We start from the raw sequence: 142,510 nt of genomic DNA, 5'->3' as shown, positions 1-142,510 counted from the left end.
CTGGTTGTCACCCAGAAGAGCCTGGCTCCATCCTCCTGACACTCCCCCTTTCCATATTGATCCCCATGAATGAGTCCCCCCTCAGTGTCCTCTTGTCCAGCTCCAGAGCCCCAGCTCCCTCAGCCTTTCCTCACACGGGAGATGCTCCACTCCCTTCAGCATCTTGGGGGCTGCGCTGGACTCTCTCCAGCAGTTCCCTGTCCTGCTGGAACTGAGGGGCCACAACTGGACACAATATTCCAGGTGTGGTCTCCCCAGGGCAGAGCAGAGGGGCAGGAGAACCTCTCTGACCTACTGACCACCCCCTTCTAACCCACCCCAGGTACCATTGGCTTCCTGGCCACAAGGGCACAGTTCTTTTATAGACAAGAAGGTGCAAATGCTCATAATTTGCTTGGATATAGAACAACTTAGAGACTTCTGCAGAGTCTGTCACTTTGTGGGACTGATCAGATAATTTTCTTTCCCTTAGACCCCTCATTTTTACGAAGATTAGAACAGCTAGAAAACACCGTTCCATGTGGATGAGGCACAGGGAGGTCTCATTTCCATCCCAGCAGCGCGACTATTTATCAGAATCCACTGTTAGCTCTGCAGATAATCTGCCACAAAAGGTCCCTCCACAGCCGCGGAAGAAAAACTGAATTTACCTCTAAATATTCTCTGCATAGATTTACACATATAATGCATATTTTGCCCACAAATAAAGCCGTATTTGAGAAAAATCCCCACTTCAAAGGAGTTCACAGAAATGGGAGCCCGTGGGCTCGTTTGAATGCGTAACATTTCAAAGCTTGTTTCTTCCCGTGAGTCACTGAGCTTTTATAGTTGCAAAACCAGCAAAATTTTGCTAACACTGCTCTAACACTGTGAAATATTTAATTGGTAACCTCATCAATGCCGCAATCACATTCTTCCCCTTTATCCAAGACACCGTTGCCGCAGGCTTCGAGAAGAAATGGCTTTAAAGACGGTATGTTGTGTAGACAGGGTAGGTCTTTTCTTATCACTTCGTCGTAATATTCTGCCACACTGCAGTTGCTGAAATCTAAGCAATTTCTGTAAGAAAAGAAATATTAATTATATATAACCATGTCATATACATAAAGTAATTGATGGGCTCCAAGAATAGATAAGTTAACTAGCAAAGAGGAATATGGGCAGTTTTAGGGGGAATAAGCATTTTTTTCTCTCATTTTTTCATCTATAGGGATATGGGAATCAGGATCATGTACACGAAGCAAGGGTGAGCATTGGTGGTGTAGGGGATGAAGAAGATTCACTAGAGGATGAAGAATATTCACTAGGGGATGAAGAAGATTCACTGGGGGATGAAGAAGATTCACTGGGGGATGAAGAAGATTCGCTCACCCTGGGGATGTGCTCATGATGCATCCTGTCCGGGAGCAGGTGCAATTGCAGAATCGGCCACGAAATTTCTTGGCGTCGTCGTGGCTGAAGCCCAAGCTGTGGCCGATCCCGTGGGCGAGCGTCAACACGCTGCTGGTGATGTTGTGGCCAGGAAACTGCAGTCAGGGAGGAAAAACAGAGGTCTGTGTTGTTTCAAGTCAGCGTGTGTTGACGTGGAGAACTTCAGATGTAGATTTCATGGAATCATGGAATAGCTTGGGTTTAAGGGACATTCCCAGCTCCCCAGTGCCACGAGCAGGGACATCTTCACCAGCTCAGGTTGCTCAGAGCCCCGTCCAGCCTGGCCTGGGATGTCTCCAGGGATGGTTCATCTACCACCTCTCTGGCCAACCTGGGCCAGGCTCTCACCACCCTCAGGGGAAACAATTTCATTATATTCAGCCTGTATCTCCCCTCTTTTAGTTTAAAACCATTAACCCTCCCGAAGTTTTGCTCAGTAATTGTGACATTTGTGCCAGCTGGGGACTCGCACTGACAAACAGCCAATTAAGGGAACTAAAGAACCCTTAAAGAGTTGGTCTGGGGAAGCATTGGAGAATCATTCCTTTACCATCCCATCTTTATAAAGACAGCAAAACCAAGACCAGCATCGACTCCTTTTGACGCCCAGTTTAGGTGTTACCTGCCAGTTGGTAAAATAGCCCAGGACTACAGTAGATTTAACTCCCAAAGTTCACCGTGAATACGAAACGTTTACTTTTCCTTTCGGGCAGCAGACCCGCCAGGTCTCCCCTTACCGAGACGACACCCATGGAGTTCAGCGTGCACATGGACCTTTTCCAGGCGAATCCCCGCTCCTCGTCATATTCACCACTGCAGGGGGAAATCCAGACATTAAAGAAACGCAGAACAGCTTTGTCTCAAGAACGGGATGCATCGCATGAATTACAGCTGGAAAATAATGTGGTTTTTTGGGTAACAAGGAGCTCCTTTCTGGAAGAAAAACCCAGTGGCACCCATTTCTCCTGAAATATTTATTTGAAAAAACTACCTATTCAATAATTTTTGAGAGATAATTTTACTATGGGGAAGGTTTCTTTCCCCCCAAAAAAAGGAAAAAGGAATGGACAAAACAATAACAAGGCACTAGGGCTTAATAAGCAAATGAGTGAAACAAGTGACTGAGCTTAATGCAGTTTAATATTAACTCCCTCATCCTAGCAAAAAGGTTTAATTGACATAGTGAGCTGTAAACCATATAACAATTAATTACTATAGCTAAAAAATGAGTGGCTTGTTTACACAAAAATGAGTAAAAACTAAAAATGCAATTAAAATAATTCAGTCACAGACAACTATTAGAAATTGGTAATGAGCTGTACAGTGCGTGTGTACACGTGTGGAAAAACACAAAAGAGGACAGTGAAAGGGAAAAGCGAATTCTTGTATCAATTTGCATGACAAATATGACCTGATTAGTACATGGACTGATTCAGTACTTACATTTTTTTTTTCCATGAGATACCACCAGGACAAAAGACTTATCAGCATATATATGTAAAAATTAGAAGAAGAAAGAGATGAAAAAATTCTTGCTCCCTGCTTATCTCCCCACAGCCGGTACATGAGCTGAGTAATTAAAACGCAGGATTCTTACATCAATAACTGGATATGGTCGTAATTAATACGACCGAAGGCATCCTTGTAGCACCACAAAGCAAATCCCTCCAGTGTCTGGGCCAGACTGCGGGTGGTCGCCACCTGGTCGGCCTTGGTCCACACTTCCACGGCGCTGATGACGACCTGCAGCTTCATGGGCTTGTAGACCTGGGAGAAATTCCGGTAAAACACTGGCCCAGGTTGGCCAGAGAGGTGGTGGATGAACCATCCCTGGAGACATCCCAGGCCAGGCTGGACGGGGCTCTGAGCAACCTGAGCTGGTGAAGATGTCCCTGCTATGGCAGGGGGGGCACTGGGGAGCTGGGAACATCCCTCCAACACAAATTGTTCTGTTGGTCTATGATTCTCTAAGAGAAAAATTCATGTCCTGTTTTGGAGGACTCAGAGCAAGGAAAGGATGAAGAGAAAGGGAGGTCATAATCATAGAATCACAAAATCATTTTGGTTGGAAAAGACCCTCCACATCATCAAGTCCAACCATTATCCCAACCCCTGGCACTGCCCCATGTCCCTGAGAACCTCATGTCCGTCTGTCCAACCCTCCAGGGATGGTGACTCCAGCACTGCCCTGGGCAGCCTGTTCCAATGCCCCACAGCCCTTTGGGGAAGAAATTGTTCCCCAGATCCAACCTCAACCTCCCCTGGCGCAACTTGAGGCCGTTTCCTCTCATCCTGTCACTTGTTACTTGGGGGAAGAGACAACACCCTCCATGCTCCTCATATGACATAATGACATACCAGATAGTATTTATTAACAATAATGCATATTTCAAATCAACCATTTTATAGGGATGATTTCACAATTATTTTTAAACTGACTTCACTCATATTGAAAGCAATTTTTTAACAGTTAAAGTGGGTTTTATCGTGTTGAGGAACACATGGGTTCCTGCAGAGTAGCTGCAGTCAAGCACAGATCATTTGTCTTCCCAGGGCAGTTGGTTGGACGTCCATCCATTGGGTAGAGCAGAGTGGCTGTCATAATTACCACCTCATTAAAACTCACCGTGTTCAGGAGATTGCTGATGGAAAGGAACATATGTAGCATCTCGGTTTCATTGTAGTTTTTAACTTTGAACTGAAAAAGGGAAGAAGGGTTGCGTTACAACATTATACGCCAGGAACCACCCCAAATATTACACAACCATAGTGTGGAGATGATTTCTGATGCTCACCAGCTCTTTGTTTGTGACTAGAGCCAACTCCAAATATCTGGTGGGCATAACCAGGGGGGGATCAAGGACGTCCTGGAAGCAAAAAAATCACACTGTAATTATTTAGGTACAATCAGGAGCTTTGAAGATTATGTCACATTGCAAAAAACCAAGGTGGTGTTACACAAACTAATCCAGAATTTCCCTTAAGTATGAGAACACGGAGCAATTATGCACAAGAGAAGTGTTAATGAGTGTAATGAGGGTGAGAGCAGAGAGATTGAGATGGAACAATGTTGTAAGTGGGATTTTCTTGGTAACAGAGGGATTATCAGGCATTGCTCATGTTAAATCAGCTGAGACCGCACGTGCTCAGGGCGTTTATTTTAATCGTTAAACTTGGCACCACTAAAACTGCGTCAAAGGGAGAACTGAGCCTTGAACTGCATCAAGCAGCTCAATGCTAGAAACCAGGAGGGTAAGCAGATAATTGCAGATAAAAGCTGGTCCTGAAGTGAAATAGTTCAAGCCATGCGAAATGCACAAAAATAACTGATTTTTTCTTAGTTTTGCCCATCACACCTGCATAATGCAGCAAATGGGAGCACGGTCACCGATAGACGCAGATGGTGAGAGGCACCATGTTCTGTTTCTGGCATCCAGCAGCCTCTAAAAATAAGTTTATTGGTATTTTTTGCTTGTGCCCTTTGCACATTTACCTGTGCACGGGCAGTTAGATCATTTAAATCTGCTCTAAGCGTAATGTGCTCAGTCGTGGGTTGAGTAAGACTCATTGACTTCAACATTTTGTACACCCAGCACGTTAATTGCTGGTAGCCATTGATTAATGGGTAATCTGGGGGGTTATTCACAGAATCACACACAGAATCACAGAATCCCAGAATGTCAGGGGTTGGAAGGGACCTGGAAGGCTCATCCAGTGCAATCCCCCCATGGAGCAGGAACACCCAGATGAGGTTACACAGGAAGGTGTCCAGGCGGGTTGGAATGTCTGCACAGAAGGAGACTCCACAACCCCCCTGGGCAGCCTGGGCCAGGCTCTGCCACCCTCACCAGGAACAAGTTTCTTCTCAAATTTAAGTGGAACCTCCTGTGTTCCAGTTTGAACACATTACCCCTTGTCCTATCATTGTTTGTCACCGAGAAGAGCCTGGCTCCATCCTCCTGACACTCCCCCTTTCCATACTGATCCCCAGGAATGAGTCCCCCCTCAGTGTCCTCTTGTCCAGCTCCAGAGCCCCAGCTCCCTCAGCCTTTCCTCACACGGGAGATGCTCCACTCCCTTCAGCATCTTGGTGGCTGCGCTGGACTCTCTCCAGCAGTTCCCTGTCCTGCTGGAACTCAGGGGCCACAACTGGACACAATATTCCAGGTGTGGTCTCCCCAGGGCAGAGCAGAGGGGCAGGAGAACCTCTCTGACCTACTGACCACCCCCTTCTAACCCACTCCAGGTCCCATTGGCTTCCTGGCCACAAGGGCCCAGTGCTGGCTCATGGTCACCCTGCTGTCCCCAGGACCCCCAGGTCCCTTTCCCCTACACTGCTCTCTAATAGGTCATTCCTTATACTGGAATTGTGTGTACAGAGAGACTGTGAGGGCATTCAGGATCTGCAGATTTGGTTAAATAACCAAGAGAAAAAGAGTCTGACGCTACAAACGCCTCTTGAGTAGTTCCCAGGAGTTCTGGTGGTAGAAGACAGGAGAACGAGTTTCCGTCTCTCAGAAAGTCAACTTTCTAAATGTTTTGGCTGCTGCAGAAGTATACATGGCTAAAAAAATGATGTTACCTAAGCACGGGGATTCATCTCTCTTCTCTGTTGAATAAATGCCACTTAATTATTATTATAAATTATCCTCTTTCCCTGGCAGGTTCTCAGTAAATTTAGAGAAATTGCAGCAGTTTATAAAACTATATTTCCGCCATGGGAGCTGATCAGTAATTCTTTCATCTAAATGCTTTGTATTATTATCAGGCGGCAGCATCTCCGAGTGTCACTCTTTATTTCTGTCACCGAATGCAATCACAATATGCTGGCACAGGCCGGGCTGTCGCCATAAATAATCTGCACTCACAGGTACAAAAACAGCGCTTAATCTTGGCTTATTGGAGAGCAGGAACAGCCACAACAAAAGTCCTCACAAGCTCTGAAAGCATCCACAAATCAAAGCAAATTAACTGCTTCTCTAGCCGAGGCGCTTCTGAAAACAAGCCCATCAGTAATATCCAGTATCAAATGATGTCAGAACAAACTGATTTCCTTTGAAAACACGGAAACTGTTTCTGAACAGCAAAGAATGAGCATATTTTTGCATTTTGACGTTACTAAAGCTTTTTTTTGGTGTGTAATTTAAGCAAAGTTGGGCAGTAGAGTTTACGTTTGCTTACTGTAAGGTGAATACTGACTAAAGACCGATAGAGAGCAGTTGTTGATCTTTATCACCAAGAAGTAAAGATGCATTAAATGCATCCCCTTTTTATTGCCATCTTAAAAAAAAATCACATTTGCTGCTTCCACTTTCATTTCAACCACCATTTTAAAGTCCTGGGTTTAATTTTTAGAGCTTGTGAGATGAATTTGCAAGTGGGAAGAGATCTCAAGAGAGAATCCGACCTAGGGTGGGATGATCTGCACCTGACAACGTGCCACCAAACGCTCCTCCAGAAACAAAGCGCGGTCTTAATTTTGCAGTGTGACACCTAGGCACGGCTCTAGGTATAGTTTCCATACCATGTGAAGGCGCTTTGCTCATGGTTGCTACACAGAAACCCTATTTGCTTCCAGACCTGCAGATGTTTTATACTATGAAACCGCTGTCATAAACGCAACAAGAATTTTCCCTGTGGTCAGATCACTCCGGCATTTAACATACACTGTACATATAGACACAAGGCTGCAACATCAACATGAGTAACTGGGGTGTCCTTACGTCAGCAAAGACGATTTTACGACTCCCGTTGGCGAATTCTCCATCTTCGGGCAGGTGGGCCTTGTGTTCTTCGGTCACTTGGCACAGCCCGCTTGAGCCGTTTTCCAGCGCCCTTCGGTAAATGAGGTGTTGAAATGTCAAGGAATTCTCCACGGGCTCTATTTCATACCACAGATCTCCAATTTGCAACACGCCGCTGCGGATTTTCAAACAGGGGAGTCAGTAAGAGATGAGAACCAAATGGCTTCTTAAATTATTTAGTAAATAAGGAAGCAAAGTGCATGATGCTGGAGATTCAGGGCAGCCCTGTGCAACCCCAGGAGATGCCTCTGGGCTTCAGGGATATTGGATCAGGGATATTTTATGTGTTTTGTTGGTTTGTTTGTTTGTTTGTTTTGACAAGGAAGATAAGGGAAGATTCAGCTCTTTCCTACCACTGTTCCCATGGGCAGCGATCCATTGAGAAGACACAAGGAGCTCACCTAAAAGATCTTCTATGGAAAGAAAAAGTGTCATGGCCAAGGTTTAGGATTCAGCCTTGAAAAAGTGGTCATGCAGCTTTGGGAAAAAGAAGCTACAGATGAATTCCATGTATTCGATGAAAATGAGAAGGCAATAAAAGCTCCGTGCTACAGCCCTTGAAGGAACATCCATATGAAGATCTGATTGCAGACACCCCAGCTACATTGGCTGCATCTGCTAATAAGTCCGCATCCTAAAAAAATTTACTTAATTCAGAGACCGTTTGGAATGTTTTGTTTGAGAAAAGAGGTGCAGGTGGCTCTACCCAATCTCAAATCTCATGCGTGGTCATCTAATGGATCAATGGATCTTAGTTTTGCTGGAGTTTGAGTTACTTACTCCTAAAATGTTTGTAATTACTGGTTTGTGTGTCACAATAGGAAAACGTGGGCATTTCTGCTGGATGCTGCAAATAATGGATGGCTGCATGGAAGGATGGATAATTTCCTTCCATCAAAGCCGGTGAAAATAATACAAAATAAAATGAAGCATTTTCAAACTTACTGCTATTTATTTAAAAAAAAATGTAGCTCAGATATACTTTCTGTCTCATATTCAGACCTTTTACTATCAGAAATAAATATATCCCATCTATGGAGTGCGCCTGAAGAGGAAAGTCGAGTAGTTCTTGTCTAGTTTACTGTCTTTTAAAGTAAAACTTGGAGATGTCTTGACATGTCAAACCTGCTGCCAGAAGAATATAAAGCACATTGTGTGGCTAAAAAATTCATTTTCATGTTCATATCTGCCTTCAAAATCTATGGTGGAAACGCTGTAAAATCTGTAATGCTAAATAAAATAATCTCAGCTGCGTCTGAAGATTTGAATTTTAATAGCGAGATGCAGCAGGAAGTGTCGCGCATGGAATCGAGGTTACATGCTTTAAAAAATAAATCCCCATCGTGGTTAATTTGATATTGAAAGGCTGGAAAGATCCCTACCTGATCCCAAAACATGTGCTGAGGGAGACGATGGATCTCGGGGAACCTTCCACGAACCCCTCGTAGTAACAGTCGTCCTGCAAGGGGCAAACGTGGCTTCGGGTCAAAAAAATACCCTTCATCAGTGAAAGGACAAAGAAAACCTTCCCAAATCTGCCCTTCAGCACTTTGGAAGGGTTATTTGGTAAAAAAAAAAAAAAACAAAAACCAGGAGCCTAAGCACTTATAATTGGATAATAATTAATTTTTAGGGGAGTATTTTGTGATTTCTTGATTTTTCTCATGATGGAGTAAAATTGAGACCTTTAATAGCGTGAAAGGGAAACCAAGTGTGCTGGTGAATGTGAAATTGTTTTTCCAGTTTTTATTAGTCCCCATACAGTTTCCCTCCTTTGTTTTTTAAACAAATGGTGCAAAAATAATGGATATTTTAGACACAGAAAGCCATCCTTGGCAGTGTTGGGTTAACTTGATGATCTTAAAGGTCTTTCGCAACCAAAATGATTCTATGGTCCCTCACTTAGCTCCACTGGTATATTCGAATGAGGACGAGTGTTACTTGGTTCTGCCTATTGGTACATTATTGAGAGACATCTAAATTTACCTGAATATAGGGAAACTGGGTTATCAGCCTTCCCTCCGGACTGTACGTGAAAACTGGCATGTCCTTGGCTATCAAATTTCTGAAAAGTAAAACAGAAATCCCCAACGTGGGTCCATTAATTCCCCGTTATGTCCCTGTACTAAAATTAAGGAGGGAGAGCTGGGGAAGAGCCTCACTTTGCCCTCGTTAGATGGACGATGTGGTGGTTTCCTTCTGCCGTTATTAAATAGGACGCGTCCACCTGGAACGGCCGAGGCGCTGATTAATTTCAGAAATTAATGCAATGCTATTTACAGGCTGATTTTGGCTGGGAAGCCGGAGCCGTCTCCTCGCCCTGTTCACCCTTTCCCACCCACCCATGACACCATGGTCCAGACCCGTGGCCAAATAAGCGTTTCCTAAAAAACAAATGACCTTGGGGAAGGTCCGTTCCTTTGTCTCCAGGAGCCTGGGCACCGTGATTTCTGAGTAGATGATTCTCAATGGTTCAGTAAAACCTGAAAGAGATTCTACATTTAGGGAAAAAGGGCATTAGTCATTTCAGACAATGAAGGATTTCCCTCCCCTGGACTGCAGAAGGAGGATTTTAAGTGGAAACTTGAAAAATTTGGCCCGTTTAGATTTTGTGAGTCCATCTGGCTTCAATGAGAGGTGTGAAGGAGGTGGTTGAGCAGCTCTCTGCTGTTAGTGATGGTTCTTAATGAAGCAGAGGATACAAGAAACTCTGGAGCACATTTTTTAACAAGGGGAAAAATGAGATAACTTGTGTAATTACAAGATGCTGAGCCCAACACGCATCCCCCTGACCGTGTCCTTCCATGCTTATCCCCATCCTGCATCCTGCCAGCCTGCATCCCACACCCACATCCCTGCCTTTGCTTCTTCCATCCTCATCCCTGCTCCTGCATCCTCCATCTTCATCCTCCACCCCTATGCTGCAGGTTGTGTCACTGACCCTGTCTTAGACTCACAGAATCATTTTGGTTGGAAAAGCCCCTCAAGATCATTGAGTCCAACCGTTCCCCACCCCTGTCCCTGCCCCATGTCCTGAGAACCTCATGTCCGTCTGTCCAACCCTCCAGGGATGGTGACTCCAGCACTGCCCTGGGCAGCCTGTTCCAATGCCCCACAGCCCTTTGGGGAAGAAATTGTTCCCAGATCCAACCTCAACCTCCCCTGGCGCAACCTGAGGCCGTTTCCTCTGCTCCTGGCGCTTGTTCCTGGGGAGCAGAGCCCGACCCCCCTGGCTCCAAGCTCCTTTCAGGCAGTTCAGAGATCAGAAGGTCTCCCCTCAGCTCCTGTTCTCCAGCTGAACCCCCCAGGTCCCTCAGCCGCTCCCATCACACTTGTGCTCCAGCCCCTCACCAGCTCCGTTCCCTTCTCTCCACTCGCTCCAGCACGTCAAGGCCCTTCTTGTGAGGTGATCCCACCACCCCTCTGGCTGCCATTTTGAGCCCTGAGGTGATTCTGGTGCCCCTGCTGCCGCCATTTTGTGTCTGAGGGGATTTTGGTTCCCCTGGGGCCGCCATTTTGAGCCCTGAGGTGAGGGGCCCAAAATTGCCCCCAGATTCCAGGTTTGGCCTCCCCAGTGCCCAGTGCAAGGGGGACCTTCCCCCAGCTGATGTTCCCAAACCCCCATCCCCCAGCCCATGTCCCCACCCTGCACCTCCACATCCCACATCCCCCCTGCATTGTCCCTCATGTCCCTCCCCATGTCTCCATCCTCCAGCCCATGTCCTCCATCCCCCACTCCCCATCCCACCTCCCTCACCCCATATCCCCCCAATGCCCCTCCACCCCATCCTTTGGGGTCCCCCAGCCCTTCTCCATCTCCCCGTCCCTGTCCCTCACCTGGACAGAGCAGCAGGATCAGTGTCGTGACCCACACACCCCTTGGGGGTGGGCAGCTCCCTGTCCCCATCCCTGTGACCCTCCAGGCCAGGCCAGCCCTGTGGGGACACTCCATCAGAGTAGCCCCCACCCCTGCCTCAGCCCACCCTGGGGGGTTGTCACCCTATTTCCATCCCCACCACCCCATCCCTCCCACCCCAGCAGCCACCAGACCCCACTCGCCATCTCCCTTGGTCCCTTGTTGGGGTCGCCAAGTGCCACCAGACCCTCCAGCACCCAGTTCCCAGCTCTGCCCTCATCCAGCTCCACTCCTGCAGCACCAGCTGGCACCGTGGGCCGCCATGTCCTGTCCCCACCCAGACCCCTCACCCTCATGCCACCCAGCCCTGTCCTGCCACCTTCCAACTGCCACCCGGGGCCCATCTGTCACGTCCCACCAACCCAATGTCCTTCTACTGGCCATCCCTCCCCTCTGTTGCTTTCCCCTTCCCTCCATTTCCCTCTCTCCTCCAACTGCCACCCATCCCATCCCATCCCATCCCATCCCATCCCATCCCATCCCATCCCATCCCATCCCATCCTGTCCCCCCCATCCCATCCCACCCTGTCCCATTCCCATCCCCCCCATCCCATCCCACTCCACCCCACCCCACCCCATCCCATCTCATCCCCCCCCATCCCATCCCATCCCATCCCATCCCATTCCATCCCACTCCACCCCACCCCACCCCACCTCACCCCACCCTATCCCATCTCATCCCCCCCATCCCATCCCATCCCATCCCATCCCATCCCATCCCATCCCATCGCATCCCATCCCATCCCACCCCACCCTGTCCCATCCCCATCCCCCCCCGTCCCATCCCATCCCATCCCATCCCATCCCATCCCATCCCATCCCACCCCATCCCATCCCATCCCCATCCATCCCATCCCATCCCATCCCATCCCCACCGCCCCCATCCCATCTCATCCCCATCCCCATCCCCATTCCCATCCCTGCCTCCCCCATCCCATCCCATCCCATCCCATCCCATCCCCATTCCCCATTCCCCATTCCCCATTCCCCATACCTCCTCCAGCTTCCACCTGGGCCTGTTCCGCCACCCTTCACCACCCCAGTCCCACTTCCAACTGCCACCATCCCTCTTCATCCTGCCACTCGTTTTGTCCCCTCCTGTCCCCTCCCCTCCTGACCCTCCCTGTTCCACCTCAACCTCAGTCCCCCTGCTGGCATCCAGCACCTCGTGCCCCTGGGCCTCTGCTTTTCCAACCAGCACGTAACTGAATTCCAGAGATCAGAAGCCGTTAATGCTGAAACCGTCGTTCTTCCCATCACGGCCTTTAAACGGAAAACGCTGCATGGCATGTTGTTGCTGTTTCTCCTTCCCCCCAGGGCCGTGGCGCTGGGTGAGGGGGTCATGGCCAAGCTCAGCCCTTCTCCTGCCCATGGCATGAGGGTCTTCTCCTGGATGTGCCACCCAGGAATGGTGTGGCTCCTCCTGGGATGGAGGCTCCCGGATACCGGGGTTGCCTGTCACTCCTCGGGTAAAGGCATTAAAGAAATGCTGTTGAGGGCATGGGTGCGAAGCAGAGGTGAAGTACTGAAATGTAGAGGGAAGACAAAAAAATAAAGGGAGACATCAGCCCTTTGGGAGCCCCTCAGTGATCCCCAGCAGAGGAGACAAAGCGCGATGAATCACAGAATCACAGAATAGTTTGGGTTGAAGGACCTTCCCAGCTCCCCCAGTGCCCCCCCTGCCATGAGCAGGGACATCTTCACCAGCTCAGGGTGCTCAGAGCCCCGTCCAGCCTGGCCTGGGATGTCTCCAGGGATGGTTCAGCCACCACCTCTCTGGCCAACCTGGGCCAGGCTCTCACCACCCTCAGGGCAACAATTTCTTCCTCATGTCCAGCCTGAATCTCCCTCCTTCAGTTTAAAACCATCACCCCTTGTCCTGTCACAACAGGCCCTGTTCAGAAGTCTCTCCCTATCTTTCTTATCAGCCCCTTTTAAGCACTGAAAGGCCACACTAAGGTCTCCTTGGAGCTTCTGTTCTCCAGCTGAACACCCCAGCTCTCTCAGCCTGTCCCCCAGCAGAGCTGTTCCAGCCTCACATCATTCCTGTGGCTCCTCTGGCCCCTCTCCAGCAGGTCCATGTGCGTCCTGTGCTGAGGATCCTAGAGCAAGTATCTCCACCAGAAGCTACAGAATCACAGACCCATAGGGTGGCTGAGGCTGGAAGGCACCACTGGAGGTCATCTGGTCCAAACCCCTGGTCAAGTCACTTGAGCTGAGCTCTGCACACTCCAAGGGAAGGGAGAAGTAGAAACAGATGTGCAGTTTCTCACAGTGAACCAAATGTTTCAGTTCTTGCTATTAAAAAGGATGGGGCTTGGGGAGGTCATTGCAAGGGTCCTGTTTGCCTTCACACATCTACAGCTCTGCAGCTGCCTGAAAGGAGCTTGGAGCCAGGGGGGGTCGGGCTCTGCTCCCCAGGAACAAGCGCCAGGAGCAGAGGAAACGGCCTCAAGTTGCACCAGGGGAGGTTGAGGTTGGATGTGGGGAACAATTTGTTCCCCAAAGGGCTGTGGGGCATTGGAACAGGCTGCCCAGGGCAGTGCTGGAGTCACCATCCCTGGAGGGCTGGACAGACGGACATGAGGTTCTCAGGACATGGGGCAGGGACAGGGCTGGGGGAATGGTTGGACTCTATGATCTTGAGGGGCTTTTCCAACCAAAATGATTCTGTGAGTCTACGACCACCAGCAGACTCTGAAGGACACTGAGCTCCTGGCAGTGTTTGCTGCTGTGCAGATTTTTGAGGAAGAAATGGTGAAGAAAACTGATCAAGAAGGAAGCTGCTGTAAAGCAGTGACTTCCCAGCTGTTCCCTGGGCTCCCCAGGGTTTGGGCCATAAGGCTCTTCTTCTTCTGTGTACAAAAAAAGCCTTTCTCCACCTCCCTTGACTATTTCAGACTCTCCCAGCGCGATAAATGCACAGCAAATGTCATGTTGCTCTCCAGGAGTGAAGGGATGCCGTCAAAAGCAGAGAAATCTGTGCAAAAGAAGCAGTGGGGAAAAAAACAGTTATCTGCGTCACCAAGTGCTTCCCTGTTGGTGCAAACGATGAAGAATGGCGCTAAAGCACCAAAAAAATGTTCATTCTCCAGTTTCTGGGGCTTCTGCCCAGTGGAGAAGTGACATGACTGGGGGTCTGCCTGCAGAGACGCCCACTTCTTAACCTGCGGTTTCATTTTTATTATATTAAAAATAAAAATTAAAATGTATCGCTCTACTGCAGATGTTGTGACATTTCTGACCCAGATTTCCCTGCCTCTTCAATCTATAAACAGCCTCGGAAACCTCACGGCTTTGTAATTCCCTGCTGTGATGCTGCAGCAAGATCCTTTGTGAGCTGACCAGAACTGATCTGCTTTACGAAGAGAAGAAGTGTCCAGTATGGTCACCTTGGAGACCACAAACATTTCCAGGTGTGGACCAACCCACATGGAGAAATACACGACACAAGACCTTATTGCGGCCTTTCTGGACTTAAAAGAGGCTGAGAAGAAAGATGGGGACAGACTTTTGAGCAGGGCCTGTTGTGATAAGACAAGGGGTGATGGTTTAAACTAAAGGAGGGAGATTCAGGCCGGACATGAGGAAGAAATTGTTGCCCTGAGGGTGGTGAGAGCCTGGCCCAGGTTGGCCAGAGGGGTGGTGGATGAACCATCCCTGGAGACATCCCAGGCCAGGCTGGACGGGGCTCTGAGCAACCTGAGCTGGTGAAGATGTCCCTGCTCATGGCAGGGGGGGCACTGGGGGAGCTGGAAGGTTCTTCAACCCAAACCATTCTGCAATTCTATGATTCTATGTCTCATTGGCTATGGAGGAGCTCAGCTGGAGGTCTTGGCCCTGATGGATGGAGAAGAGGGGACATCAGCTGGGGGTAACAGGGTGTCACTTGCAACACCCAAGGGTTTCTTTGGAGGCTTTTGAGTGACCCCAGTGACCCCTGTGCTTTTCTGGGGGATAAGGACGTGGGTGGGGGTCCCCTTGGGTGCCTTCTCCATGGTCACTGCAGTGGGTGAAATAAGATTTCTCTTCACACCCTGTAAAAACTGACAAACCACACCAAAAAAGAATGAAAACAAAGGTATTTTGAAGGCCTTGTGTTCAATGGTGAACATCAAGGAACCATGGAAAAGGATTATCTGCATTTCCAAGAACTTTATGTAGAATTCCAATTGCAAAATAGATTACATAAGCTCATATCATTTCAAGCTCTTATTATAACGACACTTGAAACAATCTGGCCTTTGCTTTGCATCCATGTGTACGTAATTTGCACAACATATAAGCTCATGACCCACTTGGGAAGGACATCTCAGGCACGAAGGAGCAGCAACAAGTCAATGGGGAGAGAGCTCTCACGATGGAGGGGAGACCAGCAGGTGAATGTGGGCACTGATAAGCTCCTTGGGGTGCATAAATTATTATATGGATGCAAAACTGGACATATTTTGGTTCAATTTTCTGGTTCAAAACAAGAAAAAAAAATCAAAGAATGGTTTTCCTGTGAGATTTCTGTTGAGAAAGGAGAGCAGACTGAGATGTGGAGGGGCTGGAGAAGCAGGGCTGGCATCCCAAAGGAGAGGTGGAGAGCACCGGAGTAATTTAAGGACAGTAATGAGCATTAGGTGAGAAAATTAGCCATTTGGATGTCTGGCTGATGTACAAATTGCGTATGGGGAGGACTTGGGGGTTCATATTCATAACCAGACTGCATCTCATGGCTCAGAAATACCCAGATGTACTGGAAAACTGGCGCTCAGCGTCTGCAGGTTCTTCTGCTTGATGTAATCCTTATTTATTTTGCTGTTTCTTATGAAACCGAGATGAAGTTTTGAAGCAGAAAACGCATTATGTGAATACAATGTCTTGTAAAAAGGCAGCTGCATGACCCTCTGGATATTAGTATAATGCTATTGCAGCAGATAACAAATAATATTAGCTGGAAATGGTTCCTAGCTGTTAGGCAAAATTATTATATTGTCAAATGTGATGAATGAGGGAAGCGGAGAAGGCTTTAGCATCCTATCTGGGTAGTTATTTGCTGTAATGTTATTCTGGATGTCTGCTGCAAGCTTCTCTACCCCGCCTGCTCCAATCTTGCCCTTGAATGCAGATGTGATGTGCCAGCCGAGGTCTTTGCTTCTCTCTTGAGCCACCAACAGCATGAGGCTTTGCCCAGATAAAAAGTCCAGTTTCTCAAAGCAAACAAACAGCTCACATTGTAGAATTTTTCCAAAATCTATTTGAAAACTATATACAACATTTTTGGGTGGATTTCCTTTATTTGTATAGTTGTGGGGTCAATGAGGTGCTGCATTAGGGGTCTTTCTCTTGTTGCAGGCTTCTCAGGAGCTCCTAGAACCTTCTCCTCCTTCTTGAGGCCAAGTTCCAGCAATATTACAATGTGCAAGGGGGGACAGAAGTCCTAGTAATGTGTTTATATTGATAATTTCCACAGGTAAAGGCACTTGTGCTGGAGCGGTGGCCTCCTGAGTGCAGCTCCTGGAGATGGCTCTTGTGAAGGACACAGAGCCCACGAGAGATTTATTCCCTTACAATGGAACAAATTCCTAAGAAGTAACAAGTGGTGTTTTTTTCACTTTTGTTTTTCACCTCAGTTTGCCCACGGATGTTGGAAGGGGAGCAGCGGTGCTGCTCATGGGTCTCAGCATCTCACCCTGGTGGCTACGGTGGCTGATTTCCCACTGCAGCTGGTGGTTACAGGACATCACCCAAGACCACCGTGGGATTTTTATGGCAGTTGGTAACATCCTACACGCTGGAGATGGTGTAAACCCAAAAAGTGTCCTTTCTCCATGGTTTAATTTTGAAAGGAGGTTGGATCCAGGGGGGGTCGGGCTCTGCTCCCTGGGAACAAGTGCCAGGAGCAGAGGAAACGGCCTCAAGTTGCACCAGGGGAGGTTGAGGTTGGATGTGGGGAGCAATTTCTTCCCCAAAGGGCTGTGGGGCATTGGAACAGGCTGCCCAGGGCAGTGCTGGAGTCACCATCCCTGGAGGGTTGGACAGACGGACATGAGGTTCTCAGGACACGGGGCAGTGCCAGGGCTGGGGGAACGGTTGGACTCGATGATCCTGAGGTTCTCTCCCAACCAAAATGATTCTGTGATTCCATGGTAGACCATGCTCCCTCTTCCTCTGGACTGTGATGGATTTTGAACCCCTTTCCAGTGCCCCATCCAAGGGCTTTGGGAGGAGTTTCCGCACTGTGATCGAAAAAGGGCTGCAAGCCCTGATGGGTTGGGGGATACCACTGTGTGTGAAGCACCTTCACAATTCCAAGCTCTGCATCATGCCAGCTGCTTCCCATCCTCGGGGAGCTTGGAAAAAATCCATGCAATCAAAATAGTAGTTCAAAATCATATATTTAGGCCTTTTAAACTCGGGAACACTTGTCTCTGCAAAATGACTTGTTGGAGAAGCAAAGCAATGTGATATATATATCAGGAGGGGAATGCTGGTAGCATTAGGTAGTGATAATTTCTGTTTGATGATGGTGCAGCCGAAACAGGATTATTATATCGAGTTTTTATTATTATCCTCCAAGAAGAATGTTAAAACATAAAGGGGGCAGGGAGAAAAATCACAGCAATGGTTAAAAGTTTGGAAAAATCTGTGTTACAGTGGGAGCCTCTGGGCGCTCGTCTCATAAGGAAGAGTTTGATCATCTCATACAGGAATTTACATGAGCAACAGGGATCTGGTGTCAGACAAAAAAATGAAACAATCTTATGGCTAGTAATGAGTAACATCAAAGTGGAAATAAGCTTTAAGTTTTTAACAGTGGGAGTAATAAAAGAAGAACATTTAACTGTTCATTATGAATGGCTCGTTGCTGCTATGTGCTTTGTTAGGAGATTTCAGCTGAAAACTCTCCTCTAGTCCAACTAGAAGTGATGGAGCTTCATGCTGCAAGATGTCAGCTCTCCTGGACCCTAAGGCAACAGTCTGTGCAAGTTGGGACCAAGGAAAAGTATTTTAAATGATCCATGGTGCCACACAGTCTAATTCTGGAAGTGTCCAAAGGTCATTAGAGATGTCCTGGTGCCACAAAAGCTCTTCAAGCATCTCAACTTGGTGTTCTTGCTAGTGTGTCTGCAAGATCCCTGGTGGCAACCTCTTTGTTGACATGTGTACAGCTCTCCTCTCTTGTTACCAGGAGATCAGTGCTGAGTTTTCCTGTGCTTACAAAGAGATGGGCATCTTTTGGTCTCTGTCTGGATCCCATGGGGCCTCCTCATTTAGAGCAAGAAGCTATGCCTGAGTGTGGTGAACATGTTTAGGTAACCAAGATGATGCCGTGGTAGTGCCTTCAAGGACTCCTAGAAGCTTGCAAGTCCTGCTCACACATTCATCATAGAGAAGATAGAATAATTTTGGTTGGAAAAGGTCATCGAGTCAAACCGTTCCCCAGCCCTGCACTGCCCCATGTCCTGAGAACCTCATGTCCGTCTGTCCAACCCTCCAGGGATGGTGACTCCAGCACTGCCCTGGGCAGCCTGTTCCAATGCCCCACAGCCCTTTGGGGAAGAAATTGTTCCCCACATCCAATCTCTGCATGTTAGGGACTCAATGTAGTGGGAAAAGTTAGATGTTTCAAGAACATTTTGTTGACAGCATCTTCCACCAAAATCAACAGCTGAGATGAACTCTTCCTTAACTCTCTTTTAATTAATTCCAAATTTACTGTACATTTTTGATGGTGGACAGTGCAGAAGAGTGGACATGTCACCTCTTTGCCCACCTGGCAGAGTCTCCTTTCCAACCCTGTTGGCTGGGGCAGCCAAGAGCTTTGAAGGTTGGTCACAGGAGGGTTAAGATGGAAAATGGAAACAAAGACTAGTTGCACATGGGCTATCAAGATAATGGGTTGAATCTGGGTTGATTTAGTGTCTCAAGTTAAAAATGTCAGTGCAAGAATGAGTGAGGAGAGAGCCCAAGCCTTCCCTCATCCCTGTTGCAGTACCCAACACCTTAAATGAGCTTTTAAAGGCTCCTTTAAACAGGCACTGTAGGAAAGACACATATTTCAGTATGTTAATCTTAGAAAAAAATCAGACATGTCTCAAAAGGTATAAGTTCCAGTTTAAGTTGGGGAACTACCTGTTGAAGAGCAGTGTAGGGGAAAGGGACCTGGGGGTCCTGGGGACAGCAGGGTGACCATAAGCCAGCACTGGGCCCTTGTGGCCAGGAAGCCAATGGTACCTGGGGTGGGTTAGAAGGGGGTGGTCAGTAGGTCAGAGAGGTTCTCCTGCCCCTCTGCTCTGCCCTGGGGAGACCACACCTGGAATATTGTGTCCAGTTGTGGCCCCTGAGGTCCAGCAGGACAGGGAACTGCTGGAGAGAGTCCAGCGCAGCCACCAAGATGCTGCAGGGAGTGGAGCATCTCCCGTGTGAGGAAAGGCTGAGGGAGCTGGGGCTCTGGAGCTGGACAAGAGGACACTGAGGGGTGATCTCATTAATGGTGATCAATATATAAAGGGTGAGTGTCAGGAGGATGGAGCCAGGCTCTTCTGGGTGACAACCAGTGATAGGGTAATGGGTTCAAACTGGAACACAGGAGGTTCCACTTAAATCTGAGAAGAAACTTGTTCCTGGTGAGGGTGGCAGAGCCTGGCCCAGGCTGCCCAGGGAGGTTGTGGAGTCTCCTTCTGTGCAGACATTCCAACCCCCTGGACACCTTCCTGTGTAACCTCATCTGGGTGTTCCTGCTCCATGGGGGGATTGCACTGGATGAGCTTTCCAGGTCCCTTCCAACTCCCGACATTCTGGGATTCTGGGATTCTGTGAAAAGGTGCTCATTTGCACTGGACTACCCACTCGCTCTAGAATGAATTAAACTGAATTAAAAATGAATTAAATAAGCTCCAGATGAGCATACGCACTTTCCAAGGCTTGATAGCATCTCTGCCAAAAAATTTGAAGTTCATGGTGTTTTATTGACTGTTGCTTTCCTAGTGTATGAACTTGTGAATTGGGCTGTTGGATATCAGAGATGGTTCATGGCACTGTATTATACATGGGCACCGTTTTAGTCCAGGGTCACCTCTGTCATTTGTAGGGAAAAAAAACGCTACCACCCTGAAACTCTTAAATGCAGGAATTAAAATAATGCATCCTCCACGGTGCAAAGTGGAGGAGAAAGTGTAAAGAAATGTGGTGCCGCTCTAGATCAGCTTTATTTAGTGCATTTCCAGCTTTATTTAGTGCATCTGTGATTTTATCACTGAAGAAAACAAACTAGAAAATTATAAATATTATGTCAAGTCTACTAAAAACTTCACAGAAATAGGCTGAAATACCTTAACACAGGATAAACCATATTTCAGGGGAAGCAAGCAGAACTCCAAAGACAATGGTGTCTTAATTAACCAGAGGGCTGAAATAACAAATAGCACAAGGCTTCTGCACTACTGTAAATTTTACCCAAATAAATTGAATTTTTTAGGAAGGGGGAGATTTTCAGAGAAATAGACTTTTTAACCGCAGATTTTACTTCCTTGTTGCGTAAAGTGTAAATGATGGGTTTTAGCAAGGGAGTTAAAATTGAGAAGACAATGTTGCTTATGACATGGACATCAGCGGGGATGTCCACTCTGTAGGACACATATGCCACAGCGATGGAGGAGTAGTAAGTGCCCACCACAAGCAGATGGGAGATACATGTTGAAAAAGCTTTGGTGCGACCCTCTTTGGAGTTGATCTTTAGCATGGAGAGGATGATGCGGACGTATGAGAGGGTGACGAGCAACAGAGGGAGGACCGACACTGTCATAGCGATGGAGAACCCCAAGAAGGTCTGGAAATCGGCACTGAAGTCCAAGCACCACTGCCAGGTGGTCACAAAGGCAGTGGTGAACCGTGGTGGTGTCCCTGTAGGTTAGCTGAGAGGTCTGCATGATGATGGGCACGGGTATGAGCAGCGCGATGATCCAGGCACTCGCTGCCAGCTGGATGTTCAGTCTTCTTGTCATCTTGGCCAGGTAACGGAGGGGGTTGCAGATGGCTTCGTAGGGATCACAAGCCATGACCACCAGCAGAAGCGCCTCAGTTACCGTCAACCCGTGAAAACCGTACATCTGCAGGAACAGCCCCAAAATGAGATGGTTTTAGCGTCGACCAGGAACACTGCCAGCATTTTGGGGATGGTGGTGGTTGTAAACAGCATGTCTAAAACAGAATGGTTAATCAGGAAGAAGTACATGGGTTTGTGGAGCATATGGTCGACCACAACCACGGTGATGATGATGGCATTACCAACCAGGATCAGCAGGTAGAATAGCAAGAACACAATGAAGAAGAAGGTCTGGAAATCCTGGAGGGCTGGAAACCCCACCAAGAAGAAGACTTTAGTGGAAGCATTGCTGTTGCAGCTTTCCACAGTAGGGCTGGTCAAAACACCTACAAGGATGAAGAAGGAAAGAGGCCGATGCTCAGGAAGATGTTCTCTAAGGAGCTTTGCAGAGGTTCTGCAAGGAAAACACACGTTGGATGAAATCTTGCAGAGCCGAGCACACTGCAAGACACAGCTCAGCCCCTCCGGTCTCTAATTCGCAATTAAGGTGATTTGGATTCTCTGCCTTCAGACACATGGTGTGAATTTTGGGGTTGTCCTGTGCAAGGAAAGGAGTTGGACTCGATGATCCTCGTGGATCCCTTCCAACTGAGGACATCCTATGATTTTATGTTGATGATGTGGATCATGTATATAGATGGCACGCTCTTCAGCTTTGGGCACAAAGGGCGAGGATTCGTCTCACCAGGCTTTGGGTGCTCTCCACACCATGTGCACTGGTCCTCCTGTGTCCTCGTTAAACAGTCTTTTAGCCCAGTTCTGACTGTAGTCATTTAAGAGCTCCTCATACACTATTAGAACTTTAGGTCCCCAAACAGCTGCTTTTCTCTCTATTTGCTGTTGGAAAGTCACAGTTACAGAGCTAGAGGCCAGTAACCAGACTCCTAAAGTAAGATCAGAGTAGCTCTAAAGGACTGATCAAAATACACCAGTTCCTCCATCTAAGGAACGGAGCTCCCAAGCATCCCCTTTACTTTTGGAGGGACCAAAGAAATAACACACATGATACCAAATCCATCATCTTCTATAAAGATTTTAACATTAAAAGGAAAACATCCAAAACCTCATGTAATTTAAACAACACAACCAAGACAGGTGACGTTGCATACAAACAAATTAATCAAGCTAACTCAAAGAAATGATCTATCCCCCAAATCTCTATTTCAGGGTGATGGCTACTTGCCTACTGATGAATAACACAAACAAGAGACAGAGTCAACTGGTGAAGAGAAGCGTTCAGAGCTGCTTGTGTGTCCATGACGCAACAAATGCTAAAAGTGAAGGATGTGCTTGTGGATCAAGATAAATTGTCTTATTTTGATACTCTCAGAAAACTGGACATGGATGTACCCAAATCACTGGGCACTGGGCAGAATTACATCTGGCACTGATTCTTTTCTGAGCTTCTTGGATTATAGCCAGATTCCAAAAAGAAAGTCTTAACTATCTTCATCCTAATAGCAAAAGAAAATAGTCTTTCTTCACCTGAACTCAGTGCTGTGGTGTTGAAATGAACACATGGACAGTTTAGATGACAGGAAACAATACAGGTAACAAGTAGAACAACCGTTAGGCAGTAAATGCCTGGCAAACAGCAAATACCTTTCTAACTAAAACAAGTGGTCCATGGGGAAAAGGGACATTTTGGGGGATGCAGGACCGAGGAGGAGATGTGTTGCATTAAGGAAATGCCCGTTCATCTTCTCCAAGGGAATTTGGGGAATTAACTCAGGAACAGCCAACCATCCACCTCTCTTTTTCCAGGTTATTATCGACTTTGCTACCCAAAGTCATTCTCATCACCGTTTTTCATGCCCACATTACCCGTAGTTGGTTACTCGCATCATTTCCCACCGTCATTGTGGCACGTGGTCGATTTCTGCTGCTGTTGCTGAAATTCAGATGAAAATATATAATTTCTTCAGACTTCCAGGTCATTTCGTGGTACAAAAAAGCAAAGGAGTTTTCACAGTAATTATTTTTTTGCTGATGTAGGTCAGCATCACTTCTTTTACTGTAGTAAGAAATATTTGAGGGACTTGTAACATTCAAAGACATTGTCAAGAATAAATATCCATCAGTGACTTCAGCTCAGATGGAGGGGGACATGATGTGTGACAGCTTACAGCCTTATATGTCTATATTTTACATAATGTAGCTCTACAATTGTATTATTCATACAAACTTGTGGTGCTTTCTGGATTTCTCCAGGAAGGGTTAGAAAGACCACACCATACTTTTCAATTTATTTTACATTTTGAGTTTTTAATATTCCTGAGTTTCTTTCCTCTCAATGGAAATATTTGTTTTGTTGCTCATAAAGATTTAATGTGCATTGGAAAGGACTATTCTGCCTAAGCCCAATGGAATATTCTTGTTTGCTGTGACAAGCAGCGTTTTGGAAACTTCCAGCATCTTCTGTTCAATGCACGAAACAGCTGCATTTCATGGACACAAATTCCTTTGGAATTGATCTATTTTTTTCTAACATAGGGTAAATCAAAACTAAGATAATGTTCAGAAGAAAAAACAACAACCTGGTTTTCATTAGGCTCATGCTAAAAAAAGAAGGAGAAATTAAGCTTAATTAAGTTTTTATCATTTTCTTGGTTTCCTTATCCCAATTTGAGATAGAGGAAATAAAGCTATCATGGAAATGTTTTGTGCTTGGCCACAAGTAGTTGAGAGTAATGGTTGGTCTCATGCAATTTCCTAACATTATTAAATCTCTGGTAATTTTCGGATAGTTTTACCTTTCACCCAGAAAGTCATCTCCATAACCATATAGGAGAGATCCATTTAATATTACAAATTAATAGATTTTCTGCCACACCGAAATTTAAATACAACTGATACTTTGTTCACTCTCTACCTCTCATCTAATCTACCCTTCTCAATTTCTCTTTCTTGTTATTATTTTTTCCAAAATGGTAACCTTCAAGGATGTAATTTGTATAAACAAAGCTGCGCTATTAAAAAAACCAAGATAATTTATTATATTGAATTAAAATTGCCGGCGTGTAATGTCCTTAAAATAAGCATTGATTTGAAGTTGTTTTCAGACATACTAGATCAAATTCTCATTCTTTGGAGCCTGTTGACATGTATTACAATCATATTTTTCCATCCTGGACCCCAGGAGGACAAAGTAAATCCAAATGAAACACTTAGTTAGTCTGAAAAATATTATCGTATTAGCAGAATAGTATCAACAATAAGTCACTTGCACTTTGAAGTTATAACAAAGCCTTCCCCTTCTGTATTGTTATCCTTAGTGGGAAGCATGGAACTCCTGCAATACATCAATGGGCAAAGCCACCGCTGATATCAAACATATTTGAACGCGTTGTCCTGCTCCTCACCCAGAGATGCTCCCCAGAGCTGGGACACCCACACATTGTTTTCCCTCTAGAGTATCTCAACAGCTTTGAATCCCCATGTTGTTTGTTGCAGTGACAGCAGATGAAGATCATACAACAGATTTGCACAGTCAAAGAGCAGCAAAGGAAGAGTTTTCACCACCTAGATCTTGTCCTGTGATGGCCACGGGATGTTGTGATGAGGCCGGTGGAGAAACACTGGAGGAAGTCCAGTCTTTTCTTCCCAGATCTGGAGGAGCTTACCATGGTCCAAGTGGCAAGCAACAGGATGAGAGGAAACGGCCTCAAGTTGCACCAGGGGAGGTTTACATTGGATATTTGGAAATTTCTCCATCTCTGTTCTCCAGGATTTTCAGGTCAAGCCAAATACACAGCTCAACAGCAAAGACAACGTTCATGGGACTGGTCTGGGCAACATCTCTGGCTGCCCAGGAGTTTCATAGAATAATTTTGGTTGGAAGAGCCCCTCAAGATCATCGAGTCCAACCATTCTCCCACCCCTGGCACTGCTCCATGTCCTGAGAACCTCATGTCCGTCTGTCCAACCCTCCAGGGATGGTGACTCCAGCACTGCCCTGGGCAGCCTGTTCCAATGTCCCACAGCCCTTTGGGGAAGAAATTGTTCCCCACATCCAACCTCAACCTCCCCTGGCGCAACTTGAAGCCGTTTCCTCTGCTCCTGGTGCTTGTTCCTGGGGAGCAGAGCCCGACCCTCCATGCTACAACCTTGGGTTTCCTTGAGTGCCCTACTTGCAGGTTGGCCTCTGGCTCTTAATTCTTCCTCAGAGAAGAGCACAGGATTGCTCCATGAACCATGTATGTCTAGGTATGTTGACCAACACACAATCCCTTTACATGGACAACCAGGTGACTACTTCAGCCATCCCTGAGCCACTTCTGCGAGCAGCCCATCTCCTTGCTGTCTCCATCCCTGAGATGATCACCTCTAAACCTCACAGCTTCTTCTTTGGGAGTTCTGTGGCCTGGATACTCCAGGCATGTGGCATGAGAAGACATTACCACCTGGCTCTATAGTCAATGAAGGGAGATATTTCCTTTGATGGGCAATTCTAGTCACTAAACTAAACTCCTTCTCCAAATGTCCTTCCAGATCAGTGTCCTCTTGCTACAGATTCCTACATAAATATTTTCACTGTCTCTTCACCATCTTAAGTGAAAGCTGCCAGATGGCAATTAATAAGGGCTAAATCCTGTCCTGTGTGAGGAGGTTCTGATGCACTCAGGCTTCTGTGGTGCAGGATGTGTCCTTGGACACAACACAGAAAAATATAGCTTTGGTTACAATATCAGAAATTAGTGAATAATGCACCCTCATGCATCTAAGGAGCATCTAGATACATAACAAAAACACAAACCAGTCTCATTTCCATTGCTCAAATCGAATTATTCCTCCAAATTGCAGTCACGTCTTTGACAAATGAAAGAGCCGGAGAGCTCTGGCAGGTGGTGGGATCTGGTGGTGCTCCTGCAGTGTGTCCTCAAAGTCATTTTGCCCAGGGTGATCCCTGGGAGGAGAAGTCAAGCCAGATTATAGGTGTGGTTTAGGTAACAGTTCCTTGGGTCCAATGTCCTGGGGCTGAATCCTCAGACTGGAGGAGGTGGGATCAACGGAGCATCGCTGAGGGCTTGGTAAGAGGCTGAGAACTTTTTGGGAGCCTGGGGACACAAAGATGGATCCCAGTTTGGTTTTATTTAAAGTGTGAGATGGGATTCATGGCAGATTGGGCCAGCTAGTTTTTAGACAGAACCTTTGAAATAAACTTTTACTGAATTCTCAGTATGTTTTCATTATTATCTTGCCCCCTGCCATTCTCAGGTCACATCCTGACCAAAAGCCATCACAGCCAGAAACAGTAATACGGTGGAGCGGTGCAAAGTCCGTCCTGAATGGACTTAGTGTCTTCGATAGGCTCCAACTGCTCATGACATTTGTTGAGGTTTTGGTGTGAGGTTCACACCTTCTCCATCACGTTTCTCCTGTGGATGTTGTCCTGCAGTCCACATCTGCTCCAGGGACTAACAGGGGGACACCAGCTACGTTTCCAAACAGACAAACACACACAATTATGGTTTCCTGAGCTTAGACTATGGATGAGAAAAGTCTCCTCTACCTTTAGCCACCTGAACAGTCAGTTCTAATATTCTTCTAGGACCACAGGTGGTTAAATGTCTCTTGTATGGTGCTAAGGAGGAACTCATTTCTGATAATAAACCATTTGAGCTGTGATCTTGTCAGTTACAATTTAATTTTTCATTACATGTAACTTCTGATATATGCACTATAGGTGATGCTGGGATTATCTAGCCTCTGCTTATCCTCAACAAATTGGTGGAAAAATACATTAGGGGACACAATACTTCCTTCAGGATGGCAATTTTTATTAAACTACTGTGAAACACCCACACATCCAGGACTAAGAGCTGCTCCAGCTTAAAATGTCATCAATGGTTTCCCTGGGGACTGGACAGAGATGCTTAAGGTGTCGGTTGGTTCACAGCGATCTGCTAGACCTGACTATTGGATGATCTTGAGCACAACAATGGCTGGTGGTAGCTGAGTTATCTCTTCCCGGGAAAGCAGCTCTGTAGGACCTCGGTGTTGTCACCACCGTGGTGTCTGCAGCTCTCCATGTGTGATGGCCATGGTGGTGGGGAGGATGGAGAGGTGACCACAAACACACGCTCAGCAGCTCTGAGGTCCCTGCTCCTGCTCCGGGCCATGGTGAACGAGATGCTCCTCTGGGGAAGCTCATCTCGTTTGGAAGCAGATGTCTGGCATAGTTGGAGATACTGCACCGTGAAAATGCTAGACATGAGCTGTGTGGACTTGCTCAAGTGTGACTAGCAGATGTCAGCCCAAGAGGCTGCTGAATCCTGTATAAACAAAAATGACTGAATCACAGAATTGTTCAGGTTGGAAGACACCTCTGGAGATCAACTACATCATCTACAGCAGGTTCCCCAGGACTGTGTAGCTGATGGAGGTGGAGGCTCCATGACCTCTCTGAGCAGCCTCGTGTTTGGGTGGAGGACTGTGGTTGCACTAAGCAGCAGCCTCCCTGTGCCATGCCCTTTCCCAAGCACATCTGGCCAGGTGTGGGACAGGGCAGCAGAAGCCAACCAGACCTTTCCGAATGAGTCTCTGGTACCTCTTGAAGGCCAAGTCCTTTCACCTGGGAGCTCCCACTCTTCCCAGCTGGGACCACCCTTTGGGATGGCAGAAGAACCAAGCCCCATGCTAGTCCAGCTCAGTTCATGACTTTCCTTTCATCTCTTTTTCTTCTCCGTCCTTCCCTTTGCCCTCAGACTTGTCTGAGGTACCTTCTCCCGCTGTCTGCGATTGCATGAGTCTCCCTCGTGCTCCAGATGGTTCCTCTCCCTGCCTGGAGCCCAAACCCCCAATGTCCCACCCTCACCTTCCCTGAATCCGCAAATCTGAAAATGTTTTTGCAGATCTTCAGGAACTGCCCGTTTGCAAATCAACACTGCTACCACACCTGCCCGGTCCCACCTTCCATGCTCATCTCTGCTCATCTGGTTTCTGTGGCCGCTTCTTGGAGCACCTCTTGGTGCAAGAAGACCAAGGGCACGTGTCCCCTTTTCCCCATGCAGGAGGCAGGATCTGGCCCTGCTCCATGGGCATGAGAGCAAATGTCATCAACGCTAAGCCATGGTCACGCTCAGCGCAAATGGGACAGGCAATGGCTCTGCTCGTTTCTGTGCATTTTCTAACGAACACCTTCTGGAGCAATTTCCCACTTAAATTTCCGTTTGCATCCAAGCGGTCACGGTGCCCCTGACAATGGAGCCCCTGGGTGCTCGTGTTCAAAACACTCCCTGTAAACATGCGGGAGAAGTTGAATTTCCAAACATGTTTGTTTCAAAACACCAGTTCCTACACTTGGGTGGCAACGCCAGTGAAAATAGCACAAATTGGTCTCTTAGTGGCTTTTACATCTTCGGGGGCTTAGAAATGTTTTTCAGAATAATTAATATCCAGGGATGGGATAATCAGAGCTTGCACGGCTGGTGCTGGAGCGTTCCAAAGCCTCGGGGAGCCCCAGCCGTTGATTGCACAGTACTGGTGAGCATCCAGTAACAGTTTTAAAGGTCTTAAACCTTTAAAATGTTTTGTTTTTGCAGGCCTGGCATATTAAGAAGCTCTGGGTGACCTGGTCGATGGAGACAATTTCCACTTTGGGCTGCTCTGCAGATGTGGGGTGTCATCCGGGAGCCAACTTTTGTTCTATAAGTAATAAAGCCATGGGCACTGCTCTACCCTGAAAATGTCCCAGAGCAGCGCGAGTTCTTTCATTCTACCTTGGGTTCACACAACCACAGCAGCCAAAGCTGTCATGTCGTCCCTTTGCCATCTGTTTATGGACCCCACTGCGGTGCTGGTCCAGCTCTGGGTCCTCAGCACAGGACACACATGGACCTGCTGGAGAGGGGCCAGAGGAGCCCCAGGAATGATGCGCGGCTGGGACAGCTCTGCTGGGGGACAGGCTGAGAGAGCTGGGGTGTTCAGCTGGAGAACAGAAGCTCCAGGGAGACCTTAGTGTGGCCTTTCCGGACTTAAAAGGGGCCGATAAGAAAGATGGAGAGAGACTTTTGAGCAGGGCCTGTTGTGACAGGACAAGGGGTGACAGTTTTAAACTAAAAGATGGAGATTCATGCTGGACATGAGGAAGAAATTGTTGTCCCTGAGGGTGGTGAGAGCCTGTCCCAGGTTGGCCAGAGAGGTGGTGGATGAACCATCCCTGGAGACATCCCAGGCCAGGCTGGACGGGGCTCTGAGCAACCTGAGCTGGTGCAGATGTCCCTGCTCATGGCAGGGGGGGCAATGGGGGAGCTGGGAAGGTCCTTCAACACAAACTATTCTGTGACTTTATGATTCTTGAACTTGAGCTGCTGGTCCTCTGCATCTCTGCAACCTCGTGGGCTGTGAATCCCCAGGTTGCACTGCCCGCTGCATAAAACCAGATCTTTGCTGTTTTATACCAATCTCCTGGCTTTGGTGAGCATCCCCTGGTCCTGCTGCTGGGGGTGTTCAAATGTCAGATCTTGTCCCCATAGCTTGAGGTCCCAAAACAAGGACAGAGAGGGTGTGTTGGGGCCGGATGAAGATGACACCTTCCTTCCATTCCCATTGCGCTTGTGATTTTTCTGTTTACGAGGCATGTGCCATCCTGTTAAAAAGGGATGCTCTTCACGTGGGCAGCCCCAAATTTATAGGCAGGGCTGGGCATTTTCTGTGCAGGAAATGGAGAGGTGGGCGTCAGTGTTTTGATTCACTGGGAAATTTGTCTGAACAGCCCTGACATTGCAGATGGGGAAACTGAGGCTGAACTGAGGATGGGATGTCCCTAGGACCTGCTCAAGATGTGTGTGAGTGCAGATCTTCCTCACACAAAACCGCAACAGTGGAAACCTAGAACTGTCGTTCATTTTTTCCTTTTGCTTGGCTAAAAACTGTCAGATAAATTCATTTTATTGTTTTAAAATTTCCTGCTTTTGCCCAGGGATATGCACAGAGTTAAAATCCATCCCCATCCCCAGGAGTCTCTGCTGGACTGAGGGATGGAGGATCCGTGGGGCTTGGGGGATGTGGACTCTGGGACTTTGCAGGCTCCCTCCTTGCATGGAGCGTCCTCCTTCTCTGCTCTAACACTGCCACCCCCCGGCACATTGGCACACAGCTCCCCGGAGCCGCTGGACCCCTCCTCTTCTCTGCCAGTGGCAGAAGAGGTCATCCATCCATCCATCCATCCATCCATCCATCCATCCATCCCTCCATCCCTCCATCCATCCCTCCATCCCTCCATCCATCCTTCCTCCATGCATGCATGCATGCATCCATCCATCCATCCATCCATCCATCCATCCTTCCTCCACCCACCCACCCACCCATCCATCCCCTCCGTCATCCATCTCCATCCTGGGCTGCAGTGGCTGATGTCTCTGCATGTTCCCACCAGCTTTTCAGTAGGCAAATACCCCCCAGGTAGTTATTTCTGGGGGATATATGGCTTAAGTGACTGGCACGTGGGTGAAAGCCCCTCATGCCTTACCTCCTTGCAGTGTCCGTGCAAGTCGCACAACCGCTTTCTCTACATGTCATTGAGGTTTTCACTTATGGATGGATTTATCATCAATGGACACCTTTTTAATCCTCCTTCGCGCCACACTATAGAATCGTAGAACCATAGAATCAATCACAGAATCATAGAATCACAGAATCATTTTGGTTGGAAGAGACCCTGAAGATCATTGAGTCCAACTGTTAACTCAACCCTGGCACTAACCCATGTCCCTAAGAACCTGATCTATGAGACAAGAAAGGATTTGGGTTTATATCAGCACAGTCCTAGCCCAGGGACTTGGACTAACGCGCTGGTGGAACAAGGCTCACCAGGGTTTGCAACATCTGCCCTGGACTCACAGTGGAGATCCTGTAAGTGTTGGCTGGAAAAACCTTTCTGGCCACCAACCCAACCTCCCCCCACAAACGGGACTGTCCCCAACATGGGTCAGGGCATCATGTCCTCAGAGCATCTGATATTTTTCAATTGAGCCTAAAGGAGCTACCTGGGGGTGAAAATCTCCACTTCATCAGGGGAAAGCCTACTGTGAGATGTGGGCTGCTCAGGGTCCTGCAAATCTCATGTTAGAATCACAGGACATTTTGGGTTGGAAGGGACCTTAAAGCTCCCCCAGTGCCACCCCTGCCATGAGCAGGGACATCTTCACCAGCTCAGGTTGCTCAGAGCCCCGTCCAGCCTGGCCTGGGATGTCTCCAGGGATGGTTCAGCCACCACCTCTCTGGCCAACCTGGGACAGGCTCTCACCACCCTCAGGGACAACAATTCCTTCCTCGTTTCCAGCCTGAATCTCCCTCCTTTAGTTTCAAACCATCACTCCTTGTCCTATCACAACAGGCCCTGCTCAAAAGTCTCTCCCCATCTTTCATTTTGGCCCCTTTTAAGTATGGAAAGGCCGCACTAAGGTCTCCCTGGAGCTTCTGTTCTCCAGCTGAACACCCCAACTCTCTCAGCCTGTCAGGAAGGAAGGACCTGGGATGTCAGTGGAAGAGAAATTCAGGGTTGCTAAATAGTTAATGACTGTCCTGACTCAGTGAAACGTGGAGTAGTAAATTGTTTTTCTCTTGGGGCCACTATTGGATCATCTTATGGATGAGGTGGCTGCTGGCCACTTGTACAGGGGTGGCCTCTTCTTAATTGCTCCTGCAACCTTTGAGAGTTCCTCCCAAGCAGGACGATTGCTCATGTGTGGACATCTTCCTCTCCTATTTGGAAAATCCAATTAGCCTGGCTTAATGAGAAGGTGCCGTTGTGCCTGGGAGGTATTTTTCTGATGTTGCTGCAGCTGAGCTTAGCCCTTTGGAGGGCTGGCCAAGTGTCCTGCTCATGGGAGGCTCTTGGCGTAGAAAGGAGATGAGTGATGGAGCATGGCAGCTTTGCCATGAGACCTGATCATCACTTGGAAATCAAGAAAAAAATAGTTAAATTTTAATACTTTGAGGCTGTTCTGTGTGTTGCTGCTCAGGCTCTGATGGAGAGGACTTTGGAGCCTGCTGAATGTCACTGTGGCACTGCCCTCCTTGGCCATCTGCAATAGCTGGCTCTAAGCTCAGCTTATCTGTGCTTGCAGCTGGCATGGCGGGGCTTAACGTGATTCCTGCCTGTTTTCTCAACTGCTTTCGCTCTGCACTCTTCCAGATTTGCAGCCTCCCGCCATGACTTTACAAAACCATCAATGGAAGTGACCCTGTCCTAAGTCCTTCAAAGTAAGTCCCAGGCAATTTTAAACTATTGACATTATCTAAGCTCCCCCTGAACTCCTCTTTCACTGTTTCAGACTCTGTCCATTCCCCCCCACTGCAGGTGTCTGCATTGCTCACAGCTGCCGTTGACCTTTTGGTGAATATTGATGTGAAAAAGCCATTCAGCAGCGTTGGCTGGCAACGTCACCATGAAACAGAAGACCAGCTCCTCCTTGGGCTTCCTTCTTCTCACATGCTGGTGGCCAACCTTGCATCTCTGGTCGCTGTCCTTGTGTCTCTGGTGGCCGTCCTTGCTGGCTTCATCCCCTCTACATGCTCCTGCTGCTCTTCTGGATTGTCCCAGCCATAGCGCCCGGTTCCCACCTTCTCTGAGTTTCCTTCTTGGTTTGAGACCAGAGCACCCAGCCATGTTCTAACAGCACTTTTTGTCCACCCCTTGAATTGAAAATTCCTCATTTCTGTAAACTCCATTGTTTTTGACCTTGTTGGCTGCCAACAATGCTCCCTCCACCTGATCTTTGTTCATGTTCTTGTCCCATCTCTTATGGACTCTCTGACTGTTTAATGCTTGGCGTGGTCTGAACTTCAGGATAAATCTGTACCTCTGCAATGGTACAGAAACCATCACGCTCCTCTTTCACTCCTGTCTGCCCTTCCTGAAAATGTTAGTCCTTTTTCTATAATTAATCCAGTGATGGAGATTGTTTTGCTGTGTCTCTGGTGGGGCAGCATGAGCCACTGACCCAAGTCCAGGCCTCCAGCTCTTCCTATTCCCCTCCACACCCCTTGCATTAAGATATAGACATGTTGGGTGGACTAACCCATCATCATCTTCATCCCTCTTTTCTACCCCTGTTAGGACTAAGCCTATTTCTGCGTGAGTCTAGATCCTGGTCCTGCTCCATCCCTGCTCTCCCCACTTGCTGCCTCTGCTCCTCATTCAGGATTCATGGATGAAAGCCAGCGAGATGCTCATCATGCAGCCTTCTCGCCTCTCCACTGGCCTCCTTCTCCTCAACAAAGCCTGTGCTAGGGCAGAGCAATTTCAGGATGAGTTTTGTTATTACTGGTTTGTCCTGGAGAGGACATGATAAAAAACAAACCAAAACCCAACCCAACCAACCAACAACAACAAAACCCAAAAGCCACAAAATCCCAACCCAACCCAACCAACAAGCAAGCAAACAAACACAAAAACCCACCCCAAAACCCAACAAAAACATCTTTAACCTGCAGTATTGGCTTTGTTTTGGTGGGAAACTCAGTTTGGAGTCTGCTGGAGATGATCTGTCCTTCTTTGTTCCTTGGCTGTCCTCCCATTTCAGCAACATCCAGCTGGTGGCATCACAGAGAGTAAATTCCCCTGGCCCTTTTCTTCCCCCGAGGGTTTTCATATCTCATGCATTTCATGGGCTCCATTTCTTGAAGGATGATATCTCTCAGTCCCATAGATTTTTAACCAAAATTCTCCCAGATGGATTTTGATGATGTCAAAATGACTTTTTAAATTACTTTAGGTCCAAACAGTACGTTGCTGGAGCACACAGCCTGGCCTTAATTCCCCAGGACTTTCCCATGCTAGAAAACAACTACAATTCCTTCTCACCCCTTTAGATTGGGTGAGGTCTGGGCTTGGTGGGGCTACATTTCAATTGATAGGTGATAGCAGACATCTTCAAAAAAAGAGGAAAAGGATACTGGTGGAAATGGGAAGAACGTGGTTCTTATCAGGACTATAATAACATTTATGTACATAGCGATTTATTTAACCTACTCTAGTAAAGACAAAAGGGATCATAATTCAGAGAGCTTTGAGGGCACATAAAGGCACAGTTCTTCTAAGGGCTTCTGTGGATAAATTAATGTAAACTTTCACTTCAATAACAACTGCAAATTACAAGTGCTTCCAAGAAGCAGGAACTCGTTCAATTATTAAGCGACAGGCGGTGCCCGCCTTGAACTCGCTGCGCAGTCTGGCTCAGTGACTAATTACTTTTCAGTAAGATGCTTCTTCGGAGAAACTCTGCCCTTCCTTATAGCATTGCTATCGTCATTCAGGTCATTAGAAGCAATTAAGAGCTAATTGTAAGCCTGCATGGGCAGAAAGTCTTCAGGGAGTGGTAGGAGATGGCAGGAATTGTCTCCCTGTTAGATATGGATGGAGCTGCCCGCAATGGACATGGTCGCGGGGCTCTTACCCAAAAATTAAGCTTAAAAAAAGTCTTCTGCCATCACACGTCATTAATTAGTGCCCATCCTCCGCATTTTAAAGCCACACTCAAAGGATGATGGGCTTAAATGCTCACCCAGCTCATGTCCTCAACCATGGAAAGACCTTATTTTTCCACGACGCTCTGACTTGTATGATGTGCATCATTAAAGAAAAAGGGAAAGAATTTTAGCTGCTTGCCTTTATATAATGCCTTTAGCTCTCCTAATTAACACGTAGCAATCAGACATAGCGAGGGGTAGAAATCTGGACCAGCCTGCGAAGCATCATGACTTGCAAGCTGGTTTGTTTTTCCGAGCTGAATTACAAACAGCATTATGGCCTCTGTCCATAAATCGCAGTCTCCCTGACACCACGTCCCCGAGGAGCAAAGTGCATAATAGTCTCAAAACTCTCCAAGAAGTGCATCTTGTGCAATTACGCAGCAACACAAACGCTCTGAGCTCGGGCAGCCTCTCAGCATGGTGTTAATCCCCTGCTGGAAGGCTTTCAAGTCAAAGCACATCCCTCGGTAAACGTTATTGCTTCTGTGTTATTCATAGAAAAACATCCTCGTGTTTTGAAAGGTTTTCCGAGACTGAGGACATCTCACACATCGCGGTCCCAAAAACGTTACACCCAAAGGAGTGGGCTGGCAGTTTCGCAAGGACAGAATGAGGGAAAGTTGTGGATTTTCCTGTTTTCCTCCTCCTTACCCAGGGCAGGATTTCTCTCTGCTCCTCCCTACCCATTGCTGCGGGTGTTGAAACCCAGCCCTGCTGCATTCCTCTCCTATAACACTGCCCATTCATAAATATTGATATTTCAGGTGAATATATGCCTTGAAATTTCCCTCCTCTGCTGCTCTGGAAGAGTTTTGGGGTGAAGCTCAGCAGCAGAACAATAAGGATACTTCTCCCTGTGTTTGCACAGCCAACAGGATTCCTCTTTCTTCAGGACAGGAAGGAAAGTCCCGTGGTTGAGGGACAGGAAAGGCGACCACGAGTTCAGCCCATGTTTTTGTCTTTGTTTTTCCTCTTCTGAACGCAGCCTGAGTCGGGATCTGTGCTACGGCAGCCGAATGCTCTCGGTGCCTTTAAAGGCGAGGGGGGCATTCAGAAAGCAGCCCCAAAATACATTGAAATAGTTGGCCACCAGTGGAGTTTGGCCACCGAGTTTGGATCCCAGCTCTGCAAACAGTTTCTGCAGAATTAAAAATGTTTGTGTCTTGGATTTTGGCTCTAAGATGTCAGCAGAGCTCAGATGTAAAATCCCAGCCCTAATGCAGCTGTTTTCTCCTAAGCCCACCTGCACTGTTCCTGCCTGAAGTCCAGCTCTGGGTCTTTAGCACAGGACACACATGGAGCTGCTGGAGAGGGGCCAGAGGAGCCCCAGGAATGATGCGAGGCTGGAACAGCTCTGCTGGGGACAGGCTGAGAGAGCTGGGGTGTTCAGCTGGAGAACAGAAGCTCCAGGGAGACCTTAGTGTGGCCTTTCCTGACTTAAAAGGGGCCGATAAGAAAGATGGGGAGAGACTTTTGAGCAGGGCCTGTTGTGACAGGACAAGGGGTGATGGTTTGAAACTAAAGGACGGAGATTCAGGCCAGACATGAGGAAGAAATTGTTGTCCCTGAGGGTGGTGAGAGCCTGTCCCAGGTTGTCCAGAGAGGTGGTGGCTGAAGCATCCCTGGAGACATCCCAGGCCAGGCTGGACGGGGCTCTGAGCAACCTGAGCTGGTGAAGATGTCCCTGCTCATGGCAGGGGTGGCACTGGAGGAGCTGGGAAGGTCCTTCAACACAAACCCTTCCATAATTCTATGAGAAGGATCAGCCTCAGCCCCACAAGTAGAGAGGATTTCGATTTCAGCAGAAGGACACTGAGCTGCTCCTTTGCAACCCCTGCCATGAGCAGGGACATCTTCACCAGCTCAGGTTGCTCAGAGCCCCGTCCAGCCTGGCCTGGGATGTCTCCAGGGATGGTTCAGCCACCACCTCTCTGGCCAACCTGGGCCAGGCTCTCACCACCCTCAGGGACAACAATTTCTTCCTCATTTCCAGCCTGAATCTCCCTCCTTTAGTTTCAAACCATCACCCCTTGTCCTGTCACAACAGGCCCTGCTCAAAAGTCTCTCCCCATCTTTCTTATGGGCCCCTTTTAAGTCTGGAAAGGCCGCACTAAGGTCTCCCTGGAGCTTCTCTTCTCCAGGCCTCCAGTAGTGTTGGGGTATCCAGCACAGCCTGGGCAGATATGAGCTCACCAAAGTGGCCTCTTCCAGGCTGAAAGCCCTGATTTATTAATCTGTCGATATCTCTAATCTCAGACACATGAAATTTTACAATCTCTTTGCAAAAGATAAGTGTTGCTATCAGTTGCTGCAAACTGGTTTTAATTGTTCCAAGAAATAGTCCTTCCACCACATCCTCTGGAGGATTTTACATCCCTGAACTGGCTGTAATGAGAATGGTATAATTTTCCTTTTATTACAGCACTTCACGTAGCCCATTTAGGCTTTAGTTTCTGGGGCTTTCTTAATGCTCAGGTTTCAATAGGAATTATCCTTTTCATTTACATGCGATGCACTTGGGTCTTCATGCCCAAATATTTGAAGGTTAAAGGCTTGCAGTGACCTAAGAGCTGAAAAAGCTGCAGGAACGCTCTTGGTCAGAGAGTGGCAGCAACAGGCAGGAGACGGCTCCAGGCTGGGAGCCACAGGGCTGGCCCACCAGGAGGAACACAGAGAGTTTATGGGCTTTTTTAGAGTCATAGAATCACAGGTGGTTTGGGTTGAAGGGACCCTAAAGCTCCCCCAGTTCCCCCCTGCCATGAGCAGGGACATCTTCACCAGCTCAGGTTGCTCAGAGCCCCGTCCAGCCTGGCCTGGGATGTCTCCAGAGATGGTTCAGCCACCACCTCTCTGGCCAACCTGGGACAGTGTTTCTTCTACATCCCTTCCCCACATGGTGCAACACCAATTAATATTGCTAACTGGTAAATAGCTAACACATAATATAGCTAATTGAATTCCTGCAGCCCAAGGGGATGGTGGCTGCTGTACATCCCTTGCACAGGAGTGTGGGTGGTGGCCATGGCCACCCTTTGTCCCATGGCATCCATTAGTTAGAGCCAAATTCCTCTTTAACTCTGACGCTTTGCAAAAAGCTGTTTGCATCCTGCAGGATGAGCCCGTCTGACCATGGAGATGCAACTCAGCGATGTGCCATTGAGCAGCCAGCTTGGACCAGCGGGACAAGGGCGTTTTCGGCGATGGGACCGTGCACCTCTGCAAACAAGGATGCTCTGGCAAACACCTGGGATGGAGCAGCAGCCCATGCACTTGCAAAGCTCCTGCCGGCTCACAGCAGCTGGAAACGTGGTGCTGAGGAAGAGGAGTCGATAGATGGTGCTCTTCTTTCGTGCAATATCGCTGAGTGGCGTTCCTGCTGGGAGGGGTGTCCACATTTCCCTGCCACTTTCTAGGCATGGGGAGGTGAGGGTCCCTTGGCCCAGGCCATTTTGGGTGCTTGTCTTTCTCCTCTGCAGCTGGAGAGTCTCTTGCATCACGCCAAGGAGCTCCCACCTCCCACCCCCAAATTAACCACATTTTGTGGGTCCTTGGGTGCTGTCCATGTATCCCCTCTGTAAAGAAAGGAGTTACGCAGCTGTAAAATATTAATAATACATTTTTTTTTTTGAGATCCTGAGATATTGCAGAGCCGACGAGAGCTGATAAAGTTTATTTTCTCTGTAGTGCATTATCTGTCTGATGCAGCCCTGCCTGGGAGGACAGCTCAGGGTCACTTGGGCGAAGAGTATTTTCGAACACGCTGAGTTGGCTGTCTCCTACTTAGCACAATGTATAATATCTCCTCTGCTTGAGCTAATAACGCCGTTGTTTAATTATTATTTAATGAGTTTGTGCAGGGAAAGAAGATAATCTTCCCTTCGGAAACATCAAGTGTCTCTTGTGCCCTGTTTCCCAAGGGTGGTCTGTTCACCCGTCAGACCCCAAGAAGAAATGCCAGGAGGAAAATATGAATGTGCCTTTCTCAGGTGTTACTGCTGCACCACCACCCTGAGCTGGAAAATATCCCATTTGGAGCTTCCATCTGGGAGCTTGTTGTGGCTTCACAGAATCCCAGAATCCCAGAATGTCAGGGGTTGGAAGGGCCCTGGAAAGCTCATCCAGTGCAATCCCCCCATGGAGCAGGAACACCCAGATGAGGTTACACAGGAAGGTGTCCAGGCGGGTTGGAATGTCTGCACAGAAGGAGACTCCACAACCCCCTGGGCAGCCTGGGCCAGGCTCTGCCACCCTCACCAGGAAGAAGTTTCTCCTCATATTTGAGTGGAACCTCCTGTGTTCCAGTTTGCACCCATTACCCCTTGTCCTACCACTGGTTGTCACCGAGAAGAGCCTGGCTCTTCTTTTGGGATGAAAAGAGAATGGGCAACCCGCTAAAGGGATGGACTCAGTCCTCCAGAGGTTTTGAAAACCAGGTACTCAAAAAGGTTCAAAATGACCTGTTTGGTTGGTTGCTTTTTTGTTGTTATTTTTTTTTTGTATTTTTTTTTTTTAAAGATGCACACAAATTGCTTTTATGCAGACTATAAGGTGAACGGGCAAAAGCATTTGCAGGATCAAGGTGTACGATCCTCTGAGAGAGCAGCAGCTCGTGGAGTCTCATGACATTTGGTCCTGAAAACGTTACCTCCAGAGACAGTGGATTTTCAAACAAAGCAGTAAAACACCTTCAGCATTAATTGTCCAGATCCAGTATCTCACATCAGCCACGCTTTGCCCTCTGCATCCCATCAGGACAGGGAACTGCTGGAGAGAGTCCAGTGCAGCAACCAAGATGCTGCAGGGAGTGGAGCATCTCCCGTGTGAGGAAAGGCTGAGGGAGCTGGGGCTCTGGAGCTGGATGAGAGGAGACTGAGGGGGGACCTTATTAATGTTTACAAACATACAAAGGGTGAGTGTCAGGAGGATGGAGCCAGGCTCTTCTCGGTGACAAACAATGGTAGAACAAGGGGTAATGGGTACAAACTGGAACACAAGAGGTTCCACTAACACTTGAGAAGAAACTTCTTCTTGGTGAGGGTGGCAGAGCCTGGCCCAGGCTGCCCAGGGAGGTTGTGGAGTCTCCTTCTGTGCAGACATTCCAACCCGCCTGGACACCTTCCTGTGTAACCTCATCTGGGTGTTCCTGCTCCATGGGGGGATTGCACTGGATGATCTTCCAAGGTCCCTTCCAATCCCTAGCATTCTATGATTCTATGAAAGCTCGAGGGAGGCAATGATGCAGTCCTGAAGAGCTACCAAACCTGCGCTCCCCTGGACCGAGGGCATGGCTGAGCCTTGGAGGATCCATAACTGAGGTTGCTCTACTAAAACTTTCCCTCCTTGACCTTTCTCCACAATACCAGGTCCCTGAGCAGCCCCTGGGCTTCCCACCACCGGCGCACAGCAGCAGGCGGAGGGTGAGAGGGAGTCCCACCTAAAAGCTTTATAAATCAGGCTCTGCACCCGAGATAGTCCATCTGCAGATGGTTCACAGATTTTCTGAGCAAAGAAAGTTATGAGCAGGGTTAGGGCTGGTGGGGAGAGCCAGGTTTCCCAGTAAATGGTAGGAATGCTGGTGTTTGAAGCTGCAAAAGGCCAGTGGGGATGGAGGTGTGGGGGCTGGACATCCAGGGACCTGTTTTGAGAGGCTCAGTTTGTGCTGCTCTCTGGAGCATCTGCCAATATCTCCAGCAGTGTTTGGTGATGTTTCCATTGCCTCCTTCTGCAGAGGTGACTGAGAAAGGGTAGATTGAGCTCCCAGGATGGGTGAGGTGAGTGTCCTCGGGTGTATTTCCAAGCACATGGGTTAAACACAACATCTCCAGCCCAGTCCCATGGGGGACCACATCCTCACACCAAGTCATAGAATCATAGGACCAATGCAGTTGGAAGAAACCCTCAGGATCATCGAGTCCAACCATAACCTAATCCAACTCTAGCATTAAACCATGTCCCTGAGAACCTCATCTCCACATTTGTTCAACCCCTCCAGGGATGGTGACTCCACCACTGCCCTGGGCAGCCTGTTCCAATGCCCCACAGCCCTTTCCATGAAGAATTTTTTCCTAATATCCAATCTAAACCTCCCCTGGTGCAACTTAAGGCCATTTCCTCTTGTCCTATCACTTGCTACTTGGGAGAAGAGACCAAAACCCTCCATGCTCCAACCTCCTTTCAGGTAGTTTTAGGCAGTGATAAGGTCCTCCTGGTGTTTCCTCAGCTGTGATGAGCTAAACCTTGTCTTGCTTTGTCTCACCAGTGATGGGTCCCTTCGTGGTGGGGACCTCCACAGCCCTGCTCAAGCAAAATACAACTGAGATTTTCTTTGCTGATGCAATGTGGTCAGTTTTGCATCCCTCACACCGGGAAAGGCCTTGAGGTGCTGGAGCGAGTGGAGAGAAGGGAACGGAGCTGGTGAGGGGCTGGAGCACAAGTGTGATGGGAGCGGCTGAGGGACCTGGGGGGTTCAGCTGGAGAACAGGAGCTGAGGGGAGACCTTCTGATCTCTGAACTGCCTGAAAGGAGCTTGGAGCCAGGGGGGTCGGGCTCTGCTCCCCAGGAACAAGAGCCAGGAGTAGAGGAAACGGCCTCAAGTTGTGCCAGGGGAGGCTGAGGTTGGATCTGGGGAACAATTTCTTCCCCAAAGGGCTGTGGGGCATTGGAACAGGCTGCCCATGGCAGTGCTGGAGTCACCATCCCTTGAGGGTTGGACAGACGGACATGAGGACATGGGCAGTGCCAGGGGTGGGGAACGGTTGGACTCGATGATCTTGAGGGGCTTTTCCAACCAAAATGATTCTATGTGTCTGAGTGCAGGCAGCATCTCATCTCCCTCTTCTCTCTGCAGCATGGAGATGGCTGGGGACAGGGCCAGGTCCCTCCATGACACTGTAGGCACCACAGGTCACCATCCCCAGCCAAACTGGCAGCAGATGGAGCAAACACAGCAACTGGGAGTGAGGAGGAGGAAGATGTATCGAGGTCTGATGTGGCTTGCAAGCAGCTGTGCCGGCATCCAGGCAGAGCATCCCCGCTGGGTCCACCCACAGCCATGGTCCTGCACATCACCCAAACACACAAAAGCACCCGAAAAATACCCAAAGGGAGAAATCCCAGCTTCCCTTTGACAGCTTTCACTGAGGCTGCCTGTTTGTTAACTCCGCCAGTTCTTACCTGGAAATGCCTCAGTGACTAGCAAAAAAACCTACACAATAGGGAGAGTTATTGAAAAATAAAACACCCAGGGTTATACAAGCAAACACGCCTGGTCACAAATCCTGGGCTAACACGGCAGTTTCGGAAGTTAAAGAAATAAATGCAGATAAAACAATTGGAATAAGAAAAGCTAAGGAAAAAGCTGGGGTGGGATGGGACTTTTGTGTGTAGTGAAAAGGGGATGGGAGGCAAGAGATGGAGCAAAAGCAGAGATTAGTTTAGACTGGGACTGCGTGAGCAGTTTGCAAAGCCCCGTTTCAGCAAACCGCACGGGTGGCTCTGTCATTTTTGGATTGCAGCTTCAGGAAAATGAAGTTTAAAAAAAAGAAACAACAAACCAAACCAACAAACCATTGAAAGAGATTGCAAAAGTTTTGGTTCAAATGTAGTCCGGCTTTTTGAAATTGCAGCCTAAGCCCCACCTCCACACACCCATCCCCACCTCCCCGCTGGGAAGTAAAAGTGGTGAATGGCCTCAGCAGACGCCGTCGGAGGGAAACTTTCTATTTCGCTCCCAACGCGGTGGGATTGGGGTCCGGAGAGTCCTGAAATTGTGAGTATGGCAGCACCGCTGCTGCGAGGAGATGCCGAGGGTGACTCTGCTCCGGATCTGCCTCCGGGCTGCAGGACGGGCTGAGGGTTCGGTAGATGTGAACTTTCTCACGCCACTTTCCCTGTGTTGTTTTGCAAGAGTCTTTGAACTTGTTTGTCTCGGGAGCTGGATGTTTCCAGCAGCTTAAAAGATAAAGGGGAAAAGAAGAGAAATTACAAATGTTCTGCACTCAGCTTTCTGCACGTGTATTTTGTCGCTTTCCCTCTGCTTGTGTTTATTTATTGGAGTATTTTTTTCTCCCGGTAATGTAGTTCCACTCTTTTTCTCCCTTTACAGGGAGTTTTCCAACCTCTGAGGTGGCCACGGTTGGTTTCTCTTACGGTTTTTCTTCTTTTTTTGACAATGCCCCTTCTCAACCCAGGTCTTAACGAGCTTTTGGGGAGGATGCCAGGCAGGTGTGGACCTGACCCACCCCTGGGCTGGCACAGGGTTGGTGTCACATGGAAACCTTGGCCAAACCCAAGGTTCTCCAGCAGCGTGTGGCTTGGGAGAAGAACCAGTTCAAGGCAGGGTCACGGTGTTGGTCAGAAAAAGCTGGTGGGACCTCCTGGCTTGGAGAAAATCAGTGGCAGGGAGTGGGAAAGGGTTAATGACAGTAGGGAAAAGTCTTTGTGCAGCTCTGTGAAGATGCAGCCCAGCAACCAGGGTGATGGGTTGTATCCTTTTAATTGTTATGTGCATTTTCTGCTTGGGCTTAGCCTGGGGACAAGCTCTGGGCTGAGCTGCTGCCTCCGCCTGCTCCTGTCTGTGTTCTAATAAGTTTTCCTTAGCTGGACCTCAGGTGAAGCAGGTTTATTGGTTTCTCCTGGGTCATGGGTGGGTGGGGCTGATGTTTCCCTTAGAGCAGCTGATGCTTAAAGCCTCAGAGGTGGGAGTCAGCAGTGGTACCAGCCTGTCCTCCCTGAAAACTGAGTTTTAACACTGAAGAGGTGAGATTAAATGGTGGAAGTAGGTGTTGTGCTTTGCAAAGCCCAGCTGATCATGTCTTGGCCATGCTGGGTTACTGGGCAGGTTGTTGTTGCTCAAGAGGCGTGTTATGCCCAAGGATCTCTGCAATGTGGGGGTGTGGATGCAATCTGGAGCTCTTATGTTTCTGGGGTTTTTAGGCAATTGCTGAGTCAGAAGGAGCACAAGTGTGATGGGAGCGGCTGAGGGACCTGGGGGGTTCAGCTGGAGAACAGGAGCTGAGGGGAGACCTTCTGATCTCTGAACTGCCTGAAAGGAGCTTGGAGCCAGGGGGGTCGGGCTCTGCTCCCCAGGAACAAGCGCCAGGAGCAGAGGAAACGGCCTCAAGTTGCGCCAGGGGAGGTTGAGGTTGGATGTGGGGAACAATTTCTTCCCCAAAGGGCTGTGGGGCATTGGAACAGGCTGCCCAGGGCAGTGCTGGAGTCACCATCCCTGGAGGGTTGGACAGACGGACATGAAGTTCTCAGGACATGGGGCAGTGCCAGGGGTGGGGACAGTTTGACTCGATGCTCTTGAGGGTCTCTTGCAATCCAAATGGTTCTATGATTCTATGATCTCATGATTCCTCCCTCATTCCTGTATCACCTGGATACGTGTCTGAGGCACCTTCCACAGTGTCTATGGGTTGACAGCCATGCCATGGACTTTCTCCAGCTGGATCCCCTGCAATGCATTGGGAAACAGGTGGGATCTCTAGAACATGATGCTATCAGGCCCTGCTGCTTTGTGTCCAACCAGATAAGGCTCCCAGCTCTTCACTGCTGTTCTTAGTGCTCCAGGTCCATAACAAAAAGGAAAATACCAGTCAAGGATGGTGTGGTAAATCAAAGAACAAGAGCAAATAGGGAAAAAAAAGAGATAGGGCTTGTTATGAACAGCACCAAGAATACACAGCCATAAAAAAAGGCCAGAGTTTAGCTGCTTCAGGAGTTTACCAATATTCCGGTCTATATTTTACCCTACCAGCTGTATATTATAACCTTACATAGCATCTGTTCGAGGCAGTGCAGCTCACCCGCGGTTGCTGGTACAGCTCCAGCAGGCAACGGAGCATCCTTTATCCAACCTCCCATCAGTATCTGATTCCTCACCAGTCCAAGCCGTATCGATCCCCTCCAAAGGGCCTTTTATCAGTTGCGTGCAGAAATATCATGACTGCATTTTGTTTTCCTTTCACCGCCTGCCCCGCACTGGTCTGTGGTGTCTTGTGCTCACGCAGAAGATGCCAGAAAGGTGAAAAGTGTTAGAAAGGAGCGTTGCACCCCTGCTGGGGTCTCCATCGTGGCATTCGTCTGCTCTGCCATCCACTAAGAGGCAGCAGCTGTTGGAAAATGTGTAGTCTGAGCAAGGTTTTGCCCCGATCTTGTCTGGACAGACACATATAAACCTGTGCTCTGCTTAGTCCAGTTCCCTCATAAAGCTTCTGAAGGGCTTTTGGGGGAACCACTGGCATCAAGCTGGTGGTGAGAGCCCTCCTGACTCCCAGCCCTTCTGGTTGTTATTTAATATTTGGTTATTTTGCAATGCGCTCTAATCAATCTTCATTTTTCCCCTCCTACTCTTCCAGTTTTCTTGCCTTCGCCAGCCGTGTTGCTGGGTGTGGGTGGGATTTCCAGGCTCTGAAATACATAATCCTGGCTCACACGAGCGTTCCTAACCCAGCTTTGCTGAGCTCCTGGGTTTGCTGCCTCCTCTGCAGCAGCCCAAGGGTGTCCTGGTCAAAAATAGATCCCAACATCACAGAATCACAGAATGTCAGGGGTTGGAAGGGCCCTGGAAAGCTCATCCAGTGCAATCCCCCCATGGAGCAGGAACACCCAGATGAGATTACACAGGAAGGTGTCCAGGCGGGTTGGAATGTCTGCAGAGAAGGAGACTCCACAACCTCCCTGGGCAGCCTGGGCCAGGCTCTGCCACCCTCACCAGGAACAAGTTTCTTCTCAAATTTAAGTGGAACCTCTTGTGTTCCAGTTTGTACCCATTGCCCCTTGTCCTATCACTGGTTGTCACCAGAAGAGCCTGGCTCCATCCTCCTGACACTCCCCCTTTCCATATTGATCCCCATGAATGAGTCCCCCCTCAGTGTCCTCTTGTCCAGCTCCAGAGCCCCAGCTCCCTCAGCCTTTCCTCATAAGGGAGATGCTCCACTCCCTTCAGCATCTTTGTTGCCCCACATGTCTTCTTTGTGGTTCCTGGCTCCCAGTTTGTCCCAGTGCTCCCCTGGGGGCACTGGTACTGGTTTGTCAGCACATCCCAGCTTTATCCTGAACCTTCTGCACGTGCTTGAGCCACCTCATGGATTAAATATTTGGTGTTTTGAGCTGTTACCTGGCTAAATGTGGACTTGAGGGATGTCTTGGGAGCCTCATTACCCACCTCAGCACCTGCCCCTGCACTCTTTGAAAATGTTAATTTTCAAAACAAGTGGAGGCAGCGGCGTGAGGTGCCACAAAGCAGCGAGTGAGGTGGGGAATTTCTGGCTTGAAACTTGATTCAAACACTGCAAGGCTCTGAAATATAGATATATGGGTATGTATCTATATATATATATATATATACTCTAGGAGAGATTGATAGTGGGCGGCTGGCTGGAGAAACCCCAGGACAGGATTTCTGCTGAGGTTGCAGGAGAGGACTTGCCACCGGCTGGGTGCTGGGCTGCAGACAGGCAGCTCAACTGGGGCCAGATGTGGCTCCAGCTGCAGGTCTGGGGACTTCCAGCAAACAATCTCCTTGTTTCACTGGTCTTCCTTGACCCACCGGGGTGTTCCAGCCTGTACCTGCTCTCGGGGTGAGCAGGAGATGCTTCTTCCAAAGGGTGTAAGAAAACCTGGCAGCAAAAAGAAAAGAAGTAACATCCCTTCCTAATAAAGATGACTTTCTGCAGTCCATTAATATTAAATAATGGAAGAATGAGTTTTAGTTGTGACGGGAATTAATTCCCCTTTCTACCTGAAATATCACAATGGCTTTGCTGGGCTGGGTCTTGCGTTTGTCCTTGTCCCAGCATTGCCCCGTAATGTCACCAGCTCTCTTCTCCCCTATTTCCTCATGGGTGTTTATATCCAGCTCCTCTCCACGTCTCTTTTGCTGGGTAAGGAAGTTGTTTTCACTTCTCCTAATCTCTGCTCTCAGTTCCCTGTTCATCATAGCAGCATTTCATTGCACCTGCCCTCCCATCAATCCCTCTTACATGTGGGTGACCGGCATCTTTCCCACCTCCCAGTGAAGCAAATCTTACTAGTTTCCCCCAAACTTTTTGCAGATGCTTTGATTGCTAATCTTTGGCTTAGTCCAGAGGGAGAAAAGAGTTGCCTTTGAATATCCCATGGAAATAAATGAGCAGGAAGCAAACGCGTGTAGGTGCTCCTCATGCAATACTCAGCATCAGCGTGGGGGGTCAGGTTATTTGTCCTGGGAAGACCATGTGTGCAGGTGGAAAATTCTCATTTTGGGTTTTTTTTTTTAGAAGTTTTAGGTAATATATAGCAGGCAACATCTGGATTTCTCCAGGAAGACTGTGCTACAGGGAGCTATTGGGGCTTTCACTCAGGATGCTGTGTGAGACATGAGGCTTTTGAAGTGTCTCCTGCTCCTCATTTTGCAATAGCTTCCTCTTCAATAAGTTAGTTTTGCTCATCAGAGTGTGTCTGCATCCATCAGGTGCTGGAGCCCCTCTGGCCGCTGACTTTTTCTCGCTTTTATATGTTTCTTCCAGCACCTTGTGAATGGTGCTGCAAAGTCTCACTGCTCTTTAGAAACACTCAGCAAAAAGCCAGTATTTTTCTCAGTTTCATTCCTGTCCAAGCATCATTAAAGCACAAAGGAGAAAAATTATCAGGGAGATATTTACGATGTATAAACCCCCCAGATTAGAAAAACTCCGGTTTGGGATCACCTTCCTTCAGTCTCCTTTTGGCAGATGTTTCTCTATAGACTTGAGCACCGTGTCTACGGGAAGGCAGGTCCTCCTGTAAAAAAAAAGGGCTTTTCATACTTAATTTGTTGTTTTTCCTGCTGCTGCTGCTTGGAGCAGGGAGTATTTCCCTGCCAAACACATGGGAGGTGGTGCTAAAATAGAAAATCCCCACTGAGGATACAAGTCATGACTTTTCCATAGTGCACACCACATCTGTTCTTCCCCCCGTGCTCAGCATCTGGCTGGGTCCAGAGCAGAAGGCCAACTGTTTTATTCAATGTATTGCAAAAATAATCTGAACAGAGAATGAGTAAAACTTGCAAAGCTATGAGATCCCTGTCTGGCAAACGTCTTGAATGCCCTCGAGATGAACTTAATTCACCTGCAGCACAAACTGCCAGCACAAGCAAGACCAGAGTTCACGTGGGGAGAAACAAGGGTGGGAATTGCACCGAGGTTTAATGGGATGTTGGTTTTGTGAGGAGTGGGATGGATCCCGTGAGAGCTTTGGAAGTAACAGGAGAAGGATGGAGAGCAGGGGGTCTTTGGGGACACCAGACCCTGACATCTCTAGAGCTCTGGGCAGCCTTTGAAAATGAAACTGTACAAATTATTTGTGTTATTATGCAATTCCCAGCCTTGCTGCTTATGTAACTGGCTGAGATTGGGGATCTCAGCTGCAACATCTTGCCTGTAACCTCTTCCCTCTGTGCTCTGAGTCACTTTTGCTCTTGGGACACTTTGTCCTCTTGCAGGCGAGGTCAACCCAACCCATGCAATGGGCACCATCTTCTTCCCAAGGATGCATGATGATGGCAGTCGCCACCATGAAGGTCACCCAGCACCCAGGGACAGTCCCCAAGCCAGGCTTATGGCTCTGGTGGCCTTGATCTGCAGAGTTTCAGGGCAGCTTCATGCTCTCTCAGTGATGACCACCCAAAAGCAACCCATTTATTTGCAGTGGGGAGACTTTCTCCCTTTTATCCTGAGGGTGGTGAGACACTGGAACAGGCTGTCTGGAGAAATTGTGGATGAACCATCCCTGGAGACATCCCAGGCCAGGCTGGACGGGGCTCTGAGCAACCTGAGCTGGTGAAGATGTCCCTGCTCATGGCAGGGGTGGAACTGGGGGAGCTGGGAAGGTCCCTTCCAACCCAAACTGTTCTATGATTCTATGACTCTATGATTCTATGATTCTTCTGGTGGCCATGGGTTGGGCTGTGGAAGTGATGGTCTCTGTTGATTGCAAGCATAGTCCAGGAGATGGTCCACATGTCCCCTGTGCAGATGTAGTGCCAGGTGAACCCCACAGCTCTGTGACAGCACCCACAGCTCCAGCTCCTCCACATTGACCTTTTGCAGTGCCTCGTCTCCATGGGGGATGATGTGAGCGCTCCCCTCTCAATTTCGGCATCACCAGGTGAGCTCCAACCCCTTCACCACATCTTGGAGCAGGTGAGAATCCCTCTAAGAAGGTCTCATGCTTCCAGCATCTGTCAGAACCTGCTGGGTTGAGCAGGGATGTCTAGGAGACCCCATCAAAAAACTGGGAGGAAAGCTTCACCCTCCCCAAGTAAGAACGGGTCAGGGACCCCTGGAGAGCACCTGGTCCTGCCCTGCACCCGGTGCCCCTGTCTCACCGCCCACGGTTGTATTTCATGTGTTTCAACATCAGTTTTCTCTTTTTTTTTTTCTAGTCTTTTAACTTCTCAGTAACAGATTTCCTTGTGTTTTGCTTCTTGTGGGGTTTCTGGGATGTGTCACCCCTGACACATTTCTCATTACAAAGAGCCACCGAGCTGGGCTGATCTCATTTTCACTTGGAAACAGCATTTAGGCATATCTATGCATCCCTTTTATTTCTCAATGCTTTTCCAGGCAGGGAATGATTTGTATACACTGATTTTTTTTTTCCTTTTCTTGTATTATAAAGCATCTTTGCACCCCCCTTTTCCAAGCCAGCTTCCCATTTAACACAGGCACACTCACAAATACACACACTGACGCTATTCCAGTTTCACTGCCGGTGGATGAAAATTATCTAGAAATTCAGCAGAAGGAAGACAGATTACGGGATATTTGCTGGCATTTTGTCTCCCCTGCTGGGATTTAATTCGCTGTGTTACATTCGCTGTTATTTACTCAAGCTCTGCTGAGCCCAGCGTGTGTTTTTCCTTGTTCAGCTAACAGGAGCCGTGCTGCTATTAATAAAGGCATCATGACAGATTCATGTCCTTGGGAATAGGATGGTGTCACCGAGCCTTGTCCCCTGTTATCGTATCGAGGACCATGGTGCAAGTCCCAGAGAAACTGGGAGGTTTTGGGGTAATTCTGCTGCCCGGGGATCAAAGAAAGGACAACATGGAGACAAGTGGAGCATCTTAATCTGCACTGCAAAGCTTTATGAGATTATCTGCTTGAATTCTGTACATAAGGGGGTTATTCCCCAGATTTTAGCCCCCCGCTTTGCTACTTTGCAGGTTGCTAACTCCTGGGAGCAAGGCTGTAATTAATGGCGATATTTTATTGTAGCCTGATGGCATCAATCAGTGTGGGACTGATGTGCTGGTGCATCCAAGCTCGGCTTCCTGTACCCACAACACCCAGGGCTTGTTGTACCGGGTTCTACCATCCCAAGTGATGCTGTGACCTGGGTTAGAAATGTGGAAAAAACAGGGGGCTGAGGGAAAATCCTTCATCCATAGCTGAAGGAATAATAACAGCTGATGGATCTGTAGCATCAAGCACTTTTGCTCTCTGGAAGACCATTCATCCATCACCTTCCCTGAAGTCTATGAGTAAAACCTGTGGGTGCTCGGTAGGTGCTGGTTGGGGTCCTGCTGCATGAGCTGCTCTGCTGAGCCCCTGCACTGACAACATCATCTCCCAGATGTCACCCTTGGTGACACCTGGTTGCCCATGCACCTTCTGGACTCCTAAACACCATTCTTGAGCACAGAAAGTCCCTTTGAGTTTTGCAGGAGAAGCGATTTTGCTGGAGAGTTTACTCGCAGGTGTATAAGGAAACGATTTTCTGCTTCATCAGGGTGCAACGCTGGCTTTAAAGGGCTTTGTGTTTGGGTTAGTGACACCGCTTACGGTCACAGATCCTGCCACCTTTGCCCGTCACCCTCCGTCCCAGCTGTCACCGTCCTCTCGGTGGCTGTGTCTCCTGAGCAAATGAATTTCACGCCCCTGTGGTTTGGGGGAGAAAAGGTGAAAAGCACCACTGAAAGCTCCAATGGAGCAGCGTTTAGCATTTTAAATATCTCACTAAGCTGAGATCACACCTCTCCCCTCTGATGATGTGTGTGGATGAATAAAGATGTGTCAGAGGGATGGGTACAGCTCTGCATGAGAAAGCAGGGCACAAATTCCACGTCTTGCTGCAGCATCTGCTTGGCCGTGGGGCTTCACTCCCCATGATCAAGGAGGGGAAAGGAGGACGAACAGCCACATGTTGGGATGAAGATGATCAGAAGGGTTTGCCAGACCGGAATGGTGTCATCGGGGCTGGTCTGTGAGATATCGAGATGTGAAGATGGGGAGCAGATGCTGGCTGAGTTGTCTTTAGTTGCCATCCATGGTGAAGACCTCAGCTGCTAAAGCACCTTAATCAGGAGGTGTTTAGGGAGAAATGTGCCTTTGCCATCACTCCTTGCCCCACCATTGTGTTTCTTAGACATCCCATCCCATCCCATCCCATCCCATCCCATCCCATCCCATCCCATCCCATCCCATCCCATCCCATCCCATCCCATCCCATCCCTGTGTGGGTCAAGCTCATCCCCTTCGGTCACCAAGAGGCCATCAGCTCATCAAGCAGGCTTCCAGTGACCATGTTGTCCTGAGTAGTGTCTCACCAGGAAGAGATGACTGAAGTTAAGCTCCAGCTTTGCAGAAACATCCCATCACCAGTAGAGCAATGTGCAGAAACCATGTCTCTGAGGCTGGCAGGGAAGGTCTCAGAAAGGAGGAGGGATGTTGCCAGGTTGTCCTTGGGTCTGAAAGGAGCTCAGAGCAACCTCTGCCCTCGCTCCTGCAGGCAGGGATTTGCCTGTGGCCCCAGACACATTCTTCAACCAGCACAGCCCTCTAAATGTAGAATCAGAATCATAGAATCATTTTGGTTGGAAAAGCCCCTCAAGATCATCGAGTCCAACCGTTCCCCACCACTGGCACTGCCCCATGTCCTGAAAACCTCATGTCCGTCTGTCCAACCCTCCAGGGATGGTGACTCCAGCACTGCCCTGTGCAGCCTGTTCCAATGCCCCACAGCCCTTTGGGGAAGAAATTGTTCCCCACATCCAACCTCAACCTCCCCTGGCGCAACTTGAGGCCGTTTCCTCTGCTCCTGGCGCTTGTTCCTGGGGAGCAGAGCCCGACCCCCCTGGCTCCAAGCTCCTTTCAGGCAGTTCAGAGATCAGAAGGTCTCCCCTCAGCTCCTGTTCTCCAGCTGAACCCCCCAGGTCCCTCAGCCGCTCCCATCACACTTGTGCTCCAGCCCCTCACCAGCTCCGTTCCCTTCTCTCAACTCGTTCCATCGTTCCCCAGCTGACAAACAGCAGCCTCTAACACTCATTAAGCACATTGTATAATCATGGTATCCTGTGCAAACACAACATAATTGCTCTGGGCTAGCTAATTAAGATATGTAGGCTGGTCATTTGGGACTTGTGTTTGTACGAGATGCTGGCGTTGCTGCATCCACAGCATCTGCAAGAGCCTGGTCCAGAGAATCCAGGGTTAAATCCTCCCTTGTGGTGCAGCGGATGCAGTATCGCTGCTCGCAAAGCGGCTTCACAAAGCGCTTTTCTGGGAAGGAGCTTGCTCAGCCAGACTCCACCCGTGTCCTGGGCTGCATCCCCAGCAGCGTGAGCAGCAGGTGCAGGGAGGGGATTCTGCCCCTCTGCTCCGCTCTGGTGAGACCCCCCTGCAGTGCTGGTCCAGCTCTGGGTCCTCAGCACAGGACACACATGGAGCTGCAGCTGTGAGAGGCACCGAAGCTGCACCCCGCCCCACCACCCTGAAAAACAAACTCTTTGGCTTAAAACCCTCTCTGTGTGTGTGGTGACCTTGGTCTGACACCCTCCTAGTGTGGTTTTGAGGAGGTTTGACATGGGGTGGGTGCTGGGCTGCAAGGGTGCTATGGAAGTCATTAGGCAGCCCAAGTTTTGCAGCAGGATCTCAGCTCCTGCTTTATTGTTTGGGACAAAGTTCCTTGGAGGGCACAGCTGGGTGCAGCCTGCAGAGCAGGGCTCTTTGCAGCACCCTTTCCTTCCTGGCACAGATGAGGAATCATAGAATCACAGGATGATTTGGGGTGAAGGGACCTTCCCAGCTCCCCCAGTGCCCCCCCTGCCATGAGCAGGGACATCTTCACCAGCTCAGGTTGCTCAGAGCCCCGTCCAGCCTGGCCTGGGATGTCTCCAGGGATGGTTCATCTACCACCTCTCTGGCCAACCTGGGCCAGGCTCTCACCACCCTCAGGGCAACAATTTCTCCCTCATATCCAGCCTGAATCTCCCTCCTTTAGTTTAAAACCATCACCCCTTGTCCTATGGCAACAGGCCCTGCTCAGAAGTCTGTCCCCATCTTTCTTCTCAGCCCCTTTTAAGTACAGAAAGTCTGCAATAAGTTCTCCCTGGAGCCTTTCTTTCCCAGGCTGAACAGCCCAACTCAGCCTGTCAATAGCATGCTGCTATCTCCATACATTGTTTTTTAATCTATGTGGTCTTATTTGCCTTTTTATTTGGTCTGGTCATTGCCCTTTTCTGTTTTGTTTTATTCCTAATGAAGCACAGTGGATCAACAGTATCTACATGCAATGAGTTATTCTCATTTTTAAGTGCTGGCAAACTGTGCAGCATTTCAGATCTCTGCCAAATGTGTTCCCCCTTGGGTCTTTCAGCCGTTCACACCCCTTCCTTCTTTCATCAGTGAAATAGGAGTAGGAAACCTCACTGAAGGTGCGATAAAGGTGTCTGTGGTGGGATGGAGTCAGACGTGGCCGTGCATCCTCGGCCACCGGCTGCTGAGAGATGATGCGGGTCATCCTTAATGCTAAGAATAGGTCCGGAGAAAGAAAACATGAGTTTTTCCATGGCGGTCTGGGAAATATGGGGTGATTACGGTGAGGGGCTTTTACACCATGCTTGGGCAGGGATTAGTGAAAACATTTCTACCGGTGCTTTCTACCATTCTCTTCTACCAAGACGACTATGTAGGAAAGAGGTTGGACTGATTCCAGTTGTGTTATGTTCCTGGACACCTTGAAGGGTTAAAGGATGCACACATGTAAAGGAGGATGTAGAAAGGATGGGCAGGGGCACCAAAATACTCCTAGAGACCATGTGATTTGTTGTTTGTGCCTCTATTTAAGTGTATTTCTTGTTGAGGAGGCCAGGCAAAGACATGGAATCATAAAATCATAGAATAGTAGAATGTCCTGAGCTGGAAGTGACCCACAAGGATCACTGAGTCCAACTCCTGTCCCTGCATATAACAACCCCACAGTCCACACCAGGTGTCAGAGGGAAATTAAAACATTAATATAGTTACCCAAGGAAAGAAGGGTGTTAAGCCTGCAATGGGTACCAGCTCCATGAACATACCCATGACTTCAAATCTGGGCTCAGACTCCTTTTTCTTTCCTCCCTTGCTACCCCAGAACCCTTTTTCTTCCCCCTGTGCCTCTCTGGAGCTTTCAAGAGGCTCCAGCAGCAAAGTCGTTAACTGTAAATAATTAATCACAGCTCTGCTCCCAGAGACAGGCAATATTGGACGCCGTGGTCCGGAGACAGGCGGGTGCTTTTTCTCCTGCACTGCTTAACCCTCCAGAGGTTCAGAGGAGCTTTTCGTGGATGCTTCTTTAATTTACGATCGAATTTACTTTATTGATCCCATCCTGTATTTCGCTGGAGCAATATCTTGTCTCTTGAAATGGGGCTGAGGGCAGCAATCGTTTTTTTTGCAGAGGATGCTGTGGAGCTTGTAACTCAGAAGCATCCAGGTCCCTGCTTGAATTTACCTCTCCTGCAAGCTGCGCTTAAGGGTTGTGCAAATACCACAGTTAAGACAGTCTCCTCTTGGTACAATTTACATCAGCCCGTGCATTTGTTAATTTGTTTGTGGCTACGGTACTTGCTCCTTCGCCTCTCATCACGGGGGAAATAGAATTACACAGAACAATAATGTAAAGCCTTTCACCCCATTTGCCGTAGAGCCTGCAGATGCCGCCGAGATGGAAACATCCATCAGAGTGCACTGAACAACAAGCTGGAGCCTAATGGGTTTAACATGCCTCCAAACAATGCAGCTTCCTGAGCGGGAAGTCTGGGGACTAAAAACCCAACAAAGACATCGTCCTCCCTGATATTATTCCCCCTATGGATGTGGCTGGTGAGAAGTGAGGAGGGAGGCCAGGTCTGAAGGGAAGAAGGTCAATGGTGCAGGGATGGGGATGGTGGCTATCCATGGATTTGTATTTCTTTGTGTGGTTAAACTTAGGTGGTGGTTGGGAGCCAGAAAGCAAGTGTGGAAGGATTCTTCCAGGGGAGGTACAGAAACACAGTGGGTTAATATGAGATGCAGGTAAAAGAAATTTAGAGCAGCCCCCAGCAGAAGGACTCAGGGGTGCTGGGGGTGCAAGATTGGCCATGAGCTGGCAACGTGCGCTTGCAGCCCAGAAATCCACCCGTGTCCTGGGCTGCATCCCCAGCAGCGTGAGCAGCAGGTGCAGGGAGGGGATTCTGCCCCTCTGCTCCACTCTGGTGAGACCCCCCTGCAGTGCTGGTCCAGCTCTGGGTCCTCAGCACAGGACACACATGGACCTGCTGGAGAGGGGCCAGAGGAGCCACAGAAATGATGCGAGGCTGGAACAGCTCTGCTGGGGGACAGGCTGAGAGAGCTGGGGTGTTCAGCTGGAGAAGCTCCAGGGAGACCTTAGTGTGGCCTTTCGGACTTAAAAGGGGCCCATAAGAAAGATGGGGACAGACTTTTGAGCAGGGCCTGTTGTGACAGGACAAGGAGTGATGGTTTGAAACTAAAGGAGGGAGATTTAGGCTGGACATGAGGAAGAAATTGTTGTCCCTGAGGGTGGTGAGAGCCTGTCCCAGGTTGGCCAGAGAGGTGGTGGCTGAACCATCCCTGGAGACATCCCAGGCCAGGCTGGACGGGGCTCTGAGCAACCTGAGCTGGTGAGGATGTCCCTGCTCATGGCAGGGGGGGCACTGGGGGAGCTTTAAGGTCCCTTCAACACAAATCCTTCTGTGATTCTATGACTCTATGATTCTATGGAAGGAGGGTCTAACCCATCAGAGAGCCAGTGTATGCAGGGATGGAGAAGGGCTTGCTGAGCCCCCTTCTTGCAGATAGGAGCTGCCTGTGCCTCCTACCTGTGACCCTGTAGAGCAGTCCCCAAGACCCACCTTCATTTAGGCAGAGCAGTGGTTGTATATAACCATCCAGCATCTCCCAAACTGCTTGATCTCAGGCGCACAATTCTGCATGCCATGCCCTGGTGCAACCACCAGCCCTGTGTGATGGGGAGCTAAAACCAGTTACATACCGCTTGGACCTGATGATCTTGAGAGTCTCTTCCAACCAAAATTATTTTATGATTCTATGATTCTATCAGATATAGCAGCAAATGTGACCTCAGTCACAGAAGGTGATCTTGGACTTGCCTTGGTGGGACCTTCATGTCTGGGCAGATGCCTCATCCTTGGCTCCAGCACCATTCAGGGCTGAGCTAACGCCCATCTGGGTTTTTCCTCTCAACCCCTTTTCCCATCTCTTCAGTGCTGTGGGTATTTCTGAATTCAAACTACAGTGTCACCGCGTAATGCACATTGCAAACATACCTAAGACAGCTTGACATAGGGCAATATATAATGTAGAGGCTGGATCCTGGTCTCAGTGGTGTCTAACCAAATCAGAGGAGCTGCTCTGGGGTTTGTGGAGCTGCACTGCCATGGAAAGGAGAGTAAGGCTCATGGAGATTTGTACCAGCACGGTGGAGACCAGAGCCTGCCCCAGGCACTCTATGGAGACCCTGAGATGCACCTTGTGGCTGGAATTCAGGGTGGGATTAGGAGAGGTCTGGAGGTCTGTTTACTAATTTAGATGGTCAGTGTAGGTGTGTGGTTGATACCAGACAAAAAGAAGCCAAGATGTCTTGTGTGATTCAAGGATATGAAGGGGTTGATCAGAGCAATTAGAGTCCCATAGCCTGGGACAGTAAAACTGTCCACCTTCCTCCTACTGGTATTGAAGGGATTATTACAGGCTCACAGAATGTCTGAGGTTGGAAGGAACCTCTGGAGATCCTCCTGAAGAAGCCCAGCTGGCTTTCCTTGCCGTTAGGGAGTGTTGCTGGTTCATGTTCAACCCCAGGTCCTTCTCTGCAGAGCTGGTCAGTCCCCAGCCTGTGCTGGTGCTGGGGTTGTTCCTCCCCAGGGACAGGACTTTGCACTTCTGGTTGAACTTCATGAGGTTCTCCAGCTCCTTGAGGTCTCTCTGGATGGCAGCACAAACATCTTTGGCGCCACTCGCTTCTCCCAGTCTTTTGTCTCCTGCCAAGTAACTGAGGGTGCACTCTGCCCCGTCACCCAGGTCATTGATAAGGATGTTAAACAGTAATCACCCAGATAAGGTTTAAACAATATTGTCCTTGCTTATCATAGAATCATGGAGTCATTTTGGTTGGAAGAGACCCTCAGGATCATTGAGTCCAACTGTTCCCCACCCCTGGCACTGCCCCATGTCTTGAGAACCTCATCTCCATCTGTTCAATCCTAATTCCCTTGCACTGACACAGGATTTTGCCTTTGCTGTGTTCCCCAGGACCTGCAGTACTGATTTTTTTTCTTGCAGAAAAGCGAAAGAGAAACCTGTAAGAGTGCATGGCAGATTTCAGTGAAGGAGCTCTCTTCACTCCAAGTCTGCATCTTTATCCCCTGGAAGTCCTGACCTCCAGGCTGTGGCTCCAAGGAGACCTTATTGTGGCCTTTCTGTACTTCAGAGGGGCTGATGAGAAAGATGGGGAGAGACTTTTGAGCAGGGCCTGTTGCCATAGGACAAGGGGTGATGGTTTTAAACTAAAGGAGGGAGATTCAGGCTGGACATGAGGAAGAAATTGTTGCCCTGGGGGTGGTGAGAGCCTGGCCCAGGTTGTCCAGAGAGGTGGTGGCTGAACCATCCCTGGAGACATCCCAGGCCAGGCTGGACGGGGCTCTGAGCAACCTGAGCTGGTGAAGATGTCCCTGCTCATGGCAGGGGTGGCACTGGGGAGCTGGGAAGGTCCCTACAACACAAACCCTTCTGTGATTCTACTCTATGTTTCTATGAACCCCCAGAGTGAAGACTGTGGGGGTCACAGGTACTGGTTGCTCTGTGGGTTGCACAAAGTGAAGGATCTTTCTTCCAGCGTAGGGTTTTGGTCTGGATGAATGGAGCTGCAAGCAGCAGCTTGCTGGGAGAAAACCAAAATCCTCTGTACAATGAGCATCATGTTGTGTCCGTGTTGCTGGGCATGTCCCAAAGGCAGGACCGAGCTGGCCCCTCAAAATCATCAAGTCCAACCGTTCCCCACCCCTGTCCCTGCCCCATGTCCTGAGAACCTCATGTCCGTCTGTCCAGCCCTCCAGGGATGGTGACTCCAGCACTGCCCTGGGCAGCCTGTTCCAATGCCCCACAGCCCTTTGGGGAAGAAATTGTTCCCCACATCCAACCTCAACCTCCCCTGGCGCAACTTGAGGCCGTTTCCTCTGCTCCTGGCTCTTGCCAAACAGCGCTGGCCCCAGTTATATTCTGGTATGTCTGGGATTTACGAATACCAGGGTCCTGGCCCTGCACTTTTTAGATGCTTAGAAGTAAAATGACTGATAATTTTTAACCTCTCAGGTGCCCTGGTGACCAGCCTGTTAGTGTTCTGCTTTGCTGCTTTGTTGCTTTGCAGAAGCAAAGCACTGCGAGAAAATGAAAAAAACCCAGGAATAATTAATAATTGCTTATAGCGACCATGTGCCTGCTGTGATTCTGTGATTCTGTGTGGGTGTTTGCAAAGCACGAGAGGATTTTGCTGTGCTGAGCAAGGCGAATTCAGGCAGAGCAACTTAGCATTGTGCCGAATGATTTATTTTGGCAGGCGGATAAAGCAGACCTGACAGAATGACAAGCACCACTGCAAAGAGCAGCTGCCCGGATCGGTCCCAGAAAACGCTCTGCAGGAACCCATTTCTCAGTATCAAGGTAAATACCTCCCGCTTTCTATAATCCCCCCTTGGATTACTGGCGCGGTAAAGCGGAGTTTAGCTTTCTGCAGAAGGCATTGATAAGATTTCTGTTTACAAGACGTGTTTGGAAATGGATGGGGTGCTCCCCACAGCGGATGGATGTGCAGACACCTCCACCCAAAAGCGAGCGGTGGGACGGCGATTTGGCAACGCAAGTTTAACTTTCAGCTTCTGCAGCATTTAACTCCTGTCAGTGGAACTCCCTGAGCCCAAAGCGAACTGTCAAGAGAAACAAATCCCAGATCTTCAAGCAGCCATGAGCCTTGGTCTTTGTGGAAATGCTTTTTTATGGTATCCATGATAAATGCGTGTATGTAATGGGGGCAGAAAAGGGGGAATCGATGCTCACTCTTCGAGTTTAGCACACAGCAACCTGCAAAGCTTTGGGTGTTAGCCCCCTTTTAAGCAAGGAGTGGCATCTAGTTGGCTTAAACCTTGCCCTTGGTTTAATTTGTTGACTGAAAACATCTTTGCTAAGCAATGATTCTGGACACCCCCCCTGCAATACCTCCTGCCCTTGATGTAAGTTCACCCAGCTCCTCCTGTTTTGCTGGTGGGTGTCTGGGGTCATACAATAGAATCATAGAATAGTTTGGGTTGAAAAGGACCTTCCCAGCTCCCCCAGTGCCCCCCCTGCCATGAGCAGGGACATCTTCACCAGCTCAGGTTGCTCAGAGCCCCGTCCAGCCTGGCCTGGGATGTCTCCAGGGATGGTTCATCCACCACCTCTCTGACCAACCTGTTCCAGTATGCAGGGAGGTGGTTCCTCCATATCTTCAACCAAGAGCTCCACCAGGTCCAGTGCAGGCAACCAGATGAGTGGACTTCAGTAAACTCTTCGGGGAAGGCCCAAAAGTTGGTTGTGGTGGTAACGGCAGGAGGTGGTGGTCACTTCTGCACAGCAGTGTGACGGTCAGAGGATGCCCAGGGAAGGCAGAGGACCAGTTTGACTTGCTTATCATAGATGTGAAGCCACATTTCCTTTGTCCTGGAGCACCCAAAACAGTGAGTCATGGGGAACTATGGGTGAAGATCCTTTTTTCTTCCCTTATCAACTCTGGGAAGAGGCGTGAGGCTGGATGCAGTAGAAGCTGAGATCTTCTTGTTGTGTGGCCAGTGCTGCCTGTTTGAGTTTAGCACATCGATCTCGGGCTTTCCAGCAGATATGCATGGCCTCTTGCCTCCTTCCCATGGCTGTGTCAGTGCCAGCGAGACTCCTCAGCTCGTTATTTGTAGAGGAGGATCCATGATCCTTGGCTATGGAGATGGTTTGGAACCCTTTTCTCTTTGTACAGTGCTAATGGCATTTTTTAAAAAACCCCAGGTAACGATAATGATCACACTACTTGTGCAACTGGTGTTCTGCCACATGGTGCTCTTGGAGAAGTGTAGCAACACACAAAAGAAAAATAGAAGTATAAACATTTAGATAAGACAAGCATCTGTAAAGTGGAAATAATAATCAGCATTGGCCACAGTGATGCCAGAAAGAGTGAGTGCTCAGGTTGCATCAGAATCAAGTTCATATTTCCATCTTCTTTTTCTTACAAAGAGGACATTTCAGAAGCTTTGTGCTCTTCTCGTGCATCTCAAGGAAGCAGGAAACTAAAGCTGAGCCAGCTGTAGGTCTAGCTGGATGACAATTGTTATGTTCAATGGAGCATGTTGCTTGGCTTGTAAGCATCGGCTTTCAAGAAGCTCTTGTTCAAACAAACGGAGATGACAGGTACAAAGTGTTTTGCTGTGGGAACAGGCTACTGTGAAGTGGGAGCTCGAGACACAGAGCTCCGGGGAGCCAAAGGTGGGGTGATGTGGGAGCAGATCAGAAGCTGCTGGCTGAATAGGTGGAGAGCAAGGTGGAAAACTCTTTTTCTGTTATTATGCAGCCACAGGTCTGGGGATTTTCTTTTTACACCTGCGGTATGCACACAACTGATTTAACGTGAGCTTTTCTTAGCGTGTTGCTGCAAATGTGTGTGGGAAACGATGGTTTAGTTTACTTAGGAGAGTTGATATTGAGCTGGGAGACCAGATTCCTCATTCTCTCTGTTGTGTCTTCATGTAATTTTAATGTAAACCAGAGCCAACCCTATAAACCTTCCTTCTTCAAAGTCTTAGGGCAATGCAATGCCATGAGTGTCCTGCTGGGCTCGGTACAACCTCAGGTCCTCTCCAGCTGAATGTTTGAGGAGCTCTTTGCAGAACCATGGGCTGCACCTGGCGTGGCTCCTTCTGTCCTGCGGCATCTGGTTCATCCTCTTTTGGCTGAATAGTTTTGCTTGATGAGTAATTATAGCATTATCATCAATTTATTGCTGCATTCAATGTGTTGGAAGCCAGTTACCCGACTTGTTAGACAGCATCACCAGGCTGTAGACGAAAAGATGATGGCCAGTGTTAAACGCTTCAGATCTGTCATTTTTGTGGGGAAGAGTGTCGTGGGTTTGGTTGGTTTTGTTTGGCTTTTTGGTGTTGTTTTGTTTTATACTTGCCAGCAACATCATCTTTAAAAACAAAATCCCATTGATGTTTCCTTGCAGAGTCTTTTTAAGGGGTTTCGAAACTTCAAAGATTAAAGACACTGAGGTGCAAAGTCATCTTGGGCCTGTGAGAGGAATCGATGTCTCTTTTCCTTAGCAAGGGTGTCTGTGTGAATGTAGACATAGAGGCAATTCTTGGTGGGGGTTGCTGCAGACCAGACCAGGGCAGGACAATGGGCAGTTGTTTCCTGAAGTCTGTTGCTTTCTGAAGGGTCCCTGGAGCCCACCCTGAGAAGAACAAAAGGAAGGGATTTTGGTGGAGACCAGTTCTGCTTCTCATGGACAACCTGCTGCTGGGTTTCTGCACAGAAATCTCAGCAGGGAAATTATGACCCATCTCTTCAGGTCAGAGTGGCTTTGAAAGAGAATGCAGGGATGGTTACAATCATAGAATCACAGAAGGGTTTGGGTTGGAAGGACCATCCCAGCTCCCCCAGTGCCCCCCCTGCCATGAGCAGGGACATCTTCACCAGCTCAGGTTGCTCAGAGCCCCGTCCAGCCTGGCCTGGGATGTCTCCAGGGATGGTTCAGCCACCACCTCTCTGGCCAACCTGGGACAGGCTCTCACCACCCTCAGGGCAACAGTTTCTTCCTCATTTCCAGCCTGAATCTCCCTCCTTTAGTTTAAAACCATCACTCCTTGTCCTATCACAACAGGCCCTGCTCAAAAGTCTGTCCCCATCTCTTTTCTCAACCCCTTTTAAATCTGGAAAGGCCACACTAAGGTCTCCCCGGAGCTTCTCTTCTCCAGCTGAACACCCCAACTCTCTCAGCCTGTCCCCAGCAGAGCTGTTCCAGCCTCGCATCATTCCTGTGGCTCCTCTGGCCCCTCTCCAGCAGGTCCATGTGTGTCCTGTGCTGAGGACCCAGAGCTGGACCAGCACTGCAGGGGGGTCTCACAGAGCGGAGCAGAGGGGCAGAATCCCCTCCCTGCACCTGCTGCTCACGCTGCTGGGGATGCAGCCCAGGACACGGGTGGATTTCTGGGCTGCAAGCGCACGTTGCCGGCTCATGGCCAATCTTTCACCCCCAGCAACCCCGAGTCCTTCTCCTGGGGCTGCTCTTCATCCCTCCATCCCCAGCCTGGATTGATACTGGGGGTTGCCCTGACCAGATGCAGCAGCATCAGGCTGGGACCAACCCCAACAAAGCCATTTCCAGTTGTTGGCCTGTCATTGCCAGGCGTTATCCTGGCTGCAGCCCGTGGCCAAGGAGAGAAAATCCTCTCTTCCAATTTTATGTTTCCCATTCAACTACTGAACTACTTGTTTTTACCCTGAAGGCAGAGGTGACCTGACCATGCATGTCACCAAGCCCACAATTAACACAGGATGCTTTTTGGTTGTTTGGGGTTTTTTTTTTTGTGTTTTTTTTTTTTTTTTTTTTTTCCCAAGAAGTTAGGTCAGCCCGTCCGGTTTCTAAATGACTTCCTCAGAAAACAAAGCTTCAAGTCCAGGATTTGAGTGTTTCTTGCAGAAACACAAAACCATTGCTCAATGTGGTTTGTGTGTTTGAAGTGGCTGAAGGACCAAAAATCACAGCACTGCAATTTTTATAGATATATATATATATCTGTAGAGAGAGAGTGTGTAATGAAAACCAGTTGCCATGTGTCAAAAGGCAACTGAGAGGCGTGACTCAAAGCTGATCCTGGGGCTGATGGTTCCTGAGCCTTTAGAGATCCCTGGGATGAATTCGTATGGTCCATCAGAGCAGGTTAAAATAAATTGTTGTCCCTGAGGGTGGTGAGAGCCTGGCCCATGTTGGCCAGAGAGGTGGTGGGTGAACCATCCCTGGAGACATCCCAGGCCAGGCTGGACGGGGCTCTGAGCAACCTGAGCTGGTGAAGATGTCCCTGCTCATGGCAGGGGGGCACTGGGGGAGCTGGGAAGGTCCTTCAACCCAAACCATTCTATGATTCTGCGAAACTGGAACAAGCTGATTTGCCCCAGGCCCATTTTCTCCTCTCTGTAAGCACAGCCCGTTGCATGGGATTTTATCATGTGCAAAGGCACAAAACCCTTTCCTAAAATAGCAGCGAAAGTCTCCCAAACACATGGAAACAGCGTGATAGGGACTTCCCTGTGACAGCCGGGGCAAGACTCTGTGTGCGACTTTCAGAGCCTTTACATGGAGGATTTGTTGCCAAACTGCACAAACAACACTAGAAACACAATGGAACCTTTGTAAGAAGGTTTTTTCCAGACCATCAATAGAAGAGATATTGATGTTTAATCCCCAGTTCTGCAATTTATTCTATGATTCTGTCCTATGATTCTATACGTTTATTGGCTCTTTAGGATTGAGTACATTTCTCTATTCTTTTACGCACGTGGAGTGAAAGCAGCAATACCTTACCAACACAATGTAAGGCTTAGTAGAGGAAAGCCTGTAAAAATATATTTAAAAATACAGGGAAATTCAGAAAAGCAGTGAGTTCCTCCAAAAATTCTTGGTTGCAGAGAAGCTCCTTGTTCGACTTGTGGTAGAGCAGCGATGCTCTCATCCCAGTGCTGGTTGTGGAGGATGTAGACATTGCGTTGGGGTGTCATTGCCTGTGGCTGAGGGTTCCTCACCAGACACCTTCCAGGGATGCTGCCCATCCCTCTGGGGCACTGGGAAGATGTCCTGGGCACTCTCCATGACTCATGGGTGGTGGGAAGCGGTGGTAGCACCGCTCCGGAGGAGGAAGGTTGCTTTGCACCCTGGCTTTGCAGAGGGGTAGGTTTTTCAGGGGTCTATTGATACCAAACACCCTCTGCCACTGTTCTAGTGTGATGTTTGGTGTTATCTCAATGCAGAACCTGAGGAGGCACTTATAATAATAACACTTTGCGGATGTTTATTGAAAAAAACACATTAAAAAAACTCTCCCTTCCTTCCTCCTCAGCCTACACAAGCACTCGTTTGGATTTTCTGAGTTGTTTTAACTCTTCTGGTGTAGAGGGGAAGGGATGTGAGCATGGCTTGGCCCACAATGTGAAAGAGGTGGCAGACAGCTGGGCTTGGGTGTGCTTCTGGGATCACCCGGCTCTGGGGCTGCCCCTGTCTTTCCATGAGTTAGTTCTGCTGTCAAAACCCAGGTCTTGGTAAAAGGCTGGTGTCTGCAGACCCAGGTCACCTTCTGATGTTCTCCCACTGCTGGAGTAGCTCATCAGACCCAGGCTGGCTGATCCCACCAGTCCCAAGTCCAGGTGTGGAGGGACCCCAGCTTGAAGTCCTTGGGAAAAGTAACCAGATGGCACAGAAAGACCGTGCAAGAGGATCTACCTGCCCTGTGGCACGGGTTATATCCCAGACCCAGGTGGGACAGGCACACGGTGGCATCTGGGTCAACCCTACACCATATAACATGGGAGGTCTCAGAGGAACCTTGAGATAGACACGCTGCTGGGACTCAACCACCGACCACCATCATCGCAGCTACCACGGGGCAATCTGGAAATCCCACACTAGCAATTACCGTCTCTCTATTTCTCACTCATTAAAATATTCCGCAGACTAAAAATGCCCTGTCGTTAGGGTGGTTGCCCACAATGGCTCCCTAAAGAGCAAGGAGGAGACTTGGCCTTGCAGAGCTTTAATTGCAAGACCTCCCACTTCGCTACCTTAGGAAAGTAAACCACCACCTTGGAAACATGGGAAGCACAGAATATCTGACAGAACCCGCAAAAAGCCGTGTTTTTCTGTGACATTTTCTCAGAATCATTGCAGAAGTTGGAGAACATGTAGGCATTTTTCTTCACATTCCTGTTTGCTTCTTCCTTCTCAAACATTTCCGCCTCAATTTTGACTTTCTAAATGTTCCCCTGCTTGCTCCAAGCTACAGTTCTGACTTGTGTCTTCAAACCTTTGTCCAGCTACCATCCAGGTATCCAGGTTTTTGTCAATCTCTTGGTCTTTGCTCTTTCAACACACAGAGTGCAGAAATGTCAGATGTTGGCCCTTCTAAAGTGCTTGGTTTAGCAGTCATTTGTTAAAAGGCACACGTTGAAGAACAGAGGTTGAAATGTTTAATTAAAACCTGCTATCAATAGCTTGATCTCAGGAAGCTGTTCCGGGCAGCCCCTGGGGATCTCCTTCCCTTTGTTTCATGCTGTTATTTGCACTGTGGTCCGATGCCTTTGCAGCTCTTTCACCACCTCCGGTCCCTCGGAGGAACATGGTGCATAATTGAGGGTTCTGTCTGGGTTGTCTTTAACCATCCCACCCACTCCTGGTGTTACCCAGACCCCCTGTCCTTCACCTCTGGTTTCCTTGAGCCACTGCAATCCCTTTGGAATGTCCTACCACCAACAACATCCTAATTCCCTTGAACTGACACAGGATTTTGCTCTTTGCTGTGTTCCCCAGGATCTACAGTACTGATTTTTTTCTTGCAGAAGAAGGAAAGAGAAGCCTGTAAGAGTGCATGGCAAATTTCGGTGAAGGAGCTCTCTTCACTCCAAGTCTGCATCGTTATCCCCTGGAAGTCCTGACCTCCAGGCTGTGGCTCCAGGGAGACCTTATTGTGGCCTTTCTGTACTTTAGAAGGGCCGAGGAGAAAGATGGGGACAGACTTTTGAGCAGGGCCTGTTGCCATAGGACAAGGGGTGATGTTTTTAAACTAAAGGAGGGAGATTCAGGCTGGACAGGAGGAAGGAATTGTTGGCCTGAGGGTGGTGAGAGCCTGTCCCAGGTTGGCCAGAGAGGTGGTGGCTGAACCATCCCTGGAGACATCCCAGGCCAGGCTGGACGGGGCTCTGAGCAACCTGAGCTGGTGAAGATGTCCCTGCTCATGGCAGGGGGGGCACTGGGGGAGCTGGGAAGGTCCCTACAACACAAACTTTTCTGTGATTCTACTCTATGTTTCTATGAACCCCCAGAGTGAAGACTGTGGGGGTCACAGGTGCTGGTTGCTCTGTGGGTTGCACAAAGTGAAGGATCTTTCTTCCAGCGTAGTGTTTTGGTCTGGATGAATGGAGCTGCAAGCAGCGGCTTGCTGGGAGAAAACTAAAACCCTCTTTACAATGAGTATCATGTTTTGTCCGTGTTCCTGGGCATGTCCCAAAGGCAGGACCGAGCTGGCCCCTCAAAATCATCAAGTCCAACCGTTCCCCACCCCTGTCCCTGCCCCATGTCCTGAGAACCTCCTGTCCGTCTGTCCAACCCTCCAGGGATGGTGACTCCAGCACTGCCCTGGGCAGCCTGTTCCAATGCCCCACAGCCCTTTGGGGAAGAAATTGTTCCCAGATCCAACCTCAGCCTCCCCTGGTGCAACTTGAGGCCGTTTCCTCTGCTACTGGCGCTTGTTCCTGGGGAGCAGAGCCCGACCCCCCCGGCTCCAAGCTCCTTTCAGGCAGTTCAGAGATCAGAAGGTCTCCCCTCAGCTCCTGTTCTCCAGCTGAACCCCCCAGGTCCCTCAGCCGCTCCCATCACACTTGTGCTCCAGCCCCTCACCAGCTCCATTCCCTTCTCTCCACTCGCTCCAGCACCATGTTGGTGTGCGTGTCCATATGACCTCTGGCAACTTGGAGGTGCTGTAGGTATTTGCCCTGTGTCTCTCAAGCAGAGCTGAGCTTATGCTCTGCAGTAGTTGCTCCTCAGTAAATCTCTCTCTCTGTTTACAAGGGTCACGCTGGTGTCAGTGATGGTCTCTCCTTCCAGGCGTGAAGACCATCTGTCTGGGCCATACAAGTCAAAGAGCCAGATGTCTCAGCCAGAGACAGAAATGTAAACGAGAGATTTTTGCGGTAGGACAAAACGCAGCATCATGTGTGCAGCCAAAGACAAATAGGGTCATATATCTCTCTCCAGCAGATCTCAAGTCCATGAGGCTGTTCTTTCTTTTCCTGGCAAATCACCAGCTGTGCCGTGATTTGGTGGCTAAGAGCAAAGAGCCCCTGGAAACAGAAGGAGTGGGGTCCTTGCCCAGTGCTGACACAAAGCCACTGCAAGTCCATTGCAGGACTCTCTCTCTTTTCTGTGCTTTAGTCTGTCTGGATCAGGTAGAATAAAATACCAGATTCTCAACCCATTTTCACCTCCGGTGTTCAAGGAGATGAGGCAAAGTGGTGGGAGTCTGCTGAGCTGCTGTAAACCAACATGCCCTGAAGGTCCTGGCTGTGGATACCCAAATGTGAATACAGATGCCTGGAAAAGAATGAATCTGGCCTCAGCATTTCCATCTGGACTCATGTATTCAGGAAACAGTGCCTGGACTTAGCCAGCATGTCCTGCAGGAACACAGGAAATATAGGAAAGCTGACTGTGGGAAAGCTTTCCTTTGGCTGGGTGACATTTTCCTAGTCCAAACATGGTCCACCCCTCAGAGGTGACACGAGCCTGGAAGGGGGAAGGTCCTGGATATCATCCTGCTTTGCATGATGCCAACACATCACTTCTGGCGGTGGTACCCATACCCCAGTGCTACCAGGGAGCCAAAGGGGCCTGACCATCCTATTTTTTACAATGAGGGAGGTGAGAAGCTCTCCCAGGTTGGCCAAAGAGGTGGTGGCTGAACCATCCCTGGAGACATCCCAGGCCAGGCTGGACGGGGCTCTGAGCAACCTGAGCTGGTGAAGATGTCCCTGCTCATGGCAGGGGGGGCACCGGGGGAGCTTTAAGGTCCCTCCAACCCAAACCATTCTGTAATTCTATAATTCTATTGTTCCTTTTTGTACTGTAAACAGTCTATCTGCTTACCAAGCAGCCTGGCTTGGCAGTGACCACACTTCAGACCTGGATCAGAATGAGACATAGCAGAAACCCAGGCCAAGCTGAGCGGCTTCTCCAGGAAAGACTCTTGCCCAGTGGGAACTGGCTGCAAAACACGCAGAGCCGGAGCAATGTCCTGCTCTAGCCAGCGACTGCGAAAACGTCTACCAAAAGTCACACCCTGTGGCTTTGGGCAGCGTCCAAGGGTGAGGGCAGCAGCTCTGCAGGTTCCAGGGATATTCAGCCTGTCCTGCAGGGAGACGAGTGGTCCGTCTCCTTAGGGCACAGAGTGTCCTGGGTTGGAAGGGACCCACAAGGATGATCGAGTCAAACTCCTGTCCCTGCAATGGCAACCCCCCAGGTCACATTGTGTGTCTGAGGATGTTGTCCAGTCTTTTTTGAACACCATCAGGTTGGGGCCGTGACACCTCCCTGGGGAGCCTGTTCAGTGTCCAGCACCTCTGGGAGAAGAACCTTTTCCTCATGTGCAACCTGAACCTGCCCTGGCACATCTTCCTGCCATTCCCTTGGGTTCTGTCACTGTCAACAGAGAGGAGAGCTCAGCACCTGCCCCTCCTGCTCCTCTTGTGAGGAAGCTGCAGCCCCATGAGGTTTCCCCTTAGCCTCCTCTTCTCCAGGCTGAACAAACCAAGTGACTCTAGCTGCTCCTCACTCTCCAGTAGCTTTATATCCTTCTTATACATGCAACAGTTGGTGTTGATTAGCTTATTTTATCTCATTTTGGGGAGTGGTAGGCTGCCTGTGTAAAGCCACATGGCAGTAGGGAAGGACAGGTCCCAGTATAAGTTGAGGAATGACCTATTAGAGAGCAGCGTAGGGGAAAGGGACCTGGGGGTCCTGGGGACAGCAGGATGACCATGAGCCAGCACTGGGCCCTTGTGGCCAGGAAGCCAATGGTACCTGGGGTGGATGAGAAGGGGGTGGTCAGTAGGTCAGAGAGGTTCTCCTGCCCCTCTGCTCTGCCCTGGGGAGACCACACCTGGAATATTGTGTCCAGTTGTGGCCCCTGAGTTCCAGCAGGACAGGGAACTGCTGGAGAGAGTCCAGCGCAGCCACCAAGATGCTGAAGGGAGTAGAGCATCTCCCGTGTGAGGAAAGGCTGAGGGAGCTGGGGCTCTGGAGCTTGGAGGAGAATGAGGGGGGACTCATTAATGGTTATAAACATATAAAGGGTGAGTGTCAGGAGGATGGAGCCAGGCTCTTCTCGGTGACAACCAATGATAGGACAAGGGGCAATGGGTACAAACTGGAAAACAAAAGGTTCCACTTAAATTTGAGAAGAAACTTGTTCCTGGTGAGGGTGGCAGAGCCTGGCCCAGGCTGCCCAGGGAGGTTGTGGAGTCTCCTTCTGTGCAGACATTCCAACCCGCCTGGACACCTTCCTGTGTAACCTCATCTGGGTGTTCCTGCTCCATGGGGGGATTGCACTGGATGAGCTTTCCAGGTCCCTTCCAACCCCTCACATTCTGCGATTCTGTGACATGGCTTGCTGGCTCTTTGCTGGGTATTTTGCAGAGCTGTGGATGAAAAGGAGGTGGTTTCCATCCACCCTGGGACAGTTCGTTCAGCACTCATGAAATATTTCCGTATAAGGAGCAGGAAGATGGATGCTGCTCTCAGTAATGGGGCGGCTCGAGCCACGTGTTCGCCTGGGCAGCCCAACACCAGCACATCCCAAACTCTGGAGGAGATGAGATCAGATGATTTTCTAGGGGATGATGATGATCTTTGACAAGATTTCCTTCTGGAAGCAGAAAATAACCATCACATTTTCCCCGAAGGGGATACATCATTTCCACCCAGGGCTTCGCAAGAAGGAAGTGAAAACAGAAAGTCTGAATTGTTCTCCCTGACCTTCCTTGACTTTGTCTGAAGAAGCCGTTTGTTGCCGTGTCTGGAAGGACTCATTCCTGCCCCAGAAGAGCTCCTGCCAGCACTGGGGATGGCTGCCTGCCGCAGGCTGGATGGGAGCAGGAAGGTTGTGCAACCTCCTACTTCTGCTGATGGATCTCGGGGTCAAGGCCAACAAAAACTCACAGCAATTTTTTCCCAAGCGAAATGTCCAAAGCCACTTTCAGCTGAAGAAACTACACTCTCCTGACAAATACTAACCTTACTGTCATGTTTGGCAGAGGACTATTTAATAGTCCTGACCTAATTTCTGATGATCTCTGATGGCAGGAGTGAGAGTAATATTTCAAAGGCTCATGGTCAAAGGTTCATGCTCAATAATTCTGCCTTTGTGTAGTAGATGCCATTTGTTATAGAATCATAGAATCATTTTGGCTGGAAACGACCTTTAAGATGATCAAATCCAACCATTCCCCCACCCCTGGCACTGCCCCATGTCCTGAGAACCTCATGTCCGTCTGTCCAACCCTCCAGGGATGGTGACTCCAGCACTGCCCTGGGCAGCCTGTTCCAATGCCCCACAGCCCTTTGGGGAAGAAATTGTTCCCCACATCCAACCTCAACCTCCCCTGGTGCAACTTGAGGCCGTTTCCTCTGCTCCTTGCGCTTGTTCCTGGGGAACCGAGCCCGACCCCCCTGGCTCCAAGCTCCTTTCAGGCAGTTCAGAGATCAGAAGGTCTCCCCTCAGCTCCTGTTCTCCAGCTGAACCCCCCAGGTCCCTCAGACACTCCCATGACACTTGTGCTCCAGCCCCTCACCAGCTCCGTTCCCTTCTCTCAACCCACTGCACCACCTCAAGGTTTTTTTTTGTAGTTTATGTCTTTATCTTGCAGCTCTCAGTAATCATGCTGGATGTTCTCTTTTTGTGTTGTCAGTTCTTTGTTTTCTGCCATGGACTCCTACAGCTCTCCCAGCTCCTGGTCTCCGGTTACCTGAAGAGCTCCATCTCAACCATTGAGAAACGATATGGCCTCTCCAGCCAGACGTCAGGGCTGCTCGCAGCCTTCAATGAGGTGAGAACCAGTTTGATTCTCCTAGTCTACCTGGCCAACACTCTCCTCATGCTGCCGTCATTCCATTGTGAGACCTCTTGGTCTATGTGTCCTGCTGCAGGTTGGGAACACGTTGCTCATCGTCTTCATAAGCTACTTTGGGAGCCGAGTGCACAGACCTCGTTTCATCGGCTGCGGTGCCATCCTCGTCTCCTTGGCTGGGTTCCTCATGTCTCTCCCCCACTTCATAACTGGACCCTATGAGTATGACCAGTCTGTTGCCAGTAGGTACTCTAGGAACTAATTTCATGCCTTTTGGGATAGAAAAAGGAAATTACCTTCCCTTGAGGGGTGGGGAGCTGCAAGCTGTAGGTTTGCTCTCAAGGAATTTTAATCATCTCAGTCCTGAGAGGCAACAGCCGATGATGGGAATAAGAGCCAGAGGACAGCTGAAACCATGAGTGAGGGCATGAAAACCATCACAACATGGGCTCTGCCTTTGATTCCCCTTGTCTTCTGCACATCCATGCAGTAGACAGTGACCAGGTATCAGGAAAGTCTTCTCCAACTGTCAGACCTCTTATCTTCTATGAGCTGAGGCAAGGTGTCCTCATGCACTTGAACTGCTTTCTGATTTTCATAACATAGATAAGAAAAGGTCTCATGAACTCCATAGCCCTTTACAGGAAGGAAACAAGAGATATGGGAAGTAGCTTAATTCAACCCAACAGAGAAGTTTTGGGGGTGAAACACTGTTGTTCACAATGAGGAAAAGTTGGTTTCACACCTAACTTCTGCTTGAGGGGCACCTCACCTGTCTTCCCATCTCCCTGAGCTGTCTTTGAGGTTTTAGACTCCATCAGCAAAAAACAACCTCTTGTGAAAGAAACTTGAAGGTGTAAATCACTCATGGAGGAGCAGGTCAGGGTGGATTTGGGATTTTCTCACTGAAAGAAAGTCAACGGATGAGAAAAGTAAGAAAGGAGAAAAACCATTTTCTCACTACCTTCACCAGTTCTGCCACAAAGCTCCAGCAAATCTTCTAGAAACCTCCACTAAACAGCTTTTCTCTTGCTCATCAGAGAGCACAGCTGGTTCACTCAGCTGCAGACACCAAAGGAAGACTAAATAGGTGAAAAAATTGCAATCAGGGGTCAGGTGCTAATGACACTTTGGAAACAATTAACCATGCATTTCAGGAGTGCTGGTGGCCCTGTGTTGAGCACTCAGAGTTGTGTATGATTTGGGGACATGACCATGGAAACCCTGCTGTAAACATCCCCTTCCCCCAGTATTTTAAGGAAGATGAGAGTGCTAGAATCAGCACTTCCACTTAGGCAGCTTTGTGATCCATTTCTGGGTAAAATGAGTTCTTATTTCCTGAATAGCTATTTGTGAAATCTGCAGTTTTGCTCACTTTATTGCGAAAAAACTAGCAGAAGTCCTGGAAGTTATCTCAGCTCTGCTTTTACCATGGAGGTGGCCTTTCATGGCACATGCATCCATCTCTCTGTGAACACCTACGCCATAATATTTGCACTTTCTTTGCATTTTCTTCCATTTGACATCTACTGGGAGCACATCTACATGCTTGCTGCTATCTTAGGGGAGTTCTTTCTCCAGATTAAGCTCCTTAAACCTCTTCTGTTTGTCACCTCAGGCATGTTCAGCAACACCACCGACCTGTGCCAGCCTGGAGTCTTGGGGTCCTGGGGGAACCTCAGTGGTGCCGACTGCACCCCACACGCTGCCAGGGAGAACCACGAGGTTCTCCTGGTCATGTTCATCGCCCAGGTGCTGTTGGGCGTTGGTGGTGTCCCCATCCAACCCTTCGGGATCTCCTACATCGATGACTTCGCCAGTGAGAGGAACTCCCCCCTCTATTTGGGTAAGGCTGGGGGTGTTGTGAGGAGGGGGGAAACCAGAATTACTCATCTATAGGAAGGCCAGACAATATTAATTTGTGCTAATGAGAGCAGAGCTTGCCATAGCCCTTCTGCACCAGCCAGTGCTGGGAAGGTATCTGCAAAGATGGTTTGTCTGTCTCAAGCTTGGACAGACTGCTGACAGACCAGCAGTGCTGGCAAATGTGATTTAGGGGAGATGCTGGGATTTTTGGCATGAGGGTGATAATAACCGTGCCCTCCTCCAAAAGGGCTTCAACAAAGAGGAAGAATCTGATCTCTGTGTTCACAGGAGGCAGCTGTGGGCTCAAAATGCAGCAAGGAAGACTTTATTTAGATGTAGAGAAAATTATAGGAAGCTAAAAAAGCAGGGTCGACCATTTGGGAGGTGGAAAGTATCCTTCAGGGGAGGGGGTGCTGCTGAACTGCTTGGGATGTCCCAGGGTGGTGGGATGGACAAAATGGTCCTTGTAGGTCCTTCTAGCCATTTTCAATCTATTATCTGTGATGGCATTTTGAACTGAATGGGACAGCAAGGGTGGCCCCAAACCAAGTCATTACTGTCCGGAGACTGGAAGTACCCCATCAAATTTTACTCTGGCAGATGCTCCAAACCTCTGAACCATATTTGAAAGGATCACCTTTAAGACAGGAGTTTAATCTTACATGTGTTTATTTTTTTTTATCAGTAATTCACCTAGGAGAGTTTGCTGATAACTTTTATCTCCTTAACCTTGTAAAAGATCTTTGCATTTCCTGGATTTCTTATGCCAAGGGGCACATTTTGTTCCTGGGTGTATTTCGGTATTTCTGGGAGGGTGAAGAAAAGCGGCAGGGAAGAACTGAGTTTTGCAAAGCCTTCCCTGCGAAGGGAGCCTGGAAGGCATGGGGGTTGTTACCCTTTGAAAGGTGTGAGATAAGAAAACTGCCAGGGAAATAGCCTCAAGGCATCTCCTGTCCCCTTCTGGTCCATTCATGGATGACTGAGCCTCTCTCTGCTCTCGCCCCTCTGCAGGGATCTTGTTCTCCGTCACCATCATCGGCCCAGGGGTGGCCTTCATGCTGGGCTCTGCCATGCTGCGTTTTTATGTCGACATTGACAAAGTCAGCAGAGGTGAGTGAACACACCCCTGGAGACCCACCAGCATCCTCCTCCCTGCATCCCGTTTACTGAGCCAGCAGTGGTCCAGCCCCTCTCTGAGCATCCCAACCCCAGGGGATGAAGGTGCATCCTCAGGCTGGACATGAGGAAGAGATTTTTGACCATGAGGGTGGTGAGAGCCTGGTCCAGGTTGGCCAGAGAGGTGGTGGATGAACCATCCCTGGAGACTGATGCTCAGTTCCTCTAAGTCATCTTCTGCAGAAGGACATTGAATGAGAAATGTGCCCGAGCAGCCTGAACTGGAGAACACCCAGTTTCAGAGCTGTCTTCAGCCTGCTGGGGAAAGCAAGCAAGCTGTGGCAGCTTAATGATAAATCTAATTTAACCTCACATTTTCCTAGAAAAACAAAACAAAACAAAACTTAGTGTTTATTCAGGAAGGCATTTAAAATCCCAATTTGCTGAACGCAACACGCAGGGAGGAGATTATGAAATGTCTTTGCCCTATCACTTGTTACTTCCAGAGGTGGGAGATCAGATGTGGCAGTATCCACTGTACCAAAATCTGGTAAACTGACTGCAGTTTTAATTGCACCCCCCAGCAAGAATATCTCATTTATGTTAAAAATCACAGTTAAGGAAGAGGTTTCTGGGAGGACTCATTTCCTGGGCTTCCTTGTTAATGTTATCTAACCACAGGTATCCCCTTTTTTCTGTAGAAATGTTTCTTGTGTCAGACTCACCCTGTTGTGAATTAGCATCTTGGCTTCGGCATATCTCATTTTATTTATGCCAAATACCCTTCCAACAGAAAATATTATTTTTGGCAGAATGTCCTGAGGATGACAGGAGAGGAGGCTGGGAGAACTGAAGGAAGACACTCAGGAGAAAGGGATATAATCTTTATTAAAGCATTTTTAAAGATCATTTTCTTTCATTGAGCTGTAAACCAGGCACTGGCTGATGGACCAGACTGGTGGGCAGAGCTTCAGGGTCCAAGTCCTGCTGTGAACAGGATGCCGAAAGTTAACTGGAGTTAACTCTATTTTGATATTAAGATTTTTCTTTCTGTCTTGACAGACAACATGCCCTAATCCCCTTGAGTGGGTATTTCCAAGGTTTTCCCCAACATGGGTGTCTGTTCTCTGAAAAAGCTGTGATGGGGATGCTTTCCTTCGCCTTTCCAGCTCTAGGACATCCCTGTCCCAGTTGTGTCCATCCAAAGGGCTGAGTAGGTTTTTAGGCACCCTCGTGATAACAACGAATGAAATGTGATTTAGCACCATGGGATGAATCAAGTGCAGGTGCCGCTCAGACCCCAAAACAGATGGTCGCCAGGTTGGGAGTCACCATTTTGGAGCACACCAACATCTAGAGTGACTGGGACCACCCATCACCATCCTTTGGTGCGCTGGGGTCCCTCTGTTCACCTTTGATTTGATGCCCGTCTCTCCATTTGTGTTGCAGATGAAGTCCAGCTCACGAACAAGGACCCGCGGTGGGTCGGTGCCTGGTGGCTTGGTTTCCTGGTGGCAGCCAGTCTCATGGCCCTGTCTGCGGTGCCTTATTTCTTCTTCCCACAGGAAATGCCGAAAGAGGTAGGAGAGGTTCTGCAGATCACCTTTTTGGCATTGCACACAGATACCTGGTGCATTTACACGCATGTTCCTTGCTCGCCACCAGCACCAGCTGCTACATCTGTGAGGAAAAGTGACTATGGAAGTGGTTGTGCAGTTTATATGAGGAGTTTTACGAGGAACAGCTGAGGGACCTGGGGGGTTCAGCTGGAGAACAGGAGCTGAGGGGAGACCTTCTGATCTCTGAACTGCCTGAAAGGAGCTTGGAGCCAGGGGGGGTCGGGCTCTGCTCCCCAGGAACAAGCGCCAGGAGCAGAGGAAACGGCCTCAAGTTGCGCCAGGGGAGGTTGAGGTTGGATGTGGGGAACAATTTCTTCCCCAAAGGGCTGTGGGGCATTGGAACAGGCTGCCCAGGGCAGTGCTGGAGTCACCATCCCTGGAGGGTTGGACAGACGGACATTAGGTTCTCAGGACATGGGGCAGTGCCGGGGTTGTGATAAAGGTTGGACTCGATGATGTGGAGGGTCTTTTCCAACCAAATTGATTCTATGATTCAATAGCTGCATCCCTATGTCAGATGTGAGCTGTGGTTTGCTCTCACCTCTGGAAACAGAAGGACTTGTATGCTCAGCAGAGCCCAGTTTGCTTAATGAAACCCAGCATGGTGCACGCAACTTCATGGATGTGACAATTTCCTTGGTGGGGCGCTGAAACAGCACTTGTGTGTTGATTCCTGTGCACAGGAACACATAGCACCAGACAAGTCCTGTGTGGGTTGAGGCCGTTCTCACAGCCACCCTCCTGGAGCACCTGGAGGTGGGACTCCTTGCCTTTCCTGCAGAGCAATGGTCCTGCTCCCTTTGCTGTGCTTCTTTAGGGAGCTGCCAGGAGATGATGTGCTGATTGTTTTTCTTCAGGAGGAGTCACGTGTGCCCAATGATGAAATCACCAAATTGGTCCCGGTTCACAGGAGATAGGAATCAGGAGCCTTTCCCTAGAAGTGGCTTGTACCCTGAGGATGTTTGAAATGCCACCTGCAGTGTTGCATCCAGCTCCGGGTCCTCAGCACAGGACACACATGGACCTGCTGGAGAGGGGCCAGAGGAGCCCCAGGAATGATGCGAGGCTGGAACAGCTCTGCTGGGGGACAGGCTGAGAGAGCTGGGGTGTTCAGCTGGAGAACAGAAGCTCCAAGGAGACCTTAGTGTGGCCTTTCCGGACTTAAAAGGGGCCCATGAGAAAGATGGGGACAGACTTTTGAGCAGGGCCTGTTGTGACAGGCCAAGGGGTGATGGTTTTAAATTAAAGTAGGGAGATTCAGGCCAGACATGAGGAAGAAATTGTTGTCCCTGAGGGTGGTGAGAGCCTGTCCCAGGTTGGCCAGTGAGGTGGTGGCTGAACCATTCCTGGAGACATCCCAGGCCAGGCTGGACGGGGCTCTGAGCACCCTGAGCTGGTGAAGATGTCCCTGCTCATGGCAGGGGGGGCACTGGGGGAGCTGGGAAGGTCCCTCCAACCCAAACTATTCTGTCATTCTATGAGACTGGAACGCAGTTTGTTTTGTTTCTACTACGAAACCCCCTTTTTATCACCCATTGTCCATGTGTCTCGGGGTGAACTGCTGCTCCTGCAACCTGCCTAACCCACCATTTTGCTATTTGCTGGCCAAAAGGATTTTAGACACTTTCCAACCCTGCCTCTGTAAAGTCCTCAGGGTCGTCTGGCAGGAAAAAAAGAAACCTTTAGCAACCTGAACCCATAATTAGAAGCCAAACCAGCGTCTGCCTGTGGTTTGCTTGCAGGATGCTTGTCCCCAGCTCTTTCTGGAGCCTGCTGGAGGGACATGACTTTGCTCTGTGTTCACTACCAGGGTTTTCACTTCTCTAGATCCCTCCCGGGTGCTTCAGTGTTCTCACCACGATGTGAAACATCTTGTGAGCTCCCAAGCATTTTACCGGCTGCGGGTCAGCGTTTTCTGCCGACCGGCGCGTCATGAGGAATTAAACAAAGCAAATTGTTCTTTTAGAGGAGGCATCACGCTATGGTTTTGCATGTTATTGTAGTTGCTGGGACGCGCTTATTAGGTGGAATTCTGCTCGTCTCGATGTCTTGGCCATGCTCCAGCCTGTTGAATCATCTTTCACATGTATTTTACCTTGGAACAGTGTTGAAACTTTCCTGTCTAAACAAGTCCGTGCACTGTCTGGTGCAGAATAATTCTTCATTTCTCCTGTATTTCTGCAGGAATGAGTGATTTTGGGGGGAATTTTGGTTTTAACTGGCCTGGGAAAACCTGACCTGATGTACCAGTTATATAAAGATCTACTCCTGGTTTATATATGCTGGCAGATTTGCAAAGGTGCCATGGTCTTGGGAGGCAGTGGGGTTGAAATTGCTCAGCACTTTGTGGGATGAGGGCGATACTGGATGCAACGTGCCTGATTTATCCTCCTGAAGCTCGGTTCACTTTAAAGTCGTTATGGATGATGTATATTAGCTGAACCTGCTCAGTGTTCAAGGGTGGCACACTATATCTTAGGGGAAAGGTTCTTTATTAGGGCTGATGGGAATATTAACTTTATAAACGGCTCTTCAGAGAGAATAATGTACTTCAGACTAAAACAACTGCACTTTCTTTGCCAGTGCTACGCTCTGATCTGTCTGAGCAGTTTGGAAGAGTTTAAGGAAGGAATGGTAGGATATTAATTAAAAAAAAACCAGCAGGATGATGTCCTCCTGCTCTACTGGTTGCTATCTGTAGGGAATGTTTGCACATGACTGAGCATCCATTTATCCCTTTGCAGCCCAGATCTTCTTGAATTGCTCCCCGTTTTACCATTTCCTCCAGAAGGCTTTTGGAAACTGTTTACATTAAGAAAATAATAATAAGAAAATAATCTAAGGGATGGCAAAATTCTGCCCTCCTCGCAGGACAGGAGGTGGCAGGGCCAGCTGAGACAAATGCCCAGATGGGGGTATCAACATCACCACCAGCAGCAAGGAGCCCTGCTTAAAAACATTTAAAAAACCTCTTTAGAAGCTTTGCCAGATGCTGTTCTGGGTAAAACATCTGTCTGCTGTGGCAGCACTCAAAGCTTCGTAGGAAATGTGCTTCGTTATAGGTGATTTTCTGTAGGTTTAGCAGAAATAAGATACGTATATAAATCACTCTCTCTTGCTTGTCCTTGGAGAAAGTCAGTGTTTGGCTAAGGGTATAAACAAAACTGCTTTTCCATTGTGAAGGGCAGCCCCTTTTTCTCCCCAGTGAGCTACAAGCAGCAGTTTCTCTAAGGTCACTGAATTACTGCACCCACCATTGAACTTAGAGCCATGGTTCCCCTCCAAAAGAGCATCAACCAGGAAAATATTGCAAAACCCTGCAGAAGGGTTGGGTAGAGACAGATATGCAGGAAGGAAATGTGTGTTTCCAGGCACAAAGCTCAGCGTTGGGGAAGTGTTGACCTCAATTTTTCCCTCCTCTTCCCCAGTCGGAGCAGATGCCCTTTCGTGGTAGGTCCCTAGTGTCACAATGGCCCATGGGGTGCCTTTAGGGTTGCCTCCAGTTTTCCTTTCACAGAACAGAGCAAATCTGTTTTTTCTGTGATATTAGGAATGATTTGTTCCCCAAATGGCTGTGGGGCATTGGAACAGGCTGCCCAGGGCAGTGCTGGAGTCACCATCCCTGGAGGGTTGGACACACGGACATGAGGTTCTCAGGACACGGGGCAGGGACAGGGGTGGGGGAACGGTTGGACTCGATGATCTTGAAGGTCTTTCCCAACCAAAATGATTCTGTGATTCTATAATTCTGTCCCTGAGACATTGCAGAGGGGAAGGGAGGGATGGGGTCAGCACAGGGTTTTACAGCCCAGCTGGACACGGTGATAACCTGTGGGTCAACCTTGTCTAAATACAGCTGCAGTTTCAAAGACTGTCAGCATTTCCTTGGCTGCCTTTGGTTTCAGGGTTTCTGCCTTTCCAAAGCAGGAAAAAAATCTACCAGCAGCAGAGCACCCACAAGTTGCAAGTACTTAAAGCATCAACTGGCCTTTTCCACTGGGTTAGTAAAGCCCTAGCAAAATGTTCTACCCACAGCAGATACCTCCAGGCACGGCAGCCATAAAAACACGTGAGAAAAGCACAGATCTCCTCTGTCCACAGAAGAAGCCGAGGTGTTTCTGCACCACCAGCTGTGGGCTTCGTTTCTGGAGGACAATGAGGAATTTCAGGTGCCCCAGGCCAAGCTGTCCTTGTGTCACTTGCTGTCTGCAGACCCCTGTGACCACGCATGGCAGATGATGAAGCTGCCTCGGATTAACGTGTCCACACCAAGCTGTGGGTACGTTTCCCCTCTGCAGAGCCCACCCAACAAGATCCAAGGCACTATTTCTCATCTCTGATTCTCATCCTACCTTCGTCTGCCTTTCTTTCTCCTGCCTCACTCTATACAACTCATCTGAGCCCTTGGTGGTTTCTCCAGAACAAGGACTATCCTCCTCAATTGGCATCATCCAGCAAATGCTGGATAACTGCACAACCCTCAGTCTATCAGGAGAATTATTTACCTCTTCCCATCAGCCAAGATAAATCTAGATTATTTATTCTACAACCACATTCCAGCTTCACCTTTATTTGATAGCTTCTTCCTTTGAAGTTCCCGGAATGATTTGTGTACTTAATGTTAACATTAATGATAATGAGAGTTTGGTCTTTCAATCTTTTTTTCATAAATCAATCACTGTGGACCCAGAACATTTTTATTTCTCTGCTTTGATGCTTGTCAGCAAGTTTCTAGCACCAAAGTATCCTGAGTAATCCTATTTGAGGGACAATCACAGCAAAGCTATGAAGTTGTCATGATCTCAGATCTAGGTGAAGACGTCCCTGCTCATGGCAGGGGGTTGGACTAGATGAGCGTGGAAGGTCCCTTCCAACCCAAACTATTCCATGATGCTATGAAACTGTCTCCAGTCAAGACCAGATTTTTTATATTAATTCCAGTTTAATCCTTCTTTCATGAACCTGATCCATGTCTTGGGGTTCTTTCCCAGATTGTGGTGAACTACATCATTTGACTATATTCCAGTTGCTGAACAGCCAAAATTTAGCTTGTGCTTTACCATCTGTCCCTGGTGTTGTTGTATCCCTACCTGGGCTGATGTATTCCATCTGCTAAAGGCTTTCCCCATGGATTTACTTGGGCATGGTGTCTGCAGCTGGTAAATCACCTCCCCAGTCCCTGCAGCTGCGTGGGTGATGTGAAAAGGGGTTTGAAAAGGGGAAAGATGCTCTTGGGAGCATCTTGAAAGCAGGAGCATTTCCCATCCTCAGAATTTCTCCTGTGCAAGATCTGTCTTGTACACTAAATCATCTCCCGGTTCAGGTTTCGTGCTGTGACATCCCAAGGTCACGTAGAACCAAACGTCTCCCAAACGCCCTGACAAAGCCTGCCCTGTAATGTCAGCACATGTCGTCTGCAAACAGATGCCTCGTGAGAAAGCTCAGATGGATTTTATGGGAAGCAGGTCTACGTGAACCAGTTGTGTCCAAGCCCTGGTCACTCCTGTTCGCTGTCACACAATCCCCTCTGGATACCAGTCCATCTCATCAGGTCTTTCCTCCCAAGCCTCCCTGTTCGGTGGTTTCCAAGAATTATTTTCCTGCATGTTTTAAAGCGTTGTTTAATCTTCAGTCTATAGTTTAGCTCTTAGTTTGTTTTTCTGCCCCTTATCCTGATTCAATATTTTTTCCTACTCCTTGCCATATTGGCGTGGTTATAGAGAACCTTCCTTTTGCAGGGTGAGGGACGATATCTTGTCTTCTACTGCCAAAGAGCTTCTCCATCCCAGGAGCTCTGCTCTTCACCCATCCCAACTAACAGGCTGGTTTTCCCAGTGCTGCACCAGTCTGGATCTGGTCTCCAGTGGTGCTGCAGTGGGGTCTGCACTTCCTCATCTCTCCTGGGAACACCATCCTTGGTTCTTCTCACTTCATATTGTACTTATTCCCTCCATGGTTGCACCATAGGCTTGTGCAGAGAGAGACCTGGAGCTATTTGCGGCCTTTCTGTACTTAAAAGTGGTGATAAGAAAGATGGGGACAGACTTTTGAGCAGGGCCTGTTGTGATAGGACAAGGGGTGATGGTTTTAAACTAAAGGAGGGAGATTCAGGCCGGACATGAGGAAGAAATTGTTGGCCCTGAGGGTGGTGAGAGCCTGTCCCAGGTTGGCCAGAGAGGTGGTGGCTGAACCATCCCTGGAGACATCCCAGGCCAGGCTGGACGGGGCTCTGAGCAACCTGAGCTGGTGACGATGTCCCTGCTCATGGCAGGGGGCGCACTGGGGGAGCTGGGAAGGTCCTTCAACCCAAACCATCTGTGATTCTATGATTCTGAGCACCAGAAACTTCAACCTGTATGAGTTGGTAAGGTGCTTTCTCTGCAGAGCCAGGTAAATGCAGTGATGGGAAGCCATATTTTATCTGGGCTGGAAAAGCCTCTCATATGGGGTTATTAATAGCAAGATCATAAAATCAGAGAATCATCTCTAAACAGGCCATGCTTCCTTCCTATTTGCCATGAGAAATCATGATTTCCTGTCTCACAGAAATACTTATTTCCAGCAATATTGGTCTCCCTGCCTTCCTTCTACTGCATTCACCTCTGTGTCTTACAGGGCTGCAAAATGTTCATGCACTGGTCAGGTCACAGTTAAATGGCAACCCAGCTTCCCACCCAAACTATTCTATGATTCTATTTGTCATTCTCCACCTCTCATTCCCCTCTCCTGTCCTTCCTTGACATTGTTAGCAGAGGAGGTGGAAGGGGCAAGGTCATCTCCTGTTGGGTGGGATGGAGAAGCTGGGAGAGTCTAGGAGATTAAATCCTTTGCAGAACAGAGGAGGTGGATTTCTGGGGACATCTCATGGTGAGGCTGGAGATATGTGAACCGTGGGAGTACTCAGGGTGTGCAAAAATGCGATAGCTCTGTGGTGGCCTTGCAAAGTGCAGCTGATAGGATTTTCTGCTGGGATGGTGGGGGACATGTCCCCTGTCATCTGTACGATATCTTCAGGTTTTAATTTAAATTGTCCTGCTGGATAGTTGGAGCAGACGCTTGGGGAAAGAGGGAAATGCCAAGCTGGACGTGCAGCTCCATCCTGGAGGAGATGCGCATGTCAGAGCAGAGGGCCAAGAAGTCATAGAATCATAGAATAGTTTGTGTTGTAGGGACCTTCCCAGCTCCCCCAGTGCCCCCCCTGCCATGAGCAGGGACATCTTCACCAGCTCAGGTTGCTCAGAGCCCCGTCCAGCCTGGCCTGGGATGTCTCCAGGGATGGTTCATCCACCACCTCTCTGGCCAACCTGGGCCAGGCTCTCACCACCCTCAGTGTAAATATCCAGGGCAAACCCCATCTGTCTGGGCAGTACCTCAAACCACAGAGAACTGGCAACAGCTAAGACTGGATTTTCATCCTGAAAAGCACACAGCGCGTCGTATGAGGAGGGGGCTACAAGCACACAGAAACCTTGAATGAAATCTATTTGTGTCCTGACTAGACATGTCCATCTCAAATATTAGGACATCACCATTGCTGGTGGAGGTGGCATTGCTTGGAAAGGTCCAGGCAACACCTGTCTCTCCAGTCCTGGAGCAGGTCTGTGAGGAGGAGAAGTTCCTGCCAGTTAAATGCAGCTAGGATCCCTCCTGCCCTATCCTGAGGATGCCCCATGGATGCTGATGCTGCTCTCAGCTACATCACGGGATTGCACCAGCGTGACTAAGCATGCGAGGAGCCTCCTGCCCTTCACCAGGGTTGCTGGGGGCTTCCCAATACGTGGAGGGTATTTGCGGGGTGTGCAAACATCTGATGGCTTTACCTGGGGTTGTCCCTAGGGGTCCCAGTGGACATCCCAGGTCCAGCACAGTGCTGGGACATCATCTCAGCCCTTCCGTGCAGGCAGAGACGTTGTGCAACGGTGCTGGGGAAGTGAAAAATAGCTTCTCCGGTTTCTGTCTCGGGACAGCTTGCCTGCGTTTCTATAAATCCTCCCACGTTGATTCAGCAGTGACCTGGTGCACTTCCAACGCACACGGAAAGCTGAAATGAAAATAACCGATGGAGGAACTCTCTTAAAACGCCTGCTCCGATTCGGGTTATCCGTTAATGGGGAAAGGTTAAAGAGCGGGGACAGGGACATCTAAATCTATGTCTGGAAACCTTTGCTCCTGGGGCTGCGATGCCTCATGAAAGCCCCTAAATCAACGGCAGTCTGAAAATACAGGGTATCATTTGGGGAGCAATTAGGGACCAAGAGGCAGGGTGAGGTGGTGCCACTGGCACGTTGTGGGAATGGGCTGGTCCCTACATTTGGATTTTCCCAGGGGAACTTTAAAGAAGACAGGCAGAAATGGTGGCTAAAAATAATCATCCCATTTTGGGTGAGCAAGGTGGTTATTTTAACACTTTAGGAAATAGGTTACCCAATGGGACGCGCACTTGCTGGAAGAGACATAATGAAGTGTTTGTAGGGAGCGTGACCTTGTCAGGAGGAAAAGAATTCTTGTTTTCAAGCTATGAGGTTTTACATTCTTTTTGTTTAATATGAAAATAACTCCTCTGACCTTGTTTTTCACTGAGCTGGGAGCGCTGGGTTCTGCACAGCCAGAGGGAAACTCTGCGAGAAGCCTCAAATTAAGCAAGGAAATACCTCCCTGCCGCAGAGCAGGTCATTTATCCCTCTTTTTCAGCAGCGTATTTGAATAAAACCAGACTGCCAGCACCTCTGGCTGCCCTTCTCGCAGGTGCAATAGCAGGAGGATGAAAGCAGGAGCCGGGCAAGCTGCCTTCATTTGCCTTTTCTGCAAAGCAAATCCCTGTCTGAGCCCTGCTCAATCACACCCAGTTTATTCGTGTCAATGGAGGTAAACAGAGTCTTTCCTCAGGTCTGGGTCTTTTTAAGGATGCTCTTCCTAATGTAAAGTGTGTGGGGAACTTCATCCTGCTCCTCCAAGAGCCATCCTGCCTCCTCCTTCCCCACCACGAGGCTAAAAGTGATGGTGATAGATAAAATCACATTGCAAAAAACACGAATTGCAACAAGAACACATTCGCCGGTCGACAAGCACCAGGAAACTGAGTCCTCTGAGGAGTCATCCCGAGAAATCAAAGCGTGAAGGGACTTGAACATAAGACCTATGGGGAGAGGCTGAGGGAGCTGGGCTTGTTTAGTCTGGAGAAGAGGAGGCTTAGAGCTGAGCTCAGCACTCTCTAGAACTACCTGAAGGGCAGTTCTAGCCAGGTGGGGATTGGGCTCTTCTCCCAGGCATCAGCAATAGGACAAGGGGCCATGGGCTTCAACTCTGCCAGGGGAAACTGAGGCTGGAGATTAGAAATAAATTCTTTACAGAGAGAGTGGTCAGGCATTGGAATGGCTGCCCAGGGAGGTGCTGGACTCACCAGCCCTGGAGGTTTTTAAGCTGAGATTGGCCATGGCACTTAGTGCCATGATCTAGTCAATGGACTGGAGTTGGACCAAGGGTTGGACTCGATGATCTCTGAGGTCTTTTCCAACCCAGTTGATTCTGTGATTCTGTGATTTTGCAAGATGCTTCCGCACTCTTGTTTTGGTTTGGTTTGTGTTTTCCATTGGCACTATGCTGCGGCAGACACTGGGATGGTGCTGAGCAACCAGCTCGTGTTGTGTTGCTTTGCCTATCGACTCGGCCTTGCCAAATCGCCCGCTCTGAGTAATGCTAAAATCCTCTGTGGCAGGAGTACAGCATCACTGGCAGGGCTGGAGCACCTCTGGTTGTAGAACCAGCACTGTTTTCCTTCCTTCCTGCATTGAGCAAGCAGGATTGGTGCCCGTCCATCCACAGCTCATTCCCCCAGTGTGTGAACACGCCTGCTTCATCCCCAAAGAATGCATTTCCTCATCCTTTCAGGAAGAAAAACAACTACAAATCATATTACGGGGCCAATCCAGCATGGGGAGAGAGTGTTTGAGAGCTTTGCTCCCTGTGCAGACGGCAGCTGCTCCTCGGGTGGGTGCTACGCCAGCAGATGTGCACGAAAATGTCCCATTTGCAAGGGTCACACTCCCACAGAGGCATCTAGACTGGGGAATTTGGTGGGATTTGGGGCTTTTTTAGATTATTTTTGGATATGCAGACTCTCTGAAGTGCAAACAGCTGGGAGCTGAGGAAGCCGCAGTCAGTAACAGCCTGAATGTAGGAAAATTGAGCAGTTTTAGAGCAGAGACCCTGTAGCCTAATTGAAAAGTGAAAGGAAGACGGATTTTATCTTTGCATTTGAAAAATGTATTAAGCCACGAGCTCTACCAATAAAAACCATGAAAGGAGTTTTATCACTTTCGCCTTGCAGAGACTCTTCAAAAAGGGAATGTGGCATTGGCAACGTGGGATATTTTGACCTCTCCGATGTTTAATAATCAGTCTCAATTTCAAAGGAAACTAGATCATTTTAGCCAAAGAGCTGTCCAGTTCTTCCTGTGAATCTAATTTCTGTTGAACGGGCTCGTTTGTCTGACTCATATTAAATTTGTGTCAAGAGTTGCAAGAGCTGATGTGGGATGTCAGAGATGAGGCTGCTGGCTCTGTCCTTCTGGCTAAAAATATGCCGTGGTTTTCCATGAAAACCACTCTCCCACTGGACACTTTCTGCTATTAAGCATCTAGAGTATCACATCTAATCTAATTAATTCCTTCCATCCAGTGATTCCCCTAAAAGCCTGGCAGAAAAAAAGGGGGTGGGAGGCACATCTAAAAAATACTCCTTTCCCTTGGCTTGCTGTTGGGTTGTTGGACATTTGCCTTGAATATGAAGGCATCTAATGAGGCTGGGATGGACCTTAGATGTTGTTCCCCTAAATACAGGAAGAAAAAACAGGGGGAGCTGCAGGATCTGTCCCTTTCCATGGAGCATCACCAAGAAGGGAGAGGGTGTCCTTTCCATGCTGCTGCTGTTCAGCAGGAAAGATGTTCAAGGGGAATTACCCACTGTGGTGGGCACTGGGGAGGCCAAACCTCAAATTCTAAGCTCAGTTTTGGACCCCTCACACAAATAAAGGCCTTGAGAGTGAGTTGAGAGAAGGGAATGGAGCTGGGGAAGGGGCTGGAGCACAAGTGTGATGGGAGCAGCTGAGGGACCTGGGGGGTTCAGCTGGAGAACAGGAGCTGAGGGGAGACCTTCTGACCTCTGAACTGCCTGAAAGGAGCTTGGAGCCAGGGGGGTCGGGCTCTGCTCCCCAGGAACAAGCGCCAGGAGCAGAGGAAACGGCCTCAAGTTGCACCAGGGGAGGTTGAGGTTGGATGTGGGGAACCATTTCTTCCCCAAAGGGCTGTGGGGCATTGGAACAGGCTGCCCAGGGCAGTGCTGGAGTCACCATCCCTGGAGGGTTGGACAGACGGACATGAGGTTCTCAGAACATGGGGCAGGAACAGGGGTGAGGAATGGTTGGACTCAATGATCTTGAGGGGCTTTCCCAACCAAAATGATTCTATGAACCTATGTAGCTAAAAACCAAGAGTTGCTAGAATGCAGCTGGGGTTTGCAGGAGTGTAGAGGGGCTGAGAGAGGTGAAGGGTCTGTGGCTGCTCCCCTTGCCTCCCACTACATCCCTGGGTCAACCCCTCTCAGCTTAGGAGGTGAAAACTATTTTACCTCCATCCCAAACCCCCTCCTTTCCAGGATCTTTTCCTCCTGCAATTGCTGGTGACAGGAGCAAAGGCGCCTGCACAGCAGCTTATTACGGGACACGCAGAGATGCAGGAGAAATGCTCATCCTCTACCCAAAACCAGTGTCCAAACCTGCTTTTGGTCCAGGTTTAGCTGTATTAATATCTCTCCTTGGTTCCTGTGCCTGCTTCCCCAGCACGCAGGGGCAAAACAGACCCTCTGGGGAAGAAAAGCATCTCCCTAAGGGTATCTGTCTTTCCCAATGCAAAGACCTCCTGAATTTCCATATTTGTGTGAGCTCAGCACATGCTGTGCTGTACCCGGGTAATGGCCCAGCTCGGTATTTAGGAAGTGTGATTTATTACTGTTGGAAAAGGGAGGAGAAGGTGGGTTTTACCCCTCAAAGGCAGACATTTGCGTGGCTGCTTTCAGCCCCATCGGAGACCTGACCGTGCACTCACAGAGCAGGAGTGGGAGGACGCCTGGACACAGACAGTGCTGGCCAAGCCTAGAAACATTGCAAACTCCATCTGCAAGAAGCACGGGCTGCTGTCTGTCCTGATTTGGAAATAAGATTTTCCTTTCTTTCAGTAACACAGCTGTGGAAAAGAAGCGAGTTTGGTGGAAACTTTGGCATGGTCGGTGCAGTGACAACCTCTTCTCTGTCCCCAGGTGGTGAGTGGGAAGGAGAGCAGCAGCAAGAAGAGTGAGGATGTGCTCAGCCAGCTCAGGTCGAGATCTGAACACCTGCAAAACCTCTCCCTAGCCAAGTTCATCAAACGTGAGTGTCTGCATCCCCCCCCTCCTGCTTGGATGGGGTCTCTCTGCAGAAATGTTGGTCGTGGCAACGGGAAGGGTGGTAAGAAAAAGGGACATTCCTCCCTGTGCTCAGCCTAACTCCTCCAAACTGGAGAGAGCCCAGTGGAGGGACACAAAGATGAGCATCTGGAGCACCTTTGTGATGAGGAGAGACTGGGAGAGCTGGGGCTGTTGAGCTGGAGAAGAGAAGCTGAGAGGGATGTGATCAATGGATCAATATGTCAGGGTGGGTGTCAGAGGATGGACCAGACTCTGTTCATGGTGCCCAACGCCAGGGTGAGGGGCAACGGGCACAGACTGAAACACAGGAGGCTCCATCTGAACATGAGCAGCAACTTGTGTGCTGGGAGGTGCCAGAGCCTGGCCCAGGCTGCCCAGAGCGGGTGTGGAGTCTCCTTCTCTGAGACATTCAAACCCCCTGGGATCCCGTGTGATCTGCTCTGGTGACCCTGCGTTAGCAGGTGGGTTGGACTGGGGGATCTCCAGAGGTCCTTTCAACCCCAACCATCCTGTGATTCTGTAACTCCTAGGCAAGCCCTCAAGATGCAACTTAGGCAAGCTGTTGGGTTTAATTAGATCTGCAGATCTCACCCTGGTCTGCTCACAGCAGATGCTTGCCATCACATCCAGACCACCCTGCTCCACCTCATGCTGACCGTAGCATCTGGGGTTGGTAGCTCTCAATGTTGAGTGGCTTTATGGCTCATTTGGGCAGTGGGAAGCAGAGACCGAGGTTTGAGCGATGAAAATCAGAGGCATGTTTGTACAGGGTGATCTTAATCCCATGCAATTAGCTTGTTTAGAAATGAGGAGGCTCCTTGTGCTGAAGGGAATCAGCTGGGCTTCAGTCTGTGGACGCTGCCGCTACAGATTGTTTCTTTTCTCTTGAAGGAAATACTCTGCACTTTGGCAATTGCTTAAGAAAAGTGACCCTCAGAAGTCAATCTATGCCAGCTTCCTCTGTATTTCCTGAACATTATCCCTTTAATTTATTGGAAATTCTCTGTTTTATTAAGGTCAGCGCAGGTCAGGCACAGCCAGACAAGCGTGGGCAGGTTTTTATTCTGCTCTTTGCACCATTTGCTCGCCAGCCTAATGCTAAATTAGAGGAGCAAGTCAGGGGTTTATTCCTCCCCCGACCTTGTTGCACTGTCATTTAGAAAACCCGTCTGATGGAGGTGATTGCGTGGGAACCGATTTATAGCCCTCGGATGGGATTTTCACACCGACACTCTGCTCTTTGCCTCTGAATAATGAATAAAAACGAGCTGCTCACCCCTGGGTGAAGAGAGGAGGAATTCTCTCACCTCTGCTTGAGCTGCAGGTTGGGCTTGGAGTTTGCACCGGGCCACCTGTTGTCAGGGCTGCGGAAGCTGTGCTAATAAATTCATAATTTCTGATAATTTATCCCCTAAAGACCAGTTCTGAAAAGAAAAACAATGAAATGTGTGTAGTTTTTGTCAGGAGAGTGATCTTGCTGAAATCACTGCGATTTCCAATACAAAACTGGTTTTAGAGCCAGAACGTGGACAGTAGCGAGTGGGTGATGGTTTAGATGCAAACAATTTTGGGTTAAGTCTGAAAACCTTAGTGTTAACTCATCTGTAGGTCACTGGAAAGAGAATTTTGCCTCCCATTTTGTGATTCTTCTGCTTATTTTTTTTCTTCTTTCTGTCACCAAGCATTCTTTCATCTCTATTTTTGCTGTTCTTCACTACATGATAGTTTATGAAAAAAGTGTTTGGAGATTTTCCAGCCTGAATCACACCGCAGTTTTATACCTTCTGTTGATGGGGCTGTGCTGTGAAATATTTGAGATATACCTGCTTGGTTTTTCTGTTTTCATCTGGCATGTCTGCACACAGCGTGGGGAGCAGGAGATGGGCATTTAGGAGATGGGCAGTGCCAATCCTCCCCCAGAAAAGACACAGATTCCTATAATACTTTGTAAGAGAAATAGCAATGTGAATATTAATTCAGTCTTAAGTTCACAGATTTTCATTGCTTGTAAAAAACATTATTTTTATGAGCAAGGAGCTAATGCTTATGCTGGAGATGGCTGTTGGCAAGAGGTGGCTTGGACCTCATCTGCTTGCTGGTCCATCTGCATCTCGAGGGGAGCTTTCGCACATGGTCCTCTTCCCAGAGCTGCCTGGTGCTTTGATGTTGTCCATGGGACAGGCAGACCCACACGTGCTCAATGTTGATGGCTATGGGTCCACTGTTCACCGGTGGCTCTGGGTCCCCTGTTCAGGGTGGGATGAAGGTGACTGATGACTATGGGTCCCCTGTTAGGCGTTGGGATGAAGGTCATTGATGGCTGTGGGTTCCCTGTTCAGGGTGGGCTGAAGGTTGATGATAACTACAAGTCCCATATTTGGGGTGGGATGAAGGAAAGCATTAAGATGCTACCTGAAAGGAGGTTGTAGCATGCATGGTGTTGGTCTCTTCTCCCCAGTAGCAAGTGATAGGATGAGAGGAAATGGCTTCAAGTTGTGCCACGAGAGGTTTAGATGGGATATTAGGGAAAAATTCTTCACGGAAAGGGCTGTTGGGCATTGGAACAGGCTGCCCAGGGCTGTGGTGGAGTCACCATCCCTGGAGGGGTTTAAAAAACATTTAGATGAGGTTCTTAGGGACATGGTTTAGTGCTAGAGTTAGGTTACATTATGGTTGGACTTAATGATCCTGAGGCTGTCTTCCAACCAAAATAATTCTATGATTCTATGACTGGATGAAGCAGCGACCACACGAGATCTCAGATTTTTTCCCTATGGTGTTTTAGTCCTATTCATCCTGCATCCCTCGTAATACATAGTCCTCCCTCTGGTTGAGGTCTTTAAACATACTTGAGGAGTTTGAATAGCTGAAGTAAGTTGTAAAATGGGCATGGAGATGAGGGCTGTGCTTTGTTACTTGGCTCATCTGCAGGTCTTCACCCACGTTCAGCTAGAAGGTACTTTGCACCACCAGTGCTGGGTCTGCCCAAACAAAGCACTTGGGAGTTGGAGTCCATTGAGTCAATACTTGGAGGTGTTTTTTCACTGGTGTTAAAACCTATTGCAGACTTTGTATATTCACATGGACTATTGCAGGATGGCTGCAAACTCCACCTGGGACCAGGAACACTTTGCCTGGGAGGAAGGCAGAGACCTTATTGTGGCCCTTCTGGACTTAAAAGGGGCTGATAAGAAAGATGGAGACAGACTTTAGAGCAGGGCCTGTTGTGATAGGACAAGGGGTGATGGTTTTAAACTAAAGGAGGGAGATTCAGGCTGGACATGAGGAAGAAACTGTTGTCCCTGATGGTGGTGAGAGCCTGTCCCAGGTTGTCCAGAGAGGTGGTGGCTGAACCATCCCTGGAGACATCCCAGGCCAGGCTGGACGGGGCTCTGAGCAACCTGAGCTGGTGAAGATGTCCCTGCTCATGGCAGGGGGGGCACTGGGTGAGCTGGGAAGGTCCCTTCAACCCAAACTATTGTGTAGTTCTATGATTCTATGAATGCACCACCTACTCTTGGGAAGTGTCCCTTTGCCTGTCACCTGGAGGGAAGAGGGATGTCTTTCCCTAATGAGTGGTCAAAATGCAGCTCCTGCTCCAAACCTGTCCCAAGCCTGGAGAAACTCCAGATGAGAAAGACGATGAGTTCAGGCTGTGATTCAGAAATGTGTTTGAGGAAGAACCTTGAGCAGAATAAGACTGAAGACTGTTTTTCAGGGTTCATAACTTTCTTAAGGGCTTGGCAGAGGCAAGTCTTAACTTACTAAACTGACCTGAAGGAGCAGGATGTTCAGAAATGCTGTTTAGTCACTTATTTCAGCTTAAATGATGCAAAATGCAGCATGATTATGGAGAAGGAAATGCGTTTTGCCATTTGTTCTGTTGCTTCAGTGCACATGGCGATAACTGAGAGCAAAATCAGGCTTGCGGGGATTTTTGCTGTTTATTTCGTTGGGAAGAAAATGAGAACGGGTTAGAGCCCATCCCATGAGATTCTTCACATTCTCCATTTCTCTGGAAGCCACTGAGCTTTATATGTTTCAGGGGCAAGGTGTGATGAGCCCAGAGCAGTTGGCAAAGCCCCGGGAACTCAGCCTCAAGGACGGGAAAGAGCTTTTCCATCCACACTCAGCAACAACAGGATGGAGCTGTGTACAGGATAAACACCCAGGCAAAGCACTGGGGACATTTCCAAACAATGAGGTCGATTATCCAAGAAGGGAGCTGGCTCCACGCGCTGGAGTTATTCAGAAGTAGGAAAGTCAAAGCACTGTGGGGAATGATCGCGGCCCTCGCACAGATGCTTTGCGTGACATTGAGTTGCACCTTCCTCCTCATATGCACAACGTGCTCCTTTTGCAAGCATCAGACCTGCTCATAGTAATCAAAAAAAGTAGGATTTAGCCAGGCTGAAGTCATTTCCATTGCTAATTTCTAGGCTTCTGTTGAAAACACCTGGGAGGATGTGCAGCTTCTGTTGCACATACTGGGAATTAATCCATTAAAGGTGATCTTCAAAGCAATTAAAACACTGGGCTTGTGACTTGTTTGTTTCTCTACGGTGCCTGAAGTTTCAAGGATATTTTTTAATTATTATTATTTTAAAGTTTCCGTTTGTTTTAGTGTCTGCCCAACTTCCTCTCTGGAGCGGTAAGGAAGATTGAATTAGCAATGAGACAGTGATTGCAAGGATGGCAATTCTGCTGCCTCCTACCATGAAGTGGGAGATCTGCTCGCTCTGGGAGCTTCATAGCCCTGATCTTGGGTGGCAGAAGGGGTGTAGTTTGACTGAAAAGACCAAAGAACTATAGGGAAAATAAATATTTTTGGTGGAAGATTCCCACTACCTCCCACAAAAGTCGGGATTAGCTGTCAGGAGATCTTTCAGCAAGTTGAGGAAATGGCGTCAAGTTGTGTCAGGGGAGGTTTAGATTGGATATTAGGAAAAAATTCTTCCCCAAAGGGCTGTTGGGCATTGGAACAGGCTGCCCAGGGCAGTGGTGGAGTTTAAAAGGTGTTTAGAAGAGGTTCTTAGGGACATGGTTTAGTGCTAGAGTTAGGTTAGATTATGGCTGGACTTGATGACCTTGAGGGTTTCTTCCAACTGAAATTATTCTATGATTCCCTCTCTGGTTGACTGCTAACCTCCCATCCCTCCAGCATGTCAGTATTTCCTGGTCCTTGAACTTGCCTTGCACAATTGAACCCTCTCTAGTGCCCTGAGTTTGCTGCTCCCCAATGTCTCCAGCTGCTTCCCAACCCATGAGAGCAGCGTGTGGAGCTGGAAAGGTGATACCCCCATTAACAAGAGCTTTGACTTTGTGCATGGGAGACCCCCTCACAGCCATGGAGGGACCTTCGCTCTTCACAGAACTGTTTTAGGACAGCCAAAACAAATACACAGCTTGGGAGCAGCTCCCCGGCAAGCACAAGACCTGCTACCATCTCCCAGCGCCTGTGTGCTGGAGCAGATATAAAGATTGTCCCAATTGTTTGTGAGCTGCTAAGAATTAACACCATTAATTTATGGCAGGCCCTTGTGTTAATCCTCCCTGTTAATTCCTTATCTCTGCTCCAGCATATTTGCTTTCAGAGCCCTCATCTGGGAAACTCATCATCTGTTTGTGTGGAAGTTGCCCTTTGCTTGAGTGCTACAAAGCCGGATGAAGAGCCGGGGGAAGAGGATGGTCCAGGGGGAGCAAATGCATGAGCAGAAAGTGGGTTTGGGATGTGCATGAAGGAGAAATCATAGAATCATGGAATCGTTTTGACTGGAAAAGCCACTCAAGATCATTGAGTCCAACTGTTCCCCACCCCTGGCACTGCCCCATGTCCTGAGAACCTCATGTCCGTCTGTCCAACCCTCCAGGGATGGTGACTCCAGCACTGCCCTGGGCAGCCTGTTCCAATGCCCCACAGCCCTTTGGGGAAGAAATTGCTCCCCACATCCAACCTCAACCTCCCCTGGCGCAACTTGAGGCCGTTTCCTCTGCTCCTGGCGCTTGTTCCTGGGGAGCAGAGCCCGACCCCCCTGGCTCCAAGCTCCTTTCAGGCAGTTCAGAGATCAGAAGGTCTCCCCTCAGCTCCTGTTCTCCAGCTGAACCCCCCAGGTCCCTCAGCCGCTCCCATCACACTTGTGTTCAAATCACACCAAATCGTCCCAGGCTGGAGAATGCAGCCTCCCAGCTGGTGGGTATCAGCATCAGACATCTCCATTCCTGCGATGCTGGGAGCGGGGCAGCTGTCTTTGCTGAGCAGACTGAAAATATCTTTTTCTCGAGCAGTAAACTGTTCAGCCTCGGGGGAAGGGAATTTGCCAGAGTGTTTCTTGCCTGTAATCAAAAAACACATCTTTCTGATTGAAATGAAATGGACATTGAAATTGCAACTGCAGCAAACAAATAAATTAACTTTTAATGACTTTCCGGTTCCTTTTGTATTTTAGTAGAAGCCCTGCCAGAACACTTCGGGGAAAGGAACTGAGGCCGTGTTTGCTCGGCCATTTGTGTTTGTAGCAGCCCCTGTGATCACTCAATGCCTTCAGCCCTCAGGCCATGGGTGGTGGGGGAAATATTGAGGTTTTGGTCTTCCTCTCAGCCATCCTAGTACAGTGCACCCATTGAAGGTGGGAGATATAGACAGTATTTACAAAGGCCCAGCTGAAGCAGCTCTGAAGAAGATCTCAGCAGGAGATATCGCTGCAAAAGGCAGCAGATTTGCCTTCTGCATTTGCAGAGGTTCAGGGTTACTTGAGCACATCACTCGAGTGTTGATGTGAGTTACCAACATTCTTGGGTCAGGATGCTTCATTTAGAGTTTAGTAAGCATTTCTTTACCAAGAGGGTGGTCAAACACTAGAATGGGCTTCCTGGAGAGACAGTCAATGCCCCAAGCCTGTCTATTTTTAAGAGACATTTGGACAATGCCCTTAAAACAGGCTTTTTTGCTCAGTTCTGAAGTGGTCAGGCAGTCAAACCAGATGGTCGCTCAAGGTCCCTTCCAACTGAAAATGTTCTTCTCTTCTCTTCTCTTCTCTTCTTTCTTTCTCTTCTCTTCTCTTCTTCTCTTCTCCTCTTCTCTCCTCTTCTCTTCTCTCTCTCCTCTTCTCTTCTCTTCTCTTCTCTTCTCTTCTCTTCTCTTCTCTTCTCTTCTCTTCTCTTCTCTTCTCTTCTCTTCTCTTCTCTTCTCTTCTCTTCTCTTCTCTTCTTTCTCTTCTCCTCTCCTCTCCTCTCCTCTCCTCTCCTCTCCTCTCCTCTCCTCTCCTCTCCTCTCCTCTCCTCTCCTCTCCTCTCCTCTCCTCTCCTCTCCTCTCCTCTCCTCTCCTCTCCTCTCCTCTCCTCTCCTCTCCTCTCCTCTCCTCTCCTCTCCTCTTCTCTTCTCTTCTTTTTCTCTCTCTTCTCTCCTTCTCTTCTCTTCTCTCCTTCTCTTCTTTCTCTTCTCTTCTCTTCTCTTCTCTTCTCTTCTCTTCTCTTCTCTTCTCTTCTCTTCTCTTCTCTTCTCTTCTCTTCTCTTCTCTTCTCTCTCTTCTCTTCTCTTCTCCTCTTCTCTTCTCCTCTTCTCTTCTCTTCTCTTCTTTCTCTTCTCCTCTCCTCTCCTCTCCTCTCCTCTCCTCTCCTCTCCTCTCCTCTCCTCTCCTCTCCTCTCCTCTCCTCTCCTCTCCTCTCCTCTCCTCTCCTCTCCTCTCCTCTCCTCTCCTCTCCTCTCCTCTCCTCTCCTCTCCTCTCCTCTCCTCTCCTCTCCTCTCCTCTCCTCTCCTCTCCTCTCCTCTCCTCTCCTCTCCTCTCCTCTCCTCTCCTCTCCTCTCCTCTCTTCTCCTCTCCTCTCCTCTCCTCTCCTCTCCTCTCCTCTCCTCTCCTCTCCTCTCCTCTCCTCTCCTCTCCTCTCCTCTCCTCTCCTCTCCTTCTCTTCTTCTTCTCTTCTCCTCCTCCTCCTCCTCCTTCTTCTTCTTCTTCTTCTTCTGTTCTACTGATGTTGACAACTCCAAAAGTTTCCTGTTTCACTGGCACAGACCCTTTACTTGTTGCCTGCTGCGTGCACATGCATTTAGATTAGTTCCCAGTCTCAACTTCATTGGCTTCAACAGAAATCAAGTGCGGCCAACCTCAGCAGCAAATCAAAAGGATTAACAGATACAGAGGTGAGCTCTGCATGGATGGGACATGTCCAGCGAGGAGTTGCTCTCTTCTGACATTCACTTCAAGGCTGGGCAGTTTTTGCACTGAAAACCCTACTATTTATCTTTTGCAACAACGAACTTGTGCTGTTGATTCTCCCGTTCCATGGCTGGTTCCTGAGGCAGGTGGGGTGAGGGATCATCAGTTTTACTGTCTCATCCTGTTCTGCAGTTTTCAGGTGTTTAATTTTTCAATGTCCTGATGCTTCATCCTGATTTTTTAATAACCAAATGGTCACGCAATCTAGTCTTGAAATGATAAACCATGAAAGCACACATTCTGCCCTTTTGTAAACTAAACATTCAGAAAAGCTCACCACAACCTAAATTAATTCTGCACAAAAAAGTGTAGGAAATCTCAAGTTTTTGACACTTTCTGTGGATTAGTGTTTTGCTGTGCGCCTCCTCCTTATGCAGCAGGTTTCCCTTTTTCCTTCCAGATTTTCCTGTGGTCCTGTTGAGGAACCTGCGTCATCCCGTTTACCTGCTGGTGGTGTTGGCTCAGGTCAACCTCTCTGCCATGGTCGCTGGTTTAGCAACGTTCATGGCGAAGTTCCTGGAGAGACAGTTCTCCCTCACAGCGTCCTTCGCCAACATGGTCATCGGTAAGTGTTGCTGTCAAGGCTTCCCAGCTTCTGAGAACCTCTTAATTTAGTGATTACTAAGCATCATCTCTTTGTCTGGAGCTGCCAGTCTCCTTCCATTATCTACAGACAGACATGGCATGAAGTCCTTGCCCATACGATTTCTCCGCTACCATCTACCTTCCTTTACATTGCAACCTGAGCTTGTTGGAATAAAACCTTCTAAGACCTGGATAGATGTTTGTTATCTGAAGCTGTTCACCATAATGAAGGAAAGGAGAATGACTCACTGCATCAAGGAAACAAAGAAACATCAACTATGAATCATGCATGTTTCTGTAGCTGGGATTACTTTACATTGATCGCTCGGTTAAGGGTCTTTAAAAACAAAGTAGATAGTAAATAAAATTAAAACCAGCACTAATGTATGTATGCATTTTGAAGATGCTTTGCAGCAAGAGACCAGTCAGGCTGGTGTCATAATCACGTCTAAACTCTTCAGAATGTTTGCTATCATTAGACTAATTACTTGCAACGGTTGGGCTAATTACTTGCTGCTGGTATTGTTGAGAAGGAAAGGAGTAAGTGTTAAGCAGGATGTGTGCTCATGAGATTAGACTGCTTTTGCTTGTATTGGAATATCCAGAATGTCCTGTTCAGGGCTGAGGTCTTCCTGTGCGAGACTCTCACGGTAATAAAAATATCAAGAATAAAGCCCGACTCTTATAATCAGTCAGAGAGTTCAGAGACCCGAAGACAGAAGTATCTAAAATATATTTTTGAACAAACAGCATGCATCCTCAGAGGAAGAGCCTCCTGAAGTCTGCAACAAATAAATCAGAAGAAAGTGAGCAGGGCAGGCTGGCAAATCCCAGCAACACAGGCTAAATACAGGCAGAAAGGTTAAATGCTGAAACGTTGTGTCCTGCACTGGTGTGCCCTGCAGAGCTGTTTGCAGGCTTGATTTATCCACTCTGTTAAAGACGTGCACCCTATTTCTTGCCCAAATTTATCTAGCTTTTGTTCCCGGCTACTGAATCTTGCTTTGCCTTTTTTTCTTCTGCCAGATCAAAAAGCTTTTTGGAAATCCTTTCTTTCTGTGGGTATTTACAGGCTGAAAGAAACCTCTCTATCAATTCTTTGTTGAATTAACAGATTGCATTTCTCTGGTATCTCATTCTAAGGTGGGTTTTGCAAAACTCCACATCTGTCGTGGAAACCTTCAGAGTTTTGTAATGATGACAACAGAAGTCAGCACATTGCTGCATTACAGATGAATTAAATACCCTCTCCAAGTTTCATAGATATTTGCTCCTGTCTACGCTGAAAAATCACATTTGCTGGATTAAGCAGAGCTTTTCACTGGCCCCTACATCTTCTATGCATGGATACATAAGACAGCCAGTTTGCTGTGAGATCCTGCTATTTTTGCAAAACTGCTCACCCTTAGCATTATTCCACCGGTCCCTGCAAAAACCTGGGTCCCCTCCAGATGACCAATGTCAAAAAATAGGGGTCCAACAACAAATCCTCTGGGCTTTTGCGGTAATAAAGGGACTGATAGAGCTCAGAGGATGGAAAACAAGGTGCTGTCCTTCCCCAGGTGCGGTGAACATCCCTGGGGCCGTGGTCGGCATCGTGGTGGGTGGTGCCATCATGAGGAGGTTCCAGATGTCCCTGAGGCAATGCAGTGCCATGTGCGTCCTCGGCATGTTCCTCTGCCTGCTGCTGGCATTCCCCCTCCTCTTCCTCGGCTGCCCCACGCAGAAGGTCGCGGGCGTTACCTACAGCGAGAGGTACGGACACCAAGGGGTCATTCCCAGGGCTGTGGGTACCCCCCATCCCCAGCTACAGTCCTAGGGTGTAGCTGGGCATTAAGCAGAATACCCAGAAATGCATTTATAACCTCATGAGAAACAGTTAATGGTGATAAAATAAAGCTAGAAATTAATACTTCCATGAATAAACACTGAATAAACACTCCTCCTGATTTCATCAACCGGCAGCGAAACCCAAAGTGAGCGCTTTTTTGGCACAAACAGCACAAGGTTTCGTCTTGGAAAGTGCAGCATGTTACTCACATGCAAATAATTTGGGCAGGGGCCAGCTCTGGGATCACACCTTCAAAGCTGTGGCTGTTTCCCTACGCACCTGAAGGTGGGCAGGACCTCCTTGTCTTCCCTCAAGGCTTGGTCCCAGTTGCCGTAAATTCACACGTTCTTCATCCAGTGGTCTTGGTGGACGCTGGTCCAAGCCCTCAATGGGAAGCTCACCACCTCCCACCCGTACTGTGGTGTTGCTCTACCCCAAGACCCCATGTTTGGGCCCAAATCTGAAGGAAGTGAGTGATTCCCTTGACCATTCGTGGTCAGGACGCTTTACCCAGGCAGAGCAAAGGCTTGGTGGGTTATAGTGGAATTTCTGTGGCTCCTCACTTACATATGGGGAAGGTTTTATTAAGCAATCAAGTGTTTCTTTACTAATCTCAATATACATGCAGTATATTTTCTATATAAGATGTGTATTAATGATGCTCAACACCATGCATTAATATTTTTTTCCTGTCGTAGCTCTGAATTTGGACACCACGCCATGGAGTGCAACCTCCATTGTAACTGCCCTGAGAAAGCCTATAACCCCATCTGCGGCTCCAACGCCATCGAGTACATCTCCCCCTGTTCCGCCGGCTGCAGAGCTGTAAATATCAATGCAGACAACAACTTGGTCCTGGTGAGTCATTCTCACTGCGTCCTGACTTGGGATGGCTAATGAGGGATGACCAATGCAGCGCTCAAGTCTGGCAATAAGGTTTTCTGATGTTCGTTAGCATTGGACAAGCTCTGCATGACCCTGTGGGATGTGCAGGGGGAGGTTGAGAACATCCCAGGAAAACTCCTTGTAGATGGTGGCTCTTAGCACTCTCCAGTATAACGCAGCTCTTTCCAGTACAGGTCGTTGGCCAAGGCAGCAAGCAGAAACCTTTTAGGTGTCCAGAATTTGGGATGTCAAGATGTCCTTCCCCATCCACCACTCCCCCCCAGGTCAGGTTTTACTCCACAAACCCTGGTTTCAATGTAGAATCACAGAATCACAGAAGGGTTTGGGTTGGAGGGACCTTCCCAGCTCCCCCAGTGCCCCCCCTGCCATGAGCAGGGACATCTTCACCAGCTCAGGTTGCTCAGAGCCCCGTCCAGCCTGGCCTGGGATGTCTCCAGGGATGGTTCATCCACCACCTCTCTGGACAACCTGGGCCAGGCTCTCACCACCCTCAGGGACAACAATTCCTTCCACCTGTCTGGCCAAGCCTGGAGGGACCATTGTCCCAGTTCACACAGCACTGACATTTAACAGACCTTCACTGAATGCTCTGGGGAGGCCTCATTAAAGCGATGTTATCCCACCTTTCAGCCTGCAGACTTTCAGGTTAAAAAGTCATGATCTGATTGCAGTGTGCGTCCTCTCCATAAGTACTGGTTGTCAAGCCAAGTGTCTGCGTAACAGGATAATTTAGCTGGAAAGTCCCACTGGGGAAATGGGGTTTGCTCTTGGCTTTCACTTCATTTGCAGACTTGGCTGGGTTATTTTGCTGCCCTGTGCTTCTCCCTCCTCTCCTGCTCCCTGCCTGTCACCAAAACCCCAATAAGACTGAGTTTTCCCAGTGCCAATTGTCTATTGGCTCTCCAGGCAATACAGTTCAACAAATAAATAATAAGGAAACCTTTTCCAATTCAAATACCTATCTGAAAAATGCTAGCAATCCATACACAGTGAGTAGTTTTCCGCTGTGTTCTTGGCACAGGATTTATATCAGCATGGGACCGTCTGGGCACTTTTTAGCAGCATTTTGTTAATTAACAAAGCTTCATTTTAATAACAATTACATTTTCTGCCAGAGCTTAGTCCCAAATGTGCTTTTCTGCATCCCTGCGCCTGTTTTTTGTACAGCGGATCCTTTTTAACTGTTTCCTTCTCCTCAAAGACTCCTCCAGCCCTTTGACACCCAGTGCTGCTGAACGTGACCCACTCCTGCATTCATTATATGTCTAATTATGTGTAGCCACACGCCACAACAAAATCAGTGCTCCCTTGATGTTGCTGTGCAAATATTGCTTAGTAAAGCCAACATTAGCTCTTCCTTTAGTGCTGAGATAATTTGCTGAATCTTCTTTCCACCTATTGATGAATCTTGACCCAGTTTATGTTGTGCAAGAGCTTCTTCTGCACAGGGACTGTACCTCAGTGTGGTGTTATATATGCCAACCCGTGAGCCAGCATGTAGTAAATGGAACACGTTGCACCTCCCCGGGATGGGGGAGCTCATGGCACACAGTGATACGGCTACAGATGCTGGTGTCTGCAGAGCAACCTCAGTCCCTCTCTGGTTTTGGGTATTACCTGTTGCAGGAAAGGAAAAATATTATTGCAGGTGCTCCAGCTCCTGTTTGCTCTGCTGTATTGTATTTTTCTTACCATTCTCAGTATCTCTTTGTCAGTGCAGGGATCTATGGCAGTCATGGAATCATAGAACGGTTTGGGTTGTCTCCAGGGATGGTTCATCCACCACCTCTCTGGCAAACCTGGGACAGGCTCTCACCACCCTCAGAGGCAGCAATTTCTTCCTCATGTCCAGCCTGAATCTCCCCTCCTTCGGTTTAAAACCATGAGTTTCACATGGGTTGAATTCTCAAGCTTGTCCAGGTCCCTCTGGATGGCAATGAAATGGATGCACAAATAGAAGGGGCAGAGTCCTGCCTTGTGACTCCATCACGTAGCCATCTCCAGCCCCTTGTCTCCATCTTGCTTTGTGCAAGTCCCCTGAATATTGTGACTCCAATTCTCTGTAGAAGGTGGCAGTCGAACAGGTCAAGTGAGTTTTAATTTATCTAATTGCATTTTTGTTAAATGCTTTGGCCCTAATTCATCTCAGCTATCGTTGGCACTCATCTCTGGAGGGTTCTCTGGAGATCCACCTCTCCCTCCATGACCACAGAAGGAGCCCAGATGATGAGTTTTGTTTAGTTTGTTTCAGATGGCTGGAGAAGATAAATCCAAGTCTTAATTTAAAATATTAAATCCTCTTCCCTCGGGGTGGGAGGAGGGATTGTGTCCATTTTCATCCCAAATCTCCCCCATGCTCTCAGCAGGGAGCAGTTCCTTTTGGCTCTCACTTATAGACATTGGCCATCCCACTGTGAACCTGTTCCCCTCTGGCATCTCATTATGCTCATTTTATTTAAAGGTATCTTCCAAAAAAAAAAAAAGGTTTCTTTCTTTCTTAAAAAAAGAATTGTGACTAAAATATTGAGAAAACAAAAAAATCCACATCTCTTGTCCTCAGGCACCCTTCCTTTGCTAACACTGAGCTGGTTATTTATGACCCTCTCTCAAAGGTGAGGTTTTGAATTTTCCCTTACCAAGTGTTTTCTCATTTAATGCTCCCCTGAGCTTGGGCTCTGGCTTTGGTTGCCAGCTCTGCTCAGCACGTAGCCCCTGGATGAAAGTTGGAAGGGACCTTCCCAGCTCCCCCAGTGCCCCCCCTGCCATGAGCAGGGACATCTTCACCAGCTCAGGGTGCTCAGAGCCCCGTCCAGCCTGGCCTGGGATGTCTCCAGGGATGGTTCATCCACCACCTCTCTGGCCAACCTGGGCCAGGCTCTCACCACCCTCGGGGCAACAATTTCTTCCTCATGTCCAGCCTGAAATCTCCCTCCTTTAGTTTAAAACCATCACCCCTTGTCCTATGGCAACAGGCCCTGCTCAGAAGTCTGTCCCCATCTTTCTCATCGGCCCCTTTTAAGTCCAGAAAGGCCTCTCCCGGAGCTTCTCTTCTCCAGCTGAACACCCCAAGTATCTCAGCCTGTCCTCATACAAGAAGTGCTCCATGCCTCTGATGTACATGTTTCTTTTCCCCCACTGTTCCCTGAAGTGCTGAGTGCTAATTACTGCTAATTATTTACAAACAAAACCTAAACACCCTCACTGCCTATGACAGCTGGCAGCTATCCCTGGTATCTCCACAGTATTGAGCAGATGAGCAGCCTTTGGGTTTTCTCTTTGCAGAACTACACCAACTGCAGCTGCATCTCCGAAAATGGACTCGAGGGGTTTGCCAAGCCCGGGACCTGTGGTACCAGCTGCTCCCATCTCTTCTTGCCCTTCGTGGTGCTGTCCTGCCTGGCCGGGATCCTGGCCAGCACGTCCCACACGCCGTCCTTCATGCTCATCCTCAGGTGAGCAGACTGGGTTGGTTTGACATGGTGTAGGTGCAGCCACTTCATTAAGCACAGCGGAAAAGGCATCCAAAGGTTGTGTTTGGAAAACCTTGAGTTGTGGAAAAGGGTTTTCTCCAGCTGAGGGACTAGAGGGTTAAATCAACCTTGTGTTGCACCTCCTGCCAGGTTTCTCCCATTGATTTTATGTGGTGTTTGCATGGGTGTGGGTAACGGGGCTTCCCTGGTCCTGTCACCTGGCAGTGCTTGTGATTTCCATCTAGGTCATGTCTAGGACATCTAGGACATCCAGGCTATGTCTGTCTCAGGAGCAGGCTGGGCTTTGCTAGCAAAAACCTGTCATATCTGGGCAGGACAGGAACATCAGGAGGCTCCATTCTTAAGTGTTGAAGCAGGAGAGACCTTCAGGACTTGCTCTTGAAGACCCTGCACTCACTTCTGCTGCCCTGAGGCCACTAAGGCTCTTCCAAGGTCTTTTGGGCTGTTTCTGCTGAACTCCCTATGGACTAAAGGAGTAAATGGAGATTTCAGGTTGCTGGAGGCTTTATCATGGAGCCACCAGTGCTGCATGACCTACTGCTCTATGTGGGGAACGTGGTGTCCACCAACAGGGTCAGCCAAGGAGCAGCAGGTGGGTAAGTGGGTGTCACACCATGCCATAGACCCCGCAGCACCTCCACCCACCGATGGGGCTGCGGGGCTCACAGGAACCCCATTCCTGGCCTCAGCACCCCCATTCCTGGCCTCAGCGCAACCTTCAGATCCAGAAACCATTCTGCTCCTTCTCCCCACCCACGGCTGACACCTCTGTAACAAGATGCACCATTAACTCAGCATTAATTTCGCACGGCAGTATTTCGGCACTTTTTAATGCAGCTCTGTGTTAAGAAGTTTAATTACCTTCCTTCCTTCTGACGGATCTCATTTGACTACATCCCCCCTTCCTAGCGCAGAGAAGCCATTCTCTGTGTTAGTCTATAAATTATATTTCTAAGCACAATTCTGTTGTAGAAACACTCACTGTGGCTTTTTAGGGAAAAACTGTGGTTAAAACTTGTTTTTACCTTGACTCCCAGGTATTAAATTACCTTTTATGCCATGAGTGAACTATGGCGGTCAGAGAGGAAAGGGAAGAGACCTCTGAGGTGGGATGACCTGGGACTTCTCTGCCACCAAGTGTGACCCCAGCAAGAACCACAGCCTGAAATATTTATTTCAGAAAACTGGGGTACCACCAAAATACACCCTGGGGCATCCCACCTCAAAAAAAGCCACTTCCTCAATGGGTAAATCACTTTTTCAGTTGCAAAAAGCGTTCCTTGTGTTGCTTGTGTTTGGCAGATCCAGCGGCTATATTGGGTTTTGTTTGTGTTTTACTCATGCGGATTCTTTAAATTAAAAGCCAAAATACTCAGCTGAGCTCCTCCCTGTCTCTTACCCAGATCGGTGGGTTTTTCAGGCCAAGAAAAGGCTGTGGTAAGCTGCTAGCCCTAATGAATGAAACATCATTATTTTTTTCTGACGTAAACTGGAACTGCCTGGGGTTCTTGGCGGTTGGGTTGAAGGATGAATTTTTTGGGTAAGGCTTCATGCGATGCCAGTGAGGGAAACATCCATCTTTGTGCAAATGCCAGAGGGCACACTTTCCATTTTGGGTTTTTTTTGTTGTTGTTTTTTCAGGAGCATCCAGCCTGAAGACAAATCGTTTGCGGTTGGGATGCAGTTCATGATGCTGAGAGTTTTAGGTAAATTAAAACGTGTTGAAATGCCGTCCTAGAAAACCAAGGCAGCTTCTGGGGATTTGTGGGGGTTTCAACCCTGAGCAGCCCCAGGGCTGCAGAAATGCTGTTTATTCAGAGTTTCAGACCGATCCAAGCCTGTCCTAAGCCAGAGAAAGATGCTGCCTTGGAAGGTCTTGGGGGGGCTGCACACAGTGTGGAGGGGACAAGGCATCTCTGTGGGGCTACATCTACATGGCTAAATAAAAGAGGGCAAGGAATAAGTTTGGTCCCAGGAGGACAACCCTTGCTTGTGTGCAGATGCCACCACATTTGCCTCCAGCTTATCAAACTATATCCTGTCATCCCACTGGTTATTTTTCACCTGGAGGCCCCCAGAACGTGCCACTGCGGTCCTGGGAAGGAGTGCAGTGCAGGAAGGAGGTGAGCATCATTTCTGGAATGAGTGATGGTCCATTATCAGAGAGCAATGAGAAAAAAGGGACCTTCTTGCATCTTGGTGGGGTGCAAACACATAGCCAGCCCTTGGCATGCTGGACAGGACAGTAGCTTCATTTGCTATGGCAAAGAAGACCACATCCAGCCACTATCCACCTTCTTATCACATGGTAAAGTAACCAGGGTTATAGAATCATAGAATAGTCTGGGTTGAAAGGACCTTCCCAGCTCCCCCAGTGCCCCCCCTGCCATGAGCAGGGACATCTTCACCAGCTCAGGTTGCTCAGAGCCCCGTCCAGCCTGGCCTGGGATGTCTCCAGGGATGGTTCCTCCACCACCTCTCTGGCCAACCTGGGCCAGGCTCTCACCATCCTAAGGGTCAACAATTCCTTCCTCATGTCTGGCCTGAATCTTTAGTTTAAAACCATCACCCCTTGTCCTATGGCAACAGGTCCTGCTCAAAATTCTGTCACCATCTGTCTTCTCGGCCTCTTTTAAGTAAGGTTGTGTCTGTCCTGTCAGAGGTGCTCCCGTGACATAAAGCCCCCTCTGACCTTCTCCTTCCAGCCTGGATGCCAGGGCCCGTCCTGTACGGCAGCGCCATCGACGCGACCTGCATCCTCTGGGAGAAGAAGTGCGACAGGAAGGCAGCCTGCAGATACTACGACAACAACCTCTTCAGGCAAAGGTAGGGATGAGCAGCAGCATAAGGCCTGAGGGTGCGGAGGGAACCCCAGGGGGAACATGGCATCAGGCCACCTCCAACTTAGGGTAAGTTGTTGTATATGCTATGGTAAGAAAATAGGGGCACTCACGTCCCCCTGGCCTGTGATATCTCCCGTTGGTGATGAGGAATGTTTGGGAAAGTCAAAACCACAAGCTAAAACCCCACCCAAGACCATGCTAACTTGCTGCTGTAGACCACAGATGTCCACTTCCAGAAACATTCCCTGCATTATTGTGAAAACAACCATTCAATAGAACAACCTCTCCATGGACATAGTAGCCTCCTCATCACTGGGGTTTTCAAGATATGAGTGGACAAAGTGCTAGATAATCTCACCTAGGCTCCCTTTCCCTTAAAAGGCTGGACCAGATGATCTTCTGAGGTCTCTTCCAACCTGGGCTGTTGTGTGATGCTATGATTGCTCATTCTACCAGCATAGACACAAGCAGCCTGTCCTGACACCTTCTCCATGGAGGCAAGACAGCAGCAGGGGTGACCCCAGACTCAAAGCTGCCTGTGAGGTGGTGCAGGGTCCATGCAGGGTGCCTTGAACCCTGAGGTTCATCTTCCAGCAGAACAGCCCAGCTCAGCAGGCAGAAGACACCAAATCCAGCCTGTGCACTGTGGGGAGGCTGGAAGGAAGCTGTAGGTGGGTCTTCCATCCCTGTTGCAAATTCATCGTTGCTGAATGACTCAGTGACCAGCAGCTGCAGCAGGTCCTACTCATCCTCAACCTCAAGATACGTTTTTATAGGCCTCCTTCTTTCCACAAATATGTTATCTTAATGTAACATTGAAAAGAAGTACATCTTGCATAGCTTCTCCTCCTCTTTCTGCCACCCTTCTCGGGACCCAGGCTTTCAGCAGTTGCTTGTCCACTGCTGAATGTGCCCAAGGAACCCAACCCCACGTTCAGGGTCTGCTGGGTGTCTGGGGACATTGGGTGTTGGTGCTTGGTGCACATAGGAACATCCTTGCTATCCTGATCTATTGTGTTTCCACACCACAGGTACCTCGGTCTCCAGTTTTTCTTTGAGATGGGCGCTTTCCTGTGCTTCGTGACTGTGTATGTGATTCTCAGAGGACAGGAGAAGGAAGCCAGCAATGCAGCAGAGACAAAGGCAGACCCAGAGAAGGAGAAACTGGCAGGAAATTCCACAAAGAGCCCAGAATCCAAAGTGTGATGATACCAAAAATGTGAACTGCGATCCGCATTCGGAGAGTTGAAGCGATATGAATAAACCCTACACTTGAACTGTGAAGGATGGATGCTTGGAGTGATGGACGATGGAGCTGCTTCCTAATCTTCTGGGTGGGATGTTCTACTTCTGTACTGCCATGGGAATCTGTCCATACACTGTTCTACACCTGCCTCCTCCTCCTCAGTGTTGCAGCTTGCTCCATCACGTAGATTAGCCCACACACACCAACTTTTGGACGCAGTGGTCTTTTGGATTGATGTCCTCCAAAGCATACGGTGACAGTCTTGGTGATGCCAGCACTGAGCATTAACCATATAGCTGAAAGATTTTGTTTGTTTTTTAATGAATCATTTTTAAGAAATGGTTTTGTACTCAACCCATAAATCTCCGTGAATGATGGTTTGTCCTTGCTCCCAAAATGTCAGTTGTTCTTTTCGCTTTTGTGGTGTTAGATGATCTCTCTTCCTTGAAGGCTTCATCCAGCTCCAGCTGACACTGATGGGATTTTTGTCCCAGGCTGTGGACCGTTGCAAAGACCAACTCACATGCTTCATCTAGATGTTGCTTTGGTGGCGAGGAGAAGGGATGAGGATGCTGGGGAGGGGAGGACATCAAAAAGAACCACAGGTCCAGCCCAGAGGAGAAACTCCGATACCCACACACTTGTGGCAGCGTGTCCACATTTTGCAGCAGTGATTATTATAATACTAATTCTCATTTTTGCATTATCAGTGCTTGTCACAGGAGCGTACTGAAGCATGAGAGTGTTATGAGAAAGGGAGGTTGAACCCAACCCTCTCACAGACTGGGCAGAGCTTGTGGCTAAAGCCATTTGACCACAGAGACAGCCAGCCTTGCTGTGCTCCTTGAAGGGGTTACTGTCAAATTCAGTTGTAATTATGGGGTGAAAGTGGAGTCTGGTGTTATTTTGGTGCAGCTCCCTTTATTTTCTGCATTCTTCCCATCCCAGGGCTCCTTTCTGCCCAAGCACAAATTGTGTTACTGGTCTTATAATGCCAGTCTGCAACCAGACCACTGGGTAACTTGTCATTTTTGGCTCCAGAATGGAATTCAGGAAAGAAAACAGAACTTCTAAGTTCAACCCAAATATGCAGAAAAGATATACAACATAGATAAAATTCATTAACTCCTCAGAGCCTGGAAAATACTCATATGGTAATGTCTGGAGTGTGCAGAGAAGTACAGTGGTTGACGGGGGAAAGGCTTAAGTGGCTGGTGAAGAAATTTCACCATAATGTTTGCCCATCCCTTTTGAGAGACCCAATTAACACACTTTAGAATTATATTTATTTTATTTTATTTTATTTTATTTTATTTTATTTTATTTTATTTTATTTTATTTTATTTTATTTTATTCATTTTATTTTATCTTTTATTGTTTTGGAAGGTTTTTGCATATTTTCTGTGCAGTGCTTTTTGTTCACTGAGGATCTGGTTGAGAGAGTCTACAGCCACATTCACAGGTACCTACACACAGAAGTGACTTCTGACTTAAAAGAAGGTGTTAGAAGACAGACATGAGAGTGGTTGCTGAAGAGATGTGGGTGGACCCATTCAAGGAAGGACGAGTAGCATATGCTAACCATGAGCATCAGAAAGCTAAATATGGGGGAGGTTTGCACTGTTCTCAGTTTTCAAGCCATGACTAGGTAGCATCTGTTTCTAAGACTAGGAGTAGGCACAAGGTTCTTTGGAGAGTAATAGGGAGTCATAGAATCACAGAAGGTTTTGGCTTGAAGGGACCTTCCCAGCTCCCCCAGTGCCACCCCTGCCATGAGCAGGGACATCTTCACCAGCTCAGGTTGCTCAGAGCCCGGTCCAGCCTGGCCTGGGATGTCTCCAGGGATGGGGCATCTACCACCTCTCTGGCCAACCTGGGCCAGGCTCTCACCACCCTCAGGGACAACAAATTCTCCCTCATGTCTGGCCTAAATCTCTCTCTTTTAGTTTAAAACCACCACCCCTTGTCCTGTCACAACAGGCCCTGCTCAAAAGTCTGTCCCCATCTTTCTTCTCAGCCCCTTTTAAGTCTGGAAAGGCCGCACTAAGGTCTCCCTGGAGCTTCTCTTCTCCAGCTGAACACCCCAACTCTCTCAGCCTGTTCCCCAGCAGAGCTGTTCCAGCCTCACATCATTGCTGTGGGCCCTGAAGAATAGATGGGCCACCATGTTCACAGTGGTCCCTCCAGCTCTTGGCAGCCCATGGGTTTGTGACATTCTCGCTGCATCCAGCAGAGAAGAAGGTTCTTTCCTGGCTAAGCACAAGCCCCCAGCTCACAGACAAGGCTTTCCTGCCTTGTTTAACACAACATCAAGTCACTCCAGGGTACTTTCCAAACCACAACAAAATAATAACAACACAATTTGCTTCATATAGCATGAAAAGTTGAGAGCTTCAATGTGCTTTGTCAGGAACTGTGTTCAGTTCTGGGCTCCCCAGTTTAAGAAGGGCAAGGAATCACTGGAGAGAGTCCAGGGAGGGACACAAAAATGCTGAGGGATCTGGAGCATCTTTGTGATGAGGAGACACTGAGAGAGCTGGGGCTGTTGAGCTGGAGAAGAGAAGCTCAGAGGGATCTGGTCAATGGGATCAATATGTCAGGGTGGGTGTCAGAGGATGGACCAGACTCTGTTCAGTGGTGCCCAACGCCAGGGTGAGGGGCAACGGGCACAGACTGAAACACAGGAGGCTCCATCTGAACATGAGCAGAAACTTGTTTGCTGGGAGGTGCCAGAGCCTGGCCCAGGCTGCCCAGAGCGGGTGTGGAGTCTCCTTCTCTGAGACATTCAAACCCCCTGGGATCCTGTGTGATCTGCTCTGTGACCCCACGTTAGCAGGTGGGTTGGACTGGATGATCCCCAGAGGTCCCTTCAACCCCAACCAGTCTCTGTGTGAATAACCCTGGATGGCGTTGCAGATTGACTTTTATAAAGTCAGACAGGCTGCACCTCCCTAACATTAGGACAACCGACTTCAGATGGGGACCAGACCATGCTTGAGCACCAGAGCAGCACACAGAAGTGGCCACCACACAGGTCCAAGGAGCTGTGACCTTTGTGTTTTCATCTGTCAGTGCAATCTTTCTGCAAAATCAACGCTGACCCTTTGCTCGTCCTGTGCTGCCTGGGTCTGCTGGGCTGTTGAGCAGTGGTGGGGACAAGACCAGACAGCATAGCACCCGATTTCTGTTATAAACCACAGGGAGACCCTCAGAGCAATGTCTGCACAGCCTTTCCGAAAGCTCCCCCAGACTGCAGCAGCTGTTCCTTAATCCTCATGATTGCTCAAGCAGTGGTGCTGCTTACAGAAAGGAGGGAGAAAATGGGAAAAAAAAAACACCCTTGCACAGCAATTTATCTTGTAAGTTTGTTCACAAACAGCGTCAGGCAAAGATAAACAGCCAGTTCAATTACTTCCCTTGGACTGGAGGGGCGGGCAGGCTGCACAGTCCCTCGGCCGTCCAGCTGAGCCATGGCCAGGTCTGCTGGGCTCGTGATGGATGCAGGGGCAACCCACAGGGTGACCTGGCCAGCGTGGCCTGTTCTCACTGCTGGGTTCGGAGCTCTACATCCATTTTCCACTTGGAAAACTCCTACCACATCGTACAGAGATTTTCCTCAGGCAACGCACAAGCTGGTACAACCTGAATTCTTCCTTTCCTCAGTACCCCTCCAGCAGGGCAGAGTTCCCTGTGGCGAAGCATCCAAGGCAATTTGAAACAGCGTGTCTTAGCTTTGTGGTCAATTATAGGCCTGTTATTATCCTTTTACCATGGTAATTTCCATTAATTTGGGCTGGAGTTTCTATAAAGAGAAATAAAACCATGTGGGTTTTTTTCCCCTTTCCCTCCTCTGTGCTCTTTAAGAACACTGTTGAAAGGGACTGACTTGCAAGAGACGATTAAGAAGAGGCAGTTAGGAAAGAGTAGCTCCTGCTGTCAGCAGGGACAGAGATAAAAAACAGGAAATAAGAAAAGATTGTCTGCCCTGAGGTGGGAGGAGGAGTGTTTGATAGAGAGAGAGGGGCAGGTAGGAGGATTGCAAAAAAAGGAAACAAAGGAAGGCATAGCGTCAGCAAAATCCACCCTGTGCTGTTAAGATTTGCCAGGTTTTCCCCAGAGGAGATATATATTCTCCTGGAGATAGTTTAAAATAGATTTTACAAAGTACTTAAGGATATACCTTAGACAACAGCCATTAATTGCATAGGGGAGGTTAACACGAGTCAGTCCAGACATGCAAGTCCATTGACTTTCTTCAGTCTTGCTCCTTTGTGCTCCAGGAAGGTTAAAGGGCAGAACCTACAGCAAGGCAGGTGTAGCAAAGACATACAGATCAGGAGCTGAATGCGCTGGATCACAGAATCTTAGAATAGTTTGGGTTGAAGGGACCTTCAATGCTCATCCAGTGCCCCCCCTGCCATGGCAGGGACATCTGCACCAGCTCAGGTTGCTCAGAGCCCCGTCCAGCCTGGCCTGGGACGTCTCCAGGGATGGTTCAGCCACCACCTCTCTGGACAACCTGGGACAGGCTCTCACCACCCTCAGGGCAACAATTTCTTCCTCAGGCCCGGCCTGAATCTCCCTCCTTTAGTTTAAAACCATCACCCCTTGTCCTATCCCAACAGGCCCTGCTCTAAAGTCTGTCCCCATCTTTCTTATCAGCCCCTTTAAGTCCAGAAGGGCCACAATAAGGTCTCTGCCTTCCTCCCAGGCAAAGTGTTTCTGATCCCAGGCTGAGTTTGTAGCCATCCTGCAATAGTCCATGTGAATATACAAAGTCTGCAATAGGTTTTAACACCAGAGAAAAGCCACCTCCAAGTGTTGACTCTGTGGACTCCAACTCCCAAGTGCTTTGTTTGGGCAGAGCCAGCACTGGTGGTGCAAAGTACCTTCTAGCTGAACGTGGGTGAAGACCTGCAGATGAGCCAAGTAACAAAGCACAGCCCTCATCTCCAGGCCCATTTTACAACTTACTTCAGCTATTCAAACTCCTCAAGTATGTTTAAAGACCTCAACCAGAGGGAGGACTATGTATTACGAGGGATGCAGGATGAATAGGACTAAAACACCATAGGGAAAAAATCTGAGATCTTGTGCAGTCGCTGCTTCATCCAGTCATAGAATCATAGAATTATTTTGGTTGGAAGACAGCCTCAGGATCATTAAGTCCAACCATAATGTAACCTAACTCTAGCACTAAACCATGTCCCTAAGAACCTCGTCTAAACGCTTTTTAAACCCCTCCAGGGATGGTGACTCCACCACTGCCCTGGGCAGCCTGTTCCAATGCCCAACAGCCCTTTCCGTGAAGAATTTTTCCCTAATATCCAATGTAAACATCTTCTGGCACAACTTGAGGCCATTTCCTCTCATCCTATCACTTGCTACTGGGGAGAAGAGACCAACACCCTGCATGCTACAATCTCCTTTCAGGTAGCATCCTAATGCTTTCCTTTGTTCCACCCCAAACATGGGACTTGTAGTCATCACCAACCTTCAGCCCACCCTGAACAGGGAACCCACAGCCATCAATGACCTTCATCCCAACGCCTAACAGGGGACCCATAGTCATCAATGACCTTCATCCCACACTAACAGGGAACCCACACCCACCAGTGACATTCATCCCACCCTGAACTGGAAACCCACGGCCCTCAATGACCTTCACCCCAACGCCTAACAGGGGACCCATAGTCACCAGTGACCTTCATCTCACACTTAACAGGGAACCCACACCCACCGGTGACATTCATCCCACCCTGAACAGGGGACCCATAGCCATCAACATTGAGCAGGCGTGGGTCTGCCTGTCCCATGGACAACACCAAAGGCATCTCTGGGAAGGGGAAAAGCTCCCCTCGAGATGCAGATGGACCAGCAAGCAGATGAGGTCCAAGCCACCTCTTGCCAACAGCCATCTCCAGCATAAGCACTAGCTCCTTGCTCATAAAAATAATGTTTTTTTACAAGCAATAAAAATCTGTGAACTTAAGACTGAATTAATATTCACATTGCTATTTCTCTTACAAAGTATTATAGGAATCTGTGTCTTTTCTGGGGGAGGATTGGCACTGCCCATCTCCTAAATGCCCATCTCCTGCTCCCCACGCTGTGTGCAGAGATGCCAGATGAAAACAGAAAAACCAAGCAGGTATATCTCAAATATTTCACAGCACAGCCCCATCAACAGAAGGTATAAAACTGCGGTGTGATTCAGGCTGGAAAATCTCCAAACACTTTTTTCATAAACTATCATGTAGTGAAAAACAGCAAAAATAGAGATGAAAGAATACTCGGTGACAGAAAGAAGAAAAAAAAATAAGCAGAAGAATCACAAAATGGGAGGTAAAATTCTCTTTCCAGTGACCCACAGATGAGTTAGCACTAAAGTCTTTTACCCAAATTGTTTGCATCTAAACCATCACCCACTCGCTACGGTCCACGTTCTGGCTCTAAAACCAGTTTTGTATTGGAAATCCCAGTGATTTCAGCAAGATCACTCTCCTGACAAAAACTACACACATTTCATTGTTTTTCTTTTCAGAACTGGTCTTTAGGGGATAAATTATCAGAAATTATGCATTTATTAGCACAGCTTCCGCAGCCCTGACAACAGCTGCCCCGGTGCAAACCCCAAGCCCAACCTGCAGCTCAAGCAGAGGTGAGAGAATTCCTCCTCTCTTCACCCAGAGTGGGCAGGTCATTTTTATTCATTATTCAGAGGCAAAGAGCAGAGTGTCGGTGTGAAAATCCCATCCGAGGGCTATAAATCTGTTCCCACACAATCGCCTTCATCACACGGGTTTTCTAAATGACAGTGCAACAAGGTCGGGGGAGGAATAAACCCCTGACTTGCTCCTCTATGAATGCGCTGGATCACAGAATCTTAGAATAGTTTGGGTTGAATGGACCTTCCCAGCTCCCCCAGTGCCCCCCCTGCCATGAGCAGGGACATCTTCACCAGCTCAGGTTGCTCAGAGCCCCGTCCAGCCTGGCCTGGGATGTCTCCAGGGATGGTTCATCCACCACCTCTCTGGCCAACCTGGGCCAGGCTCTCACCACCCTCGGGGCAACAATTTCTTCCTCATGTCTGGCCTGAATCTCCCTCCTTTAGTTTCAAACCATCACCCCTTGTCCTATCACAACAGGCCCTGCTCAAAAGTCTGTCCCCAGATGTTTCTCTGCAGCACTTTGTAGTATCAGGGGTCACAGATGTGAAGGTAAAACAGTGTCTTTAGAGCTAATGAGAACTGCACAGATGAATTAATACAGGAGAGAAGGTTGTTTCTCCAACTACAAGAAGGCTTTGCAAGGTGCAAAGAGGTTGGGAGGGTGGCACCAGTTCCAGCAAAGGCAGTGAATTGGTGAGCAGAGACAGGCAGCTCTGCAGGAAAATATCTTCAAGGCTGGAAGCTGCTCTTGTGTAGAGTTACCACTTTTGAATCACCCTGTTCATGTCAGTCCCTTGCAAATTCATCTGTGGTCTACAGCATCTTTTCATCATAGAATCACAGAATCATAGAATAGTTTGGATTGGAAGGGACCTTCAAATGTCATCTAGTCCAACGTACCTGCAAGGAGCATGAAGATGTCCCTGACCATGGTAGAGGGAGTGTTAATCAGATGATCTTTAAGGTCCTTTCCAACCAAAACCATTCTCTGATTCTGTGGTTCGACAATCTCCACACCCTCTCTCATGCCTCCTTTGCCATTTCTCCAGCCCTCCTTCAGCCGAGCAGTGCCTTGGGCATGCAGACCTTGTCCTGGACATAGCCATGCTCCAGTGTTGTGGGTTCTCCCCATTGATGGGCACCCAGGGAGTGAAACCACCCTCCAAAGTTGTTAGCCCTGAGCATCATCACTTTTCTGCTCTGGTCAGCCTGAGGAAGTCCCAGCTATGCCTAGATGAGAGCTGCACTTTCAGAAATGTATGAAGAAACCAGAGAGAGAGACCAGAAGACAGTGATTAAAGGTTTAGAAAACACAAGCTGGGAGGAAGAGGTTGAATCTGTTTGGTTTGTTTACTCCAGAAAAGGGAAGGTCAAAGGCAATGGTTAAGTAGAGAAATAAACCAACCACAACCAACTTGCTGTCAAAAGGGTAAAAATCAGGTTTTCCCCTGTGTCTCCTGAGGAAAGACAAGAAGAAGTATGTTAATTTTGCAAGGGACATTTGAGCTGGTTGCTCTGGATGACTTCCCAGTGCCCTGACCACTGGGCCAGGCACCATGGGTGAGAGGGGAAAGCCAGCTCTGAGAGGGCTAGTCTGGCTTTATTTTGGTGTCTCAACTGCTTCTGGTTTGAAGGTGACAGATGGTAACTTGTTGAGGTACTTTGGGGTGGTGCCTCACCATCCTGGGTACCACTGCTCCACCAGCATCGTGTTGTCCTGGCTACCAAGGGATGCCATGCAGCTGTTAGACAAGAAACCTGATTAGGACTGGACGGAAAATGAATGAGGCTGGCTTAGATCTGTAAAGAAAATGGATTCAGGGGTGATAATAGAGGAGGAGGAACTGGATCCATCATGAGAAGGTTCTGGGATGGAAACCTCAGGCTGTTAGAGACCACAGGTCGGTGGCTGGAAGCTCCAGGTTTGGCTGCAGCCCTGGCCCATGATGTTATGGAAAAATTGCAAAGACCCATCTGAATTTCCAGCCCTCTGATCATCTCTGTGACCTCCTCTGGACTTGCTCTAACAGGTCCATGTCCTTCTTATGTTGGGGATCCCAGAGCTGAATGCAGCACAACACCCGACAGAGACTCGCACTTGAAGAAAAGGGGATAGGGAGGAATTTGAAAAGTTTCCCAGGGTTGTCCATTTCCTCAAAGCAGGGCCAAGGCCACCTCCTCCATCCCCAATGAGAGATAACCCAGTCCTTCCCAGCAGGCCCTTGCCAGAGGCCAACAATTACTCAGGCAGAAGGTGTGACACCAACGTCCCAGCCAGGGATGATGACTGCCTTGTTACTGGGGAGTGACAAACGGCAGTGCAAATGGTGAGAGCAGCAAAATCAGTAATTGCTCTTGTCAACTGTATTAAATTGAAACAGCTTAATGCAGCAGTTCTTTGTGTCACCCTGGCCAACACCCCGAATCCATCCAGCAGTACAGGGGGAGCAGGGTGCCTTGATGTCCCACTGAGCACAGATGAAAGTTTAAAAAGGGGTGCAGCTGCATTTCCAGCACTTGACATGGCTTAGCAGTGTCTTACATAAGTCAGGGATGGAGGCCAGAACCTCTAAATGGGGATCACAAAAGACGAGGTGCAGCACTACGAGCTGATAGAACCCAGTAGAGATGAATACGGAGGAGCTGTGAGGGAGATCATGGAATCACAGAACAGTTTGGGTGGAAGAGACCTTCCCAGCTCCCCCAGTGCCAGCCCTGCAATGAACAGGGACATCTCGACCAGCTCAGGTTGCTCAGAGCCCCGTCCAGCCTGGCCTGGGATGTCTCCAGGGATAGTTCATCCACCACCGCTCTGGCCAAACTGGGCCAGGCTCTCACCACCCTCAGCACAAATAATTTCTTATATTTACTCTGAATCTCCCCTCCTTTAGTTTAAAACCATCACTCCTTGTCCTATCACAACAGGCCCTGCTCAAAAGTCTGTCCCCATCTTTCTTCTCAGCCCCTTTTAAGTCCAGAAAGGCCGCACTAAGGTCTCCCCGGAGCTTCTGTTCTCCAGCTGAACACCCCAACTCTCTCAGCCTGTCCCCCAGCAGAGCTGTTCCAGCCTCGCATCATTCCTGTGGCTCCTCTGGCCCCTCTCCAGCAGGTCCATGTGTGTCCTGTGCTGAGGACCCAGAGCTGGACCAGCACTGCAGGGGGGTCTCACCAGAGCGGAGCAGAGGGGCAGAATCCCCTCCCTGCACCTGCTGCTCACATTTCTTTTGATACAGATATCTGCCTAGAAAGCCATAGCAACTCTTTTTTCATCCTTTTGCCCCATGATCAAAGTCCTTGCTTGGGGTAGGGGAACCCAGTCTCCAAACCTCCATCTCCATGAATGTTTTCAATGTGTGGTATCTCATAGATGTCAGCACTGGTGCTGTTCCTGGTGTTTTAACCCCTTCCCACTGAACAGCCTGTCTGCTGGGCTGTAATCCAACCCATGAACATTCAGTGTTGGTTCAAATCTCTGCAGACTGGAGAAGAAAAAATATCAGCAGAGTTTGCCAAAGATTCAGTGAACGTGGTTCTTCACTGTCTGTCTGAGTGGGGAAGGATCCAAGGCTAAGAGCTACTTTATAGCTAAGCACAATGCCCATTTTTCTGGAAAGAGCAAAGCTAAGCCTTTTAAATAACCTAATATCCCCTTGGTCTATTTATCTCAGCTAGATCTGGCCCTGGGATGCTCCTGGCCATTGATCTGCTGCAATCAAAGCCCAAAATGTTTCTCCTGGTTGTCTGCTGCTGTTGAAGAAGCAGGTTTTTCAGCAGAGGGGGTGGAGATGGTCCCATGTGGATTTGGTGACTGTTTGCAGATTGCCAACAAAAAAACGTGTATCAAAACCCACTGAATGTTTCTATTAAAATTCACTCAAACTGCCTCTGGCAACCCAAAAGCTGTTCCCAGAAAATCCTCATTGAAGAAATGCGATTTGTAGCAAAAACACACAGAATCCCTGTGCCTGGCCATAGCCTGGGGCTGAGGAAGAACTGCAAGAGAAACTCAGTCTTTAGTCTGGGGAAGAGGAAGTCAAAGAATATATATATGTGTATTTATATGCGAAATATAGAAATACTCATTTTGGGAAAATCTGTGAAGTTCCCATGAGGATACTGAAAAGATGAGCCAAGGAGTCACTGACTTGCTATCAATTAACCCCTCAATTCACAGAGGCTGGGAGTTCCTGGAGGATCCTAGAGAGGGAAAACTGAGAAATCAGGCAGATCCAGACCCATCTCAGCCCTGAGCATCAGAAAGATGCTGTAGCAATTGCTAACCCATGTACAATCACTTGGATTAACAATGTCATGGTTTGTCACAGGGAGATCACATCAAACAGGTAACTGGCCCATCTGGGAAAGCTGTCCTACCTCTTGACTTAAGGATTTTGATCCTCTCCCAGTTTCTCAGAAACTAATTAACAGCCATGTGAAATTATCATGCAGACAGAAAAAAAAAATAAGGGGAAAGAGCATGCTTAATTGGAAAATGTCACTTCCAGGAGTTACGGGTGGTTTACTGCATACCCAAAAGGATATCTCTAGCAGCATCTCACTGGGGTCTACCTTGTCTCTGGCACTAATCAATATTTTAATTAATGACTTGGATGATGAGAGAAAGAGGAGCTAATAAAATTTCTGCCCGTGGTTGCAAGTGCTGCTGATGGCAGGACTAGAATTCAAATTGCTCACGGCAGATTGGAGAAGTGGCCTGAAATCAATAATGCTGGGATTCAACATCAAGAGCAAAACGGTGGTGCCAAGGAAGGAGGGCTCTGGTGCAAAATCTGCCCTGCGAGAAAGGCAATGTGAAGCCACCTCTGATACAGAGTAGCTGTAAGGAGGAGGGAAGATCGGGAAAAAAATACTAGATGGGGAAAATCTTCAACCAACCAGATTGTAAAGCCCTGGGTCCATCAGGGGAAGGTTTTAGGAAAGGGAGATGCAAGTATCCATCTGTCTAATCCAAAGTCACAGCGTGACCATAATAAAACCAAAATATTTTCTTAGACCAAAACATAAATGAGGATGTTGAGCCCTTTCCAACCTGCCCTTCCCAGGCTCTACTGAAGTGTTGAAGAGCAGCAAAATGGAGAGGACATCTCAGGACCCTGTGGATCCTGCAGACAACACCAAGTTGGGTGGGAGTGTTGATGTGCTGGAGGGTAGGAGGATCTACAGAAGGATCTGGACTGGCTGGATCGATGGGCTGAGGCCAATTGTCTGAGGTTCACCAAGGCCAAGTGCCAGGTCCTGCCCTGGGGTCACAGCAACCCCAGGCAGCGCTACAGGCTCGGGGAAGAGCGGCTGGAAAGTGCCCGGCGGAAAAGGAGCTGGGGGTGTTGGTGGCAGCGGCTGAACATGAGCCAGCGTGTGCCCAGGTGGCCAAGAGGCCACCAGCATCCTGGCTGGTACCAGCACTGGTGTGGCCAGCAGGCCCAGGGCAGTGACCATCCCTGTGCAAATCCTGGGAGCCAAGGGAGGTTGAGGTTGGATCTTGGGAACAATTTCTTCCCCAAAGGGCTGTTGGGCATTGGAACAGGCTGCCCAGGGCAGTGGTGGAGTCGCCATCCCTGGTTGAACAGATGCAGAGATGAGGTTCTTTAGGACATGAGTTAGTGGTGGACTTGGCAGTGTTGGGTTAACAGCTGGACTCGATCTTAAAGGTCTTTTCCAACCTAAACAGTTCTATGATTCTATAACCTTTTTAAGATCATTGAGTCCCACTGTTATGTTGACAGAGACTCTCATAACAAGGCAATATGAGAGTCATAGACCCTGCAATGCTGTAGCAGTTGAGAATCCCTGAATCACACCTGCACGAAGTGATCTGGTGCTGCTTTCCAGAAGGTCTCACACCGAAGCAGCTGTAGGCCTGTTGAAGGTTTTGATTGCAGGGTGACAATAAAACCAAGGCAGATGTATTGTTAACCTCCTCTTTCCTCCGCTTCCCCCTTCAGCCCCTCCTCTCCCCCCTTCCCACTAAGGACAGGTGATTGGGAGGGAAAGAAGGACAGAAAGAAGAGAGTTGGAAAAATTAAAAATGTTTTACTAATGCTACTAATAAGAATAGAGAAAATAATACAAAATACACAAAACCAATCCTGAAACTCTGCAGAGCCGGCACCCAAAGTCCTGGACTGGACTCTGCAGCCAACCGGAGCTGGATTCAGTCTCTCACTAGGCCTCAGTTCACAAGGACGACTAGCAAGGTCCTCTCCTAATGTCGCCATAAGCAAAAAAAGGGACGAGATCCTCGTGATCTCCCACTTTTATATGAAGTATTCACATGAATGGGATGTTATACTCCGTTGGTCAGTTTCTTGGTCACCTGTTTCTCGTTGCCCCTCTCACGAGATGTCCATCCATGCTTATCAATAACTTCGCATTCCATTGGTATGTTTACCAAAACATGTATCTGGTTCTCCAGGAAAATGCAGCTAATATGAAGCTTTAGCTGACATGAAAATTCACTAGAAGAGAAACTTGTTTTTAACAAGTCAAACAAAACTATTACAAAGAACGGGTTACCTGCCTTTTCCATCACACCAAATGAAAGGAGGAAGGGGAAAGCTGGGGGATTTGTGTCTGCAGGGAGGATCTGAGCTGCTCCTCCTCTTCTCCATGCTGCCGCCATATCTTGTTGCACCACTTAAAGAAGCAGCACAGGTGCTTCCCTGCTGCATAACAGGTATCACCCGCAATTTTTTGCTTACTACAGCATCTCTAAAGTTAGATTTTCCATTTTGCAGGCAAACTGCAGTCACACAAACAGCTGGAGCCATGCACTGGCTCTGGGAGAGCTCACAAGTAGAGCAAGGGCAGGACCACTATTTGGATAGGAGATCATCAAGGAAAGACTGTGTCCTGCAAGGAACCTTGTTGTTGTGTAACAGTTGGCTTTGCTCTTGGGTTTGATCAAAGACCCACCACCATTTGGGATCTGCCTGGTACATGGCAGGGAGAGGTCGGAGGCAGCCATGCTTTCCAAAATAGTGGGTTTTTAAGACAATAGGAATGAAAAAATAAATATCTCAGATCCCATGAAATGTTACTGATTGCTCAGGTGGGCTTTTCTTGTAAGCAGTAATGGTACCATCAAACCAAGACCAACAAAATCGTCCCTGTTAGCCATTTTTCCAATTATTCCATTCTTCATTTGCTTCTCCAAAGTGCTGCATGGCATTTGACTGTCCTTTTAAAGAGGTTCTTGCCTTGCAGTCCTAGTTACTTGGGTCAACATTTCCTTACAGAGCCATGACACCAGAGGTCACAGAGGACCTGCCATTTACAAACCTTTCTTCCTTCAGCCAAATCTCAAAATACTTTCAATAAAAATAAAATAAAACAAAATAAATTAATGAGCTGTGCATTGAAGAATGACCATACCATCCATGGGATGAAGCCTTCACTGGGGTGATGTCCCTGTCCCTGTCCCTTGGCCAAGGGCACTGCAGGACATGGTGGATGGCAGCTGCCTGAGTGCACAAGAGGCAGAATTTACTGAGATTTGGCCAAGATGCTGGGTCTTTGTTATAAGAGCTTTAAGCCCATATCATCCCCTTAAATTAAACTGGCATTCACCATAATTCACTTGCTGTCCTGTGCGGAGAAGTTACGACCCCTTGCACTTTGAGGCATAAAATTATCTCCCCATGTTGCTAAATTAAGTGCATTTTCCTACTTATTGCTGAGTGCCCTCCCCGCTTCTCTTCCAGTTGTACTTACTTGAAGGTCCAAGGCAAACAGAGCAGAATAAATCAGGAAGTCTCTTCTGCATTTAGAGACAGGTTGAGTAATGATTACTCATGAAATATGAAATTCATCTTCGGGGCTTAATGTACTTATAGCGAAGTTGTGTGGGAACTTCTTGTTGAAGGCTCTGAAATTATTGTGGCGAGGGAACAACATTCTTTATCATTTGGATCTGATAAGAGCTGACGCTGCGTCATTGAGCATATTCCCAGCTTCATCCTAATCTGTTGCTTTCAGGGCGCTGAAGGACAGAGGCGCTTTCAGACGGTGCTGATAAAGGCTGCCATAACATTTTAATCCCTCTCACCTCACTTTTCTAGTTAAAATGTCATTTCCTAAGGAGACCAGAACCTGAGATGGTTCCAAGCGGTGCACACTGTTATAAATTTCTGAGCAAACTTCAATGAAAAAAAAACAACTTTGCCCAGCTAAACTTGCTATTGAAACCTTCTTCCTGCTATATGGGCTATGAAAAAAAAGATTTCCCTTTCCATCCTCCCCATCTCCTACTCCTCCCAGTGCAATGACCTACCTACACCTTGGTGACTGGATATATCCAAGTTGCACTTGTACCATTTTGGGGACTTTGTACTCTTTCCCCCCCCACCACCCCCCCAAGCTTCTGATTTCTTATGACTGCTGGGCACAAATACAGAAATACTTAGAAATCTTCGCAAGCAGGGAGGACAAGTGGCCATATAGGGATGACCTGGGTCTGGCCAGACTGAGACACGCTGGGTCTGCACATCAGTAACTCCTTCAGTCTCAGCTCTGTTCGTAGGCGGTTCACAAGGGAGACCTTAGAGGTGGGATGTGAAGGAGGCAAGAGAGACGCAGATAGATGTCTGCAAATATTTGCAGATAGATTTTCCATCAGGCAACCCTGCAGAAAACACTGAGATGTGGATAAAGAGGTGACCAGGGGCCTGAGAGTCTGGTATGGTGGGCAAAGACACAAGATGAAGGACCACAGTAGCATAGAGATGATATCTACACCTCCAGGGGTGGAGTAGATGGAGGTGTAGAGAGAAAGATAAGCATGTGAGAGCATATGGAGACCCCACAGAGATGGAGGGGAGGAAGAGAAGTGATGCAGAGGAAAGGGTCATGATAGACAAGGACAACACTTAATAGAATAGAATCACAGAATAATAGAATCACAGAATAGTTTGGGTTGAAGGACCTTCCCAGTTCCCCCAGTGCCCCCCCTGCCATGAGCAGGGACATCTTCACCAGCTCAGGTTGCTCAGAGCCCCGTCCAGCCTGGCCTGGGATGTCTCCAGGGATGGTTCATCCACCACCTCTCTGGCCAACCTGGGCCAGGCTCTCACCACCCTCAGGGACAACAATTTCTTCCTCATGTCTGGCCTTCTTATCAGCTGTTGTGGCTTCCTGCCTTCAGAGAGTTTCCAGAGAAGCACGTAATGGATAAACATCTTCTCTCTTCATCCCTTAAGTGTTTCTAACATGGGGACAGGAGACACCAACTGGTTTTGTGCCCTTGGGTTCACCCCACCCTGTGCCTCCCAGTGGTCTGTGACAGAGATGCTGAGGTTAGTTGGGGTGGAAGGTGATGGGGAATACCTGTGTGTGAAAGCAATGGGAGGGTGACAAGGAGGAGCCAGTTCATGCCCTCATCCTGCAGTCCCTCTGGGAGACAGGCTGGAGTCACGCCTAGCCCGAAAGCAGGGAGATGCAGAATATTTGCCAAAGATTCACAAAAGCCAAAATAAGCAAGATTTTGAGGCAGAAGATACCTGAAACAAACCCCTTTCCAAAAAAACCCAGTTTGTCATTACCAATGAAGAGGTATCCAAGAGAGATGGGAAGGACCAGACATTTGAAGGCCTTGATCTTCCTCATTGCACATAGATGATGCTGAGCAGACATATGGATAGCAGAAGGAGAGTGGGTCAAATTTAGGAGCAAAGCACTGAAATTCATCTGGATTTTAAAAAGTATCACTTTCTCTTCCAGAAAGGTCTCATGTTGAGTCTTGTAGCATTGATCTCTTATACCAGAAGCAGAAAGGGGCACAACCCTCACGACTGTCACCTCCAGCAGAGAGGTGACGCAGCCAAGTGTCCCAGGTCTGGAAAGACATGGACCTGCTGGACGGGGACCAGAGGAGCCCCAGAAATGATGCGAGGCTGGAACAGCTCTGCTGGGGGACAGGCTGAGAGAGCTGGGGTGTTCAGCTGGAGAAGAGAAGCTCCAGGGAGACCTTAGTGTGGCCTTTCGGGACTTAAAAGGGGCTGAAAAGAAATACAGGGACAGACTTTTGAGCAGGACCTGTTGCAACAGGACAAGGGGTGGCGGTTTTAAACTAAAGCAGGGGAGATTCAGGCCGAACATGAGGAGTAAATTGTTGCCGCTGAGGGTGGTGGGAGCCTGTCCCAGGTTGTCCAGAGAGGTGGTGGATGAACCATCCCTGGAGACATCCCAGGCCAGGCTGGACGGGGCTCTGAGCAACCTGAGCTGGTGAAGATGTCCCTGCTCATGGCAGGGGGGGCACTGGGGGAGCTGGGAAGGTCCCTTCAACCCAATACATTATGTGATTCTATGATTCTGTGATTCTATGAGCTGGTGCTTATCCTGGAGAGAAGATGTTTAGGCACACAAGGCAACACATGGCTCTCGGACCCTGCCGATAATGACAGAAAAGCCTAGAGGAAATTACAGTTTTGCTGTTTCCAGGAAACTGGACGAAAGCTGTGATGAACAGCCTGGCCTGCCAATATCGTTCTCTGAAATCCCAGCTGCAAAGTCTTCTGGGTTCCTCATGCCTCAAGGCAGCAATTTCAAACGATGTTCTGGGAACAGAGGATGCAGGATTGAGGGATATCTAAAAACAGCCAGGAGTCTGTGGCAGCTCAAGCAAGGTGTCAGCTGCACTGAGCATACTGCAAAGCAATAACACCTCCAAATAATGCAATGCCTGCTTTTCTGTGTGGTCTTCACCATCCCACTCCCACCCCCCTGGACATGCCCCTAGGGCACCGGCCTCACGCACACGTTTTCCTGAGGCTGGAAGACATTGAGAGTGCAGATTGTGCACAGAACAGAGAAATGATGCAGTGACTGATGAGGCCCATGATATTTTTTAAGCCACAAGCATCTTTCGTCACTGCCCCCCCACCACACATATGTCAGGATGCAGCTTGTACATTAAATCTCCTAAATGTAAACTCCCACATACCTCCATGTGAGCTGAGTTCCTCAGCTCCCATTGCAGCCTAGATTTGGTTCTACAAACACAGCTGTGTAGTGTTATTTAAGATACTAGGGTCCTAAATGTTTAAAATATGTTTAAGCATACTCCATCTAGCAAGAGCACCCCATGGGAGTTTGTAGCGAGGAGGACATCAGTCTATTTTCCCAAGTAACAAGCAATACAACAAGAGGAAATGGCCGCAAGTTGCGCCAGGGGAGGTTGAGGTGGGGAACAATTTCTTCCCCAAAGGGCTGTGGGGCATTGGAACAGGCTGCCCAGGGCAGTGGTGGAGTCGCCATCCCTGGAGGGCTGGACAGACGTGGAGATGAGGTTCTTAGAGGTTTAGAGGTGGACTTTGGAGTGCTAGCTAACAGTTGGACTTGATGGTCTTCAAGGTCTTCTCCAACCAAAATGATTCTAAGATTCTACCATTTTATGACCTGCCACTGCTTCAGGGTCACCAAGAGAAGGCACGGAAGAGGTTGTGATGGACCAGGTCAGGTAGCACCAGGATGGTTTCTGCCTAGGAAGCCCCCCTGGGAGAGGACAATGAGAGGAGGATGCACAATTAAACCCTTCCAAAGATAACAGCCCTGCTGTAATTGTTAAGGTTTAGTTTGGCACATACTGACCAAATGGCCAAGTCTTAAAGGACACAATTCTGTAAAGTATGGCAAATCCTGGATGCCCTCAGATCCCATTGTGTTGTGGATGCCCAAAAGTAGCACGAGTTGCGGCTGATCCAAGCCCTGAAGGTGATGAAGGCTTTCAAACACACCTCTCATCTCTTCTGTTCCATGCACAGCTTCAGCTTCAATTTAAAGGCATCTTTTGAGCCAGAGGACCCTTCCCGTAGGTTGGGTATAGTCAAATAATAGAAAAGGAGGGAGAAATTAGGCAGCAAATGTATATATAAATAATAAATAGGGAAGGAGAAAGAATTGAACAAAAGTGAAGGCAAGAGTGAAACGAGCAGGTGAAACATGAAGCAGAAAGTGACTCAAGACACCATAGACAGCTGTGGAGAAGAAGGCCTGAGGTTCTCATACTTCTGCTGGGGCTCCATCATGAACCGGAGAGTCGCTAGCTCGGTTTGGGGTCAGGAGCGGCAAATACTGTGCATGTTAACCCACGGGGATTCCTTGCACGAGACAGAGCAACTTGGGGAATAAGAGCTGGGAAAGCTGCATCTGGCTTTTAAATCCAATATCTCTCCACAGCTGCAGGATGAGTGTGAAGTTTTTCAGTTTGTGCAAATGGTTTTAACTCTGTCCATTAATGACCTCCGTACGCTGGTGGCCAGCAAAACGTGCTCATCCTTGGAAGGCAGAGCTCTCTGTCTTGCACAGCAGGGCAGAAATTTAAATCTTTAGAGTCTGAGCATTCCTGTGTCACCTGGGAGCAGCCACTGTACCTCAGCTGGGCTGATGCATCACCAGCCCCAGTGGTTCTATAATTCTATTATATGATTTTTAAAGTCAGCGCTTCTGGAATGAATGGAACACCACAGAATCACAGAAGGGTTTGGGTTGGAAGGGACCTTCAAAGCTCCCCCAGCGCCCCCCCTGCCATGAGCAGGGACATCTTCACCAGCTCAGGTTGCTCAGAGCCCCGTCCAGCCTGGCCTGGGATGTCTCCAGGGATGGTTCACCCATCACATCTCTGTGAAACAATTTCTTCCTTATGTCCAGCCTGAATCTCTCATCCTTTAGTTTAAAACCATCACCCTTTGTCCTATTGCTACAGACTATCCAAAAAATCTGTCCTCGCTTCGTTTTTTTTATTAGCTGCATGAATGACAGCCCATCACCAAGGTATTGCATTGCTTACAATCCCACACTGTTTTGTGATGTTCCCCTGATCATCACAGACAGTAATTGCTGCTCTCCCCCTTTGCTTTTCATTCGATCACACTCCAGCCAAGACTGGCGAGGTCAGCAGGAAGAGGAATGATGAATGCACGGTGCACGTCGCCCAGCTGTCATAACAAGGATAGATGGTGCAAGTGCCATTTATCTAATGCGGCTGTATAAATCAAGCCAAGGAGAAATGAGAACCTTCAGGGAAATCCCAGGCGTAGAGAAGAGGAAATTGAGAAGGAGTATGATATGACTCCGATGTGTCATGGAGCCCTTTGCTTAGTGGAGATGGGTGGGAAGGAGCAGCAGAGGTGCCAGGGGATCATAGAATCATTTTGGCTGGAAGAGACCCTCAAGATCAATGAGTCCAACCATAAATATAAAGGAGAGCAAGCAGGTGATTTGCACAAGACCTCAGAGGAGCATGAACTATGTTGTGTGTCTGTGTTCAAGTGCCTGCACATGCCAAAACACCCTCCTTGCCCCACCAGACCCCAGTTATTAGTCTTCAGAATGACTCCAGCTTTGGAGAAAGGCACTGAATGAGCCTTTGCTGGGTGAAGCTCATACCCAAAGAGCTTTCATTCTGCAATGAAATTATTTTCTTCCTCTGTTGCTATTTCTTGTTATTTTATTTGTTTCTTGCCCAGAGGCACAAAAGCCAAATACAAGTGCCAGTGGGCTGGGTCCAGCCCCTGAGAAAAGGCAGATTTGTAAGAGATAGTAAAAATGTGTGTGTGTTTCTTATAAAGGGGGAAATAGCCCTGTTCATCACACAACACAGCCAGAAGTCCAATGGCATTTCTTTCCCCCCCTTCCCCAAAATTCAGCCACTGCCAGCCCTCACCCTGCATGTGGGGAATCACTGAAACCTCCTCAGTGCTGTGGTTTTTGGGTGTGGGTGCATGAAAAGTCTTACACAGAATCACAGAATCATAGAGTCATTTTAGTTGGAAAAGCCCCTCAAGATCATTGAGTCCAACCGTTTCCCAGCCCTGGCACTGCTCCATGTCCTGAGAACCTCATGTCCGTCTGTCCAACCCTCCAGGGATGGTGACTCCAGCACTGCCCTGGGCAGCCTGTTCCAATGCCCCACAGCCCTTTGGGGAAGAAATTGTTCCCAAGATCCAACCTCAACCTCCCCTGGCGCAACTTGAGGCCGTTTCCTCTGGTCCTGTCATGAACATGAGTGGGTATGGACCACCTTGGATTAAGAGTTAATCCTCTTGAATAGGGCAAGCAGCCAGGATATGGGACCTGCAAGAAGCCTCTGCCCTTGGTGTCTGGTAGCTGGGCCCTGCCACGGTGCCCAAGGGCATCTCAAACTGCTCTGGACACCTCTGGTAGGCAAGTGTACCAGTATCACTTATGCAGGGGAATCTGAGGCCCTGAGGGATAAAAGCAGTAGTCACAACCCAAAAAGCAGCATTGGACACTCCTCCACAGCCCTCCACCTCTCAGCCCACAGATAAATGATCTTTCTGCAGCTCATTTTCACTGCAGCCCACTGTGCTGCTCAGGAACGGTTGTCTGAACTGAATTGTAGAGCAAGCTGTTTAATTTGCAGTAAACCCCTGTGCAACTGCACTTACTCACTGCTGAAAGCTGTGTCTGTTAGCAAATAAGAGGCAGGTGAGGAGCACAACCTCCTCTTTCTGCAGAGATGAACATAGAATCATAGAATCACAAAAGGGTTTGGGTTCAAGGGACGTTCCCAGCTCCCCCAGTGCCCCCCCTGCCATGAGCAGGGACATCTTCACCAGCTCAGGCTGCTCAGAGCCCCGTCCAGCCTGGCCTGGGATGTCTCCAGGGATGGTTCAGCCACCACCTCTCTGGCCAAACTGGGACAGGCTCTCACCACCCTCAGGGCAACAATTTCTTCCTCATGTTCGGCCTGAATCTCCCTCCTTTAGTTCAAAACCATCACCCCTTGTCCTATGGCAACAGGCCCTGCTCAAAAGTCTGTCCCCAATGCTTTTCTGGTCACAACCACATTTCGGGAATCAGCTAACAACGAAACAACCTAGGAGATAATGAGCAAAGCCTGGAGCTCATGGCTCAGCCCTGGCTAGTTCCTAGTGCAGAGAGTGCTAGTTTTGAGATACTGTATTTCACTTCTACATTTGCCTTCCAAGGAGGGAAGCTAGGTCAAGGATACCTAATTTCTGAGGAACAAAAAAAGAAGAAGGAAGGAGATGCTTGAGATGCTTTCTGTTAAACCATCGTGTGTCTTGTAGCGTTCTAGGATGCAGCACTGATTCCTGCGGGAATCACCTTCTTCCCACAAGTAAGCTACAATCTCCCTCCAAATCAAGCAAAAATAGGTTTATCGGTCAAAACAAAGCAATCAGGTGCAGGTGGGATTGGACAGCATGGCCACAGTATTGCAGAGGGATTTATCTGACCAAATACAGCATAGAATCATCTCTACCGGAGCCACTATCCATGGGCCAACCAACCATCAAGGAGAGAACATGAACATCTCTAGTTCAGGTTTAGTATCCTCCTGAAGCAGTAGTCTCAAAGAATAGCTCATACCCCAGAGAACCCTTGTCCCTCTTGACCACAAAAACCCAGCTGAGAAGTTGACCTGTTGTCCTAATAGAGTTTCCAGCATATATAGGACATGTGCATGGCCCCCTCTGGATGACGGTCCCGCATCCCCGTCTGTCAGCTGTCCAAGAATTGAGAGAGGGGAATGTTTCCTGGCACATCTATTCGTGTCCCATCCCTGCAGCCTGGAGAGGAGGAGGAGGAGGGCTGGAGTGTGCACAGAGGGAACAGGTGATTGAAGAGAGTCTGACTCTGCCAAGACAGCTTTGGCATCGCTGCCTGAGCTGGTTTCCAACCCTGTACAAAAAAACCCACCCTTATCTTCATGACTTGCATAATCTGTGCTGGTTTGACTGAAAATGGGTTAATTTTCTTCATGAAGTTACAAACCTTTCTTTTTCATAGATAGCATGCTCATTATTTGGACTTAGTTTGAGAACAAGCAGATAACACGCCAGCACAGGGTTAATGTTTTTATTTGCTCTGATCTGAGAGCCAAGGACATTCTGGGTGCCTTTCTTACAGGTGTGAGGCATCGAGGAAGGGGGGCATGAATGGAGCAGAGCCTGGCTGACATCCAGACTGATCAATGAGAATATTCCATCCCATTAGCCTCATGTTCCAGACATAAGAGTGGGACCTTCCAGTTGGCTCTTCCACTATCTCTCTGGCTTCTCAGGCACTTTCTCTTGTGCGCGTTGTTTTTGATTCTTGCTTGCTTGCTTTGCTGTTGAAGCCGGGGGAGTCTTTGGTGTGGGACCTTTAGTCTGGCTTTTGCCATTTTGCAATGGCCTCTGAGCCTTTCTGCCTTTTTCTTCTCTTTTCTCTCTCTGGGATCAGCTGTTCAGACCAGGTGTGGTTTGCTGGGACTGGCTGCTCAGTTATGGACAGAATTCGTGAGGAATTGTCTTGAGTATCTTTTATGTCTATTTTATATATATATGTATTTATTAGTATATTCTTATTTTATTAAATTGTGTTTATCTCAATCCAAGTTTCTCCCTTCCCTTTTGATTCTCTCCCCTGTTGTGGTGGTGGGAGGGGATGAGTGAGCAGCTATTGCGGTTGTATTGCCACCTCGGGTTAAACCACGACATTATCTTTTTTATCTATACTAAAATGGGGATATGAAAACCCTCAGGAAAGAGTCATCCTCTTTTTTTTTTGCTTAGAGTCTCCTCATGTACCATGGGGAAGGCAGGGAAGAAATCCCAGCAAGCTGTTAAGTGTCTGGTGCCTGTCAGCTTGCAAAGCCATCAGGATAAAATTCTCAGCTGGTGAATCCCCAGAGATAAGAAAGGAAGGAGAAGGACTTTTTTTACAATGTGAAAGAAATTGTTGTCCCTGAGGGTGGTGAGAGCCTGGCCCAGGTTGGCCAGAGAGGTGGTGGCTGAACCATCCCTGGAGACATCCCAGGCCAGGCTGGACGGGGCTCTGAGCAACCTGAGCTGGTGAAGATGTCCCTGCTCATGGCAGGGGGGGCACTGGGGGAGCTGGGATGGTCCTTCCAACCCAAACTATTCTGTGATTCTGTGATTCTGCAACAATTTGGGGCTGCTGGAGAAAGGGGATGCTACTCTTTGGGATGCTTTCTTTCTGTGATCCAATCCTCTGTGCTTAATTCCCCTCAGACTTTTTCAGACACAGAAATAATAGTTGAAGCCAAAATCCTGAAGCCAGGGAATAAATCATGACATGGGTGACACTTGTAATTGAGAGTTTCCTAATTGCTGTGTTTGATTAAAGTGAGCTGCTGGGTTTGTGCATAAAAGGTAGCGACTCCAGAAACCCTGGGAAGGAATAAATGAGGATAAGAAGATCATGGGGACAGAAAAATGCAAGACCAAGGAGAAGAAAGATGCAGGATAAATCTTGTTCGAGTACCAGAGATAAGGGAGACAGAACAAGAATGAGTGGTTTCACTTCTGAATACATCCGTGTTTATTTCTGCCCTTTGGGGACAGAAATACAGGGATTTGCACGGAGTGAAACGTGGCAGCTATTTAACACCACAAAGTACCGAAGATAAATGCAGGGTATGAAGAAGAACTAAAATCAACTGGGAAATTGCTTTTTTGTTGAAATAAACCCCCAGGGAAATAGGAAAACTCTTAATTAGAACTTAAATGGCTACAGTACCAAGAGGTTCATCCTCCAAAAAGCCCAGGGTACGGCTGGTCCGTCCCATGTGTGTCTCCCGGTCCTGCAGCTCCAGCCTGAAGGACTCCATCCAAGGCCAAGGTGACGTCCATCTGTCATCACAGGTGGCATCAGGCCTGAACAGGACCCTTCTGGGATGGTGTCAGAGACTGAATAGGAACATGGCTTGAACATTGTGGCAAAACCAGTTCATCCAGCCACAGGAGATGAGACATTCCAAGGAGCAGGAGATGGGTCATTCAGTATGAGGTGAATTGCCATTTATATATCAACAACAAGCTAAGAGCCACAGACAAAGGCTGGTGGGCTGATACAGGAGGTGGGGGGGCATGTTGGAGAGCATGTACCTCCATCTTCTGATAGGCCCAGCACGGCACTAAGGGAAAAGTTGAGACCCTTCGAGATGGCCAGAGACTTGTCTCTCTTTTGCAATCACCCTCCTACTTCTATCTTTCACCATAACACCTCCACAAAAGACCGAAAATCAGGCAAGTGGGCAACCCAGAGGGCTATAAAGGCCCACATTGTGCAAGCACTGGTGGCGCCCACCCACCATCCTGAGGACCACTCTGCCCACCAGTCTCACCACATGAAATGAAAAAGACACCAGATGATGCCACACATCACTGGATCTGAGACTGCGAACTCCATCACACATAAAGCAGAGCCGTAGGGATGGCGAAATCTTTCTCTCTATATCTTATTTCTTTCCTATACTTCTATTATTTTGTTTTCATTTTTATAAGTAACATAAGATTTACAGCCCCACATATGCCACAACTTTGTTATGTCTACCTATTGCACCTACGATACCGTAAATCCTTCTGCCACCAAATCATTTGCTAATTGGGCCAAGCTGCAAAATAAAAGCCTTTTGTTTATGGACCTTAAGTATTGTCTGTCCAACCAAGGGGACCCATGAACCTGAGTCACTTCTTCCTCTCACTCATACTTCTGGGTGGGACATGAAGATGGGAGCTGGTTCTTCTACCCTAAGATATCTCCCAGAGACATGACTAACATCTGAGAGGGGTTCATGGGGAAGTCCAAGCCAGTGGTCCCCAGGGCAATGATGAGCGTAGAGAAGAAAAGAAGAACAGGAGGAATGGGAAAAGATTCCCTTTTTTGGAGGTTGTAGAAGAAATCTATGTCCTTCCTGGGATGTTATTCGCTCACATCAAAGCATGGTGGACTTCAGTACGAGTTGCCTGGTGGGCAAAGCAAGGTGCTATAGTCACCAGGGTTGTTGAAGAGCCCTTCTCCCAACCCAAGAGATGAAGAGAGGGAGTTATAGCTGTTTTCCACCACCCTTTGGTGTAGACTTTGGGCTTGGCCATCTCCTGAGCTCCCCCAGCTCTACATGCATGGGGTGCTGTGGTCATGGGGATGTCCTTTGCATTGTGTTGGGTCACCTGGGAGAAGGTACGGCTCTTTTTCCTGCTGGTTTTGAATGGCGTTTGTCTCAACTATTATGAAATGAGAACTTTTTGTGTCCGGCTTTAAGAAGAGGGAGATTGCCACAAGATACATGCACTCTGATGAGACTTTTCTTCCTTCTTTTTCATTGTTTTCTTTATTTCCAAGTGAATCATGCAAAACAGGAGCCTGGTTGTGGTGCTCATGGTTAGATGGCCATGAATAGGAATGACAATGACGCTAAAGGCTTGAAGTGCAACATAGTCTAGCTAAATCCTCAGTCCTGTACAGATTTTTCCAACTCAGATTACCTTTTTGTCTTTTTATGAGATCCTTAAAACCAACCCTATTACTTCAAAGTGGAAGTGAAAGTCTTTGGGACACTGTAAGAATAAGAATACTCTTTCTGTTTCCCCCGCCGGCATTCCCGCCTGCTTTATTACTTTCCTGGCTTCTCTCTGTCACGTCTCCAGCCAACTCTGAGCAAACCTGTTCTCTGAATGCAAAAATAATATGTCTGATATAGATTAGTGGAAACAGAGAAGAAGGAGAAATCGTGGTATAGAAGAGGTTTGTAGGGGGTTTTGTGTCTGGGCACTGGCCCATGCTGGGGCCAACATGTCAGCTATTATATGGGTGATTTCCAGAAATAAATGCAGTTTCAGCTGGAAGCAAAATCTTCAAGAGCCCTCTGCAGTGGCTGCTTTGCACTGAATTATACTGGGGCTTTTGCCATATTGTGAATGTACCACGAAGAGCTTAGCTTGAATGTAAATTTTCACCCTTAGAAATCTTTGTATTGAGCAAAAACAGACTGAAGACTATAAAATCGGGTGCAGTTTGTAAATAACTCTTTTTTTTTTCCTTCAGAAATCTTCAGATGGATGGTATGGTTATCATGACAAATAGCATAACCTCCCCAAAATCACCCTGCTCCAGCAGCACAGGCAGTTGCTCGTAAAACTTCCAGTCTCATTATTTCCTTCTATCACCATCAACAAAACTCGGGTTCCGTAATTTCTAATGGTTCCCTTTGTGAGCAGAGAATTGAATTTGACCTGCTTCGTTAGTACAACTGCCAATCGCTTCTCACTGATGGTTTTCTCCTCCAGGTCGGTTGTGTCTGATTCCCTTTAAGCTTTGACAAATGCGAGGGCTTCTGGCACAGATGAATGGCGCATCACACTTTCAGACAGCTTGGGAGCATCTTAATTGCCTTCCTCTTGTCATACATCCTCAGCCTTCCTTTCTGTGACAGCAATGTCCCAGTAATTTCAGAACTGTCACCATGGCTCCCTGGGTGAGACTGGTTCTGGAGAACCACAACCCATTTATCTCCATGATCTTGCAGCATTAAGCCCTGCTGGGAAAACTCCGCGGTGCAATTACAGAAGCAACGTTCGCTTGGACTTTCAATATTTAAAGAGGCCGATAAGACAGATGGGGACAGACTTTTGAGCAGGGCCTGTTGTCATAGGACAAGGGGTGATGGTTTTAAAATAAAGGACGGAGATTCAGGCTGGACATGAGGAAGAAATTGTTGTCCCTGAGGGTGGTGAGAGCGTGCCCAGGTTGGCCAGAGAGGTGGTGGCTGAACCATCCCTGGAGACATCCCAGGCCAGGCTGGACGGGGCTCTGAGCAACCTGAGCTGGTGAAGATGTCCCTGCTCATGGCAGGGGTGGGACTACATGAGATTTGAATGTCCCTTCAACCCAAATTATCTATGATTCTACGATTCTCACAAGCCAGCTCCTGGAGTGCAGGACCTATACCACCCTGTGGCATCCATCAGGCTTTATTTACACTTTCCAGGCATTCTCAGGATCTCTGAGTGATCTCTCCGGGTCTGACACAGTGAGGAGGTGACAGCAGAACTGGCACTTTGTGTCTTCTCCACTTACAGACCATGGCTGGATCACTGGGTCCGGTTTCAATGTCCCACTTCAAGGACAACCCAAAGAGCGTTCGTGTGACAGTAACAAGTATAATCAGAGGCCAGGAAAACATGAGCTATTGGGAAGCAATTGGTGTCATTTAATCTGGAGGAAAGACAGCTGCGAGGAGACACAATAGCCGTCTTCAATTATGTAAAAGGTCATTGCAAAGAGGGGGAGAATAAACAGCTCTTCCAGGGACAGGACAAGCAGTCGTGGACTGAAATTACAGCAAGAGAGAATGACATGGAGATACTCTTTATAGCTAGAGGAGAGAATAGAATAGAATAGAATAGAATAGAATAGAATAGAATAGAATAGAATAGAATAGAATAGAATAGAATAGAATAGAATAGAATAGAATAGAATAGAATAGAATAGAATAGAATAGAATAGAATATTCTAAATTACAGCAAGGGAGAACCATGCCAAGATAATCTTGCTGGCTAGAAGGAGAGTCTGGAGACTTCAGCAGAGACCAGACATGGAACTAATGGAGAGGGGACAGAGGAGCCCCAGAAATGATGCGAGGCTGGAACAGCTCTGCTGGGGGACAGGCTGAGAGAGCTGGGGTGTTCAGCTGGAGAACAGAAGCTCCAGGGAGACCTTAGTGCACCCTTTGCAGACTTAAAAGTGGCCCATAAAAAAGATGGGGACAGACTTTTGAGCAGGGCCTGTTGCCATAGGACAAGGGGTGATGGTTTTAAACTAAAGGAGGGAGATTCAGGCCAGACATGAGGAAGAAATTGTTGCCCTGAGGGTGGTGAGAGCCTGTCCCAGGTTGGCCAGAGAGGTGGTGGATGAACCATCCCTGGAGACATCCCAGGCCAGGCTGGACGGGGCTCTGAGCAACCTGAGCTGGTGAAGATGTCCCTGCTCATGGCAGGGGGGGCACTGGGGGAGCTGGGAAGGTCCCTTCAACCCAAACTGTTGTATGATTCTACAGTTCTATGATTTTGGGGTGTGCTAAGAGGAGAAAGTTATGCAGAAGCCGGAAGGTACTATTATCTGTAGCTGCACTCCCTGGAAAGTCATTTTAACATGATGGATCTGTTCCTTTGTCCAGGTTCTAAAAGTGCAGAGAAATAAATGGGAGACACTGCAGGGAAGCGGTCGACAAATGATTCAGGAGCTGGAAAAGCACACGCTACTGCAAGAAATGAAGTTCTGGCCGTGGAGATTATCACAGCAAAGGTTAAGAGGCTGTTAAATCGCTCTCTGTGCTTGCCAGCGAGGACAGAGAATGGCTGATGTGAAAGGAGGTTTCCCTCTAGTCAGCTAATGGCCAGCAGATAACGAGGGCCAAGCACTGCACCTTCAAACTGCAAAAGCAGCACGTCTTTATCATTGAGAGTAATTAGCTACTAGAACAGATTACAGAAGGACGCGGAGATTTTTTTGTTGATTTGAAGAATTATACATTGCTCTCAGAAATGCCACAGTCACTCTCCTTGATCATAAGGGTTCCTTGTGTTCTTAAAGAATCACCCAGACCATGAGCACCTTGAGGTGTGAGGAGGGATTCTCCCATGCTAAACCCATTTAGATGCTCTCCAGCCCCAGGGGAAGGCAGCATGACATGGTGATGCCCATGCTGCTGAATCCTCTGCTCCCCAAAACCCAGAAGGTTCATCTACTTTACCTCCCAGCAGCAACCTCTGATCCGTGCCACCCTAATCTGTGTCCACACATTGTTTGGAGGAGACCTGTCTGGCACAGGCTGGAGGAGAGCTAGCAATTAAACAGCTCAGATAATTGCAGGTTGCGTTCCTGAGAAGTCTGTAAGAACTCACTAACACCAAAGGAATCGGATATTTCAACGTTATCTCATTTACAGACCTACATGTGTCCTCCCTGCTGCCCTGAGGATCCTTTTCAAGCACATTTTTGCTGAGTACAAATGTTTCAAGTGATGGAAATTCCCCATGGAGGAGGACGAATCGTAGAATCGTTTCGGTTGGAAAAGACCATCAAGATCATCCAGTCTAACCGTAACCCACCCCCGGCACTGCCCCATGTCCTGAGAACCTCATGTCCGTCTGTCCAACCTTCCAGGGATGGTGACTCCAGCACTGCCCTGGGCAGCCTGTTCCAATGCCCCACGGCCCTTTGGGGAAGAAATTGTTCCCCAGATCCAACCTCAACCTCCCCTGGCGCAACTTGAGGCAGCCTTGCTCTGACATGGTGGATTAAAGAGCCACACAGCAAAGTCCTGGTGTGAGTTAGATGGAGAGGGGCCATCTGTCCAACTGGGCTCTTTTGCCAGCATTAATTACATCACTTTACAGCTGACATCTCAGTTTTGAGTCATTCCAGCCACTCTTTTTCTCCACGTCCAAAGCCAAACTGGATGGCCCACAAAAGGCAGAGCACAACTTTGCTTACAACTTCTTAACCAGGTTTTGACTGTGTCCATCATCAATTAAAACAGAGCTGAAACCCGCCAAAAAAGTCATTAGCAGTTTAGCAGAGGGTCAGAAAACAGGTCATTGAGTTGCTTTATCATGGCTCTGAAATTCTCCTAAGAATAGAGCACTTTAGATTAATTGGGGGAAAAATGGATTGGAAAGTTGCAATTAAGTTGATGTCATAATTTTGAAAAAATCAGGTGCTCTGCTACAGCTGTAGTTTTCCTCTCCCGAATTTAATTGGTGTTTCAGTCCCAGTTGGCTGTATTGATAAAACGCTGGCCATAAGAAAAGTATAATTAGCATTGGTTTAACAGGTATAAACTTTTTAAAGAAAAAATGATTAAGAACTAGACAAACTGCAACACTTTCTTACCTTCTAAAAGCTTTGGGTAATTGTAGCAGCTCTGTGCAAGAGTGAGGTGAGATAAACAGGGGAGAAGAGAATGATGCTTAATTGCACAGACACTGGGATAGTTGGGCGGTGACCTCTCGGTTACGTTGGTTGACACCAAGGACCTCATTAGCTGGCTTGTCATTTAACCGTGACCTGACCAGTGCATGAACATTTTGCAGCCCTGTAAGCCACAGAGGTGAATGCAGTTAGAAGGAAGGCAGGGAAACCAATATTGCTGGAAATAAGTATTTCTGTGAGACAGGAAATCATGATTTCTCATGGCAAATAGGAAGGAAGCATGGCCTGTTTAGAGATGATTCTAGGATTTTATGATCTTGCTATTTAACAACCCTATATGAGAGGCTTTTTCCAGCCCGGATAAAATACGGCTTCCCATCACTGCATTTACCTGGCTCTGCAGAAAAAGCACCTTACCAACACATACAGGTTGAAGTGTCTGATCAACCAAGTCTGTGACAGCAAAATCCACCACTTCAGAGGAAAACAGAAATATCTCTCTGTGCCTCTGCCTTGACCAGTATTTGTGGTATGCACCAGCATCAGGACAATTCTGTAAGGTCCTGAACAGGTCCCTGCTTCCCTGGTGCTCAAAATCATAGAATCAGAGAATAATTTGTGCTGAAGGACATTCCAGCTCCCCCAGTACCCCCCCTGCCATGAGCAGGGACATCTTCACCAGCTCAGGTTGCTCAGAGCCCCATCCAGCCTGGCCTGGGGTGTCTCCAGGGATGGTTCATCCACCACCTCTCTGGCCAACCTGGGCCAGGCTCTCACCACCCTCAGGGCAACAATTTCTTCCTCATGTCCGGCCTGAATCTCCCTCCTTTAGTTTAAAACCATCACCCCTTGTCCTATCACAACAGGCCCTGCTCAAAAGTCTGTCTCCATCTTTCTTATCGGCCCCTTTTAAGTCTGTAAAGGGCACACTAAGGTCTCCCCGGAGCTTCTGTTCTCCAGCTGAACACCCCAACTCTCTCAGCCTGTCCCCAGCAGAGCTGTTCCAGCCTCAGATCATTTCTGGGGCTCCTCTGGCCCCTCTCCGGCAGGTCCAATGCAGCAGTGCTGGGCACAGGGCAATCAGAGGCATGGAGGAGCCTGTGCTGGGGAAAAGGGAGGAGAAAATGAGTTTCTGGCCTTCTATCAATGTTTCTGCTGCATTACAGCTGATAATCTTTCACTGTGTTTAAATTAAAGGAGTGAACCTGGAAGTGTGGACCCTGATAACAGCAGGCTTGCAGAGAACAATTCCCTTTGCTTGTCCTGAGCCTTCCCCAGGGGCTTTTGCTGAAATGCCACATCTGAGCAATGACACCTCTTCTTTTTGGGTGTTTATACCCTTCAAATCACTTTGCAGAGGCATCACATTCTCCTTTGCCATCATTCACTTGAGCTTTACATATTTAACTCTTCTATTCTTCCACCAATAAATCACTCCCTTAATAATTTTCAGTGTTGTCCTCAAAAATCTCTTCATCGTGATGACACCCGTCAGGTATTGAGTTAATTAATGGATGGCAGCTCTCTTGCAGCGCTGAGCTGCACTTAAGGAAAACAATTTGAAAAGTGTACAGGAAAGAGAAGATCAGATTTAACTATTGGATAAGGCAGCCACATCTGTTTGAGAGGAAAAGCTGAGGAGCAAATGGAGGAGAAGAAGCCTGGATTCATCTTGTTCGTGACATGACCAAAGGGTCCATGGGTTCATGTTGGTACATGTCTGGATATGGGTTCTCTGGAACCCCCTCCCATAAATTGCAAGTCAGACCTGTGGTGCAGAGTTAACAGAGAGACCTTTTTTGGGGGCAGCAACCGTGGCAGCACTCAGTGGTTTTTATGGCACGGAGCAGTCTAGGGAACCTCATTTTGGTGGAAAATATGGGTACAGTTTGGGTCCAACGTGTAGACACATCAACAGAGGTGTCTAGGAAGAAATGCCTGTGCATGTGCTTGATGTCTAACCTCCTGTTATACTCAATGCAAATATAGTCATTGCTGTTGGTGGAGTCTGGAGAGCAATTCTGCTCACTGTAAAGTGAGCACCTACCTACAAATAACGCTGTCCTCCACCGGACTCAGTTCAACTGTGCTTAGTGTCTTGCTTTGCCTCCAGGTCTCTTTCACACCAGAGGCATCTCCAACACATTTCTAGGCACCCACATATGCCATTAAACCACAAAATAGAATTGCAGAATGGTTTGGGTTGGAAGGGACCTTCTAGTCCAAGCCCTGCCATGAGCAGGGACATCTTCAGCAGCTCAGGTTGCTCAGAGCTCCGTTCAGCCTGGCCTGGGATGTCTCCAGGGATGGTTCATCCACCACCTTGCTGGACAATCTGTTCCAATATTTTACCAACCTCACTGTAAAAAAATTTCTTCCTCATGTCTAGGATCCCTGTTTCAGTCCAGCTGCCTGTATACAAGCATCTGAAACCATGGAAGATCCCTGGGGTGTCTCAGCCATCCATCTGCACAGTGGTGACAGAGAGAGAGAGGACAGAGGACCTATGGGGACATGTGCCATGCTAGGTTGGCTGGAGGCCAGGTGTGACAGAATCACAGAATCATTTTGGTTGGAAAAGCCCCTCAAGCTCATCCAGTCCAACCGTTCCCCACCCCTGGCACTGCCCCATGTCCTGAGAACCTCATGTCCGTCTGTCCAACCCTCCAGGGATGGTGACTCCAGCACTGCCCTGGGCAGCCTGTTCCAAAGCTCCACAGCCCTTTGGGGAACAAATTGTTCCCCAGATCCAACCTCAACCTCCCCTGGTGCAACTTGAGGCCATTTCCTCTCTTTCTGTCATTTGCTGCTTTGGAGAAGAGACCAACACTCTGAGCAGAGGGAGCACAGGGCTGGGACTGGGAGCCTGATCAGATTTCCCCCACAATAACTCATCCTTGGAGTAAGTCTCCTTCTCCCAAGACGCACTCACCTCTCCTTCCTTCAGAAAGACAGGAGGGAGCTCAAAGCTGGGCTTTGTAATGTGGCCAAGGATTAATTGGGTTTTACATCTCAGTGCAAAGTCTGGAATGGGGTAAGAACACCGGAATGGATATTGTTAAGAGGAAGATTTATTAACCTCTTGTTTCCTTTTTCATTTCAGCATTCTCAAAGTCACCTATGTGCTTTTGAATCGCTTCCAAAAAAATAAAAACTTGCAGGTGCTGATAACATCTGACATCTCTCTGATTTACTGACGAACTGCTGGGGAAAGAAAGCAGAGATAAAGGAAACCAATTCATCCAGGTGGCTAGGGCCCTTGGAGACTACAGAGCTTCATACCCTTTGGTGTAAATCATCCAGGCAGCCTTGTCTGCATCAGGACCTAAGGTGCACGTCTCTGTTATAAGTCCCCTGAGTGAAAGGAAATTCCCTGCTTGAGCTTCTGAGCAACTTCACCATGGTCTGACTCAGCCCTGCCTTCCCTCCTGCAAGGTCACCGGGAGCGCTGTGTGCAGTTCTGGGTGCCACAGTACAAAAAGGATATAAAGCTACTGGTCCAGACATGAGGAGGAAATATTTTTACCCTGAGGGTGGTGAGAGCCTGGCCCAGGTTGGCCAGAGAGGTGGTGGATGAACCATCCCTGGAGACATCCCAGGCCAGGCTGGACGGGGCTCTGAGCAACCTGAGCTGGTGAAGATGTCCCTGCTCATGGCAGGGGGGGCACTGGGGGAGCTGGGAAGGTCCCTCCAACCCAAACTATTCTCTGATTCTGCAATTCAGGGTAGGGCAGGGCTGGGAAGATGCTCCAGGCAGCTCCTGGGATGTGCCAGAGCTGTGCATGGCTTGAGAAGACACTGACAGGGAGAGACAACACCAGAAACAGAGCATTCCCAGCTTCTAGTAGGTTCGTCATTCCAAACCTTTTACCCTTTGACAAGTAGGAGAGGAGGAACACGTTCATACAGACATTATCCATATGAATAAGACTATTGACCTTGTGCTTGACAGTACTGCAGGCAGTAAGTCCATATACGTACTCTGTGGGCTCAAACTAGTACAGATGATAATCTTCAGAAACAGTTTATGAAGCAGTTATGCTTCTTTCTGGTAAAAGGGAAAGAAAACAACAACAACAACAACTCATCCAATAATAGCAGCCAGGAGAAAAGCTCCATGGAGAGGTCAAGGACGGGGAGATTTGCTGCAGACTGAAAGCAACTGCAGAGGCTGAGCAGGTGTGAGCAAGGCTGCAAGATGCTTGAAAGCTACAGATGGCCAAAAAAAACCCCACTTATAACACACTCTGGATAGAGCTGTGGGAGAGCTTTGGGGATTCATGACTTGCTAGTACTGAACACCATGCAAGGATTTTGCCTTGAATGTTTAAGATGAAAACAAAGGATATTTAGGAGGTTCTCCTCTGCTTGGCTCTTCTTGGTCACCCCTTCTTTGCAGCTCATCCCTAGTGGCAGCAAGTTGGACCAGTGAAACAAAATGATTCAGGTTAAGAGAAATCCAGCCTCAGTAATCTGATTTTCAGCAGGAAAACAATCCTAAGGGGGGTATGACACCCTCAAAGGTTTACTGGGTCAGCAGCAGGCTGATGAGATAAGGATGGAGGGAATGCTTCTCCGCTAATCGGCCCTTGGACAACCTGCTTGTGTGCTCACACTCACGAGGAGGAAGAAGATTGGCTTTGCAGGCAAACAGGGCTATGACAGCAGCAGCATGCCTGGTCCCCCCATCCATCTTCCCTCCTCTCAGAAAATAAACACCAGAGCAAATATTGGCTCACTGGTCAAACGGAGACTGGGTCTGTCTGGGTGTATTGCTCCTGTTTGCATTGTATTTTTTGAAGAGCTACGTCATGATGCCATCAGAGAAAGCAAGAAGCAGAGTGGAAGCATTTCAGGTAGCTTGGGTCAACACACAAGGGGTCTTGAGAGGAGATAAGCAGTGGAGAAGGCTTTGGGAGACCTTAGTGCAGCCTTTCTGGACTTAAAAGGGGCTGAGAAGAAAGATGGAGATAGACTTTTGAGCAGGGCCTGTTGTGATAGGACAAGGG

General features: G+C 48.5%; 3 protein-coding genes across 4 annotated transcripts in view; 1 reads left to right on the top strand and 2 right to left on the bottom strand.

Annotated features, from left to right (window-relative positions):
- The window catches only part of LOC309435364 (disintegrin and metalloproteinase domain-containing protein 20-like), a gene marked incomplete at its 5' end in the record, with an annotated part of 26,289 nt that extends 17,008 nt beyond the window's left edge, over positions 1–9,281 (bottom strand). Inside the window, 9 exons of the mRNA XM_082043527.1 lie at positions 891–1,059; positions 1,372–1,526; positions 2,169–2,244; positions 3,029–3,198; positions 4,058–4,129; positions 4,227–4,298; positions 7,155–7,350; positions 8,618–8,694; positions 9,222–9,281. Coding sequence (XP_081899653.1) covers positions 891–1,059; positions 1,372–1,526; positions 2,169–2,244; positions 3,029–3,198; positions 4,058–4,129; positions 4,227–4,298; positions 7,155–7,350; positions 8,618–8,694; positions 9,222–9,281 — 1,047 coding nt within the window. The remainder of the gene's footprint in view (positions 1–890; positions 1,060–1,371; positions 1,527–2,168; positions 2,245–3,028; positions 3,199–4,057; positions 4,130–4,226; positions 4,299–7,154; positions 7,351–8,617; positions 8,695–9,221) is intronic.
- Positions 9,282–14,042: 4,761 nt separating this feature from the next.
- OR2AT4 (olfactory receptor family 2 subfamily AT member 4) lies at positions 14,043–23,104 on the bottom strand (the record flags this gene model as incomplete). The annotated part of the gene is given in 5 exon segments (XM_082043514.1): positions 14,043–14,131; positions 20,596–20,996; positions 20,998–21,256; positions 21,259–21,570; positions 23,083–23,104. Coding segments are annotated over 5 exon segments (1,083 nt in total).
- A 19,272-nt stretch (positions 23,105–42,376) lies between these two features.
- SLCO2B1 (solute carrier organic anion transporter family member 2B1) lies at positions 42,377–108,368 on the top strand. 2 transcript variants are annotated; one of them, XM_082043597.1, is made up of 16 exons: positions 42,411–42,491; positions 54,660–54,837; positions 58,586–58,689; positions 70,777–70,914; positions 71,015–71,177; positions 72,554–72,781; positions 73,813–73,911; positions 75,367–75,497; positions 87,850–87,958; positions 96,611–96,775; positions 98,358–98,550; positions 99,325–99,484; positions 102,815–102,984; positions 104,665–104,729; positions 105,729–105,849; positions 106,898–108,368. In XM_082043597.1, exons 3-16 carry the CDS (start codon positions 58,609–58,611, stop codon positions 107,070–107,072), a joined length of 1,998 nt encoding a protein of 665 aa, XP_081899723.1. In that variant the 5' UTR covers positions 42,411–42,491; positions 54,660–54,837; positions 58,586–58,608; the 3' UTR covers positions 107,073–108,368. The 2 variants fall into 2 exon arrangements, with proteins under 2 accessions (XP_081899722.1, XP_081899723.1); XM_082043596.1 differs by lacking the exon at positions 54,660–54,837 and having other exon boundaries at positions 42,377–42,491.
- The last annotated feature ends 34,142 nt before the right edge of the window (positions 108,369–142,510 follow it).

The sequence above is a fragment of the Streptopelia decaocto genome (assembly GCF_964273445.1).
Source record: "Streptopelia decaocto genome assembly, chromosome: 1".
In the NCBI taxonomy this organism is placed as follows: domain Eukaryota; kingdom Metazoa; phylum Chordata; class Aves; order Columbiformes; family Columbidae; genus Streptopelia; species Streptopelia decaocto.
Note: the sequence above shows the minus strand (reverse complement) of the source record. Positions and strands in the feature narration are given on the sequence as shown.

Coding starts and splice junctions, on each gene's coding strand:
- SLCO2B1 (XM_082043596.1), top strand. CDS start 58,609: ATGACAAGCACCACTGCAAAGAGCAGCTGCCCGGATCGGTCCCAGAAA. Junction 96,776..98,357: donor CTTCGCCAACATGGTCATCG/GTAAGTGTTGCT, acceptor GTCCTTCCCCAG/GTGCGGTGAACATCCCTGGG. Junction 99,485..102,814: donor CAGACAACAACTTGGTCCTG/GTGAGTCATTCT, acceptor TTCTCTTTGCAG/AACTACACCAACTGCAGCTG.